This window comes from Meles meles, chromosome 5, assembly GCF_922984935.1.
Source record: "Meles meles chromosome 5, mMelMel3.1 paternal haplotype, whole genome shotgun sequence".
NCBI lineage: Eukaryota > Metazoa > Chordata > Mammalia > Carnivora > Mustelidae > Meles > Meles meles.
This window is the reverse complement of record NC_060070.1, coordinates 102,766,953-102,885,645: the sequence shown is the minus strand read 5'-3', so window position 1 is coordinate 102,885,645 and position 118,693 is coordinate 102,766,953. Positions and strand designations below refer to the sequence as shown.

At 37.6% G+C, this 118,693-nt stretch overlaps 1 protein-coding gene and 1 pseudogene across 3 annotated transcripts; both read right to left on the bottom strand.

The window, feature by feature from the left end:
• Positions 1-6,437: 6,437 nt before the first annotated feature.
• Positions 6,438-90,608, bottom strand: FAM83B (family with sequence similarity 83 member B). 3 transcript variants are annotated; one of them, XM_046006568.1, is made up of 5 exons: positions 90,492-90,608; positions 72,261-72,764; positions 20,946-21,110; positions 20,060-20,184; positions 6,438-12,762 (listed from the first exon to the last, which is right to left on the bottom strand). In XM_046006568.1, exons 2-5 carry the CDS (start codon positions 72,702-72,704, stop codon positions 10,461-10,463), a joined length of 3,036 nt encoding a protein of 1,011 aa, XP_045862524.1. In that variant the 5' UTR covers positions 72,705-72,764; positions 90,492-90,608; the 3' UTR covers positions 6,438-10,460. The 3 variants fall into 3 exon arrangements, with proteins under 3 accessions (XP_045862524.1, XP_045862523.1, XP_045862525.1); XM_046006567.1 differs by lacking the exon at positions 90,492-90,608 and adding an exon at positions 90,397-90,464; XM_046006569.1 differs by lacking the exon at positions 90,492-90,608 and adding an exon at positions 76,193-76,320.
• LOC123942904 lies at positions 59,632-59,713 on the bottom strand (annotated as a pseudogene).
• Positions 90,609-118,693: the final 28,085 nt, after the last annotated feature.

Sequence of the window (118,693 nt, the reverse complement as noted above, 5' to 3'; positions counted from 1 at the left end):
ACTTGCACTAAGCTAACGATGGTCAAATGTCTGGATACTATAAATTATATATACAGTTCTGTATAAAGTTTGACAGTTTGACAGTTTATACCCAGACACAACAAAATACCTCAGGCTATAAAATTCCTGAACTATAGCACATTTACAAGTTTACAGATAGTTATTCTTTTTAGGACATGTTTGCCTCATCTATCAGAACAACTAGGAATGAACCTTCCTAGTGCCCTGGGACAAGGAGATACTTGGTCACCATTGTCTCCCACAGGTTGCAATTTGCCAAAAAGGGGGACTGTGCATGAAAACTGCAGCAGGAGACTGATGTCAGCCTTCTGGGAATGTCTCAAGTGACCTCAAGGAGATCTCAAAAACAGGAAGAACCAGAAAACCAGCAAAGCAGAGGCATGCAGGCAGTACTTTTGAATGATCAGCTATGATTAAAACATGAGGTATTAGGATGACCTAAGGGTCTTTCTCCTGCCTGTGTGGAAATCAGAAAACCCTAATTTTTACAACTATTATAAATTATACCTTGTGACACACATGTATTTGGAGAATATGCAACCCCTTCCCCCTTTTTGTATATATAACCTCTAGCTAATAAGCTTTGCAACAGTTCTTCAGAGCAGTTTGAAAGACTGTTTGCTAGGTGTTTGTCCTCAGGAAGACAACTAATAAAGCATTTACTAACTTACCATTTTGAGGTTGGCTTTCTTTCAGTCAATACCCCAATTATAAAAACACATCTAAATCTGAGCTTTCTGGTAGACTCTTATTAGTTAGCATGCTTATTTTTTAAATTTTTTCAAGATTTTATTGGACAGAGAGAGGGAACATAAGCAGAGTGAGTGGGAGAGGGAGAAGCAGACTCCTTGCCAAGCAGGGAACCCAACACGGGACTTGATCCCAGGACCCTGGGATCATGACCTAAGCCAAAGACAGACAGTTAACAACTGAGCCACCCAGGCACCCAGAATGCTTATTTTGATTTAATGAATATCCAACTTATTTAGTCTTAGTAGTGAACTCAAATAAAACTTAGGTAGTTTGTAAAACACCCAAACAGACCAAAAATATAACCCCCTCCTAAGCCGCAAAAGAACCTTCTTTAAAAAATGTAGTCTATGAAATCTAATTAAATGTGCCTGATAACTGAGACACAGAGAGAGACTGTGAATAAGCTTTATTCCTATAGCTAGAAAAACGAAGTTTAGAGACAGAATGTGTTAATGTTAGGATATACCCTGAAAGTTGTTCTCTCAAATAACTCCCTGATTAAAGGTTCTTGTTTTTGTTTTGTTTTGGGGGTTGTTGGTTTCGCATCCCAATTCTCTCTTTCTAATTCAAGCAAAATAGTGGGGACCATTCTGTCAAACTGATTTTATGAATTTTGTCACATTTTGTGTTTCCTTGTGGCTCTGTTACAGATGTGACTTGTACTTCCCAAGCCAATGAAGTTCAGCAAGAATAAGGAAACCGTAAGTTCCTATCTAAACCTGTTCTGGTGGGGTGTCCACCTCTCCTCATTTCCTACCACATATGTTCTAGGAGTCCCCAGAGGCATTTGCTAGTTTGGCTTCCTCATGGCGCCCAGTCTTCACTGCTCTGGCCCTCTGTGGTAATGCTGCCAAGGACCGCTCACCTCCAAAGTGGTAAATGTACCTGCTTGTGCTCAGCAGAGTCTGCAATTTTTGCTGTAACATTTTAATATAAGCAGAGGCTGCTGTTGAACTCAGAAGGCCATGCTGAGGATCATGGGGCAGACACCCATGGTGGTGACCCTTGGTACCAACTCTCTATGTGCCATCCATGGAGAGTTTAGAAAAGCCATTCTTCTGCTACAGTCCCACATCGTCAACATAGATTGACGATCTGAATGACCTTACGCACAGTCACCGCTTCCTTCCCTTATGTGCCATCTGTCTTTTAACTGACTTTGAACAGCTCTACTCCATTAAGTGAATTTAGAATTCATTTTGAATTCTAAGGGGAAACAGTTTCAGAGGATTACTTTTTGTGCAGCAACAGATATATATAGGAAAAGCATGCTCAGAGAAGACACGGGCCAAAGAGTGGTCACTTACACAGAGTGGAAGAAAGATGATTGCGCAGCTGCCTTCTGTATCCAAATGATGTCAAGAATGACCTCACTCTTTAGATGAATTTAGAATGAATTCTTTAGAATGAATTCTTCATCAGAAATTTTCTTTCCTTCAAAAAACATATGGTCTCAAAGACTAGCCCTTTTGGAGCTATAGATGCCAAGATTCTTGGTAAATGTGGACGAAATTTATACTGGGACCCCTGCTGCATTAACTCATCTATTTTTTTTTCTTTTTTAATACTAATGGCTATTTAGATATCCATACATTTTAATGTATTGATATTAGTGAAATATATATTTATCTAACTATAGTTAATAAAATGACTGGATTCACACACAGAAAATTTATCAGGCATTTCTTCTGTGCACTTTGGTCCAAAGCACAAATTTGGACAAACAGTCTGTGGGTAGCATACAATTGTTTGGGCTGTTAGTTTGGGCTATTCTTAAAACACTCATGAAAACTTGCTGCAGCTTCTGATTATCCAGACATTCCCTTTTTCTTCTTACACCAAAAGTCTACTATAACTTACATACTTGGAAAAAGTAGGTTCCCAGTCCCAGTATGCGTGTTAGTTGGATTCCAGTGGCAGAGCTGTGGATGACCCAGTGAAACTGGCTGTCTTCCCCAATCAGACTGTGGTGCTGTTAATCACTGGCAAGTTCTTCACTGCCTAGTTCTTTGTTCATGAGGTTACCTCCACCAGGTGCACTCAGGGTATCTACGAAGAGCTCCTCATCTCCCTGGTGGTCTCGCTCTTCATGGGCTTTGGAATCCTCTTCTTGTTGCTCTGGGTTGGTATCTATGTATGAGTTCCCAAGGGTTCCAACCAGGTGGTTTCACTGAATCATTAATTCACTGTGAATTAATTGTTTTGCCATTGTTGAAAGTGTCCTACCTGCTGCTCACAATAAAGGCAGATGTGTGACCATGTCCGGTTTGACATATTTTTCATCTATATGCTCTTGCTTCATTTTCTTATTGCTTCCAGCTCAGGTAATTTCATCTCATGTAATTCTTTTTTTTTTTTTTTTTTAAATTTTCAGTGTTCCAGGGTTCATTGTTTATGCACCACATCCAGTATTTCATGCAATCTGTGCCCTCCTTAATATGCACCACCAGGATCACTCAACCCCCCACATCCCTCCCTCCAAATCCCTCAGTTTTTTCCTCAGAGTCCACAGTCTCTCATGGTTCATCTCCCCGTCCAATTTCCCCCAACTCACTTCTCCTCTCCATTTCCCCATGTCCTCGTGTTATTCCTTATGCTCCAAAAATAAGCAAAACCATATGATAATGGTTGACTTATTTCACTCAGCATAATCTCTTCCAGTCCTGTCCATGTTCATATAAAAGTTGGGTATTCATCCTTTCTGATGGAGGCATAATACTCAATTGTATATATGGACCACATCTTCTTTTTCCATTCATCTGTTGAAGGGCATCTTGGTTCTTTCCACTATTTGGCAACTGTGGCCATTGCTGCTATAAACATTGGGGTACAGATGGCCCTTCTTTTCACATCTGTATCTTTGGGGTAAATACCCAATAGTGCAACTGCAGGGTCATAGGGAAGCTCTACTTTAATCTTAAGGAATCTCCACACTGTTTTCCAAAGTGGCTGCACTAATTTGCATTCCTACCAACAGTGTAAGAGGGTTCTCCTTTCTCTATGTCCTCTCCAACATATATTGTTTACTATCTTGTTAATTTTGGCCATTATAACTGGTGTAAGGTGGTATCTCAGTGTGGTTTTGATTTGAATCTCCCTGATGGCTAATGATGATGAAAATTTTTTCATGTGTCTGTTACCCATTTTTATGTCTTCTTTGGAGAAATGTCTGTTCATGTCTTCTGCCCATTTTTTTATGTGATTCTCTGTTTGGTGTGTGTTGAGTTTGAGGAGTTCTTTATAGATCTTGGATATCGGCCCTTTGTCTGTACTGTCATTTGTGAATATCTTTTCCCATCCTGTGGATTGCCTCTTTGTTTTGTTGACTGTTTCCTTTGCTGTGCAGAAGCTTTTGATTTTGATGAAGTCCCAAAAGTTCATTTTCACTCCTTTCCTTTGTCTTTGGAGACATATCTTGAAAGAATTTGTTGTGGCTGATGTTGAAGAGGTTACTTCCTATCTTCTCCTCTAGGACTTTGATAGAGTCCTGCCTCACATTGAGGTCTTTTTTCCATTCCAAGTTTACCTTTGTGTATGGTGTTAAGAGAATGGTCAAGTTTCATTCTTCTACATATAGCTGTCCAATTTTACCAGCACCATTTATTGAAGAGACTATCTTTTTCCCACTGTATATCTTCTCCTGCTTTGTTGAAGATTATTTGACCATAAAGTTGAGGGTCCATATTGGGCCCTCTACTCTGTTCCACTGGTCTATGTGTTTGTTTTTGTGCCAGTACCATGCTGTCTTGGTGATCACAGCTTTGAGTAAAGCTTAAAATCAGGTAATGTGATGCCTCCAGTTTTGTTGTTTTCTTTTTCAACATTTCCTCAGCAATTCAGTGTCTCTTCTGGTTCCATACAAATTTTAGGATTGTTTATTCCAGCTCTTTGAAAAATGCCAGTTGAATTTTGATCGGAATGGCATTGAAAGTCTAGATTGCTCTAGGCAGTATAGGCATTTTAACAATGTTTATTTTTCTGATCCATGAACATGGAATGATCTTCCATCTTTTTGTGCCTTCTTCAATTTCTTTCATGAGTGTTCTGTAGTTCCTTGAGTACAGATCCTTTACCTCTTTGGTTAGGTTTATTCCCAGGTATCTTATGGTTCTTGGTGCTATAGTAAATGGAATCAATTCTCTAATTTCCCTTTCTGTATTTTCATTTTTAGTGTATAAGAAAGCAACTGGTTTCTGTACATTGATTTTGTATCCTGCCACATTACTGAATTGCTATATGAGTTCTAGTAGTTTGGGGGTGGAGTCTTTTGGGTTTTCCATATAAAGTATCATATCATCTGCAAAGAGTTTGACTTATTCTTTGCCAATTTGAATACCTTTTATTTCTCTGTTGTCTGATTGCTGTTGCTAGGACTTTAAATACTATGTTGAACAAGAGTGCCGAGAGTGGGCATCCTTGTCGTGTTCCTGATCTCAAAGGGAAGGCTGTCAGCTTTTCCCCATTGAGAATGATATTCATTGTGGGATTTTTGTAGGTAGATTTTATGAAGTTGAGGAATGTTTCCTCTATCCCTATACTTTAAATCGTTTTAATCAAATGCTTTTTCTGCATCAATTGAGAGGACAATGTGGTTCTTCTCTCTTCTTTTATTGATTTGTTCTATCACATTTATTGATTTGCAAATATTGAACCATGCTTGCATCCCATGGATAAATCCCACCTGGTCATGTTGATAATCTTTTTAATGTACTGTTGGATCCTATTAGGATCTTTTTAATGTACTGTTGGATCCTATTAGGATACTGTTAGATCCTATTAGAATCTAGCATCCATATTCATCAGGGACCTCATGTAATTCTTTCATACATGCTTACTCCTTTCAATCCCCTCTCACCTTAAACCCAGGTATCCCAGGTTGGTCTTTGATTCCTTAAAAGAGCAGAGCCTAGTTATGGGTTTCCTTTAGGATGGTCACAAAAAGCAAAACCTTACTTATTTTCCTTAACAGCTCATTGAACCAGGGTTTTCTTAAGCATCTGTATTTACAGTAAGTGGGGAGGAAAAAAAAAAAAAACTAAGGTTCTTACCAAAATTATACTTACCTACTTAAAAATCACATTTGCCTTTAAAATGACACTATTTAATTCTCAATACCCAGTATTTCAACTGTATCTTAATCTGTGATATAAGGGACAGTTTTTGTTTTTGTTTTTTCCGCCCTAATAAAAATGCATTTTGAACTTGAATTAACTTTCAGACTCTAGTTATTTAATGTCACTAATTGACATACTACAATTGCACCTTAAGAATACTTTATTCAAACTAAATGCTACGAAGTTATACAAAAGTCAGCTATCAATTTTTAAGCAAAATTGCCTCATTTTTCAAAGTCTCAAGTTATTTAAAATAACTATATATTGCAGTAGCAATAGAATTAAGAGTTAGTGATAAATAACTAAAGAGTTAGAAATAAAGAGGGTTGTTTAAAGGAAGAGTATTGTCACTGGGTATCAAATATGGATAAATTTTTGAATGAAATATAACTGCTAACCCAAAATAAGATGAAGTGTTTAAGAAATTTCAAATTCATAAATATTTAAAAATGTGCACAAATATAAATGATATAACACTAAGTAAAAGCATGTGTTTAAGTGGAGAAATGTTGGATATGAAGATAAAAAACAACTTACAATATATTGATGTTTGTACAAAATTATTTAATATCCATTTATTAGATCTAAAAACAAGCTACTTAGGAAGAATAATTCTTTGGTAACATTTATGTATATAAAAATTGACTCTTTGGTTTATGATTTCATCCTTTTCATTTTAAATATTCTAGAACCAAACTAAGTATTAAAATAAGCTTTTATAAAGCAGTATCACACATAGTTAATGTGAAACAATGATTCTACTTTATATTCCTCAGCCGTAGTCACATTGAGTCATATTCGTCTTTCATGACAAATATCTTTGGAATAATAGGTGAATAACTGGATAATCTTGAGTAAAGTGAAAGTTGAATGTAGCCAGAATTCTTCTTCCTTGCTTACTGGATCCCACTAGATGTCATCTTAATTAAACAAGATATTTGCTTCCCTAAAAGTAGACTGCCAACATATACCCATTACTCAATACGCTACGTTAGAATTATGGCTCATCCCAGTCATGATAGAGAGACACTAGCGTGTTCAGGATACAGGCACTTAAACTATTCTGAAGGTATCTGCCAAGAAATGCTTTGAATCCACACCTGTTTTCTTGAGTTTCTGCTTACGAACTAATGTACTATGTAGAGAGTAAAACCACCTTACCAACATTTACTATGAAAGTACATCTACATACCATTATCTTCCCACCAATGTTAATATGGGGAGAGAAAGAAAGTATTTTGCTTGACAGGGTTATATACATGAAGTTTGGAAGTGTCTGTTGAGAACTTAAACTCTGAGCAAATTATTTGAAGTATTATGTGTTTGCTCAGCCTTCACCCTGAGGAATTTGTCAGCCACAGAAACTTTGGAAAGTTACTACACATAGATTCTGACATACAGATGTTTTGGAGGGAAAAATAAATAAATAAAAGGAAAATAAAGACAAACGGCAGAGGAGAATAAATCTGTACAAAAGCGGAAGCTACGGGTCACAGGGAGATGAAACAAAGCCTCCTGCACTTCGCAATGCCACGAGGGAGAGGAGGAATTCAGGAAGTATTTACAAGTTATCTGTTTCCAGAAACAGTGGTGGTTGCTGCACAGAAAGGCAACAGGCTTTTGCTTGTAATTAAAAAGGATTAAAACTAGTCTATGTAATTTCAGTTTCAAAGTTATCTTGCTCTACATTTTTGGACTTCCAATTTCAGAGCTGCCTAACGACAATTAGCCCATTTTCCCCACAGGCCTGAAAAATGTCCCATCTAACGACGAATGGGTAATATTAAAGTCAGTATGGTTTGGGTAATTTTGTGTTCTGTCTTTGGTAAGTGGGTAAAGGACGATGGTCCAGAATTACAAAAGTGAATTTTTCCAAGAGCAAAATGAAAAATCTTTTTCATTCACTCGACTCCAATTCTAATGCTTTTTAATAATTTGATACTAACATATAAAGATTATACAATTTCCAGAACTCTAAAAATGAACCCACTAACAATTAGATTGTTTCACTGCAACTGAAATCTGTATCAGATTATAAGCAAATGCACATTCCAACAGTTATTTTTAATTGCAAAAATTTGTAGATCAAGTGGCTACTATGCCTATGAAAAGTAAACTTTTCTCTCTCAGTTTTATTTGTATGCTATTACCTTATTAGAAAGTCTGCAAATTTTCCAATCGATTACATGCAGCTTTCCAAAACAATAAAACCCCATGTTTCAGTAGTTGGGAATTCCCTAGGTTATAACGGGAATCATGAAACCTGCTTTTGAATAATGTTAAACTGAGTTTATATTCTGGAATTGTGTTTACAAAATGCTGTAAATGGGTTATGTTACCGCAGTATTTCCGATATATTCCTGTAATGTATAGACACAGAGCAAAAGAGAGAGAGAGACACCATTCCGAAAAGTTGCCTCAATCATAATGGAGTAGAAGCCAGCAATGTATGGTGTGGTATAGTATGAAAAATACAGGCTTTTGCATTCAAACCCAGTTCTACCCATACAGAGCGTGTGACTCTTGGCAAGTTAAGTAACTTCACGAAGGATTAGTTTTCTCGTTTGCAAAAAGGAACTATTTACCTCACAGTGCTATTGTGAATACTTCACAAGATAATACATTTAACATTGAGTTCCATTCCCTGCCTAGCTTCCTAAAGAACTACTTTCCCTAGCACAGACACAAGTTCCACTTGTAGTTCCCTTTCCCTTTTCATTGGCACAGGTCAACCAGCCCAAGCTCAAAATGGTGGCCTGCCAATTAAAACTGGCTTGCTAAGTTACAATCAGAAATTAACGTCAATTTCATTATTTTGAGCCCTATGTGTCCCATTGTCTGGTGGAATTCAACTAAAGCTTTCTTGGCTGCTTACCATTGAGTCAGAAAATATAAACATTCATTTAATTCTCAACATTTTGGGCGAGGCAGATATTGAACACATTTGGAAGATAACAGGATATGAGAGAATGTCACAGGCACTTTTAGTACCATGACTTATTAGTTATCTGACATGGAGCATTACTTCTCTGAGTCTCAAAGTCTCATTTATCACCTCAGTCATCACCCACAAATAATGAGAACAAGAGTGGCCCCAAAATAATTGTTGTGGGAACTACAGGTTCTAGTCAAGACCTGGTCCATACAAGTGCTCACTAAATGTTAGGTTTTCTTTTTCACTACTGTCATGTTTTCTCTTGTCATGTTCTCATTGTGGTTTTTAAATACTGTGGAAAGCTATCTTAATGAGTGACACTTCGATGCCCCTTGTTTTAACGACAGATATTATTTGACTGAATCTTTAATTTTTAAAACAATATGCTGCCCCACATTACAACTTAGAAGGTGTTGATATATTTAAAGTGTTACAGAAATATCTCACATGTCTCAAATGATACATTGTTTCTTGAATTCTATCCTTTGTGGATGAAGTAAAGTCAAGTTAAAGTCTCTTTAATGGATGTGGGGCTTTAATTTCAATATTCTAAGAAAGGCAAAGGGTTCCATATGATCCAAATGATTGATGATGATCCAGTTAAGATAGGGAAAGATTTAAAACTTTCAACCAGGTTCTCTGGTCATGAAAGAATTAGGCCAGATGCCACTTCTTATGTCTATCACGGTACTTTCGTGAAAACACTATGCGCTCCCACTATTATTTGGCACAGAGTAAAAAAGAGCAAGGACTTTTGCAAGCAAAACACCTAAGTGCTGTCATACTGATCTAAGATAAAATTTATGCAAAAGTTTACATTTCTCAATGGTTTTTTCTCTTAGAGGAGAGGTATAATTCAGGTCTCCCAAATATCTACTACTTGCTCTAAGTTTGAAGAAAGGAACAACTATAAAAGTTCAGCATCTGACTGGTGAGTGCAGTGTGGGCTCCTCTGGTCCAGAGTGGAAAGCAGCACAACCTGGATGGTTTTCACAAAATGAGGAAAAGAAATTCCTACCATGTACCACATGAGGTTGATATTTTGCAAAGACCTCAGTCAAAATGAAAGATATGCTGAGCTACAGAGTTTAAATTGTACGGTTGTATATGCTCCACAGGGAAATTAAGAAGATACAGTAAGTTGTCCTGTAGAGTTTAAAGGTAATTAAAACCCAAAAAGGCTTTGTCCTATTCTTCTCAGAATTTGGAGATAAGAAAACCCATAAAGATATATTATAAAGGGCTACTGATAATATTAGGATCCTTTCTTAAAAGGGAAGACTTTGGACCAAATGCTTCAAATCCATACACCATCTCTCCACTAAAGTTTCTATTTGAGACTTAAGAAGATCTTTAGTCTGCAGAAAACAATTTAATTACTTTCTATTTACCATTACCATTTAAAAGTCGTGTGTATAGAGACATTCCATCTACACTGTAATTAAGCACAACTAACTCTATCACACAGAAGCACTTCACCGTATATTAGTATACTGGTAAACATACACATCATACCCCAAACTCTCTCCCTACAGAAATCTATTGGCACATTACAAAAACTGCCCACAAAGTTCTTTGGACAAATGTTTATAGCTGCAGTCATTTGTGTTTTAAAAACTATTCGAAATTACAGTATTTCATTTATTTTTGTGTATAAAATTTCCAAACTTCTGCATAAATCCTCGGAACTTATTTTCATTTGGCTGGTATGAGTGATACACACCAGCGTTATAATTAAGCATTGGGCTGGACCTGCCGTAACTCTTGCCCACAGCTGTGGATTTTATTTCTGGGCGGTGCACACCAGTATTTGGTACGTTGCTTGCTGGCTGAATAGAGCTTTCAATCTTATAAAATGGCTCAAAACGACTGTAAATGCGCCTGTCGGTTGAATGAGATCTTAGAAGCTCATTGGGCTTTGGCCTTGGAGAAGCAGCTGGTTTTCTTTCAGGAGCAAGAGCTGTATTAATCTCCTTCAAATCTCGATACTGGATCTGTTCAGTGTTAAATCTCGGGGCAGAGGCATCTCCTGCTCTTTCCAAGAACTTGTTTTCAGCTGGACCCGGAGCAGGTATGAGTTTGCTACCTTCATCTGATGGAGAACTTATCCCCTGAGATGAGCTAACGGTTACATCTTCCTTACTCTTGTGAACACTGCCTTGAGAGTTTGATGAGGAAGAACGCTTTCTTCTGGGAGATGAATCAAATTTTGGTTCTGATCTTTTTGGTTTCTGATTCTCTTCAGCCTCAGAAACTAAAGTGTCAGAACTACTACACATTCTATAGAAGGCAGGTGCTTTATTTTTGGAGAGATTTTCTTTCTTCTCTGGGGTAAGACTAAGTAATGACCTTAACTTCTGAGATCCCTTTTTCAAAAAACTTGGAGAGCCCTTAACTTCCTTCTTTGAAGTGAGTTCCTTGCTAGGTTCATCTTTATTCATATCAAGCAAAGCAGCGACGGAAATTGATTTGGTCGTGGGGCCGCTAGGAGGCTGTCTCTTAATGACCTCCCTGTCCTCTTCTGTGCTCTGGGTCACGTTGTGCATGCTTTTAGAACTTTTCAGCAAATCTTCTTTGGGTTTTTCTGGTTGTCTAACTCGATTCCTGGTAAGCGTGCTATATACGTAATGTTTACTATGTCCATGATCTAAGTTGGCTTTTGAGTGGTCGAAGAATGGGAAACTGCGCCGTTTGAGCACATTTTCATTTTGTTGATTCTTCAGATTTTCTGTCTGCTTATTTACACACAAGGATGTATATAAATAGTTGTTGGCCTCCGTGTGACCATTTGTAGCTTGATTTAGGACTGGGGAGTGGTTTTCGGGAACCTGCAAAGTGTGCATTTGTGGTACCTCTGACTGCAATGGGAGCTTGGGGCTTGATTCTGGCACGGGTTTGTCTGTCCCATGCTGTCCGCTTGTGGGGGTATCTGGGACCTCCTTAGGTGTGTCACTTCCCTGGGAACCGATGACAGTTGAATTTGAGGAGCCAGTCGTGCAACTGTTCACCTCCTGCTGTTCAGGTAATGTTGGTTTAAACACAAAAGAGGAACGAAGCCGAGAATGAGTATAATGGGCACTGGCTTTCAAATTTTCAGAACTATCATAGCCCTCAAACCGGTCACCTAGAGCTGACCCGTTTGAATCAGGTGCAGCTTCTGAGTGATCATTTAAGTAGGATTCAATTCTCCAGTTACGCAAGAAGGACTTTGTGGTATGTTCAAGGGTTGGCATTCGTTGTTGCAAAAAGCGGATATGATTATCTGTCCCGTTAAAAGACCTCCGTACGTTTGAGTTCCTCTCTGCAAGATTTGTTGTTTTTCTCTGGGCGAGCCGATCAGCAAAACTCTGGGCAGGTGTGTTTTGGCGGCTCACATAGCCTCCTCGCGCTGAGGAAGCCACACTGAGACTATCTGAAGGCTTTTTCCAGTTACCTGGCGGATTAATGTTTCGATTCAGAGCCCTGTTAAGAAGCAGGTATGGTGCTGTTTCCGGCTGTTCTCCAGCATAACTATGCCTCTTCCAATTTTCATTTATCTGACTGGATTGATACTGACGGACTGTATTTGGACCATTAAAGTTCGGAATAAAATGAGGCTTGTATCCCTGATTTCTTATGCTATATTTGTCATGTTCATTTAGAGTATATATCCCTCTGTTTTTGAAGTAACCGGATTCTAGTTTATGAATCTTGTCTTGTCTGCCAAAAAGGTTTCTTTGGCTGGAAACAGAAGCTAATGAAGAAAGTGAACGCTGGTAGGTGCCATTCTCCCAGAGTGCTTTGCCATGCTTCACCCTGGATGACTCTTCCTGAGCAAATGAACTGGGGACACAGGATCTGGCATAGAGAGTTCTAAATTCTTCATCAAAGGACTCAACAAGTTGTCCTGTGATTATCTGAACCATGCTGAGGTGAGCTTTTTCAAATGACCACATGTAGCTGAAAAAGAATCAAAATTGGGAAATTTTAAATTTTTCTGTTAGATTAATGACAATATATATCTCTACTAAGATAAAAAAATGTGTCGTTTAATATTGACAAGAGAATTTATGTTCATTTCCCCTGCCTACTGTAATTTAGAACATCTTCAGTCATTAAATGATTACCATATTCATATCTTACCTATTACCATATTACCTATTACCTATTACCATATTCATATCTTAATTACCTTACCTTATCTTACCTTAAATAACAAAGCAACTCAAGTTCTGGCTTTGAATCCACCCCTAACTTCTTACATTACTTTCTAGAAGTCCAAAGAAAAGCCTATGCATTTTGCATCTCTGCCTACGAAGATTTTATGGTGTAGAAATGTTATATATCATATAAAGCATCTTGGCAGAGGGCAAACAAGCCAGTATCAGCGGAAAAGTTGAGAGATCTGGCTTTTACTGAGCTATCTATGCACATGAGCTTGGGCCTCAGTTTCCAAAATGCTAGCATAAGCCTACATTCCTTAGAGTTCTAGCATGTTATAATACAAGATAGGTTTTTGCTAATACATACATTTTATCTCTGTGGCTTACTCAGAAAGTGTACTTTGGAATGCCAGGGCTTGTGCACAGAGAGAGGATTTGTGGGTTGCAGTCTTAGTCCATAAAAGACAGTTAACTACTTACTTTATGCACTCAGTGGACAGAGAACTGGTAAATTTAGCCTCAGAAACCATGCCAGTCAAAATGACAATTAAGATCTTTTAATATAAAATACAATTTCTAGGAAACTAAGGTTTGTAACTACTTTATAGTACTACTATGTGGGGCTTCTGCAGTTTAGAGGTGACAGTTGAAATGTCATATAAATTTTAAATCTGTAAAAATTTAGATAATGTAACATACAGAGTCACTGAGCAGAAAAAGGAATTGCTAATGTGCTATATATTAAATACTGTACATAACATAATAGGGGTTAATAAAGGAAAAAGGAGACAGAGGAGCTTGTTTTTATAGAGGGGATACAGTAACAAAGGAATATGAATACTAAAAGAATATACAGAGTATGAATTTAAAATACACAAACAACACTGCCCATCTGATATACTGAATTTTATCTAGTATGCTTACTGGATGCATGTATGAGAAGAATAACTTAGTAGATGCTCTTTTTGTACAGATGTGTGGGCCACCAGGCTGACTTAAAATAAATGATACAAAGTGAATCATTACAGGAATTTTCAACCCCACTGAAGATAACAAATAAAAAATCTGTGAGAAGGAGCAAGTAGAGGAATGAATAGTCAGCTATGACATATGAGGAAATCTCCAGAGACAAGTGGAAATTTAGCTATATTTTGACAGAGATTAGACAACCCAGAAGTTCAAACACAGAAGGTGTGGAACAGTTTGTGTGGGAGGAGAGACAGAGGGGAATAAGAAGGAAAGAATGGCCATGTTTTGGTTGAACACAGAAAACAAATTACATTTAGTTGAAGTAAAGAAAGTTATATAAGAGACTGATGGACGCGTGGGGAAAATCTTAAAAGCAAAGCAGAAAGGTTGACTGTATAGGGCTCCCCTCCCCCCCAATTCGGATAACTTTTCATAAAAAGATGTTTTAGGAATGATTTTTTTCCAGTAGGTATTTATAATACAGATTTGAAAGATGAGGGACTGAATTTACTGTGATGACTGAAGTAACTGAAGTAAGGTGATAAGAGCCCAAACCAGAGAGGAAATTGGAATAAAGACTAAAAATATTGAGCCAATAACAAGAAGAGAGAACCAGAATACCAGCACGTCATAAAGGACATGTATAGGTTATGAAATAAAAATATCTCCAGGTGTTGAGCTCAGGAAACTGAGAAGATAATGGTGAATATATTGCAACTGGAGAAGTTTCCCTACTTTGTTAAATCAAAAAATCATATCGTGGCATCACTTCGGCTAAAAGGAAGACATTCCACTGTATGTATTCAGTGTAGAGATTATTCTCTGGAAACACTGAACAGCCTCAAATGAAAGAGCTAGTTTACTGACATCCAGGCAACTTTCAATAAAACCGTCAAGATTCCAGCCAATCGCTCTCGTGTAAACTTAGCTGTTGATAAACATTACCCACACAATTTCCAATAAGCCTAGAGTCCCTCATTCTTTAACATCAATACACAGCAAAAGATCAGCAGACATTTGAAGAATGTTTAGAAGATGGTTTATAAAGCTCAAAAGTTTAGATGCAAAACAGAGACCAAAACAAACAGGAAACAGGCACCTGGAGGAAACAGAAATTGCATGGATAAGTGTATGTATAAAAACAGAGCTACAAAAAATGACAATTAATATCCTCAAAGAAATAGAGAAAATGATGCATCCATAAAACACAAACAGGATTCTTTGAAAATGGTCCAAGCAGGAGATATTAAAAATATTTGATGGCAAAATTTAAAAGAAAGTTGTAATAGATACGTTAGAATAAACAACCGAGAAAATTTCTTAGGCAGTACCCACCCCAAGACAGAAAATCAGAGGGGGAAAAATACTATGGGAGCAGAAATCTAGTTAACAAGAATTCCAGAGAGAGAAAGAGAGAGAGAATAGAGACAAATGAGGAGAAGAAATGATCAAAGAATAAGTAAGAAAATGTCCCAGAATTGGAGGATAGGACTATTTTGGATTGCCTAGAACAATAAATTAAAAAAAGCCTAGACCTAGAAACATAATAAATTTGAGAACAGCAGGGGATAGAAGAGAAACCTTAGATGTTTCCAGGAAAAAAAAAAAAAAAAAGCTACATAAGAAGAATGGGAATAACAATTGTTTGAGATTTCTCAACAGTAACTTTGATTGCCAGGCAGCATCTTTCAAATTTGGGAGAAAAATGATTTGGCTTAGAGTTCCATCCCCAGTTAATCCAGCAATCACTTAAAATTATGAATTTCTGGACTTTATTTATTTTTTTAAAGATTTTATTTATTTATTTGACAGACAGAGATCACAAGTAGTCAGAGAAGCAGGCAGAGAGAGAGGAGGAAGCAGGCTCCCTGCTGAGCAGAGAGCCCAATGCAGGGCTTGATCCCAGGATCTGGGATCAGGACCTGAGCCGAAGGCAGAGGTTTTAACCCACTGAGCCACCCAGGTGCCCCGAATTTCTGGACTTTAAAAAAGTTCCATCCTGATGGAAATTGTTCTTGAGCAAACATGAGAGAAAAACAATTGTTTGGAAACAAAAAAAGATGTAAAAATGGGATTAACACGGGGTTTAAGAAATTGTGGCTCAAACTATCCGGGAATACGGGATATCACAGGACCCCAGCAGCACTCCAGGTTAAAGACCTGTTAAGCCAGATGGGACATGACAGATTGTTGGTAGTAATTTAGCATTTGGAAAAGTTGTTCATATGCTAAAAAATCTGTAGAATCAACTGGAAAAAAATAGTAATAAACAGAAAAAAAAGACAGCAAATAAAACCCAAAACCAAATGGTCATTATTAACTTTGTTATAAGAAAGGAAGCATATCACAAATGACTCCAAGGCTCATCAATTACCAGTTCTGACACAAGTTAAGAAATGTAAAGGGAGACTTCTCACTTAAGAAACAATTGTGATAAAACTGTAGCGGGTGAATGGCAACCAGGAGGGCAAGTGGATTTGGGTGAATAGCAAATGTAACCCTTCAATTACTATACTATAGAATGAAGAGATAATATCTAAAAGTGATAAACTGAGCATTCACAGTATAATCATGTTACGTAAGAGAATGTAATAACCATCAGAAGAACCAGCTGAAAGAAGTAAATACTGCGTCTGGAGATCAGGATCCAGGAGTGGATACAGATGGAGAACAAAAACTGGCCTGTATTGTATGCATCTCCTCCCTCCCTCCCTTCCTCCCTCTTTTTCTAGTAGGCTCCCTGCAAGGCAGGGCTTGAACTCATGCAGCTCCACTGCAGTGCTTGAATTTACAACCCCAAGATTAAGGCCTGAGCTGAGATCAAGAGTCAGAAGCTTAACCTAGTGAGACACCCAGGTGCCCCTGTATTCTTATCTCTTGGTAATATTTGCTATTTTTAAAAATATGTAGGGGCACCTGGGTGGTTCAGTGGGTTAAAGCCTCTGCCTTCTGCTCAGGTCATGATCCCAGGATCCTGGGATCAAGCCCCGCATTGGGGTCTCTGCTCAGTGGGCAGCCTGTTTCCCCTCTCTCTCTGCCTGCCTCTCTGCCTACTTGTGATCTGTCTATCAAATAAATAAATAAATAATTTTTAAAAAATGTACATATTTTCCTGGATAAAAAAATTAACTTACTACTCCCACTCTCTCCAGACACACTGTCATATTCAAGACATTGGAAAAATCTGGGAAAGCAAGCACAAAAGGAAAACTCTGACTTTCTGGTTGGAGGTATTGAGAGTGAAATCCACAGAGAAAGTAGTGACAGTACACCAGTTGTATCATGGGTCTCTCAATGCGACAGTCTTCAAGTCTGATCAAAGATGGCACCTGGAAGCCAACAACTTCAGTGAAATGTGTCTTTTGAAAGTGGCTTTTATAGAGACCATAAGATTAAAAAAAAAAAAAAGTTTATAAAATTCTCTCCCAGTCAAATTTGTAGACAATATTTTACTAATAATATGTTCTAGATTTTATACAATTTCAAAGAGAGCATCCAATTAACAATCTGATTTGTACACATTGATAAAAAGTATATTTGTTTTATCTCATCACTGTTAGTATCATGATAGGACAAAGCATCTGTTGCATTCTGATAAAGCTGTCATCACAATGAGTGAATTGTCACACAATGTATGACTAGACATCACGCCTCTCTGGAAATGCTTGGAGTTTAGAATATGAAGACATTTTGGGACACCTGTGTGGCTCAGTCAGTTAAGCATCTGCCTTCGGCTCAGGCTACGACCCCAGGGTCCTGGGATCAAGTCCCACATCAGGCTCTCTGCTCCTCGGGGAACCTGCTTCTCCCTCTGCCTGCTGCTCTCCCTGCTTGTGCGCTTTCTCTCTCTCTCTGACATATAAATAAATAATACCTTTAAAGAAAAAGAATATGGAGACATTTTACGACAAAGAATTTTGAGTTAAAGAAGGCGGCATTTTGATTTGGGCTATGATGAAGACGATGGCAATACTGGAATTAGAGACAAAGGCTGTTTTTAACCAAAAATAAGTCAATTTTTAGCCAGTTTCCATGAAGACTAGTTCATAACTGTTCCACCAGTCCTGTTACAATACTGTTATAGGAAAGGTCCATGATAATGCAGGGGTAGGGGGAAACAAGGGTTGGGACAGTCATTTTTTAAAAGAAGTACATTTAAAATTAACATGGAATAATAAGGAAAATAGAGTTGTTACGTAAGAGTTTTGGTTAAGTTTGATCATCTGTGGTCCTAGGTATTCTATATATTCACTTCCATAAATAGTAACTTAAATTCTGCCTTGGCTTATGATATACATAGAAAGATAACGAGTTTCTGTTGCTGTTGTTTGTTTTTCCCAACATCACTTTAAAGTAGTTTAGCCACAGTCATCTCAACATACAGCTCCTATTAACGCCTAGCACTAGCAAAACAAAGTTAAGGTGAAATTATTGTTCAAGGTAATCTTAAAAGTTAATTTAAATAATAAAAACAGAAAGCATTCATTAGGATGAAATTAACTAATAAATACCATTCTGGAAGTCAAATGAATGCCTAATTTTAATTAAAATTTCAATTAAAAACCCTGTAAAACCAAGTGGGTCTGACCAAATACATACATGCATAATGAGTCTTTAAAGGACTCATTAATTTCAAACACTGGTTGTAATTTCTGCTCTTAACAAGTTTTCCTTTAGAACTCCAAAAGGCACTTTCAAAGAAAGGTCCCTGAGCCGGAAAGGGAAAGTTAGCAGATAGTAACAGCTAAAACACGCCTAAAATAATAATAGCTGACTTTAGGGGCCATGCTGCACTGACTCTTTTAATTCTTACAACAAGGACACAAGTTTGGCTCTAGGATTATCGTTGACTTTATAGAGGAATAAACTTGAGTGCAATCAAGTTGAGTTACTTGCTCATGGCCAATGACTTCAACACGTTGTCTCCTTCTTGCGGACATTCTAAGTTCCAAGAGAAGAGGCAAAAGTTTTCCTTCACTGTCCTGTTTACATCCACAGCTCTCCTGGCTCGTTTCCACGGTCTTTAGGAATGAGTCTGTGCTGCCTGACGACCCAGCAGTTCGCATGTGCTGGCTGGTATTTTTATCTGCCTGTTGATCTGACCTTATTGTGTAGCCCATTCAGGACCAATGCCCGGAATATATCAGAGAGTATTAGGGTAGCACTTGTACTCTGGAGCCAGCAGAATTTGGACTGGGCTGTCCGTCTGGGACTGCTTCTGACCTTTGGCTGGGGAGTTTTCAGACAAGTCCCTTAGCCTCCTGGAACTTCAGTTTCATCACTTAGAAATGTAGATGAGAACAAATGCCCTGGATCCACGAAGTGGTAAGGGCTGGGGATGACGTATGTGGCAGAGCCAAGGTGGAACAGAGTAGGCATTCCACCAGTGGTCTCCTGAAAGAGGTCAGATAACAGTAACCCAAGTAAACCCAGTCCAGTGTCCACCATGGCATTTTTAATAGCCTGACTCTGAAATGCTTTTTTGGGTAGTAGTATATATAGTGACTACAAGATGATAACTATCAGATTCTTAATAATACTAAAACAAGAACAATCCAGAGATCAGGCTACTCAAAGTGATAAAGTGCCTCTATTTTTTTTTTTTAAGATTTTATTTATTTATTTGACAGAGAGAGAGTGAGAGAGCACAAGCAAGAGGAGCAGCATCGAGGGAGAAGCAGGCTCCCCACTGGGGGAGCCCAATTTGGGGCTCGATCCCAGGACCCTGGGATCATGACCTGAGCCAAAGGCACACATTTAACTGACTCAGCCACCCAGGTGTTCCAGGGTTTCTATTTTTATGAACAACTGTTATTATTAAGCCCATACTATGACTGTTTTCATAAGGATCAAAATCACTCCTAGAATTATAGAACTGAGGGAACCTGAAATATAACTCAACACCCCACCCCTCATTTTGGGGTAGAGAACTTGGAGCCGAAGGAAGTTATGCGACTTGCCCAATGTCTTAATGTTCTTTAGCGGCTCAACCAGAACTGAAACCAAAGCCTCCAAACTTCCATGCAAAGTTTCTTTTTATTTTATCTCTAAGAAATAGCTAAACAGATTATATTATAAATTCTGTAAATGACTGATAATGCTGGAGGCAAACACAATGATCTTACCTGTAGGAGCCATACATAACTTTCTGGCAGTCAATTAACAAAAATTTCTGTTCCAATTTTCCATAAAATTTTGCTCCTGTTTTGGAAAGATAATCTTGGCCTTTTACTGTCCGCACTCGAATATTCTAGAATTACATGTAAACAGAAAGTAAAATTATAACCAGAAAAGAGATATTTTGAAAGTGAAATATATATGTCAATATAAAATCTTAGTACCAAAAAAGTATACTTGAAATAATCTTCTAAATCAGCAACAACAAAAAAATGGTAAAAGCAAATTTTAAGACATCACCAAAAAAAAAAAAAAAAAAAGGCTCAAGAAAAACAGTCACTTAAAATATGTATTTTAACATAACATAAATAGGAGGCATTATTCTACATTTATACAGAAGGACTTCATAAATCACCTAGGGTACTATTGCAAGAGAGCCGTTCAGGTTATAGTAGCATGATTCCACAATAACTACAATTAAATTCCACACTCCTTTTTAAGAAGTCAAATGTAACTGAAAACACTATGCCTAATGATTGTGATAAGCAACATCTGCTGAATGAAAGAATTACTCGAGTCAGTGGTTTCAAGGTTATTCATGGAGAAACTAAAGCATTTATTATGACTGAGCAAAGTTAACTCAGAAGCTTAAGTGCCCCATCAAGAAAAGCATCTTCTAAAACTTACATCATGAAGATGTGTGTTCTCAGTCACACTCCAAAAAAGTACAAAGGTACCTTTCTGTGATAAATCATTATACCACCTTAAATATATTTATGCATATATGTATATATATTTATTTTGGGAGTGATATAACTTAACTTGCCTTAAATTCAACTAAGATAAAAATGATACACAAAATACGTGATGGAAAAACAAACATGGAATTCTTACCCTGAGTCGTTGAACTTGACAGCCCTGTTTTTCGGTCATATTTAGGAAATGATTAAAGTTGGACTCATCAAGCAGAATGTATATAGATATCCCTCGAGTTGATGCCTCCACTATTTCTTTGAAAATGTCCACATCTGTAAATATATCCATCACTAAAGCAATGACCTATTAAAGACAAAAATGTAAAACAATTTTAGATACACAATAGGTAAAGGTTTAGAAATTGTTTGCTTTCAATAATAATTGAATACAATAGAAAATTTTCAAATACATAATACTTATAAATGTATACATAATGTGTGTGCATTTCCTAAAGTAGAAGATGCAAAAGTATACTGAAAATAAACAAGTGACTACATTCAGATATGTAGAACTAAGTAATTTTATATTGGTTTTAAGTCAAAGGGAATCTGCATTTCAGTAGGTTTGCTGAGCAAAGGACAAACCCAAATCAGAGTCACAAGGATGAAAGTAGGGTAATGGGAGGGGACAGGTAGATGGAAGGTGGAAACCAGTGTCAAAATTTTTTGTGGGAAATATTTCTGGAGAAAAGCAACCTCTCTGAAACTAGCTGTTAGTAATAAATATTTTGGGATACTGGGGAGCAATAATTTTTTTTTAAGATTTTTATTTATTTATTTGACAGACAGAGATCACAAGTAGGCAGAGAGGCAAGCAGAGAGAGAAGGAGGGGAAGCAGACTCCCCACTGAGCAGAGATCCCGATGCGGGGCTTGATCCCAGGACCCTGGGATCATGACCCGAGCCAAAGGCAGAGGCTTTAACCCACTGAGCCACCCAGGCACCCCAAGAGAAATAAATCTTCAAGAAACAGAAATATAGGTAGGAAGCAGCCAAAGCTGAGAAAATGCATAGGACTTAAAAGACCAGAAAATTAAATATATATGCCTAAAATGAGCTTAGTAGAAAAAATAAGCAGAATAAGCAAAAAGGCAGTACAATTAAGAAGATAAACACAGAAATTTTCTAAAGAACAGACCCCTAAAATGGAGACAGTGCAAGTTAACTATTGGCAACAGAACCATTATTGACTCTGAGAAGCAGTGGAGGGAAATAATGCTGAAAGAAGGGCAAAATGCAGCAAAAAGGCAGTACAATTAAGAAGATAAACACAGAAATTTTCTAAAGAACAGACCCTTAAAATGGAGACAGTGCAAGTTAACTATTGGCAACAGAACCATTATTGACTCTGAGAAGCAGTGGAGGGAAATAATGCTGAAAGAAGGGCAAAATGACTCGACTGTCCACCTACTATTTGTTGGAGAAGAACACAAATTCCCTGCCCTTGGTGAAGATTACATATTAGGTCAGGGAGGAAACCATAAGCAATAAATATAATAAATAGATAAGTTCAGTAATAAGTTATAAGGTTGGTTTTTTTTTTTAAGATTTATTTATTTATTTTAGAGAGAAAGAGAGGGACAGAGAAAGAGTGCCTGTGTGCATGCATGAGTCGGGGAAGGGCATGGGGGGAGGGATAAACGGACTCCTTACTAAGCCCTGATGCAGGGCTAGCTGGATGCTTAACCGACTGAGCCACCAAGCGCCTCTGTAAAATGAGAAGCTTACTGGGGAAAAAATATAAAAGAATAAGGGGATTATAAGCCCCCCCAAATTGAGAAGGTAGGGTTTGGGACTTTCTAGATAGGTCTCTTTGAGAAAGCACCCTTTGAGCAAAGACATACAAAGGAATGGAGTTAGTCATCAACATGATTATCCTGACAAATTGTGTTCCAGGCAGGGGATACCAGCAGTGCAAAGGCCCAACATCAGGAGTTTGCCTGGCATATTCAAGAAACAGCAAGGAGACAGCAGAAATGACATGAAATCACAAGGCCTTGAAGGTATTATAAAGCCTTCAGCCTTCTGTCCTGAATACGATTATAAACTATGAGAAGCTTTTCAGTTGAGGCAACAGTACGATATGATTTATGTTTGAAAAGGATTTGTTCTGGTTACTGTGTTGATTCTAAGGGTGGGAGGGTGGGAGCTGGGTGGAAACAGGCAGGCCAGTTAGAACTCCTGGAGCAATTTAAGTGAAGGGAGATGGCTGCTGGTCCTAGTCACCATTAATGATGAAGACAAATGGCCAAATGTCAGGTACTTTTGAGCCAAAGGATTTCTGAATGGATTGAACATAGGATGTGAGAGGAAAAGGGGGGAAAGAGACTGACTCTAAAATTCTTAGCTTCATCAGTGTGAAGGACCAAGTTGTCATCAACTAAGATTGGGAAGAATGCCGCTACGTTAAATTTTAGGTAGAAGATTAAAAAGGCTAGTTAAGTTTGAGGGGCCAGGTGGAATGCTAAGTAGAGAAGTCTAGGCCAGACATGCCAACTGGGTGTCAGCTGTGCAGAGATGACAGTTAAATCCAAGTCACCAAGGGAGACTGGATAAAGAAAAGGAGACCAAGGACTGTGCCCTGGGACAAGAGAAGGTACCAGCAAAGGACACTACAGTTTTACTGGAGTGATAAGCACAAAAGCCTTACTGTAAGACAATTAAGAGGCAATGGGGAAGACAAATACTGGAAATAGCAGGTATAGGAAACTCTTCTTGAGTAAACTGGCTATAAGAAGAAGCAGTGACATGAAGAGGTAGTCGTGGGGAAAGCTGGGTCAAGCGGGGTTTTACTTTTTTGCTGTTTTAGGGTGAGGGAAATAATGGCATGTCTGCACGCTAATGGAATGAGTGGATGTTGGAGATGGTGGAAGCTGGGTGGGGAAGGAAAGAAATTCTGGAGCGATGTCTTTGAGTAGGCAATAAAGGAGCAAATCTAGTATAAAAATAAAGTTATGAGAGCACAGAGAATAAAGACCAGTAAAAGATCACCTATAATATCAAGACAGAAGGCCCAGTGTGTAGTAGTGGTGCTGGGCAAGCTCTCTTGTGAATGCTTCAATGTTTTCCATGAACCGGGAAGCAAGGGCTTCAACTGAGAAGACCCTAGATTATGGAAGATGTGTTAGATAGAGAATGATGACAGGGGTATTAACTAATCATCTAGGATGGTAGGAAACAGAATCAAGTACAGAAATACAGTATAGGGGCGCCTGGGTGGCTCAGTGGGTTAAGCCGCTGCCTTCGGCTCAGGTCATGATCTCAGGGTCCTGGGATCGGGTCCCGCATGGGGCTCTCTGCTCAGCAGGGGCCTGCTTCCCTCTCTCTCTGCCTGCCTCTCTGTCTACTTGTGATCTCTCTCTGTCAAATAAATAAATAAATAATCTTTAATTTAAAAAAAAAAAAAGAAATACAGTATAATTACAGGACATATTAAGGACTCTCTAGATGATAAATTTAAAATGAGAACAGTCAATGTGGTTGTGAGTTATACTCCACCTTTTTCAGCTGCAGGGATGCCAGCATGGAGGAGGTAGAAAGTTTGATTAAACCATGGGTGTAGTTATGGCCATGAGAGTATAATGGAGTGAGATAAGGAAGAAGAACTGAGGGTATAGGTAATGTGGGAGGCTAAAGTGACTTGTCATGGGATTTAAACTAGACAAAGAGAGGAAAGAGGGTGTCATGGATGTGAGAAGCAGAGAAATAAGACCGAAATCAATGAATTTGTAGTCTTCCTGAGGTTAAGAAACAATTTAATATTAAGAAATTACTGTTAATTTTTTTCATGTTGACAGTAATAATAAAAGTCTTATCTTTTAAATATACATATTAATGTATAATATATACATATTATATATTATAATATATATTATATTATATTATAATATATTGTATATATTATATTATAATATAATATATTGTATATATTATATTATATATAATAATGTAATGACTACAGATGAAATGATATGTTACCTTGTATTTAGTTCATATTATAGTCAATGAAACAAAACTGGCAAAACATGAGGGTTCTATATACTTACTTTCTACTTTTGGATACTTCCACAGCACAAAGTTTAAAAAATAAACAAATAAAGGAATGTTGGATACTATCAAGTACCAGAGGGAAGTGATAGTCAGATGAGGATAGGCTGAATTAGGTTCTAGAGGATCTGCAGTTATAGGCTATGCTGTTACCAAGGATATGACCAGGAGTCAGTGGCTGAGGTCTATGTAGGATGAGGTCGTGGGAGGCAAGGAACTAATCTTTAGAAGTATCTCTTAATGGATAGCTGAGATAGGAGGAGCCCTGAAGAGTGATGGAGACCAAGGAACAAAACTGTCAAGAAATGAGAGGGGATGGAATAGACATGGCAACGATAACCAGGAAAATGTAATGGGCATATTATGAATATGTTAGAAGATGAAAGAAAAGTCATGGATGATATTTAAACTTCTCTGTATTTACTCTATTGGGATGTTACAGGAAAATGCTGGACCATAGTAATACCCAAATTATACAAGTTGATGACATTCTTCACACTACCTATGAAACATACTTGCATCAGATTTGTTCCAGGAAGAACAACTTTAATCACTCTAGTAGTGATTGAATGACCCTTTTCTTATTTATGAATGGTATGAGGTGCCAGAAGAAGGAAAAAGACAGTGGTAACAACCTCATCCATGTCTTGTGCATATTCTTTATAAAACTAAATATGGGGAAAAATCAAGTCACAGCAAAACTATTAATTAATGCATTTACACTGAAGTAACAAGTGGTATGATGAGGTAGAACATTGAGATAAGGAAAAGAAAATGTCCATATTATAAACCTATTTTACAGAGTAACTAGAGAGGAAATTGTTTTTTAAAATAAGGAAACACTGGGTGCTTGGGTGGCTCAGTGGGTTAAGCCTCTGCCTTTGGCCCAGGGCATGATCTCAGGGTCTTGGGATCGAGTCCCAATCGGGCTCTCTGCTTGGCGGGGAGCCTGCTTTCTCCTCTCTCTCTCTCTGCCTGCCTATCTGCCTACTTGTGATCTCTCTCTGTCAAATAAATAAATAAAATCTTTAAAAAGAATAAAATAAAATAAGGAAACATTGTACTGTTTAGGAAATTTGTATTGTTTAGGAAATTAGCACATCTAGAAAAATTTCTTTTATTTGCTAGAATCTCATGTAATAAATTAATCAAGACTTTGGAAATAAACAAAATACATTACCAGGATAAATAAAGGTTTCTGTTTGCAAAAACGTAATTGAAGTTAGCCAGCCAATGGATGAGTCTAGCATACTAAATGTAGAACAAATTACAGTCTCTCTTGCATGACAGATAATACACCGGATCAGGACCCAAAAGACTAGATTACACATCTTTGACAAGCTTATCTGATGTCAACCGAGTCAGGTAGCTTATCAGGACTTCTGGTTTCCTGCATTCTCATGAGATGGAAAATTAAATAAGGTCTACTGAAAATTTCAGCTGTGCCAAGAACGGCAAAATAAAATGCAGCTTTTTTTTTTTTTTTTTTTTTTTTTTTTTTTTTTTTTTATGATGGGTTATATTCCTGGAAAGGAATAATAATTACTAAGGAGGTATGCCAACCTGATCTGAAAGTATTATAATCTCAAGTAGTTAACTAAATCACACTGTGCTGTAGAAATCACCACAATGACTATCTGTAATGAAAGAAAAATTATATACCTAATTAGCACAAGGCTTTTCAAAAGGCACATCAATTGGTTTTTATAAGTCAATAAAGAAACCAGTCACATGAAATGGTATTCATTAAACTACTATGATGTTATATATGGTTTAGATTCTTATTTTGCTTCTTATTAATTCCTGTTTTATTCTTGCTTTTGTAAATTGAAAAAGTAAACAAATAAATGCATTCATCAGCAACATGAGACTTAGAAAACTTTTAGAAGATATTCTGGGTCATTTTTAAGATTTGAGGGAAATTTCACATCTTTTAGTAGTTTCAGAGAACCTGACTCAAGGTTATTGGTTTTCTCTTACCCGACTTACAGCAGGCAAATTCTCCCAAAGTGACCCAGACACTGCAGGTCACACTACATTAAAATAATACGAATACCGACAATAAATTTCTCATAAATTCATGATCATGACACAGTCTAAGGCCCTTCCGGAGATTGTATAATCAGTTGTTAAGTAATATAATATAATCGTCATTCAGAGAAAGAAAAAAAAATGCTCTGTATGCACATGGTTATTAGGGGTGGGTCTACAGCCGAAGGGAACAGACTAACAGAGCTTCATGGATAAGCCTTAAATAATGAGTAAAGATTACTTTCAGCTATCCAAGCTGGAGGACCAGCATTGCAAAGATAAGGAAGCAAAGACTAGAATGGAGATAGTAATATTTTTATAAAAAATGTTTACTGAATTAACCTCAAGTTAAACACAAAGGTCATTCCTTCTGAATATGGAATAGACAGGATTTACACAGGTTATTAAAGATCTTGAAAATCTGACATGTTTAGTTTTGATTTGGAAGTGCAATATAAAGCCTGAAAAATTAAGTATCTGGCCAAAACAGTGTCCTGAGAAAATGAGTCTGATAGCAGTATTCATACTGAAAATATCTAAATTCCACTAAGTGATGCTGACGGAAGATTACGAAGCCTCATTATTCTTACTGTAATGGTCATATTTATAAATGCACTAAAATTTTTTTTAAAAAGGTGAGGTAAAAACCAGTGATAAGATGAAAAGAACTGAAAATTGAAGATAGATTTGATATTAAATGTTTATTAAATGTTAATATTCAATATCTGCATTGCCTTAGAAACATGCTTCACAATCTTCAGATTTTTTAATTTTGAGCCCTATCTTATTTTTCTCATTGTCATCCATTAGGAAAGAAAGCCATTAGCAATATGCTTTTATATGACCTAGATACTTCATGAAATGTAAGTATACCTTGGGTTAATGTTCTGTAGTCACAGAACTGTCATTATCATCCTCAAAATTGAAAAACTGAATATTGTACCTTTTATGCTTCAAAATACTAAGCACCATTTGAAAGGGTTCAGACTTCCCTCGTAATTGCCTGCATAGATACAGGAGGATTTATTTTTTCCAACAGAAGAAAAGCTAATAAGGAGTTCAAATTTTAAGAAAAGCAAACGAATGGAGTTCTATAATAACTATATTTTTAATAAAATTCAACATAGCTAGAAAACTTCAAACTGAATAATAGAAATCAAGGGAAATGATTCCTTAGGGAATACATATTTTTGAGTCTGTAAAATCTGTCAAAAGCAATGAGCTAAGTGGATTTCAAAAAAAAGGCGATGTTAAGAATAAGTGCTTTTTGGTCCTTATCCTTTTGCAGCCTAAGGAAAAGTGTTCATGTTGTGTAAAATGTAAAATACACTATATTGTGTGCACTATACTATTTAGTATGACAGTTTTACATTATGAATACCTTAATATTTGCAGACATTTAACAACCTGTACTAATAGTTGTTACCAATATATCATTTGCTTGGTCTATCACAAGTGACCTTAGGGAAGCCGCTGAAACAATTCTGAGTCTCACTGATCTCTGTTGTACATTAAATAAACCAGAGACGATCTTGCATTTTACCTAGTTCTAAAATTCTGTGTTTCAAGAACTGCTGATTTACTCCTAATTGCCCAACATCTGGGGAAATGTTTGGGCTCTATTATGGCTGCGAAATAAATTTGTCGAACTCGTATGTATGTCCGACAACTCAGGAGAGAAACTGCATAAATTATTTCCTGCATCTTTTACATTGTACTATACGATAGAAGGTACTTATACATCACTGTTAAAGTATCGAGCTACCCAGTCTGTGATATTTTTGTTACAGTTGCCCGAATGGACTAAGACAACTATGAAAATGCATTATGTTTTTATCTTTATAATTTAATCAAAGCCTTTTATCGGCTCTGTGCAAGTCAGATAGGGGAGGAGAAGGGAAGAATGAATTGGGAGCAGGCCTAAAAGCCTGAAAGCAACTGCAAAGAAGAGCCATACTCCTTTCACTGATTTCATAGTTCAGTATTTTCCCTAAAGTGACTTTTCCTGAAATGTGGCCTGGAAAGGGTCTTCTAGCATGAGCCCCCAAAGCTGAGGTGTCAGAGCATTCTAGACAGAGCAGTCAGTGGTGGGAAAAATGAGCTCAGGACTTCCCAGCCTTTGTGATCACAGCAACCGTCCATCTGACAGCCGAAGCAGGAGCTAGCCCAGGAATGACAGGGAGAGCCTGAATGACAGCAGGCAGCACCGAAGCCAATTCTGTTCAATCAACTGGCAACAGCTACCACCCCACTGACTTTGCGCAAAGCCCAAGTCAGTAGGTCAAAAGGATGCTCTTTAAAATAAAGACCTGTGCTCTGTCACAGGACTAGAAATGCTAGTTTATTCTGCTGCTATAGAAAAATCAGTCACATTTTAGTTAAATTCTGGCAACATTTGTAAAAAAAATAGTAGGCGCAAGTTAAATTTATATAGTTATTTAATAGTAAAAATTCCTAATTACTAGGAAACTATGACACCATAGTGCCCTAATACTTTAAGGTATATATGGCAGTATAGAAATATAGTAGTATTACCTCCCTAGGAATGAATTAAAATGCAATATTTATATGTGACTTTTTAAAAAAACTTTAGTCTTTTATCAAAATTGTCAAACATATAGAAAAGTTGAAAGACTGACACTAATATTTAAGAAGTGTTAAAATGCTGCCATGTTTAATTCTGTGTAAATATATTAGAGACTTGGGATCAAAATTCAGAATAAAAATAGAGATAAATTTGATTATGGCTGTAATTTTTACCCAGGGTGTGGGAGATGGCTTGGGATGAAACATAAGGCACTTGACTAGAACAGAAGATTCACTTGAGACCAACAGCCATTCATTAATAGTCATAAACATTTCTCTACTTAGTTTCTTAAAAGCTTACTATTAACCTTTCAATTTTGCACTAAAATTGTATGTGTAATTGGTTATTTTCACTGATGATGTTTAAAAGAAAGCATTATGGGGAAAATGACTTTCTTAGAGTAATTATTATTTTAAATCATTAATTTAAACAAAACAAAACTACTCAAAATTCTGACCAAAGAGGTAAAACTATGGCAAAGGGTATGTCATTATATATTTTTTTCCCTTTTAATTTTTACCAACCATGAGTATTAGCATGGCATTAAAATGAGAAACAATGTTTTAAAAATATTTTAAATTTAAGAAGAAGCCACTGGGAAAGAAATAATTAGGAGTGGAAAATTCTTTAAAAATCATTTTATGGGGCGCCTGGGTGGCTCAGTGGTTTAAGCCGCTGCCTTCGGCTCAGGTCATGATCTCAGGGTCCTGGGATCGAGTCCCACATCAGGCTCTCTCTCTCTTTTTTTTTTTTTAATGAAACCAAACATTTATTTTAAACTATTATGAAATTACTATTCAAATACATTTTTAATCTTATTTTTAAATATCAAATTCAAATCTTTGACCTTGTTTCATTGTATATACGGAGACTTTGCTGTAATGAGTGTCATTCACCAAAAAGGGGAGGCAACAGTGAAAGGAAGTTGTCTCATTTTCAGACAGGCCTTGTTTTTGTTGGATGGTTTTGCTTAAAATCCAGTAGCCAAATGAGGAAACTCCCAGAAAGCCTGGTCATCAAAATGTTTAGCTGCAGGAGGTGACTTAAATATTTTGAGGCTTAAAACCAAACATGGACTTCGTGGTCCAGTTTTTTTTTTTTTTTTATCAAGGTTAATAAAGGCTTTAATTTCACACACACAAAAAACTCTATGCATAATTTAAAAAGGAAAACAAAAACAAGGAAACACCATAAAGGATACAGAGGAACAGTTCTGCTAAAACACAGATAAAGTGCCGCTCCATACGAACAACATAAAGAATCAGAATCAAGTCACTCTGAACACAAAGAAAGAAAATCACCTCACAAATAATGTGGCCAAAGCTGCCAGCAAATCTGGTAGTGGCTCAATTAGGCAAAGTGTAGGACCCTTCCTTCGGTTTTCCTCTCTATAGCATAAGTAAACAACACTGACGACAGGCCAGAGGAACTGGGATGGAAGGACAAGGTCCAAGAGGGAGGGAAACCTGGGGACAGGAGGTGTGTGGTCTCACTGCCCGTATCGCCTCTATTCTTGAAACCGGCCAGGTCAGTGGATTGCTCTTGTTTTGGCATCTGACCTTCTGAACCTGGGTCTTGATCCAGACATGCATCCCCTCTACTGTTTTCACCAGTGAACATGCCTATACTTTGAACCTCTTAATGTACTTTAAGAAAAGTTCAATGTTACTAAAATCAACTGCTTTATACTTATACTGGCACACTTTTTATTAAAAACTTCAAAACCTCAGACATACAGCACACATGGAAAGAAAAACTTACTGTGTATAAATATGCTACAACGGAAGAGACGGCCAGAAGTCCAGTAATCAAGCATGCCATAAAGGAGTCAGTGAGTGCGGTGACAACAGCAAAAGAACGGTCACAAAACTCTCAAGGCCTACCGAACTGTAGTTTTCCAATAAAATATGTATGTTTTCCAGATGTTAATAAGCTATACCAACAGAGACAAAATTAAGATTTTGAAGTACTGCATTCAAAAGACATCAGATGGCAGAAACCCATTAGCTTCTGTACTACTTAGAGAGCATTACTCAGTGGCAAAGCAAGATGGGGAGAAGGAAGAGGACACGCCTGTTTCGTGGGGGATACTCAACGAAAGTTGAGTATCTCACTCTCTCTGCCTGCCTCTCTGCCTACTGTGATCTCTCTCTGTCAAATAAATAAATAAAATCTTAAAAAAAATAAATAAAAATCATTTTATGGTCTTATAAAAACCATAATCTTAAGTAAAACCTGTTTAGACTAAAACATATTGAGTTGTTCTGAGTAAGTGTGCTATAATTATTGGGTTACTTAAACCTTTCTGTAATTAACTCCACAAAACTTGAATATATTTACATTGTTACCTGGCCTCCATGGACAAGTATACCTGAAATAGATCAGGTGTTTAATTTTTGTTGGGGGCCAGTAGCTACATGGTGCCTGGTCTCAAAGAGCACATAGTTTTCTGAGAGAGTCACTTGTAGAACTATAAATCAATGTGATACTTGTCATAATAAAATTATAACCAAACTACTATAAGGGAAACATTTCTTCTAACTAAAAACTACGCCATCAGTACCTGGAGCCTAGCTGAGTGAACTGTCTCCTTAGATCTTGTGAAATAAGGGAAGGAGACTACCTTTTAAGAATTAAATGCCATTGAAGAGTGGATCAAAGCACTGGTACAGAGAGTCCCTTAGCAGAGAAAGAGAGGTCTGCACAATATGAGGATAGCCAACTGAGTCTACATGAGTGACAGCAGCATAAATAAAGGTAGAGGCTTCAGCAGAAGAATAGGGCAGTAGGTTAACTGTGGAAATAGAGTCACACAGATAAATACTGCCCAGAGTAAGTAGTGTCCAGAGGGACAGATGGATGACCAAAGGCATGAATTTGACCCTTCTGTAATATTGGCCAAGTAGACTCGGTTTAGTAACAGCATCTGAGCCAGACACATTTTAAACGTCATGTAACAAGTTCATCTTATTCTAATTTTGTGGCCTTTAAGTATAGGGGCTTACTATGCGTATTGCCAACAGGGAGAGAAGGAGACAGCTAGGTAACTGAGGTCTGTCAGGACTGTGAGCCCTTACAATGGGCATTGTTAAAATGGCATTCTGATGTCAGACATCAGTGTTCAAAATTTAGTAAAAATAAGTTTATTTTTTTTTTAAGATTTTATTTATTTGACAGAGATTGCAAGTAGGCAGAGAGGCAGGCAGAGAGAGGAAGGGAAACAGGTTCCCCACTCAGCAAAGAGCCCGACGTGGGGCTCGATCCCAGGATCCTGAGATCATGACCTGAGCTGAAGGCAGAGGCTTTAACCCACTGAGCCACTCAGGCGCCCCAAAATAAGTTTATTTTAAAGAAATGGATGAGGCTTTAAAGTCTAAGGTCCAAGATTTAGATCTTGATAAGCTGACTAAACTTTTTTTTTTTGTTTTTCCTGAGACTCCTGGGAGACCTTTTTATTCTGAAACATAATCATCCATGGGCTTGAAATACCTTGTTATGTGACTTTCTGCAATATTAAGGGGGTCTGCCATGAAAAGAGGAGTGAAAGGTACTGGAGTCAGAAAGAGAAGCGTGGAAACCCCGGTGTGTTAGGAACATCGCAGAATACTGCCTGAGGAGGGGTTTGGGTAACAGGAGCTGAATCATAAGGGAGCGCAGAGGCATGAAAGCACTCCAGTAGGAACAGCTAGTGATCCAGTTTTGTTGCAACATGGAAATCTGCCGAGGAGAAGTTAGCCATAAGGCTAGAAAGCCTAGGATGGTCAATTTGGCCCTGATTGGAGGGAGAAGTCCTTGAATGCCAGTATAATCAGATTCCATAAGGCACAATGGGGAAACATTTAAAGCTTTTTGGCCAAAGAATGATGTGATCAAAAATAATACTTGAGAAGACTAATATGTTGGTAATAAGGGATGAGTTAGAAATTGGAAGATCTATCCATAGTAGAGGAGTTAGCCGGTTTCAATCCGAATGCAGAGTAAATGTACAGGATTCCAATGCGGATAGTGGTAGCAGAAAGAAAAGGGGTGGAGGTAAATTTGCAAAGGATGTTTTGACAACACTCAATGGCTGAGTGCTGGAGGAACACAACACAGAGCAGCTGGTCTGGCATCATTAGGGATCAGAGACCCAAATTAAATGGATAATTACAGTACCATTATAAGAAAACGTAAAATTCAAAAGTAGCATTTCACTTTTTTATGTAGGAAAGCCAAAACAATGTGATGAACAATGTCCTAAAAAAGTTGCATTCTTTGATTTTTCTGTCTACCTATCCATCCATCTATCCACCCACCCACCCACCCACCCATCCATGCATCCTTCCTTTTTCAACCAAAAGCTAGGTGAACACCAAAAGAATAAAATGGGAAAGAGTGTAATTAGGTTGATGGCATAAGATCTCAGTGGTGTTAAAAGAGGATGGAGTGAGCACAGGAGGAAGAGTTTGTCTTCAAATTAGGTTCCACAAAAGTGCTCAGACCACAGAGAAGAAGAGAACCGGTGGTAAGTGACAGAAATACCATACAGTTCATGGTTGGAGTTAAAGTGGTCCTCTGGGTGTGTGGTCAGTAAGAGTTCAGATTGTGGGCTTGCATGGGAATGAAAAAGAGCTGCTTTCAGGAATACAGTAAAAAGTCAGGGGGAAATTAAAAGAGTTTGTGGTGTAAAGTGAGACCAATTGGGATAAAAAAATGTGAACTTGTCGTTGACTTTTAAGCACGTTTTTGAGAAATTTCCGGCAATGTTCCCAAGAGCTATCAAAGACATTTATGTAGCAAATAGGAAAATCTTAATACTGACTGGATATTTAATAATATTAATGATTTTTTTAGGTTTGTTTTAAAGCCCTTATTTTTTTTTAAAGATTTTATTTATTCATTTGACACACAGAGAGAGATCACAAGTAGGCAGAGAGGCAGGCAGAGAGAGAGAGGAAGAAGCAGGCTTCCTGCTGAGCAGAGAGCCCATTGCGGGCCTCGATCCCAGGACCCTGAGATCATGACCTGAGCCAAAGGCAGCGGCTTAACCCACTGAGCCACCCAGGCGCCCCTAAAGCCCTTATTTTTTAGAGAATGAAACTGAAACAATTACAGATGAAATGAAATGATCTGATATATATAATTTTCTTTGATTTAATTCAGCAGCAATGGGGAGTATGGAGGAAACAAAACTGACTACAAGTTGGTCATTACTGAAATGAGTGGTGGGTGCATTAGGTTTCATTATATTATTTTCTCTTTTACATATGTTTGAAAACTTCCCTAATAAGAGAAGTACTCAAGAAACTAGACTTTGACTCAACCCATCATATTCTCTTTTCTTTTCCTATTTTTATCTTTTTAACTCATGTCATCCATGCTAAATTTTCCATTTATTTTTGTATTCATTCTTCCTAAGTCACTTTTCGAGGTTTCCTTTTCTTCTACAAATATCTGTCCTTATGCATCTATTTGAATCTGGGATCAGCCACTTTCTAACTGGGTGAAATCAAGAAAGGAAAATTAATCTCTTTAAGCCTCAAATTTCTCATCTATAAAATCAAGTAAATAACTCCTATCCTGCAGGATTGTTAGAGAAATTAAGATGACATGTATCACGTTGTTGGTAAGTGGCCCATGATAAAGAATAGTTAAGAATTATAAGTACATGGCAAAGGATCATTAAATAGTTGCTATTATTTAAAAAATGTTGGTGATAATATACATTAAGAATAGCCATTTTTGTTATATTGAGCAGAACTTTATAGTCCCTAATTTAACGAGAAGATGAATGAAGTATTTCATATTTCTCACTTCATTATCCTCTTCTTTTATAATGCTGGTCTAAAAGAAATATTCTTGAATCATTAAAAGAACAACTACTACAAAACAGAATAAAACTTTGTATTCCTGCTTTAAGAGGCTGCATTCTTTACTTGGGCAATAATTGTTTTACTTTAATGCCAACCATAAATAATTAACATGACATTTAAAAAAAAAAACAAACATACTGCATGACAAAAATACCACAAATCCTATTTATTCTAGTAATTTCTATTTGAATAAGGAACTTAAATATCAAGGAGTTAAAGTCATGAAATAATTGCAGTGGCTTTTGTATTTAATTCAAAACATTGCCATGTCCTCCTTATAGTCAAATCATATGTACTTAATCCCTTGCTCGTTTACCTCGGATACTTCTGTTTTCTCTCTTGGGTAATTTTTACACTACTAACTTCCGTGAGCTGTGTATTATTTTTCACTTTGGTGCTTGAAAGTTGCAAGACAGCATGCCTTTGGTATAGGGAGCAATGTTTCTAACAGCTAGGAGATACGGGCAATAATTTTTAGGAGACCATCAAGCTAAATTGAAAAACTTTGGCCACATTACTTAGACTATTTCCTGAATAATCCCTCTCCCACGCACTTCGGGTTTCTAAAGCATTTTGAACACCTAATAGCAGTCATTCTAGACAAATAAACGATATACAGACACAAAACAGTAAATGTTTTTCAGTGGGGCTCTAATAAGAAAACACAGATTTTTTGTTTTATTAGCAGCTATTTTATTTTCAAGTTTTCAGTAATATTATTATAATCCCATTGTGAAAATATTCATTTTCTCTACTGAGAAAATGATGAAGTATAATTTATTTGTTTTCCCAAAGCAGGTTCATAGCAAGGGATGGGTCAGATGTCTACTAAAAGTCTGTTTCTGTTTATTACATATTTTGTATCTGAAAGCTGAGGTTTTATCAAAATGAGACAGCCATCAAGAGCTGAAATAATCACATTTATTTCAACCATTTCCATTTCATTAAACCCAACTATTTCATCTATAAAATTAAGAAAGTCCTATGTCCTCGTATATCACCATGATTAATTCTACATAAATATGTCATTTGAAAAATAAAATGTGTTCCATATAATATATCCTCAAGCATCCACTCAAGCTGTAAATATAGGTAAAATGGAAGTTAATGATTAAAGAGGAACAGAATGAGATGAGGACAAAAAGAAGGAAAACTATACAAAGATTCTCCTGGAATAATACATTAAATTTGTACTTCCATTCTAACAAAATTCAGACTGGAGTTTCAATTTGGGCAAGTTAAGATTTTTTTTTAAAAAACTAAATATGCCTATAATTTAGGTTTCTTGAGACTTAATTTTTGGAAACAGATCAAATGGCAAAAGAAACTTATACCAGATAGGCATTAAAACATTCAGATAATCACAGCAGAAGAATAAAATTATCCTAATGATTAAAATGTGGAGCAACTCAATAAGAAATCCAACCATAGCTTTTATTATTGAGCTAATCATATGCAGTAAGCCTGCCAACTGATAAGGGGTCCAAAGTAATTTGTCCTCTGAGAGGATGTAGAAAGGGTTATGCAAAATACTCTTGAGAATTTAACTGATAGAATGTAGCATTTTAAATAACATATTTAGCTTTAAGTTAAATTATAATTCATGAGCATCTAGAAAAGACTCCAAACCCTACCTCATATAACCAGTTAAAAGATTATTTCACTTTTTTTTAGACTTAATGTTAGATTTGCCCTTTTCTATATTGAACTCAAATTTTCTAAGTAAAATTTAGAGGCATTTCTTTCAATGCTAGCATCTGGGTCAGAAAGTAAACAAACCAGCAATTAGCAACATTCTTGTAACAAGAAGTTATAAAACATTTGTCTATTATACAAATACAGCGTTTGTCTACTTCTCTCCACCCCAGAGTAAAAATTACAAAAACAAACAAACTCATGCTAAGTAAAAAAAAACAGCAATATTTTCATACTTATGCCAGGAAAAATGGTATCTCTCTTTCATACTGGAGTATGCGTTTTGTTCTCGTTTTTGTTTTTGTTTTTTTAACAAAACTGAGATTATATTATTTAAGTAATGCTATACATTGGTCATTACAGAATATTCACCTATTATTCAAACTGTCATAACATCACATGTTCAAAAAACATAGTTCTCCAAAGCAGTGTGAAGAATGCAGTCTGGAAAGAGAAAGACCAGTTAGAATTCTGCTACAAAAGCCCAGAATCCTAACTGGAAAAGGGGATTCTATCTTGCAGAGTTCTGGTAGGAAAAGAAATTTCCTGCAGGGTTTTAATGTTGACAAATTTGTGAATAGACTATTTATAGAAATATGGGCATAGTCATGGGTACCAAGAAGGGAGAGGGAAGCCTGGCACTCAAGCAGGGAGTGTGCCAGGAAAAGAACCAAAAAGAAAATGAACTATTCTCTGTCCTGTCTTCACTCTCCTGCTGATGCCTCCCACTGGAACCCCTTACTCCCCAAGAGGAAAGCAGGCAGGGGGGACCCAGGTGATGCAGGCTACTGTAACAGTCTCTGAAATCCAAAGGGCAGAGAAAGGTGGAACACAGATCTGACAAACATGGGGCAGGAGGATAAAACACTCACAGATGTAAAACACAAGCCAGATTTCAGCAATATTTAGGATGCAGATAACAAAAACATGCGACAATCAACTGGATGGTGGAGTACATGAGGGAGTGTACTTCTGGAAAATGTCCAGATTTCTAGACTGTGTGACCAATAAGTTGATATCATCAATGACAGGTACAGGCAGATGGGAGGTTGGAAAGAAGGAACTTGGTCTGTTGAGTTTCAGCCATCTATGACAGTATGTGGAAATGCATATAGACTGCTGGCCTCTGGGGCTGGGGCTCGGAAGAAAGCTTCTGGCTTCCAGTTTCACATATTCCATTCTATATTTTAGACTATTCAAAAAAATTTATGGAATCAAATGGGATTTTTTTTTTCAAATGAGGATTTTTTTATAATGGGATTCACCAATCCAACTTTTCTTCTTAGTTTCACACATCACTGCATATTCCATGCATCCCATTCTGATGGCCGTGTTCTTTCACCATCTTTCATATTGTACTTTTGCAGTTCCTTTTGTTTAAAATCCCCATCTTCCCCTTCCTCTATGAAAATCCAACTTATCTTTCAGGCCCTAGCTTACCTGCGGGTCCCTTTCACGAAGCCTTTGCCAATTCCCTGAGCCTAGAACCATCTTTCATATTGTACTTTTGCAGTTCCTTTTGTTTAAAATCCCCATCTTCCCCTTCCTCTGTGAAAATCCAACTTATCTTTCAGGCCCTAGCTTACCTGCGGGTCCCTTTCACGAAGCCTTTGCCAATTCCCTGAGCCTAGATTAACTGCATTTAACTGCATTCATATTTTATTCATATTCAGTTTATATTAATTTATATTGGATTGTATTTATAGTCCATCTGTAGGTTATTTATACTTTTAGCATAGCCATTTATTTCACTCAGCTCCACTGCTTACTTATTCAAGGAAGAAATAAGCTACCAGAGGGTGGGAGGTATACCAGTCATTTTTGTGTTCCTATCAATTTACCAATAAAACAATAATATGACTGATATTTCTCCAAAGCATCAAGTGTAGTTATTTTCAAATAGTAAACAAGCAAATATTTTAAATGAATATTTACATTTCTTCTTTTGAACTCCTCAAGATTCTATTATTTTCTAAATAAAGCACTGTCTCAGAAACCTCTCATGGTGGTTGTCATTTAAAACTGACAGAATTTAGGGGCGCCTGGGTGGCTCAGTGGTTAACGCTTCTGCCTTCGGCTCAGGTCATGATCCTAGGGTCCTGGGATCGAGCCCCGCATGGGGCTCTCTGCTCAGCAGGGGTCCTGCCTCCTCCTCTCTCTCTCTCTCTGCCTGCCTCTCCACCTACTTGAGATCTGTCTGTCAAATAAAAATCTAAAAAAAAAAAAAAAACAAAAAAACTGACAGAATTTAAATCAATCAATCAATCTGACAGAGTTCCAGGAAGGAAGTAGAAGGAAGCACACGGACTGTTATTACTATGTTTACCATCTTGTGTTTGTAGGCAATATTTTATGTATGTGCACCTGTATGAAAAAGCCAGAAGATTCCAAAAGGTTATCTGCCTGCTATTCAAATAAAGTAGTGCTGAAACGCACTGTGATTGCCACAGATAATATATGTTAAAATGTGGGTGTCAGTAAATTGGGAATACAAACATTTGCACTGTGGAAGGTATTAAAAAGAATCATATTTCTCAAAACAGCCCTATGAGTTGGGCTGGACAAGGAGTATTACACACCAATGACATCCATGACAAAAAGCTATCGATCACAGAAACTAAGATATTTATTTAATATCACACAGTAAGCGATGAAGTTATGTCTAGAACTAATTTGCTTCTAGTTCAGCAGTCTAAGATGATGTCATATGAGCCCATCTGTATCAGTGGAAAATGTGTTTACTGGAGGAGGTTCCAGAACATGTTGGCCATGTCTTGTGATAGAGTTCAACTTGATCCCAGATGTACGGTTAATGCTTCACTGATAGTAAGAGGCAAAGAATAGTCTGATGCAGAGTTCCATTCTTGAAATAAAGCTGTATGCTGTGTTCTGAATGTTATCTAAAAAATTCTGACAATCTCCATATTATTGTCTTTGGATTAAACTAGTGTTGAATTCTACTTTCTTTCTATTTAGTCTATGTAGAGCCATTACCTAAAGCCATTATTGACAGAGCCTTAGTCTGAAAAGTCTGTTCCAAATGTATATAAACACAACATGGGTGATTTCCAATATATGCATAAGTTATATGAAATATGAAAATTGCTAGATTTTTTCTTTTTTTTTAATATTTTATTTATTTGACAGAGAGAAATCACAACTAGGCAGAGAGGCAGGCAGAGAGAGAGGAGGAAGCAGGCTCCCTGAGGAGTAGAGAGCCGGACGTGGGGCTCGATTCCAGGATTCTGGGATCATGACCTGAGCCGAAGGCAGAGGCTTTAACCCACTGAGCCACCCAGGCACCCCTACTAGATTTTTTCTTAAAAAGTATAGCTGAAAAGTGGTTGGTTGAAAAATCTGTCTCATTAATTTAAAAATTAAAAATCAAGTAATCAAAGTGAATCATATGTTCATCTATGCTAAAATTCATAGAATATTTATATAAGACAGGTTTCAGAATGTTTAAAGGAGCTCCTCTCTTTAGTGGTAGAACTATATCTTAGAAATATTTTTCAGAATGGAAGAACCTTAAAGGAATCAAAACTGTAAAAGTATAAATAGAATGGCTCATGAAATAAACTGCTTAGTTTCTAATAAAGAAACAAAGGGGAAAAAAGTGGAATGAGAGAATAAGGAATTTGAGAGTGAATGAAATTACTGACTACAACTTCTATTAGTGGAATATCTTCCCAGCATCTTTGCCAGCATTTGCTAGGCATTTTTTTCCCCTCCAGGGAATCCCAAGAAAGCAACGCTTTCCATTTGGTCAACAAATGAGGTAGCAACAGCTGCCTTTTATTGCACAAATATCAAGTTCACTTATTTTTTTTTTCCCTCTAAATTCTGGTAAAGGAAAGCCTTAAATAAATAGTGGTAATTTTTTTAATCCCTCAAGTGGATTTTCTTTCATAATGAGTTCTATATCACATCTGTTTAATGCCATTCCTTTGATAAAAATCATATGATGACTCAAGTTAAATGTGTTACCGTAACATTTACAATATTTGGTCCCTTTCCAAGCCATAATAAAAAAAATGTTAGCTTTAGAAACTGAGATTCCTTCCATTTTTTATATTCTCTGAAATTTGGTCAACACTACAATGTTTAACTGGAACCCTGCACAGAGCAGAAGAAAGTCATTCATTTATCAAAGGCATAAATTAGGTCAATTCTGACCTCTGAAATTCTTTCAAACTCTGAGATTCTATGCTCCTTTTAAAAAAAACAAAAACTAAAACAAACACAAACAATAACTTCATAAAACACATCCCCTATGAAAATGCTACCAGGATTTCTATTTTCTTGGTCTCATGCCATCAAGAGGCTCCTTATGTTACAAGATAAAGAAATGTTAGGTATAGAAGTTGAAAGTAAAGATCACAAGAGAGCAAAGAAAATAGGGAACTGAAGAGACACAGCACTCCTTTTATGAGAATGGCTAACAGTACTCAAAAGTGTTAGCCACAGAATGAAACATTTTACTTTTATATTTTAGGAACATTGTAACAATGCTTCGGAGTTTGATGATTTTCCACTGTAACTTTTATAAACAACTGAGATCAGTAAATACAATTACACTGTCTAAGAAAAATAATGCATTCTTAAATACTATTTGATTGAATAAAATAATGACAGGAACAATCTTCTTTAGTTTAATTAAAAATACACTAAGACTTATCTCAATAATAGCTGTACACTACAGAAACAACATCAACAACAAAAGAGGCTGGAATATGTTTCTAACTTTTTTTTTAAACAGTTAAGGAGCATTCAAGAAAGGGCACAGGGTAAAAATGGATGCAAAGCACATATTAAAAAGCGGGCTTTCTCCATATAACTGTAATGAGATTTATATTTGATGATACTGTTTACGCTAAATACACCGCAATAGTAACATAAAATGGAAATGGGCACTTCATAGAACAATGAATTTTAATACAATCACACAAGAATGTCTAACCAAAAGTGTTCATGAGTATATACTGAATGAAAAGGCTGCAACATACCTGCTGGACCTGTGGATGGATATTTCACCATGCTGTTATTTAGTCACAGCATTTTACCAGGACTTAAAGATAATTCTTAGCAACACTGTATCAAATCTCTGCATCTTTAAAATCACCAATAGCAACAGTAGGAATAGTCAATAACAACTTCTGCTTTGACAGTATACTCTATAGTAGCGACTTAGATTGAGTTCTCAGTCTAGTAAAATAAGGATTTTTTAAAAATTTCAATTTAGATGATCAGATAAAATAGACAAAGTAGGAGCTCCATTCAGTCCACGTGTCACCTATATGGGTTCATTGTCACAGGTTCGGTTGCTTTTATCTGTTCTTGATAGTATAAATGACCTAGTTTATTTCTAAACTGAGCAAGACATTCTGTAAGTTGTGGCCCTTTGAAAGTGCGGCTTAAATGGAGTTCAGGTTCTCCGCAGTGATGGAATAGGGTGGGCGGCTGAAGCAAGATCGGATTCTACATTTAGTCCCATCAGCGCACTCACACACATGGTCGCCTTTACATCAGAGCAATGTGGAGACCCGTTTCCGAAGGAGTGGACACCTGGCCACATGGTCGGTATGAGAGCAGCTCCCACAGGCATGGCTGAAGCTCACAGTGACCTCCAACTGCTCCAAAGCCTGACATTTTCTCTGCAGCAGTTCTGCTTCCCCTCTGCTTTCCTCACCCTCTTCCTCTTACCTTGAGTGGAAACAGAGAAGACTTTACACTGAGCAAGCGGCATGACATTAGCAAGTGGCCTGCAGCTCCTCCTCATCTCTGCCTACCGTATTCCTATTTCCACCTGACTAGTGCCTCTGGAATTCCTCTCCATTCCCTGCCAGAACATCCCTTTTCCTTACAGGTAATCAGTCCTCTCTCCCATCCCCTACTTTCTCCTCTCAGCACTTTCTCCTCTCATTTTATTTCTCTGTCTCACTTTTCCGCCATTTTTCTATCCCTCTAGATGTATTTTTCTTTGCTTTGCTTCTCTTGACCCCTCAGCTTCTCCAAAGAGTTAGTTTTTGCCTCCACGGCCACTTGGCCAACTTTGACATGTGTGGGGTTCACGTAGCCTGAGCTAAGCTCTGGGTCTATTGCTGGCCTCACAGCTCTAGTGCTAATGTCATCTACAGTCTCAGGTTTTGAATCTCTCAGTCTAATATCTTAATGCTCAGAACCTCTTAAGCCTGTCCATGAAACAAACAATAACAAGTGAAATGGGGAGAGGAGAGTCATGTCCATCTGTGTATTTTTTATTTGAAACAAACAAACGAAGAGTATACTGAGCTCTCATTCTCTGCCAGACACTGTGAGAGGCACTAAATTGTGGTCGGACGGAGAGGGGTCAGGGTACCCTAGATGACTGTTTATCTTAAATTACCTTAGAAAAGTGTGGGAGGCAATATCTAGGTTACAACAATATTCAATCTTTGGGCAATAGGACTTCTAGACAGACATGGTAATGTGTGTACATTCATTGACAGGGTGCCTTAGGACTTTCGGAAGATAATGCTACTCACTACTTTTGAATGTATTTTGTTTAGGTGAACTTGTTGTTAACTGCCTCTATATCAACATAATTACTTATCTTTACTCCCTAACACTGTTAAATAGCTGAGAACTACTTTGCATTTTAGAATAAAGAGAAATAGTTTTTCATTTATAATGTTTTAAAACATTGACTCAATACTTAATCAAACATTGAACAATATGTAAACAAAGACTTTAAACTATTTGTGATTAGTCATGGGAACCTTAAAATAAAAAGCAAATATCTTGGCCAAATGGGGTGGGGCAGTAACAATCGAGGGTGCATGACATAATTTTCACTCTAACGAAGAACTCTTCCTTTAGTCCTGCTGGATAAGGGTTGACACTAATTCTTAATGAGGAAGAGCTGGACAGTGCTAGCAGAACCTACTCTATATGTGCATGATTGTGAATATATGGAGTCGCGATTCTAATATTTTCCTGGAAAATAACACATGAGTATATAGAAAAATTCATAAAAATCTGAGTAAGTAAAAAAATGTAATATTTTGCTAGCATTAAATAGTATGGTACTAACACATAAAAAATAGACCAGTTGAAAAGAATAGAAAAAAAGAGTAAAGGAAAGAAGAATGCATAAAAAATGTATTCAAGATGCTTTTTGATACAGATGATTTTAGAACAGTTGAGAAAAAACAATGTATTACATAAATGGAGTTAGGAAATAAGAAAATAAAGACGAATACTTCTATAGAAAAATGATTAAAACCAATATACATATCCAATAAATGTATGAGAAGATGTACACGACCTCAATAACAGACAGGATTGCAAATTAAACTAGTTATCAGGTTTTACCTATCACCATATCAAAAAACCGAAATGATTAGCAACAGTCAGTGTTGTCAGGTAATGAGAGAAAACAAGTACTCATATGAAATCTCGGAGTACAAATTGAAATAATTTCTTAGATGACAATCTGGCAATGTTCTTTACAGTTAAAAGGTGACTATACCTTTTACCACACCAGACCAATTCTCTGGACTTATCCTAAGGGGAAACATTATGCAAATGTAGAGATGTAAGTACATGCATGTTCAACACCTCATTCTCTAAAATTTTTTTTTTAAAGATTTTATTTATTTATTTGACACAAGTAGAGAGAGAGGCAGGCGGGGGGGGGGGGGAAGCAGGCTCCCTGCTGAGCAGAGAGCCCGATACGGGACTCGATCCCAGGACCCTGGGATCATGACCTGAGCCGAAGGCAGAGGCTTAACCCACTGAGCCACCCAGGCGCCCTCATTCTCTAAAATTTTAAGAGCAACCCTACTCAGCAGGGAGCCTGCATCTCCCTCTCTCTCTGCCTGCCTCTCTACTTGTGATCTCTCTCTCTCTCTCTCTCTCTCTGTCAAATAAATAAATAAAACCTTTAAAAAAAAATTTAAGAGCAACCTAAATGGGAAATAAAAGGGCATTAGTTATGGTACATCCATATAGCATTAAAAAAATGATGAAGATATGCCAGATTCAAAGAGTATGTAGGATAGAAACCAATTTATTGAAATACAGAGAAATATACATAGAAAAAAATCTACCACTATACTCACCAAATTATTTCAGGTTATTTTTATTTTCTTCTATGTACCTCTTGTGCTCTATTACCATTATGATAAGTAGGGATAGTTCCATTTTTTGGATTATCAACATGTACTTAAATATTTATGAAAGTAAATTATATAGATTTTACCTTACATAATTGGGAGTCAGTCATTCTGAACAAATCATTTTGTTTTATCCTAAAAGCTGAAGTTAAAGAGCCCCTCAAGATTCTTGTGCATAGAGAGAAAATACAGTAACCAGCACTCTAAAAAATTCTGTCTTCATGAGACTTATTTCTGCCCGAGTGAATGATGGGTTATGCGTAAAAAGATTTTAGACATCACTAGTAGAGTAATAGAAGTAAAATGAAGAGAACACTCTTAAATCTTACTCTTAAACAATATAAGGGAGGTCTGCCTAGAATTTTACAGTCCTTTTATCTTAAGACAAAAGTATTGGACATTGTCAAAAACAAGATGATTGTAATTAAGAAGGCCATGTGTAGCCTCTCTGATAACCAAGACAAACTGATTATAATTCTCAGAAAGACGATTATCACAAGAGAGTTGAAGACTCTCATGAGAGGCCTGGACAATCCCTACTAATGTGTCCCTAGGTAAGATGAAATTCTATCTAGGGATCAGACTTCCAAAATTTCTACTTCTGGTAGTTGGTAGAGTCAAAAAAATGGAAATAGGATCCAAAATTACTAAAAGTGAATTCACGATTTATAGACTCACATAGGCCTCTGAAATAGAAACGTAGAGGCATTTGGGGACCCGGTCTTCCAATTTCAGAGTCAACATCACGAAACACAATTACTCTGCTATCTCACAACATGCTGTTTGATTTCAGGGTCAGAAGCAAAACACAGAGATATCGGAAACAATGTTCAATCCCAAAAGGCAATTCTTTTACCATGAGTTAGATGAAATAAACAACTGTCCTGAAAGTGATTCAGGCAAACGGTGGCACAATCACATATGATGAATGCAAATAAAGACAGTCTTCTTCTTCTTTTTTTTTTTTTTTTAAGATTTTATTTATTTATTTGACAGAGAGAGAGAGAAGCGAGAGAGGGAATACAAGCAGGGGGAGTGGGAGAAGGAGAAGCAGGCTTCCCACAGAGCAAGGAGCCCCACTGGGGACTTGATCCCAGGACCCTGGGATCATGACCTGAGCCGAAGGCAGATGCTTAATGACTGAGCCACGCAGGCACCCCAATAAAGTCAGTCTTAGCCTCCCTAAATAAGACAGACCCAAGGATGGGAAAACAGCTAACATCTAAAGACTGGAAAAGGAGGCAGGAGAGGGGCTCCTGAAAGAAGATACAATCTGTCAAATTAGCTACTTGCCATACAAATGACACACCTGTCACTAAACAACATCGACCTGTCAGAGTTAAAGTGCTTAATTATCTTAAATTACTTATTTATCAAGCTGGTTAATAAAAATGATCTGCATGTAAAATACTGACTTCTCTTCAAAGTCATTCCAAGGTAGAACTTAGTACTACCTCAACAGCACAACTTCAGCCAGCAACTGTTCTTTTGTTTCAATATTAAAGGAACGGATAAAAGGAGCACGGCTATTTTTATAAGAACCTACATGTCATTTTATTAACTACCTCTATCATGGCAACACTGTGTCACCACAGAACTTTTAAAAGCTTCTTTCAGTGAGTATGTGATGTTACATATTCTTTCATAGGACAGAAAAGTCTTTAACGTAATGGTTTCAGGGGATAGGACCATCACCTGTTGGCCTTATTATAACAGGCTTTTACCATGTTTGTTTCAAGTGGATAATAATATAAAATTTTTTTTCAAAGTGAGTCACATTGTAAACCTGATGCAATTTTGCTTACTGGGATACTATGTTGAGCTCGGTGTTTACCAAATTCCCTAGTCCCTGTGGTGTTTCCAGTCTAGGAAAACACAGCTAATGTATTAAGAGGAGGGCAACAGATATCAAGGATAATAACCTTAAAAAAAAAAAAAAAGTAGGATCAATAAATTATGTTCTGAGACATTTATCATTTTTAACCTTCAGGCTTGTTCTTTATAGACTACTCAAGAATACTGATTTGGCTCGATAGACAGATCCCCAGTTCTTCTACATATGTGTCAATAACAGCTTTTGTTGCCAGCCACTCAGCAAAGTTGACTTGTGTCAAAGAACAGTCATGTTCTATTGAAGAAATTTAAATTCTGACCTATGACTGCCCTTTAATGTCTGAATACACAATTAACATTGCTTTGAGTGGTGAGTATACCAGTGCCTGCTGTTACTCAGCAGTTACACACCTAAAAAGATTTCTTGTGGTCTCACATCCATATTTCCCAGCCATTCTTATGAAGTAGAATGGGCGGTCTATCATGCTCTTCAGTTTTGGCATCTCTCACTTTCTTGTTAAAGGGACATATTTGAGGCTTACCACCATTTAATAGAAGCAGAGTTGGTTCAGCCTTCCTATGTCATGCATTTTATTTACAATGTATATGTGTTATAGGTATGTATGCATATATTGTCACTGATATATCCTTTTTTCTCCCTTCAGTCATCAATATTTACTTGATTAAGAGAAAAGACAGAAACTGTAAAACCAAAATTATTATTTTGTAAATGCTTCTTTTCGAGTATGTGAAAATATAAATGGCATTTTAATTTTAGTATCTTTGAAATATGAAACAAAAGTGTCCTCAACCACTGACTCCTTTTTCAGTAGTACTCTCTTTTTTTCTGCCTTAATATTCTTCAACAATACCACACTCTCATCAAGGAAAAGCTAGCTTTCCATGGTGATTCCCACTGTGTCCAAGAACAGTGAGCAGTTTGAAAAGGCTCCCAGAGATTCTGATATGCTGTCATGGTGGGATGAGGCTGGGAGTGCCTCACTCTCTTCCAATCACCCCACCCCACTGAAAGGCAATGATCTAAAGATAAATAAGTTCTATGTTCTTGTTTTCAAGTTGTGTCTTGTAATTTACACAAGGACCCTAAAAGCTGCAAAACCCCACCACTAAGCTGAAGTATGCCATAATAATTATTACATTAATAACTTCATGTACATAATTACATTTTTCACATAAATGCACATTTTCACAAAATTCTAGTCAATTTCAAATGTGATACCACATTTTGTAACCATTCATAAACTATATATCATGGAATAAACTATTTTAACCTCTTTTATGTATAGGTTTTATTTTTGTCTGTTTTTACCTGAATCATTTCATTATGAATCATTTCATTTTAAAAACTGTGCTCTGGGTCATCTGGCCCCTGGAGCTCAACTTATCCTCAGTCACCAATGAACCCCTTGAAAAGCATTCAATTTGGTAATTTCCACTAGCTTTTGAATCGAATACTGACAGAACCAGGTAGAGTGCTGGAATATTGTGCATTTTGATTCAGGCACAGACTTGCTACATTTACTACTGCATCCTAAATTCACAGTGTAAAATCATATCTGCTTGTGATTCTTAAAAAGCTTAAGAGAGAAATGTTTGGGAACACCTGGAACCTATTCTCCTATTCACATAAATGCTGCACATAATGTGTGTTTAAAATATAATAATAAGACCTTCCTGATTTCTACTTTATCCATTTATACCACTAATTTTGGATTTCATAAGCCATCAGAACATTTTCTATTCATCATTTTGATTTAAGAAAGGTGCTGGGCATTTACTCTGCTCAGAATTTCAAAGTATACCAGACAAAGGTCCTTTCTCGAGGGCTTCCAAATCTAGCTGGAGAAACAGGGGCATAAACAAAGAAGTGGATCACAGCATGTGTACGTGCTACAACAATGTGCATGGGAGCGCGGAAGGCCACACTGAACTAACGTGGGAAGTTCAGGAAACACTTAGCAAAGACAATGTGTTAATTAAAACTTGAAGGTTAAGAAGAAATTAACAGGAAGGAACACTGCAGGAGAACAGACAAATAAGAGTTTCCCACAACAGTATGGGCAAGAGATCATGCAAGCCTGAAGTAGAGCAGAAGGCACTGGAGACAGAACAGATACAGCCAGTTTGGCATATGTTGGTGAGACGATCAACAGGTCTTCATTAAAAAAAAAAAAAAAGAAAAGAAAGAAATTAAATGGGGGGTAAAAGAAGGTATATGGGAGAAGGAGAGTTAAAAAAATCTTATTTCAAGGTTACTATTTTCAATGCATGGGAAGATGGTGATATCATCATCCTAGTGAGAAAATATAAATGTCATATCCAATTTGTAAGAAGGGTAGAGATAAAGAGTTCAGTTGGGCAAGTACTAAGTTTGGGGTATAGGAGGCACTCGGACGGAGATGTCCAGAAGACAGTGATTGTGAACTAATGATAGGCAGCAATTCAGTCTTTCTGCTTTTGTCCCAATTCTCAATAAGAAACAAATGACCTACAAGCCCAGCCATCTCCAGGTGTGAGTCTCTGCACAAAGTATAGTGAATACCCGGGCCCGCTTCCCACCTGAAAACAGCTAGTGATGAGTCTCCCAAGGAATCGTATTATTCCTGCAGAGTCCTGGGGTGGCTGAAAATTCGTTTCTGAGCTATAAGCAGCTGACAGCAAAAGGCCAGTCTGAGTATGCCAGAACCTTGTTGTTCATCTCTAGCATTAATTCCCAGGGGATGTATGAAGAAAGCTATCTTGGTTCCTTGGAAACGCTACTTAAGCAAAGAAAAAGAAAAAAAAAAAGAAAGAAAGAAAGAAAGAAAAGAAAAGAAAAGAAAAGAAAAGAAAAGAGAAGAGAAGAGAAGAGAAGAGAAAAGAAAAAAGGTAAAGTAGCTAACCATCCAAAGAGGTAGGGAGAAGATAACATTAGCCACTCGAAGACTCTAAGAAAGGCCAACCTGAATAGAAAAAGCAAGTATGTAAGTGATATCATGATTTTGAGCATGCCTGAAAATGCTGGTAAAAATGTATACTAATTCAGATATTTTCCTTATTCAGGTCTTCTCTTTGGCACAGATAATTGATTGTTTGACTTGATTGCGCTAGAACACTGAAATTCCTTAAACTGTAAGGTGGCTGATTAAGAAAACAGGACAGGCATTATTTTTCTTTGGTACATGCCTAACCCCTCCCTGCTTGCCAAAGCATTACTGACTGTGAACCCAGCTGCTCAGCTCTTCCTCAGTGAGATATCTCAGTGTTGCTTCCATGTCTTTATTACTGTCATTTATCCTACTCGTCCAGAATTTAAAAAGTTACTAAGAAGTTCCAGAATATAAATCTACCAAACAAATGCTTAAAACTCTTTGACCTGAATTTGACAGTTAACTTAACAGTTAGCTTTTTATGTTCTTTTGTTTCAGATGGAAATTATTACGATTTCTGTCAAAAGTTCTAAGACAATTTCCTTAACCCTCTGCCCTCTATTCTATTCATAGAGAACACAATATTATGTTAAGCAAATGCCAGAAATTTTGACTTTATTTAGGAGCCTTCTATTCATAAGACTTTTTTTTTAAATATTTTATTTATTATTTGACAGACAGAGATCACAAGTAGGCAGAGAGGCAGGCAGAGAGAGAGGGGGAAGCAGGCTCCCCGCTGAGCAGGGATCATGACCTGAGCTGAAAGCAGAGGCTTTAACCCACTGAGCCATCCAGGCACCCCTATTTATAAGATTTAAACTACCCAGAATACACAGTAATGCAATCAAGCCTTCCCTTATCAGCAAGATTATAAACATTATTTTAGATTAATGATGGTACCCATAGCTGTGTCCCATCTGTGGTTTCCCTACTATCCAGATGTCACTGTTGTGGTTTTTCACTAGGTCACGTAGTTAGTTACTGCCACACCAGTGTAGCAGCAGAGTTAGCAGGTAAAGCTGTCCCGGCCCGGTTAGAAGGTAGTAAGTTGCCCAAAGGGTCTCAGGGAGAGGACATGGGAAGGAATGATACAGTGTTGAAAAAAAAAATTAAATGAGATATTAATAACAATAGAGAAGACCTCAAATGAAGAAAATACAGATACAACTTTTAACTAAATACTAACTTCAGTCAAGATGGTGTCAAATCTGTTTTTATATTATTTTTTATTCCTATTCTTTTCCAACTGACCTCTAAGAATCTAGGCTTAACTGCAACATTCAATTATATTTAATTTTTAACAAATATGCTTGATTTTCATTAAAGAAGGTCCTTGTTCTTGTTCTGGTTAACATATACAGTGAGTTTTCCTGATAGTTGTAGAAATGTGGCTTTTTTTTTTTTAAAGATTTTATTTATTAATTTTGACAGAGAGAGATCACAAGTAGGCAGAGAGGCAGGCAGAGAGAGTGAGAGGGAAGCAGGCTCCCTTCAGTGCAGAGAGCCTGACGTGGGACTCGATCCCAGGACCCTGAGATCATGACCTGAGCCGAAGGCAGCGGCTTAAACCACTGAGCCACCCAGGTGCCCTAGAAATGTGGCTTTAAGTACCAAAATATTTTTGTTGTTTTTGTCCAATCAATTTTAAATGGAAAACATTCTTTTGTAAAGAACACTCTTCCTTGACTTTTCAAGCATAATATACCAAATATAATTTAAATCTGGAATTATTTAAAGGTTTCTAAGACAAGGGCAAATTATTTAATTTTTTCAATGTATAAAATGCTTTTGATTTAATAAACAGTTAAATGTAACATAATCATAAGAATATTGCAGAAAAAACAATTTAGTTTGGATCACTAGTCTCTCTTTTCACAGGGAGATAATAAATGTTCTTGAGCCAAAAACAACTGGGTAGAAGTCTCAGGACTGCCTGCCTGTCTGCCTCCTTGCCTCCATCTCTCCCTCCCTTCCTTCCTATTTTCCTTCCCTCTTTTTTTATTTTTTAATCTTCTGTCTTTTGGATGCATTACAGGGAACTTGCAGAATCCATGTGAAGGGATTCATTGTTTACCTATCATAACATAGCATAAATATTTTTAATGTCAATAAATATACATGATGATATATATGTATAATCTAAAAGCAATCAAAAATACTACTTGTGCTAATAAATGAATTCAGCAATGGTACAGGATTAAAAAAATAGTGAAAATGCATATTTACTGACAATGACAATTTAGAAGGTTGCGACAGTGCCAGTCACTGCATTCTAAGTTCTAAGTCGTACCTACTAAAGCTCAGAGTAGTCTTTTGTCGGCTTCCCAGCTTTTCTCTTGTTATTAAGATATCAAGCTGATCTTTCCTCTTGTCAGTATGGCTCCCTGTATTCTAATGTGATAGTTGTAATCTGATCTGGGTTGGGAAAGATTAGGGAGTTTATTTTAATTGTGTGTAAAATAAAGGTAAATAGGCTCTGGAGGAGGACCAGGCAGCATGCCTCACCAAAAAGCTGTAGTTTCTGGTCCTGTCTATATTGGCTGTTTTAGGGCTGATTCATCAATTTCTTGGTTCTTTCCATCATTCTAGATAGATGCTATAAACAGGCAACCGAATCTTGAAAGGTAACACGTTAGGTATATACTTTTGCTTTAAGCCGTTGATAAAGTATTTTAACCAATGATTAAAAAAGAAAAAAATCTATGCCATGTTATTGGTTACTGGCTTTGGAATCCATTTTCCTTGATTTAGTTTAAGTGTCTCCCAACAGGAACAATCATTATACATAATACATACAACCCACACCAAGTTAAAACCATGAATGTGAACTTCACATGCTCAATGATAGAACAGGCATCACCTCGGGGCGCCTGGGTGGCTCAGCCATTAAGCATCTGCCTTTGGCTCAAGTCATGATCACAGGGTCCTGGGATCGAGCCCCACATAGGGCTCCCCACTCAGTGGGGAACCTGCTTCTCCCTCCCACTTCCCTTGCTTGAGTTCTCCTTCTTTCGCTGTCTCTCTTTATCAAATAAATAAATAAAATCTTAAAAAAAAAAAAAAAAGAACAGGCATCACCTTGGTTATGTGAGTGTGTATTAACACTCTCTGATGAGACAACCATGTTAGAACACATCCTGCTTGTCAGCTTGTCAAAGTAAAAGAACCACAAACTCGCACATCTACCTGAGAACAGAAAAGGTACCCAGATATCATGAAGGAAATCTCAAGGAAATAAAAAGACATATAATAGAACTTAATGCAAGGCTAAAATGATAATGACTGAAGAGGGGGCTTTTTACCCTCCCTTTCACCTTCCCAAGAATATGCTTACTCCAGTCAAACCAAAGCTTATTCTCTCCCAGCTCAGGAAAGATCCTTGTTTCAATAGCTCTTTGTCATGCTCATTTTCACCCCTCCCTTCAGTATTGGGAAATTATTGTTGTTACTGTTTTCCCACATCCCTTCTGAGTTACAAAGTCTACAACAATAAAATATTTGTAAACCCTTGGCAGTAAGTCAGACAAGGGTTCCAGTCTTCCATCTACCATGTATATCAGCTGTTAATCTTGGTCAAATTACTTTCTTGAGATCTCAATTTATCTGAAAAAAATGGAAAAATAAAACATACCTATAGTGTTTTCGAGGATCAAATGAAATATTCTTTTAGGCACAGGACACCATACCTAGCACATAATAGAAAATTAAGTTGGTAGAGCTGGAATTCAAAGCCAATGTGGATCCAGAGTCCACGCTCAAAACCACTGCCCCAAGCTGCCACGTACACTTGTATATTCTGAAATTTCTCTCTGAAAGGTATAATGTCAGATTTGTCCTTGCTCATTTTTTTTTTTAATATTTTATTTGACAGAAAGAAATGACAACTAGGCAGAGAGGCAGGCAGAGAGAGAGGAGGAAGCAGGCTCCCTGCGGAGCAGAGAGCCTGAGGCAGGGGCTGGATCCCAGGGCCCTGAGATCATGACCTGAGCTGAAGGCAGAGGCTTTAACCCACTGAGCCACCCAGGCGTCCCTGTCCTTGCTCATTTCTAATACTTTTCTCACCAAACAAAGCCATTCTCCACTAGAAGCCTAAATTCCAAGGGCCTGAACGTTTCTAGCATGTCATCTACTGAAACCTTAAGGAAGAGCTTTGCATTCTATTCCAGTCAAAAATAAAAATGTTAATTCAAACACCAGATGGTTGAGGACAAACCCCTGTAGAGTTCTGTTTCTTAGGTTCCCTAAGATGACATATATTCTTAATTAAAATCTCTTCAAGTATGTTCTCTCAAATATTAGACACCTGCAAAAAACAGATTATATCTGTCCATTTTTTGTGTTTTTTATAGGCAGACTTCAAACACATATGTTAGGTTATAGAAAGTAGGTTATAGTCCCCCAATTTACCTATGAGACTGTCATCTTAAAATCAAGACATTCATCAGAATCCAATACACTAGTTAGACCATCTGACCACTGTTTATAAGGAAATTAAAGAAAAAAAAAATCTTCTAGGCCTTGAGAGTTATAAATTCTTGGTAGATCCATTGTTTCCTGAATTTAGATATGGAACACCTGGGAAAGCCACTGAAAGCAGTGGAAACCACCGTCATCAAAGGCCACCGGCTGCACATATACTACAGAATTAACGTGATTAAAGAGCAAATCACACACTGTTAAATATGAGCCTAGAAAGAACTCTTCTCTCTCACCCTTAAACTAACCCTCTACAAATATAAATGTCCAAATGGAAAAGAAGAGTTTCCTTGGTGGCATAATTAAAGAGGACTGTTCTCTGACCACCATAAAACATACTGATTCAGGTTAAAATAAGATGACAAAAAAAAACAATTATCTTTTAGCACTTGTAACACTTAAAGTGATTAGATTGTCAAATCACTCCCCAAATGGAGAAATAGGATGGCTACAGTCATAAATATTGAGGCCTCACACATATAAATGGCTATTATAGGATACTCTTTAAGATTGCTTTTTATATTTCTTTGCATATAAATGTTACCAAAGGAGAATCCCTGGTGCTAAACTTTAGGTGTTTGTTTTTTTTTTTTAAAGATTTTATTTATTATTTATTTGACAGACAGAGATCACAAGTAGGCAGAGAGATGAAGAAGGGAAGCAGGCTCCCTACCGAGCAGAAAGACTGACTCAGGGCTCGATCCCAGGAACCTGGAATCATGACCTGAGCCAAAGGCAGAGGCTTTAACCCACTGAGCCACCCAGACACCCCTAAACTTTAGGTTTTTATAAAAAAGAATCACTTCCCATCTATATCATTTTGTTTAAGTATTCGACTGTAGATTTAATTTAGAAATCGGCTGCAACTTGTAACCTAATTTAGTAGAATTACAATATTTTAATTAGTTCATGGATGTTGACATATAGCATAATTGGAAATATGAAATGTAAGATGCTGAGAATGTCTTTTAAGAACCACGAGGTGATGGTAAATGATCACATCTAGAATCTCCTAAGACATAAAGTGTGGTTACTGAATTGATATATTGTTACTGAATTGATATTGAATTGGTTCATATTTTAAGCTCTGATATATTTACATGTTACTAAACAGTTCAGACTTGTATAAATTTGCCTGAATTCACCAAAGTGTAAAATTTATTGATGAGTAACTACAATACAAATAGACAGTGTCCAGGAACAGGTCAGTGGTATAGATGATTTCTAAGGAGGAATCTCATCTCACTCGCAGAGATCAGGCCTCCTGTGTTGGTGATCTATCATTGCATAGTAAATCACTCCCCAAATTTTGCAGCTTAAAGTAACATGTTTATTATCTCACAGTTTATGTGGGTGAAAAATTCTGAGTGGTTCTGACTCAGAGTCAAGGCTGCAGTCATCTGGAATTGGCTGGAAGGGCCGATCTGCTTCCAAGATGCTTCACTTTCATGTCTGTTGGTAAGAGGTCTTATTTCCTCAGCCCACGGGCTTCCCTGTAAACTTCTGAGTGACCCAAGTCACAGAAGCTCGCTTCCCCACAGAAAGTAGTTGAAAGGGAGCAAGGAATAGCCATCGTATCTTTTTTAACTTGGTCACACCATCACTTCAGCCATGTTGTTTTCATTAGAAGAGAGTCACTAAGTTCAGTCCACACAGAACTGGAGGTGTAAAATAAGAGAGAGATGAATCATATGTGATTCCAAAGTATGATGGCCTCAGTAGCTAAGAAAGTGGTGATGCCTTTCAGAGAGAGATGACAGGAGGGGAAGTACTGTGACGTTCAGAAACCTGTAGCTGTTACTTGGGACACACTGCATTAAGTGTCTTGTGGGCCAAGCAAGTAAAGATGCTGCCAGACGGTCAGCTAGACTCCAAGGCCAATGTTCAGAAGACAGGCCACGCCACAGTCATGAATAGCACTGGTAGCTGAAGGTGTGGAATAGAAAGCAGCATTAAGGAATAAAATGCAGAGAGAGAACAGAACCAAGGAGAAAAATCTTTTAAACATTCACTTTCACGAAACATTAAGAAACAACAGTTAATACCCATCACACATATAAATGTCCATTATAAAGTCCTCTTTAAGATTCCTTTTATATGTCTTTGCATATAAATACTATCCAAGGAGATGCTCAACATCACTCATCATCATAGGAATGCAAATCAAAACCACAATGAGATCACTTCAGGTCTGTCAGAATGGCTAGAATCAAAAAGACAAGAAATGGCAAGTGTTGGCAAGGATGTGGAGAAAAAGATACCTTTCTATGCTCTTGGTAGGGATGAAAATTAGTATAACCACTGTGGAAAACAGTAAGGAGGTTCTTTAAAAAATTAAAAATAGAACTACCATATGACCCAATCATTCCACTACTGGGTATTTACCCAAAGAAAATGGAAATGCTAATTTGAAAAGATACATACATCCCCATATTTGTTGTTCCATTATTTACAATTGCCAAGACATAGAGTCAGCTCAAATGTCAAATGGATAAAGAAGTTGTATCTTCTTTATGGCTGAAGGATAAAACAAAATATCATTCAGCCATAAAGAAGGATGAGATGTTGCCATTTGTGACAACGTGGATGGATCTACAGGATATTATGCAAAGTAAAATAAATCAGAGAAGGATAAATACCATATGATGTTACCTATATGTGGAATCTAAAAAATAAGATGAATGAATAAACAAGCACAAAGCAGAATCAGACCTATAAATATAGAGAACAAACTGGTAGTTCGTGTGGGGGATGCAAAATGGGTGAAAGGGAGTGGGAGATACAGGTTTCCAGTTATGGAATGAATAAGGGTCATGGCAATAAAAGACAGTCATGTCTTTTATTGTATTGTGACAGGTGGTAGCCACACTTGTGGTGAACATGGCATGACATATACAGTCCTTGAATCACTATGCTATACATCTGAAACTAATCTAACATGTGTCAACTGCAGTAAAAAACAAAAACAAAAATCAAAGTAATAGAATCACAGGGGTGTGGGTCAAGCTCACAGATGTTTTCTCCTCTGAAGAAAACTGATTAGAAGAGAGGATAGCATTCGAGGTGGAAAAGCTGAAAACTTCAAGGTATTCGCTTGGACAGTCCCCAGTTGGGAAGGAAGCTTTGGGGATTTTATGAAAGCAGCCCTTGGCATTTGAGAACAAAGATGTTCAGTCCAGTTTTAAATGTTCAGCCCCATGTTAAGTGTGTAATTTTAAAAAAAATTGTTCTTATCACTGTTTCTTCTCAGTTAATATGATCACATGAGTTGAATATATTGTTACATAGGTTATAGCAATCTGCACACGTTTCTTCAGTAGTAACCAGGAAAAACAGAAAATGGACTTTTTAAATTTCTGATGTTGAGGGGAGAATTAACAAATAAGTGTATTCTTTGGGTCACATTTCCTTAAGAATTATTTTAAAATAACTGTTTGGTCTCTCAATTTCTTTGATATCACCCTTAAAAATAAAACAGTGTGGACACACATATTTATGTGAAACTAAGTCTGGGAAATCTGTGGCTTTGAGCTCTAGGGATTTTGCTACTGTGAAACTATGTAAATAAATCCTAAAAGCTATGTTGATTGAATCAGAATTGGTTTAAACATAACAAAACATAAAATGGCAGCTGACAGAGCAATCTTTTATTTTAGGAATGAGCCGCCTGGTTTTTTCACACTGGACTGTTAACTGAAATACATTATTTGGAATTAACTTACAAAGAGAAAAAGGTTAGTGTATTTGGCTCAATGGATATATTTACTGTTTGAATGTAGCAAATGTTTTCGAAAAAGATAAGGTAAACAGACACTTGAAAAAAATTAATATTACACTTTCCCAAACTTGCGTTTTATAGAACACAACTGTGAAGAACATAATGCTACAAAATTCTTGCTCTTGGTTCATTCAGGGTTATTTTCATCTTCATGTTTTGAATAGAGTATAGCATAAATACTTTTGTTTTAAAAAATAAGTTTACCTGAAAGTGTTAAAATACAAAAGTTATGGGGCTCCTGGGTGGCTCAGTGGGTTAAAGCCTCTGCCTTCAGCTTAGGTCATGATCCCGGGTCCTGGGATGGAGCCCCGCATCAGGCTCTCTGCTCAGCAGGGAGCCTGCTCCCCCGACCCCACTCTCTCTGCCTGTGTCTTGGCCTACTTGTGAGCTCTGTCAAATAAATAAATAAAATCTTTAAAAAATAAAAAAATATAAAAGTACAAAAATACAAAAAATACAAAAGTTATATAAAGTTTATAAATAAACTATTATTAAATAAAATATGACTGTATATAATATTTTTGACACAAAGAGTTAATTTTTTAAGACCCTAAACTTGAGAGCACTTAAGCTCTATTAAATTTGCCAGTTAAATATTTGCATTTTTCAAGGACTTGCAGGTCTCTCTCTAGTATTTTAAACATGTAGAACTAAAAGTCTGTACCCATACCCTCATATATATACAAGAATGTCCACCCTTACATAGGCAGCATATCTATATCTAAACATATTCTCACAGGTATACTATTTGACTAATATTCTAAACACAAGAATTTATCATTTGTAACTTATGCAGAAAAAATTTCATTGGAATAATGGTCAAAATAATGTGTTTCACAACATGCATTATACAGAGAAATGTTGACAAAGGCATGAGAAGTTAAAATAATATGCAGGATGGTTTCCATTCATAAACATGTTGGAAATACTCAAATAAGAATAAAATAAAACTTGCCATTAACTGATTCACCGAATGGGAAGAAATACATTTATTTTTACACTAGACATAAAATTTCAAATAATTTTTTCCTGAACATTTAAATAGTGATAGTTATCATTTTTCTGAATTTTTATTTAAATTTTAATTAGTTAACATACAGTGCAATATTGGTTTCAGGAGTAGAAATCAGTGATTCATCACTTACATACAATACCCAGTGCTCATCACAACAAATGTCCTCCTTAAGGCCCATCCCTCATGCAGCAAAATTATGGACTGCTTCATGAATTTACATATCATTCTTTTTTTTTTTTAAAGATTTTATTTATTTATTTGACAGAGAGAGATCACAAGTGGACAGAGAGGCAGGCAGAGAGAGAGAGAGGGAAGCAGGCTTCCTGCTGAGCAGAGAGCCCGATGCGGGACTCGATCCCAGGACCCTGAGATCATGACCTGAGCCGAAAGCAGCGGCTTAACCCACTGAGCCACCCAGGTGCCCCTACATATCATTCTTGCATAAGGGCCATGCTAATCTTCTCTGTATCTTTCCTATTTTCATATATGTGCTGCTGAAATGAACACTATCATTGGTTTTTATTTTAAACTCCTTAATATATATCTGATATGTGTGTTTTTTTTCTTAAATTCACCTACAGATTTTGTGATACTTAATCATACTAATGAATTCAAAGTAAAATCAAAGGGACTTCTCTAATACAAGACAATGATAATTTCATTAGACCAACTCTTCTAGGGAAATAACAAGGTTCAGAAAAAAAAAATAATAAATGCAGCCAGTGTTTATGGAGCCAAACTCAGAGATAGAAGAGAAATAACAAGGTAAGACAAATTTTTCTTGCCACTTTTTCACCTAACACTTTTACATGCTTGCCAATTCAGAGCAAGGCACTGATATTAAACAGTAAGTTATGGTGAAAACCTTTTAGCAATCTCAGGAGGATAGAGAAAACAAACAAAACTGGAGGCCAGTACCACAAAGGGAAAAGAACTTGATAACCCGTAATCACAGAGCAAAGGGAATCATAATAAAGTGATCTCAAGATTCCTTGTGGTAATGCCCTTGAGACACTTGCCAAATCCAAAATTTCTGCCTGAGTAAAAGGATAAGAAACCAAACAGAAGGAAGTTGGTAAGAGGGGAAAACACTTAAGAATGATTTTGAGAATCACACTGGATTTCAGTTTCTTCTAAAAGAAGAAGCCCCTATAACCAATTTCAGTGTTTAAAGGAGATTCCAGAAGTGTTACCCTAAGGGTAAGGGAAAACTGGAGATAAATCACTATTCTGAAAGACTAAATTTCAGCCTCATTATATCCCAATCCCTATCTGGAGTAAGGGTATCTAATCTTACTTTAGCTGTCAAATCAAAGAAAACTAAGTCCTATCTAATGGAGATCACTTCTACAGTTTTTTTATCCTAAATATCCAGTATTCAATCAAAAAATCCCAAGTAAATGCAAAGACAGAACCAAATGAGCAAACACCAAGAGAAAAAACAAAAAACAGAAACAGACCTATAGGTAATCCAAATATTGGTATTTTCATTAACAGACTTTAAAATAACTGTTATTTAGGCAGTCAAGAATTACATGATTGAGGGGTGCCTGGGTGGCTCAGTGGATAAAGCCTCTGCCTTCGGCTCAGGTCATGATCCCGGGTCCTGGGATCGAGCCCCACATTGGGCTCTCTGCTCCGCAGGGAGCCTGCTTCCTCCTCTACCTCTTTGCCTGCATCTCTACCTACTTGTGATCTCTGCCTGTCAAATAAATAAGTAAAATCTTTAAAAAAAAAAAAAAAGAATTACATGATTGAAAAATATCAATACCAAAATTAAGAACTCAATGGATGAGTTTAATAGTAAATAGTACTCAAATGAAGGATTAGTGACTTAAAGATAACTATATAGAAAATATCCAAAAATTAAGTAGAGAGAAACCTATGAAAATTACAAAAATGAACATGAAAGTTATATGGGATGTTTTAAATAAAGAAACAATGTGTATACCATGCCTCTAATTAGAATTAGAATTAAAATCAAAGGACAAGTACAAAGGTGGCAATATCCTAGGAGATGACTCATCATTAACATGGATTTTTATAAACTGAACAGGAGACAATACAGGAAAAGAAGCTGCAAGTGGGGGAATAACCATTACAAAATTAAGAAGGAATAAGCTGCCATGGCACGCCCAGAAAATGGCAATTCAATAAAACTGGAGTTTAAGGTGATTGATGGGAGGAGGAAAGAAGATAAAGCACAAAGGTAAAGACGCATCAAGAGCCTCATAGGGGCACCTGGGTGGGTCAGTGGGTTAAGCCGCTGCCTTCGGCTCAAGTCAAGATCTCAGTGTCCTGGGATAGAGCCCCTCGTCCGGCTCTCTGCTCAGCAGGGAGCCTGCTTCCTCCTCTCTCTCTGCCTACTTGTGATCTCTCTCTCTCTGTCAAATAAATAAATACAATCTTAAAAAAAAAAAAAAAGTTAAAAAAAAAAAAGGAGCCTCATATACACCATGCTTACTGAGTGGGACTTTATCTGGTAGATTCCTTAAGCAGGAATCAAATGTGACAGGACCTGCCCAAAAGCCTGGTGAGAACTCAGCTAGTCTACATGGTATCAGCATGGAATGGTCTATCAGAGGTAATACTGATGGTTATGTGTTCTGTTTGGACTCCCTGCTGGGGCTCAGATACCAGCACTGCCATTTCCTCCTTCTAAATCCTAGTATAAATTCTTTGATCTCTTTGTTCTCACCTCTGAGAGGAGGCAATAGAGCTATCTATCTTCTAGAGTGGTTATGAATATGTTAATACAAATAAAGAGCCTAAAACACTGCCTGGCACATGACAATGAACATTTGATATTATTAATGTTGTTGAGAAATTTAGTTCTCCTTCCCAGTAGAGTAGCCTGATTAATGGAGGGCTGCCTGGGTGGCTCCGTAGGTTGGGTGTCTGACTCTTGATTTTGGCTCAGGTCATGATCTCAGGGTCCTGGGATAGAGCCCCACATTAGGCTCCTTATTCAGTGCTCAGTCCATCTGATCCTCTCCCTCTGCTCCCCGCCTCGTGTGTACATGCTCTCTAATAAATAAATAAAATCTTAAAAAAAAAAAAAAGTCTGGTAATGGAAACTGAGAAGCCTGAATACTATCTGCCCTAATAGCTACTGATCAGTTGGGTGACTTGAGACTTTTGGATTTTCTCAATTTCCAACTGCCCATTTGTAAAAAGACTACATGGTTCATGACTATTTTTTTTAATTTTTTTTTCCAGTCACTGTTTGGATTTCAGCAGGCTTCAATATGACTACTATGAAACAGATACTGATTTTTGTTCATGATTATGGATTTTCCAGTAGCACATATTGGATTGATATTTAGCCAAATGGCAATGTTTTTGCTTTTCACATTTATTTACTTGTTTATAATATCTGTTTGAATTCTTAAGGGGGAAATGGAAAGGTGATTATTAATAAGAAAATATAGCCCAAAGGAAACTGTTAGTTTGTAGGGGGAAAAAAAAAGGTGTACTGACTAATGTTTTTCTCACTTTAAAGCTTTGCAAGTCAACTAATTGTGGAGTGTCTGATGATTACACAAAAACAGTTATGAAGCTCTGTACCTATCTAAAGGAATATTACCATGAGACTCTCATCATATCAGCACTGCTGAACCAAGGAATGACAGGAGGGGTATGGATGGGTGGGGGGAGCAGGGAGCTGCCCTGGTGAGGAACAGCATATCATCACTGACATTATTTACAATTGCCAGCATATGGTGTACTAAAAAGCAGACTGCCTTTTAGTGAATCTTCTTGCTATTTTTAAATTCCCTAGAGATAATGAACTTCCTTATTACCTGCATCCAGGCCAGGCAGCTCTCACTGTTCCTGCTTTGTGATGCCACTGCTTATCAGTACAGGAAATCAATTATTTTATTATGGGAAAAATCCTAAGTGAAAAAAGTGGGAGGCAAATTTTTATACATAATTTCAAGTATGATCTCAAGTATATTACATATCAACATTCAATTTCAGAGATCTACAGAAGGTGTTACAATGTATACACACACTTATGTGCATATACTTCCCCATCCATCCACTTCTCTTACAAGGAAGAAAACATCCAGATTTTATTTCCTTATCTCTCCCGTGTTTTTCCCTGTCTCATGACTTCCTACTGGCCACAACCACTGAACTTGCTTTGAACCTCTATAATTTGATCCCAATCTACCCCTCCCACCAACCCATTCCTTTTTTTCAAAACCACACCACATTCCCTACTATCTGAAAATGCCAAATTTATCCACCCAAGTGACCTATGAAAAAAGTGACTTCCCAGGTGACAACTTTCCAGTATCTTATTCTGTCTTTCACTCACCTGACCCAGCATATCAGAGTTGCAAAATAATTGCCTTTGGGAGCCTCCACGTCTCAGCAGGTTATGAAAGCTCCTGCTTTATCAGGTTCTATGTCAGCATCCAGCCAGCCAGTCTTCTTATCTCTCACTCTGTATCCGCCCACTACTTTGTATCTGAATCTTATGTAAGTTACTTTTCATCCCTCACCTACACTGTCTTCAGGATCAGGACTGATCTCCAAATCCAGTCTCTCTGTGTTTAAGTTCAGATGTGATTCCCAAATAGCTTTTCAGACATGTTTGCAGGTGTTGGTGGCTAGGTTACTGGTCAACCATCCTGGGGAAGTGGTGAAAATAGGAACTTCCAGGCCTCTGTAACCCGGTCTCTGTGCTTCCTGATTCCAAATCTCTGATGACTGACGCCACCTTCAAATGACAACGCCATCATTCCAACTGCTCAGGCCAAAAATTCTGGAGTAATTTGATATTCTGTAACTTATTTCACACCTGCATTTACTGTCTTCAAAATATATCCAAAAACTAACCATCACTGCTGCCATCCTGACCATCTAACACATCATCATCTCACACTTGAATTATTTTCAGAGCTTCTGATGTGCTTATTCTTGAGCCCAACAGTCATTTTCAATATTGAATCCAGATGAATCCTTTAATATAGCATATTTGAAATTGATTGTGTCTTTCTTTTGCCGCTCAAAATTCTCCAGTGGCTCCCAATTTTACAGAGCATAACAGTTTGTGCGGGCCTCCGGGTTACGTCTCTGAACCCACCTGCTCATGTCCCCGTTTTCCTGAGTCCACCAATTGGCATCCTTAATGGCATCCTTTAAGAAACAGGAAGCCCTGTCCCTGCCCTATAGCCTACCCTATGTCTAGCCAGCTCTGCTGCAGAGATATGCATGGCTCATTTCCTCTTTCTTCAACTGTTGCTTTCTTGATGAGGTACCCTCTGAGCATGCTATTTAAAATGCAGACTAACACCATTACCACTCTTAGTCCTCCTGACCCAACCATATTTGTGCTCAGTATTTCTTTTTCTCCATAAGCATTTATTATGCTTATTATCTACCTCATTTGTACGTAAGCTCCATTCATAGGCAAGGTTTCTTATATACTTTATCCTCTTCTGTATCCATAGAATTTAGAACAGTACTTGACATACAGTAGGCATTAAATATTTGCTTGAATGAATGAACACACTGTCATATTTTTTTTTACCTACAAGGTTGGGCAAAGACTGACTGATCCCCCTCATAGCTAAAGCCTGAAGAGGCCAAAGGACATCATTATGTGACTGTCCCTTCTCTTACTTCTTCAAATTTTCCCTGCACTTAAATTCAAGAGATCCCATTTCTTTTTAGTGCCTCCTGATGTAGTCTGCATCTAAATCCTACATCTCATCAACTTAATCATAACCTTCTGTCAGTGGCTGGCACATTACTGTGACTTCTTTTTTTTTTTTTAAGATTTTTTATTTATTTGTCAGAGAAAGAGCAGAAGCATGGAGAGCTGCAGGCAGAATAGGCAGAGGGAGAAGTAGGCTCCCTGTGCAAGGAGCCCAATGCAGGACTCGATCCCAGGACCCTGGGATCATGACTTGAGCTGAAGGCAGATGCTTAACCAGCTGAGCCACCCAAAAGTCCCACATTACTGTGACTTCTAATAGCAAGCCCATAATGGCTTTGCATGTGGTTCACTTAGAAACCAGTGCTTCTACATCTCCACCATCTAGTGTTCATCCTAAAGCCTCTCCACAATATCTTCTAATACCTCTATTTAGGAATAGGATGTCATCACTGCTTTCCAATTATGATCATTTTGGAGTCATACCTATCACAAAAAAGCAGATTATCCATCAGTAAAATATGGATGATAAAAGTATGTAATTGACAAGGTAGTTGTGAAGGTCACTTTAAGGTAATGCAGGTAAAGTGCTTAGCACAGTGCCTGACACATAGATGCTCGGTATATATTACCAGATACTGTTACTAGATTACATAACAGAAATCCATTGCTCAAAACCAGATCCCACTTTTAATCCTGATGATAAAAACCAACAATTTTTTCAAGATAATTTCAAGAGTGACTAGTTTAAGAAAGAATAATTAATATAAAAGTATACACCACAGGATGAATCTGTGGCAACGATAGAAGGGCAGACAGCTGCCTCTCTGCCTACTTGTGATCTCTGTCTGTCAAATAAATAAATAAAATCTTTAAAAAAAAAAAAAAAAGAAGGGCAGGCAGAATCCTTTAAATACGAAATGTCAGTCTGGTGTTACAGCCCTCATCATCTCAAAAAGGCTCCCACAGCAAACCGCCATTACATTTTACATCTCATTAGAGGGACAGATAAGTAAAAGACGGTTATATTCTCTTATTCTCATGAAAGTGAACTTTTGATAAGAGGCCTCAATGTGCACTTGAGGTCTTATAACCTTATCTCATTTAGCCTCGAGGTATGTTTCATTTATTACATTTTAAACAAGAATGCCTACAAAGTCAAGTTATCTTCCCTCTGCCCATGTTCTTTTCACCCCCTGCTGGAATGGAATACCACATGCCCTCTTCTCCTCTGCAGTTATTTTTCTAGTTTGGCCCTAAACGAATCTGAGTTTGGGTGCGTGGGTGGCTCAGTCTGTTAAATGTCTGCCTTCCGTTCTGGTCACAATCCCAGGGTCCTGGGACACAGTCCCACATCCGGCCTCTGGCTCAGCAGGGGAGCCTGCTTCTCCCTCTGCCTGCTTCTCCCCCTCCTTGTGCTCTGACAAATAAGTAAATAAAATCTTTAAAATGAATGAATGAATGAACGAATGGATGAATGTGTGTTATGTGTCATGTTTGACATGTCAACTACCTCAACTCCATCCTCACAGGGAGTCTATGGAGTATTAGCAACTCCATTTTATAGGTGGGAAAAATAAAGCTCAGAGAGGTTGTAGTATAATAGCTAATACAAACAGCTGTTTGAGCTGGGATTAACCCAGCTCTAACTGACCCCAAGATTCAGAGCCTTCATACCCTGAAGCCTCTTAAAAAAAAAAAAAAAAAAAAAAAGAGCATTATTCGAAATTTGGGTAATCTAAAAAGAAAGAGAGCAAAGAAGCTACAGTATTTTGTCCATATAAGTTTTCAAGTCAACTAAGGAAGCCCAAAACTTGATCTTGCAATAAGGTCAGAGTCCCTACATGGTGTCTTCTCTCCTCTTCCCTTCCTTAAACAATTGTGTTAAAAACTGTATACTGTATCACCAGACTTACTGCTAATAGGAAGGGAATAGGTAAATGAACTGGGGAGAATGTGGAAAGTGTTCTCTCCCTATACAGCACAGGAGCTCAGTGCAGAGAGCAGACTCCCAAACAGACACAGCAACAGTTCGCACAGCAAAGCCAGTGCACTTTTAGCAAGATCTCGCCCTCTCCCAATCATACACACAAATGTCACAGGATAAAAAATGTCATTAAGGGTGCCTGGGTGGCTCAGTGGGTTGGGCCGCTGCATTCGGCTCAGGTCATGGTCTCGGGGTCCCGGGATGGAGTCCCACATCGGGCTCTCTGCTCGGCAGGGAGTCTGCTTCCCTCTCTCTCTCTCTCTGCCTGCCTCTCTGCCTACTTGTGATCTCTCTCTCTCACTGTCAAATAAATAAATAAAATCTTGAAAAAAAATGTCATTAAATCTGACTACACAAACACTTCCTGGAAAAAAAAAATGAACAAATTTTGACTCAAGTTCAAAGAATGAAAGGATTCACAGTGAGAGTTGCAATAGGGAGGGCAGAGTGGAAATTCTTAATAAAAATTGGGAGCATCAGGGCAGTGATGATCCTAGCCTAATAAAAGCCCCGATAAATATATTAATATCACTTAGTGGGCAGGATATGACCACAACGTCATGCAGATGGAAATGACACACTAGGACACAAAAAAAATTCATATAATGGACTAATTCAGCAAGGAGTATAACATATTGAAATAATCTTGAATTGGTAAGCACTGTTAGAAATCTGGACAGAAACACTGGATTTTGAAAAACACCGAAAGGCTTTGCTTCATATCTTTCACTACATAAATGAAGATAACCTGGGAAGGTACCATGACCTGTTCAGTCTCTGACTAGTTAGTGGTAGACCCCTGATAACAGAGCTTCTAGTCTAGCACTACCTTTACGATGCCAGGCAAATCCCAGGAAAAGTCCCAGGGACTGTTCACCTTCCCATTTGTGGCCATGGGCCAATTGTTGGTTAATGTTTCTCCATATTACTAATAGCTCCCCAGGCCATGACAGCCACACCCAACAGCAGTGACTCAGGAGAGACAGTACTGAACACCTCAGGAACTACTCTGCCCTAATTCTCACTAGGTTCATGCTTATGTGTCTTTCTTGAGTCCCTGTTTCACAAGAGTAAGATTCATACCTCACAGAAGATAGCTAGCCTAGAATAAGGAACCAGATAAAAAGAGCATTCTGATTAAGCATTCCCATATTGAAGACTATCAGAAATTGTAACTTTTGGGATATCCGCAGAGAGACTCGAAGAAAAATCACTTTAATGAAAGATTACTTTTTAAAGTAATTAGAGAGGATACTTTCATAAGAGGTGTTCACAGTAATTAGGAATACATGCATGTATCATCTTGGGAACACCTCTTGAGAGACAAGTAATTACCTGGGAAAAGTCTTGCTAGATGCTATCAGATGATATAAAGTTGACCCGAATATAATTATGGCAACCACATAGAGAAAAATAGGAAGGAGTTAGAAAAAAGAGCCAGTCAATAAAAATATGCCGCATTTAGGGCACAAGTAAGAAGTTATTCCTAACTGGACTTTCCCAAAGGAAAATTCTCTAATAACGAAGTAAGCAGACATACAAAGAAGAAACATACAAAAGGAAAAGGCAAGAAAATAAAACATAAAACCTCTATACAACTTTTTTTTGAGATTTTTTTTTTTTTAATTTGATAGAGAAAGAGCAGCAGAGGGAGAGAGAGAAGCAGACTCCCCTCTGAGTAAGGAGCCCAATGTGGGACTCAATCCCAGGACTCAGGGACCATGGGGGGCTGAAGGCAGACCCTTAACTGACTGAACAACCCAGGTGCCCACCTTTATAAAATTTCTGAGTGACAACTGGCAAAAATAAAATGAGTAAATTAAAAGAAAATCTATGGATCTTTGAAACACAATAAAGATTATATTTTGCCTGTAAAAGTAGAGTGAGTCAGAGACTATCTCACTTGAGATAGAAACAAGAGCATATAAATCAGTGAAATTTAAAAACAAAGTATTTTCAATAAAGATAGATATGATCATTTTTATTTCCTTTTCCAAGGGATGGAAAGTTAATTTGGTAGTCATACTTCCAATGCTTGGACCTCTAAGAGAAGTGCTTTTTGGATTCTTTTCATTATTTTAAGATTTTTCCATGATTTATTTATAATTTTTTTTTTTTTTGTAAGTACTTTCTGTCAATTGCAAACAGGACAGTGAAAATGCACTTAAATTATTCTCTGAGATCACTTTCCTTGGGTTCTACTTTGCCGGTTCCTTGCCCTACTTGTTTGGCTTCATATCTCAATAGTTTCATAATGTTGATTAAAGAATTTCCCTAAGAAATCTAAAGGCAAGAAAATGTGTTCTATTCATTAAAATATATATTACTCAAACACTTTATGGAAAAATACCATCTTCTTCATAATGCCATGACAATTCACTGAGAGTTATCCAATAAAGAGAATTTGCCTTCTGAAAATAATTTGAAAACAGAAACTTGACCCTGATAATAAGCTTCCTTTGATTCCAAAGATTATAAGAACCTGACTTATCTGCTAAGTAAATAACAGTCATGACAACCACACTTAATCTACAAAGCAATGTGTTCTGATGAAATTTTACTTCAAAATAATATTTGCTCTTCTTACTTTAAATTTTTTTCACAAGACTTTGTCCAGTTATGGGCTAAATAGTGTAACATTTTGTAAAAATTAGTTCAATAACTTTTTCTTTTCTGGAGTATTGGATCCTTCAAAAATTATTAAATAGACATAGTGACACACAAAGATATCTCCAAAAGACTGGAGAAATACATGTTACATACATATATAAAACACTTGACCTCAATATTTAATGCATCTGGGCAGAAATCAAAATGTTCTCCAACACTTTTGGAAAACAAAACAAAACAGTATGTTATATAGTATGATTTATATTCAAATGCACAAGGTTCAAATGATTCTTTCTTAGAATTCAGCTTGGGTATATACACATAAAATCCAATAAAGGTAAAATTCTCCTAATTTCATGCTGCTTCGATTTTGTGGAAGAGAAGAAGAACGTTAGATCACTGTTTTACAGTATGGACTTCACGTTTCTCATCTTGCCAATGGAAGCGGGAGCTCCCAGCAGACAATGACCAGGCAGAGGATATTACCTTTAGAGGATCACTAAGTAAATAGCTGCCACATTAGAAAGAAAGAAAAACACATCAAACGGTCATGACTGATGTTCCGTTTCCAGTGAGTGCTAGCCCACGAACTTAGGATATCTCCTGAATTTCATATTCTACCACAGAAATACAATGCTCCAAAGAAAACTAGCTGTGGTGTAGGCTCATGAATTCATAACTAAGTTTACCATAATAATAATCTTAGTCTTCAGTGATATTTCAAATTTTCAGTTTTTATTATAGTCCAAAAACATACTGTCTCTTGAAACAGAAATTAGCAAATGTTACAGTACTTGATATCTGTTATTCTACTTTTACAAGAATTCATATATATTCTTGACTTTTGTTCCATTGTTTCACAAAATACAATTATATAATGTGTCCACAGAGCACTGGATGGTAGTGTTAAAAATACTCAGGGTGCCTGGGTGACTCAAATGGCTGCCTTTGGCTCAAGTCATGATCCCAGAGTCCTGGGATCGAGTCCCACATTGGGCTCCGTGCTGTTTCTCTCCCTCTGCTACTCCCCCTGCTTGTGCACTCTCTCTCTCTGTTAAGTAAATAAATAAAATAAAATAAATAAATAAAATTTTAAAAAAATAAAATAAAATAAAAATACTCATGGTTCAATTCAGAAAACTGAACAGTTTAATTCATTCAGTAAGTTTGGACACCTACCATGTGCCTGATTTTATAGGTAATTTTTAACAAATGGACTAGATTAGTACTTTCTTTCATGTAATGCTGCTAAGTTTATGGCTAAAAGCCAGGTTATTTGAGTTCAAAAGGCATGCGGGGGCAAAAAAGTCACCTTACTTTTGCAAAGCCCACATTTGACATTATCCTTAGAACACTGCGTTTCCCTAACATAATTGGGAGGCTTTTAGTTGCCTATCTTGCAAACGATAATGTCACTGAGAATTTCAAGAGTCTTATACTTCTGTACTTCATAAAAGCGAGCTTTTGGAGCATTTCCGGTTCTTAGTGACATGAAACAAAGCAATGTCATGTATGTGTGGATCCTCAGGTCCCTTTTAGACCTACATTTCTATATTGCATGGCATCTGTAAGAAACAGACACCTTAGGGATGCCTGGGTGGCTCAGTTGTTAAGTGTTTGCTCAGGTCATGATCCCAGGGTCCTGGGACAAAGCCCTGCTTTGGGCTCTGCTCCCTGCTCAGCGCTCAGCGGGAAGCCTGCTTCCCGCCCCAACTCCCCCTGCTTGTGTTCCCTCTCTTGCTGTCTCTCTGTCAAATAAATATATAAAATCTTAAAAAAAGAAAAAAAAGAAAGAGACACTTTATAGTGAAAAATCCTAACTCCTTAACCATTCATTTTAAAACTCTAGGTCGGGTTCAATAAACAGCTTAGGTAATTTTGTTGTCATCTCAAAATTGTCTATCATGGTACTGATTACCTAGCAAACACTCAATAACTTTTACTTGATTGATTTAAAAAAAATTTGACAGTCTTACTCAAGCCTAAAAAAGAACTTCTGAGATTTATAAGGCAATATAAATATTTAATAAAGAGCACAGAGGCCTAAAATGCTAAGTACTTCAGGACCTTACCTCAGAATTTTACATTGTCATGCCTGATTTTATACCGTTTCCACACAACTGAGGAAATAAATAAATCTATGGTTTATTTAATAGTGTAAACTATGTCCAGAGCAAGAATCAGCATTCAGTCCTTTTGAGTACAAAAAAAATTTCACTAGATTTCCCAATAACATATTTCCTTTCAGAGATTAAGGAAAACATGAGTGCTTTTAACTCAATGAATGTATCACATCAGCTTGTTGCCAGTTCACATACCCTCGCCTTTATAGGCAGACGAAGATACATGAATAGACAGAAATCTCCTGTAGCAGGGACCTAACCACTCTGTTAAATATATACAAGGTATGGGAAGTACAATCCTCCTATGTACTCCTATGTGTATTTTCTGAGAATAATAGGCATGGTCCACACATACAGAGATTCTTTTAACATACCTGCTATATTACTCTGGTGCATTTTCCACATATTTCCTATTTTTCGTTTAGAGTGGAATGAATAAGTTACAGGGATGAAAAGTACAACATAGGGAATATAGTCAATGGTATCATAATAGTGTTGTATGGTGGCAGACAGTGAGTACACTTGTGGGGAGCACCAGATAAGGCAGACTTGTTGAATCAGTACGTTATACACACTGAAACTAGTTTCACCTTGTGTGCCAACTCTACTTAGATGAAAAAAAGTTCACTTAAAAGAAAAATTTCATTTAGAAATGAAAAATATTACCTTTCTTGCTTCTTTGATCATCTTCCGAATCGTTTCCTTAATTGTAAGTAATTGTGCTCTTGGTGGATGAAAGAGGAGGTCTATATGGGTGCCCCCTAAAAGTCCCGGCATCACATACGGCCAGCCTAAGTCAAGATTTGGAGCTTCCACATCAGACTCAATGGGCCAGTAAGTCCCTGAAGATGAGGTATCATCGTAGGAGTTATCAGTACCGTGTGCCGTAGTTTGTGCAACTTTCTGGACATTTTTCAGAATATAATTAATTTCTTCCTCAGCTAGAAAGTCTGATACTCGTTCCTTGGCAAGAAATTCTTGGTATCCTTCTAACCCATGTTCAATGAGTGCATCAATGGCTACTCGATACCATTCCTTATAGTGAGGCTCAATGTAATTGTCTGATTTACACTCATCATTCAATGAGGACAGCATCGATGAGGTTTCCATGATTCCAAGCGTCTGACGACAGCACTTTCAAATGTCCATTTGTGCAGTGATGAGAGGTATCTGGGTATTTGAAAGGAAGGAAATGAAGATCAGTTAGAATTCTGTAATGATATTTTTTTTGTGATCTACATCAACCAACAGTTTTGCATTTATTCATTTCCACAACCGACAGTAACTCAATATGACATACACTTCACATCCAAAGTGTCATTAATTGCACCATAACTCACATAGATATTACAAATAAGCTAAACAGATTTCCTTTTACAAGCCACTAGTTGGTTTTCCTTTTCCAAGGTACCTCTACTTACAGTTTCTCACCTAAGAAAAAACACCTTCCTTTCTCTGACATCCAGAAAGGTCACCTTTCTTCATTTTAATCTGGGACTACACATGGTCTAATCAGTTTCTACACATTTTCATAATTTGGGTTTTACAATATTTTAAAATAGAATATAATCAGTACCTGGCCAACCACGAATGTTAAGTTTTTACTAGGTACCTGCTATGCATATACTCACATACTAATGGAATATAGAAAGCATGAAATACTTGCCTTCCAGAAATGTTCAGTTAGTTGAAGAGCCGAAACATACACGCAAAACTGTTACCACTTTGAACAAAGCCATATATTGCTAAGGGCCAAAATGAGTACTGCCTATAGTCAATGCTTTCAGATTAAAGCAAGTAGAAATCAATACAGAATAAACTATTTACGTATATCCCTGTGCAGGACATAGGCTTCAGCTGAACCTAGGGTTATAAGTAAGAATACGATCAGGCAGCAAGAAGGAATGTTTTAACCCCACACAAGAGTGAAAAACATAGCAAAAGCACAGAACAGGTATGAGCTTGATATATTCATGAATTTTGAAGGGGTGGGGGGGTGGGAGGTTGGGGGAGCCATGTGGTGGGTATTATGGAGGGCACGTATTGCATGGAGCATTGGGTGTGGTGCATAAACAATGAATTCTGTTACGCTGAAAAGAAATTAAAAAAAAAACATATTCCAGATTTTACAGGACAACCAAAAAACAAAAACAAAAACAAAACTGCTGTAAAGCAGGCTCCTTTCACTAGGAACAAACAGGGGACAAATTTGAACAGACACAATGGAGCCAGGTGTGGAGGGACACAGGAGACTTTTGTGATTCAACAAAACCAGTCTTTAAAACAATTAGTCTGGCAGTATCAGGGGAATGGAGGGGAGACAAGTGGCTAAATCTTTCAGTGTTCAAACACCCAGTCAAGTAGTGACAAGAATATTCAAGAGATTTGATGGTTTGACAGCATTTAGGTGATAAAGAAATTTATCATAGCCAAGATAATTCAGGGATTTCTCTTGGGAATTCAAATCTGCCTAACCAAGCTCATACCCCAACCCTCACAATGCCCACAAACTGTCATTCATTCAGTCCTTCACAGTGTAAGATACCACACCAGACTCTATCTCGATCAAATAAGGGACTTTCCAATCTTTTGAAGTCATGCTCTCCGTTGTATAGATTCAAACAAAATTCAGCTCCATGATGTGCTACAAGCACTAAAAGACTAATTTGACCAAAAACATCTTTGTCAAGGGTCCTGCCCTAATTTGAAATTTTCCACTTAACCCAGCTTTTTCAGACTCAGGACTATCAAAACTCAAACCTGATTTGAGAGGGCAACCCACAAAGCCATTATGCAGTATTAACTCCTCAGCTCAAAAGATGTAACCAGTCACTAATCATACAGAGACGTACGTTGTCAAGAAGTGGGAAACAGGGCCACAAGTTTTGTTGAAAGGGTGGGGAGAGCAGAAAAGGTTCAGCACACATACTAAGGCAGAGCTAACAAACAAGGAAGATAAAAGATCCACTTGGCTCTTTTAGTGGAGACAATCCTGTCCCCATCCCTAGGCTCAAAATTTTTACCAACAAAGTCCAAAAGTATAGAGAGCCTAACGATTAAATTGATACAAGAAAACAAAACAACATCTTTATGCTACTGGTATGTACTGGGTAGAAGCCAGGGACGTTGTTAAACCTACTTCCATACACAGGACAGCCACCTTCGTTAAGACATTATCTGACCCAAAATGTCTATGGTGCCATAATTGAGAAATCTTCATCAAGTTGTTCACTTAATATATGCATGGTATCATACTACTAATTAATGACCTTTTCGATGTAAAGATCTTTTTTGCACCTACACTGGACTCATTTTTAACAAAGAAATAAGGCTTTTATTTACTTGACAGAATCAATCCATTGGATTATAGTAGAGTTCCCTAAGGTTTCCTGAGGTGGGGTGTTCATTTGATAATTCCGGTTCATGTAGGGACAGCATCCAGTGATCCCATGAAAATCACATCTATTATTTGTAATTGCTTAAGACAGCAGTTAATTACTGGTTGTTTACAAAACTCTTTAATTTTCTTAGCAGTTATTTCCTAAACTTTAAAATGTAACTTTTGAACTCCTGTACCATGTGAAGCTAAATACCTATTATCTACATAGAAGCTAAAATACATGAAGTGCTTTAAAAAACTGTATTGATTCCCAAGCTTTCTCTAGGTAAATATGTACACAGCAACTATAAAAAAATTCACTCGAGCTATGCGTAAACTGCGAAACCACAGACATCAAAAAGGACCATGAATGTAAAATAAAGCCACGAAGACAAAGACACATAGTTAATTATGAAGGGAAAAAAAAACAACTGAAGATGAAAAAAAGTAAAACACCACAGGACTCATCAAATGGCAATGCCAGATACCATGCAGAAAATCATGTCACGGAAAAAAATGCAACAGCTGTGAGCATGGAAGTTGAGGTATTATGTAAAAGAGCTAAGACAAAAAATAAACAAGCTTGACGCTGTCCTGCTAGAGAAGCTACGCCCTCTAACCACTGTCTAGAGATACGCATTCATCACAAGAGCTATTTACAAGTGATAAATGTGAAAGAACCATTTACAAACAAATTTTAAGGGAGACCCATAAGGTAATAGCACTTGCATAAACGGGTGTTGCAATAAAACAGCACCTGTATTTAGTTACAGGCTGAATGTAGCACTCTCAGGAGTTCAATCCCTGAACATTTGAAGGGCTTAATTTGAGGACAAAATTAATTGGGTATGCCTTTAAACATGTAAAGGTGCATTATTTTATTAATTACCATTAAAAACTCCTAGAAAGTATATAAGCATACATAACAGAGTTAATGAGTAGAGAAAAATAAAAATTTCACTATGATGATATAAAAGCTAAACTGACCACTGGTCTCATCTGCCTGTAAAGTGACTCATTCCAAGAAAAATGGCTCATAAAATATGGGATTCAAATCCATGCCTCAAAAGCATTACAAATTTATTTGATATTGAATCTTTGGTGTCATTTGTGGGAAGTATAAATTCCAAAGGTATTAAACATTAGATTTCAACTCATGGGCTACTCTGGAAAACATTTTGGCAGTTTCATTATAAAACAAAATATGCAAATGACATACTTGTTTATGGTTTCTGATCTGAGAAGCTTCATTGAAAAGACTCTTGAAAGAACAGGTCAACAGAAAAAAATGCTCCAAAGAGAAATTACAACTTCCTTAAATGTACAAGTAGATGACCTGAGATCAAGATTCTGAAAGAAATACAAAAAGGATCACAGCTGCTGGTATCTCTGAGGTACCTTTTCTAGCCTCTGTCTTATGCTGTTTCTATTCTACTCCTAAATGCTCTTATGGGTTAAATAATGTCTTCTAACAAGGTATGTTCAAGTACACGCCCTCAGTACCTGTGAATGTGATCTTATTTGGAAACAGGGTCTTCTTTGCAGATGTAATCCGGTTAGGATGAGGTTTTATTTAATCCGTGGTCCACAACAGTCGAAAATTATGTATCTCTTTTTTCCTTGAATTTTTAGCTACCAAGATTGTGTTTGACTTTGAATTCGATTGCCAAAAATTTAAGATGGCAATTAAAACATTAAAGATATTATTACATTAAAAATTTTACTATAGGGGCGCCTGGGTGGCTCAGTGGATTACACCGCTGCCTTCGGCTCAGGTCATGATCTCAGGGTCCTGGGATCGAGCCCCGCATCGGGCTCTCTGCTCTGCAGGGAGCCTGCTTCCTTCTCTCTCTCTGCCTGCCTCTCTGCCTACTTGTGATGTCTCTGTCAAATAAATAAATAAAATCTTTAAAAAAAAAAAAATTTTACTATAATTGTCAAGTGGCCAAGTGCAATTTGATATCAAATTTTGTCATCCAAACTTTTAAAAAAAATTCTCAGCTGGCTTTATAATAATACTTACAAGACAGCCCAACAGTACCAATTATAGTCTTCCACGGGGTCTGATTTTCTACAGGCCCAGGAATACATGAAAATACAGCACACACAGTCACAGGGTTCTGAAAGCAAATATCTCCATTTGTAGATCACGGATAGAATCACCCATCTCATCCAAGTCATGAAAAGGAAACTAAATGCCTCCAAGTCACTTTATAAATCCCAAACAAAAGTTCCACTTGCTCGATATCTAAACATTTTTTAATCCTTTAATTTCTTTTAATTGGACAATGGTATGACATTACTGATTTCATATTATCAAAGTACTTAATTCCAGGGTTTGTTTGTATTACCTGTTACTCAATATATTTTCCATCCTCAGTTTAAATTATAGTCTAGACATAAGAATATAAAAGCCCCCAATATATATTAACAATATTAAAAAATACTCATTCACTGTCATTTGGAATCATGGAGTAATTCCTGCAGAGAAATTCATAGGGGGGGAAAAAAACACTAAACCCTTTTCTTGGAGAGCATATACTCGATAGTCAAACTTTAGAGGACTACTCTATGCATGGCTTAAAATGCAAGTGGAATTAAAACAAATTACTGTTTTACCAACACCTAAACTACTCCTGAATTGCATTCTATCATGACACAAGCATTCCAGAAACTCCAATGGATGAGATAAGGTCATCCTAATGGGGTTGAATCTTGTGCTATAAACTGTTTCGTCTTGTCCTGATCCTGATCAATATTCGTTAACAATCATCCAGATGAATCAACAGAAACACACTGATACAGTCTGGCAGAAATAAACAGCATATGCATTAGGTGCCAGAATTAATTAATACGCAACATGATCTTAAACTGGTGAAACAATATATCAACATGAATGAGATTAAGTCCAATACAATAAATGTAAAAGTTTTAATTTACATTAAAAATTAAACATACAGGATCCCCGGGTGGCTCAATTGGTTAAGAGTTTGCCTTTAACTCAGGTCATGATCCCAGGGTCCTGGGATCCTGAGATGGAGCCCAGCATTTGGCTCTCTGCTCAGCGGGGAGCCTGCTTCTCCCTCTCCCTCTACTCTTCGACCTGCCTGTGCTAGCTCTCATTCTCTCTCTCAAATAAATAAATAAATATTTAAAAATTAACCATACAAGTACAGGATTGAGCACAGTTTAAGGTAGATTATGTCACAAAGAAGAGCTGAAAAATTAGAGGGTTTAATCCAAAGGGAACACTAACAGAGACACAGAAGAACAGTCTTTTTTTTTTTTTTTTAAGATTTTATTTATTTATTTGACAGGGAAAGATCACAAGAAGGCAGAGAGGCAGGCAGAGAGAGTGGGGAAATAGGCTCCCTGCTGAGCAGAGAGCCTGCTGCAGGGCTGGATCCCAGGTGGGGCTCGATCCCAGGACCCTGAGATCATGAGCCAAAGGCAGAGGCTTAACCCACTAAGCCACCCAGGAGCCCCAGAAAATCAGTCTTTTAACTGCATGAAGGGGAAAAGCAGGGTTGAGTGACAAATCACTGGTTAGCTCAGGGACACAGAGGGGGTGAGATGGTTCAAGTTATGCCTTTCGCTCTGCCACATACTGGTGTTCAGATTTTGGTCACAAAATTACAGGGCTCTAAGCTCCATGTCCCTCACTAGGAAAATGGGTAAAATAACAGTACTGACTGCAAAAGGACTAAATGAAATAAAAGCCCTCAACTCTGTATCAGCCATAAAGACTGCTCAAATAGGTAGTAAAGAAAGATGACTTCAAATACTTCCATTTTGACCTCAGTGTGTACTTTCTAATTGATTAAATTCTTCTTCCCAGCTTATCTTTTAACTCAAGCAAAAGACCCTTCAGGCAAAGCATCCCATGATGGTAATTGAAATTACCCCTCAAGCAATGAGCACTGCCCTGAGCCAGTGACACCCCTCATGATTGACCCCAAGACAATTATGGGACTGACCTTTCCAACCCACCTGCAGTAACCCACTGACCTTTGTCCCACATTTTCCTTATATAAACCTGGAGATATTTTCAGCACTTTGTGGAGACAGTCTTTGAGGAGCTAGTCCACTGTCTCCCTGGTGGTGGCCTCACTGAAATAAACTCCTTTCTCGTTTCCCTACCACTACTGTCTCTGCCTTTGGCTTTTGTCAGCAGTGAGTGGCAGAACCTGGTCTGTTTGGGACCCCGGAACCAGGCACTCTTGCACCCCCACACCCTGGTTATAGTAATATAGAAGAGAATTTTACTTAATAATATGGTTGGAGCACCTGGGGACTCAATCCTTAAGTGTCTGCCTTCAAGCTCAGGTCATGATCCCAGGGTTCTGGAATTGAGCCCTGAATTGGGCTCCCTGCTCAGCAGGAAGCCTGTTTCTCTGTCTCCCACTCCCCCTGCTTTTGTTACCTCCCTCTCTGTGTCTCTGTCAAATAAATAAGTAAAATCTTTAAAAATAATGATAGTGATAATAATATGGTTCTATTTTTCTCTTATATTCTTAATGAGTATCCTCTTTCTGTATGTAATCAAGCAGAGGGCATATTTCTGAAAGAATCTTATAATGTGTAATAAGCTGGGCTCCAGGGCACCCTTGCCAAAATTCTAATATGATATTCATTTTGCCTGCTGAAAAGATCTATGATGCCCAGACACTTGCTAACATTGTCTGGAGGGAGGGAGGTGGTTACAAAAAGTGTTTATCATATGACAAGGAACTGCCTCATATCCTTCTCAGTTTCTAAGTCAGCCTTCACAATTCAGCTTCATTTTTTTTTTTTATGTTCAGTTAGCCACTGTATAGTACATCATTAGTTTCTGATGTAGTGTTCATTGTTTACGTGTAACACCCGGTGCTCCACACAATACTGGCCCTACCCACCACCAGGTTAGCCCATCCCACGCCCCTCCCCACACAAACCCTCAGTTTGTCTCCCAGAGTCCATAGTCTCATGGTTCCTCGGTGTCTCTGATTCCCGCCCCCATCAGTTTTCCTTCCCTTCCCCTATGGTCAGTTTTTCTTTTTTTTTTTTTTTTTAAGAGAGAGAGAGAGAGAAAGAGCACACACACAAGCAGGCACAGCTAACGGTGGGGGTGCAGAGGGAAAGGGAGAGAGAATCTTAAGCAGGCTGCATGGATCTCACCACTCTGAGATCATGACCTGAGCTGAAATTAAGAGTCAGACACTCAACCAGTCAACTGAACCACTCAGACCCAGCCCCTCAGCTTCATTGTTTTGAGGTGGCATAAAGAATATTCTACACACTCATTCTCAAATGCAAAACAAATAAAAAGCCAAGAAGCCAAAAGCTGGCTCCAGTAGTTTTGATAGCATGCAAAAATGCTTATTTTTTTAAAAGATTTTATTTATTCATTTGACAGAGAGAGATCACAAGTATCTCTGCCTCTGCAGAGAGGCAGGCAGAGAGAGAGGGGGAAGGAGGATCCCCGCTGAGCAGAGAGTCCCATGTGGGGTTTGATCCCTGGACCCTGGGATCATGACCTGAGTGGAAGGCAGAAGCTTTATCCCACTGAGCCACCCAGGTGCCCCCAAAATGCTTATATTATGATGCTCTATGGATAGCAAGCAGTCTACCAAACTATATAACAGCAGAAATATAATGAAAGAAAATTCATCCAAAAACAAAAGTAAAAACATATACATAAAAATGAAAGCGACTGCCTTGGAGAGGTGGTTTTATGGGTGATTTCTTAAACTACTTTACACTTTTCTGTGTTTATCAAATGTTTACCAATACACATGTACTATTTTGCTTTGGGAAAAAAGGAATTTTTAAGAGAATTTTTCCAATAGTTATTTTTTACTTTCGAACATCCTCTTCTTCTTCCATTCATATACTAAGTTGATGGTCATAGGTAATTCAAAACTCTGCATATAAAAGAGTTTAATAATTCTAACAGAGCAACATATGAACAAGTGCAGAATATGAGAAACTAAAGCTTTATGGATTCAGGGACCAAGAAGGAAAAAAGTGAAATAAAAGTAACTGCATGCACTTAATGAGGTCTGAGTAAGTAGTTCACTGATGGTGCAGTGCCTTCCCTAACTCCCCGGGGCTAGGAACAGAGGCATTGCAAGGAGTGCCCATAGCAATTTCTGCACGTATTATCACTTTCCATGCACTATTTAAATGCATTATTCCCCACCTTCTTCACTATAAACTCTGTGATGGTGGAGATTATCTTTGTTTAGCACAAGTATTAATGCTTAGTACATAATTGTTACATAACAAGCTAATAATATACTGCTTTAATAACAGCGTAATAGAATGAGAGCTGATTAAATATGATAGGCCCAACAAATCCTAAAATATAAATTTTTTTAAATGGTAATATCCATGCAGAACTTTTTAAGACTGAAGCACATAGCTGTTTCTATTAAATGGAGGTTAGTTTTTTGATAATACAAACTATTACCCATTGAAAAGGGCTTTTGAAAGACTAATTACAAAACCACTGAGCACTGCAAAAGTAATTAGATAAATCCATAGATCTCTATCAAAAATAAACATAAATACCAATTTCAAATGTGCACTTTGTGAAAAGGATAGACTTGTTATCAAGTGTCCTTTGGGAATTCTCCCTAAGAACTGTATTTTGAAATGTTTAATTATGTTCAAATCAGTCTGAAAATCGTTTCTGTGTATTTAAATTAATCTTCATGAAACAAAGTTCTAAGTCTTATTTTTTCACACAGTGATACAAATTAGCTGTAAAGTAGGACTTAGTTTTCCTGTTTTTGATATTTGTTCTGTCATTATATGAATTCATTTCACCAGGAAGAAAGGTTTCACTGGGTGTTTAAATGGATTATAATTATAGATATTTAGTATGCCATTAAGGTGAAATTAGAGTAAACTATATATTCCCGAGGAGTACTGAGAAATTTTAAAGTCTATATTTTCCAATGGATAAAACTGAGCAGTGTGAAGCTTAAGTTTATCTATCACGTCATCCAGACAGATTCTAGTTTCAAGAAGTATGGATCTCTCTACCCTAAAGGTAGGAAAACTTGCAACAAGATCAGAATCTTTTTTTTTTTTTTTCCCTCCCCTTGAGAGTGCTACAGTCCTAGGAGAAATGATTTTGAAGACAGACTACTGTTACTGCCAATGGTATCTGAAAATCATTGCTTGGGATACTGGGTTGGAGGTCAAAAGGCTAAGAATTTCCTTCAAATGCCTTCAAAGCTACTTATTTTTCTGCCACCTGGGCTTGGACTTGGGAACTTGACTTAACTGTACCTTCACTCTTCTCTGTCAGTATTCCTCCCAGGATAACGTCATCCAGTCTTACAACAGAAAATACTCTATATCCGCGGATGATTCAAACATCTTCAGATGTGACTGCTCCCCGCTGCTCCAGACTGATCTATTGGCCTGGTTTCTGATCACCTTCCCTGGTTTACTTTCTTTTTTTTTTTTTTTTTTTTTTTTTTTTTTTTTAAGATTTATTTATTTGACAGAGAGAAATCACAAGAGAGGCAGGCAGAGAGAGAGGAAGGGAAGCAGGCTCTCCGCTGAGCAGAGAGCCCGATGCGGGACTCGATCCCAGGACCCCGAGATCATGACCTGAGCCGAAGGCAGCGGCTCAACCCACTGAGCCACCCAGGCGCCCCTGGTTTACTTTCTTTACATGGAACATGCCGAGTTAATTCCCGTTTTAGGATCTTCACACTAGTCATTCCAACAGCCTGGAATTATCTTTCTTTTCATTCCTATCTTACTCCTGTGGCACCTTCTTAGGGAGGTCAAGAACCTACCCTCTCTGCTACGCTTAATTCTATTACCTGGTTTTATTTAACTTCTAGCACTTATAATCATGTAAAAATAATCAAGATATTTATTTACTCGCCATTGGCTGTGTCCTCCTCACTAAAATGGAAGTTGAGGCCACCAAGCTGTTTATTCTAATTTATCTGTGCCACTGTCATATGGGGCATTCCTTGAGTATCACTACCAACTTAGATAAGGCCTATTGTCTTACATCTTAAGTATGCTGGGATCTATGTTCCACTCTGCCTCACTTGTCATCACAAAGGGGAACTAACTAGGGGTCTCCCTATTTCCTTATTTGTTTGCCTGACCAACCCTCTCCAAGTCATAACACCTATCCATGATTCCCTGATTACCACAGGAAGTGGGTTCAGGATCTTTCAACCTCAGCTTCTAAACCTCTGTAGAATATAAAACAAGGACTTGATATATTTAGATGAGAGCACAAGGGCCCCATGAGCAAAATGTTGAATGTGTCTCATATGCCCTCTTGTCCCAGCTTCTGAGTCTACTTAAGACAACAGAAAGCCAATCTGGGCACACACTGACATTTATAGAACAGGTGCTGCTGTAGGAAAACATCATGAATATGTGCTCCAAATGAACAATGAAAGTGGCTTTCCAAATACTGGTAACAAAAACAGTGTGCTTCATCTTTGAAAAAGTGAAAGGTTACAAACAAAAGGTCTGAAGAAAATGTGTTTTCCTTATGCACCTTGGGAACGTCAATCAAAAGTCAGTGTTGTGGGGTGCCTGGGTGGCTCAGTGGTTTAAGCCTCTGCCTTCGGCTCAGGTCATGATCTCAGGGTCCTGGGATCGAGCCCCGTATCGGGCTCTCTGCTCAGCGGGGAGCCTGCTTCCTCCTCTCTCTCTGCCTGCTTGTGATCTCTGTCTGTCAAATAAATAAATAAAATCTTTAAAAAAAAAAAAAAAAGTCAGTGTTGTAAGTATTCAGAGGCAATAAAAAAATCTTGGGACTATTAAAAAGTAGAGGAGTGGGGCATCTGGGTGGCTCAGTTAAGCATCCGACTCTTTAAGAGTTTTTTATTTCAGCTCAGATCATGATCTCAGGGTCCTGAGATCGAGCCCTGCGCAGTGCTCTAATTCTGCCTGACCCTTTCCCTCTGCTCCTCCCCTCACTCCCGCTTGTGTGTGAGCTCTCTCTCTAAAATAAAAATCTTTAAAAAAAATTAAAATAGAGGTTTAAAACAAATAATATTGTAGAAACTGTGCAAGGAGACACAAGTTTATTAGTTAACATGCCAAAAAATATTAAGTATTAATAATATACCTAGCCCAGAAAGATTTTAATTTGTATAATTTGATTTGTATAAAGAGCCATATAAGTAAACAGAACATGCAAAGCAATTCCAATGTCTATTTCTCTCAGGATTCACTTTTAATTAAGCCTGCTTAGATAGCTCTATCACAGATGAAATGAAGTGCTTCTTTTTTATTTTCCCTCAGAAATTCCCCCAAAAAATCTGATTGGAAAACTAGCCCGTCCTAGTTTAAACCTTGTATGGTTTTCTTCATTGGCTCCTCTCACTTGGTTATAGAACACTTGCACACACAGAAGTTAACCAAAAAGATACAAATACATTTTTTTTTTAATGTGTAAAATGCTGTTGGTTTGTAAAGATGGATTTCTAGGTCTTGTGGGTCATGCGTAAACAGTCTTCCCTCACTCCTGTGCTACATTCCTGTGACAGTGGTTCTACCCTGGGAAACTGTAACGGCTTGAGTGAAGGCTCAGGCTTCTAAAGTTTTAGTCATGGTTCCCTAAACCAGATCTGGGCCAGAAACTGCACCTGGCAGCTCTTCCGTTTCACTCCCATTTGTCTGTAAGGCCCATGTCAGTATAACTGTGACAGAGAAAGGAGACGATACCCCAAATAAGGATACCACTATGCTAAGATATGAAAATTAAACATAATAGTTTCTTTAACTCAAGTAATTCATGAATTTATCAAGTCATTTATTCTATGTATAATACGTGAACACACACTTATTTACGATGTTCATAGGCTCCTGTCCCAACTTTTGCATAACTGTATTTTGGGTCCAATGGTCTTAGAGAGATTTTAATTTTCTTTAGTGTCATTTTCTTACTGAAATTTTTTTTTTTTTAAAGATTTTATTTATTTATTTGACAGAGAGAGACACAAGTAGGCAGAGAGGCAGGCAGAGAGAGAGGAGGAAGCAGGCTCCCTGCTGAGCAGAGAGCCTGACGCTGGGCTCGATCCCAGGACACTGAGATCATGACCTGAGCCGAAGGCAGCGGCCCAAACCACTGAGCCACCCACCCTACTTAGTTTTTTTTGACCTTTGAACTTTTCTACATTAGACACTGACACTAAAAAGTACCTTTCCTGCGATGAATCCAGTTTTCAACCCATCAATTAACAAATATTTCAACTTACTGCACAGAGGCTGTGAGCATGTCAATATCCAGTTTGAATAACACCATTATCTTTCTTTTTTACTATCTTATTTGCACCCTTATTTGAATATCTTTTTGAAACTTTAATCTATTTTATAAATTTTAGGAAAACGGAAAAATGAAAGTCTTGATGTTAGTAAAATGTTTATCTAATAAGTTCAATATAATAGAGGTAAAGATAGAAATTATTGAACATGCCAAAGAAGGCAAATCTTGAGTTTTAATCAGATGATCACTGTACACATGTTCTATTAAGGTAAAGAACATGTTTTATAAAAAATTTTTATTTATTTAATTGACAGAGAGATGGAGAGTGAGAGAAAGAGCAAGAGGACAAGCAGGGGGGCAGCAGAGGGAGAGAGAGAGAGAGAAGCAGGCTCCCGACTGAGCAGGGAGACCAACATAGTCCTGGAATACCCAGGACTCCAGGACCATGACATGAGCTGAAAGCAGACACTTAACCCTGTGCCACTCAGACGCCCTAAAGAACATTTTTTAAAACGTATAAAATGTCAGAAGTGTATTGTTGAATAGTGTATCTAATATTTAACGTGTAACTGGCAATTTTATTTATATTTTAACTCTTACAGAACAAAATTACCTCTGTAATATGTTAATTGATTTTCCTATTATTTGAATTGTATAGACTTTTAGAAACCTAAAATGTACCAAAATAGGAAACTGTACGGATATTGAGAGATGACAGACTGAAATAAAGGCAAATAGGTGAACAGATGGAGAAATAGCCAAATAAACAGAAGTAGGGAATGGGCGAGAAGGAAAAAAAAAAAAAAAAGATGAGAGGTGGGCCAGAAAATGAAGATGAGCCTAAGGAGGAAAAGGGACAAAGAAAGGAGGGAAGGGAAGACAGAGGAAAAGAAAGAAAAGGAAGAGAAGCACAGGGAATGAACAAAGAAGCCAGAAACCATAAGATACTGCAAAAATCAGAGATGACAGAAGGAAGAGATGGAGGAAAGGCAGGCATGAACCTGCAGCAAGGAGGGAATCATGGGGGGACGTGGTCACCAGTTCCTTACTCAAGAACAACTCGGCTTGATTTTGCCCTTCTCTAACAAATAATCAGAAATCACATTTATTCGAGAAAAAGACAATTCTTCTAAAACATCAGGAAACAGCTGCTGAATGAGTCAGAGGAGACTAAGTAGTTGGAGCAATGTACTGTTAAGAATGAAGCCATCACTGCCTGCGTGTGGGAAAAAGGACCGTCTAGACAATCGCTCCGCTGGGTGACTCTAACCGCAGCCACTGTGGTGGAAGATGCCACTTTTTAGTACTCTAGAAACTGCCTTTTCTTCCCCAAGTGAGTCATGTTTATATAATCAGAGAGACAACTTGACAATCAATAGAGAACTAAAACCCTTTGAAATGAAACTTTGACAAAACAAGTGAAAATAATGAACTGCCCAGTAATACTACGGGGAGACATCAGTTAACGTTATTTTACCATACTTTCCATACAAAGTGATCACAGAGGATCTCAGAGAAGGATGAGACATGCCACTGAAAAGTCAGAGGCCAACAGAGTTTAGGTACTTTGTCCAAAATCCCGACTGAGTCAGGTCTGCTAATGTTCAATTTCACAAATGATTAATGGACATATACAATATCTGCTGGGACTTCCAGAGAATATGAAGGAAATATTAAGTAAGTGGACCAGATTCATTAATTTCTGTTTGCACTTAGAAATGTTATTAGGTCCCTAACTGGAAGCTTCCTGAGATCCAGGAACAGTATCTTGCTTGCTGTCTTCCTACTCAGAGTGGAACACATTGCTCAGCACAAAACAGTCAACACATGCATGTTTAATGAATGGATAGAGAGTAAGAGCAAAAAGTCATAATTTTTAGATCTCAGTACTGTGTAACTTTTGTGTAAACGCTTCAAAATCGGCCACTGCCAGCATCATGGAGATTACACCTGGCCCATGCCAGTTCTCAAGAGGCTGACCATCACCACCTTACCTTCCCCAGAGATGGGTGCAGTCTGCAACTACATGCTACAAGGCCCAAAAGATAAAAGCCATGTGCCTTTAGGGGACATCTGGCCTAACTCCTAAGGACAATATGAAAATAAAACAAAATTACAAACTGAGGAGTAATTAGATGTCCCCAGAGGAAAAGGTTCCTCCTATCAGCTTTGATCACATGATTCAAACACTTCCCAACACAGATGTGCCCAATGGGTGAAGAATCCTTGTGCTTGGATCATCTCTCCAAGCCAGTCTCATCTTCCTCACTGCACCATGGCTGCTGAAAACATCATCTGTCTCCCTGAGGCCCCACTGTGACCTCCTGTATATGTTAGCCTCCCAACTCCTGAATAAACCCTCCTTCCCAGTTCTGGAGCCAACTTGCTCCCACTCCACTCCACCGCCACACGAGCCCTTTTGTCTGGAGCCCACCACTTCCCTAATTCCTGTGTCAGCAGCCCACAGTACTCAGTTTCCAAGGATTAGTAGTACTAACCCCCCAACCCCTGAACCCTACTTCACCCTTGGGGGCTTGGATAGACACCACAAACCAATGCTAACGCCCAATGGCCTGCCTCAGTAAGAAGGAAGCTCCAGCTGAAGGCTCCAGCACATTTTCTCAGAGAAGTGTTGATGGATTTAATTTTTGGTGGAGCTTAGGCACTATGTGCATAAACTTTAGTCCACAGTATCTTAAAATCTATAGTCATCAGTCCGAACACCATTTTTGGGATGGTGGGGAGACTGTATTCTGACTTTTAAATGATAAACTCACCAACAAAACTCTAAAATACATTCCACTTCCAGATTAGAAATAATTCAACAAAAATATATTTCAAAATTACCAGTAACATTGTGTTTAACAGACTCTGAATTGTGAAACATCCTTAGAACACTCATATTTTACAAGTTACAGGAGGACAGATATGTAAACTTACCCAACTAGCTAAACAAGGACAGCTTGTAATTTTACAAATAATTAGTTAAATTAAGCTAAGTGGGACCTTTTCAAAAGCTCTCCGCCAACCAGATAATGTTACAGAAGAGGCCTGCTTTACTGGGATCACACTTTCACACACAAGATTCTCAAGACTTAAACTATAATGTTACATCTTGGAAACTCATTATTATATAATGTAATCGAAAAGGAAACAGGTAGATGAGTGGCTGCAGGATAAGTCATAGTCAAGAAAATACTCAATGTATGAACCTCCACCATAAACTATAAGGGGATATGGTAGCAGGAGAATAACAAGAATTATAAAATTAACCATCCCCAAAGAGGTTAGTTATAGTTAAAGCAATAATCTCCATAGAGTAATCACAAAGACATCACTGAGTCAGCACCAGAGGTGCGGTTTGTCTCCATCTACGCAATCCCTTTCAGCAACTGTTCAATAGGTAAAGCTTCCCACAATAAGTTCTGAGCATCTGTGGTCTAGAATGTGCAAGCTTTAAAAGCAGGATCCACCCAGCCCCTCAGGCAGGCTCTGCAAGGTGAAGCCAGCACTCTTTAATAGGTGTGTACAACTACATGTGCCCTAAACCCAAAAGCCAGGGGGCAGAATTTGAAACTGGAAGGTGTGGGGACTGCCATCATCTTGGGAACTGCCATCATCCTGAGAAACAAACAAAACAAAGACCCCCAACCCCCCTTCATGCTGTTTCACACCCTTCTCATTCTTTAGTTATTTTGAAAAACCAACCCGACAAACAAAAAAACAGCTTTCTCTTCTAAGGCTCTTTCATCACTGCTCCCTTGTCCTATTTCTTGTCAGGACTGATTCAGCCTCAGTCATGGATTTCCCTGGGGCTCTTGCGCTGGTTGGGGATGAGAAAGGGAAAGAGGGGAGATACCTGCCAGGAAGTAAACCAGAAAAATATGTAGCAAGTGGGAATCTGGAAATGAGTTGCTGGGCCATCTTGGTCTACACCCTTGACTGTTAGCAGCTGGCATGGCTTTTTCTTTGTGTTCTGGCCTTCTCGGAGTTCTCCACTTCTGGGTCAGAAACCCTAGAACCTAGAATCTCATCACTGCATGCACAGTCAGGATGGTATCTTTTTTTTTTTTTTTTTTTTAAGATTATTTATTTATTTATTTGACAGAGAGAGATCACAGGTAGGCAGAGAGGCCTGCAGAGAGGGAGGGGAAGTAGGCTCCCCGCTGAGCAGAGAGCCTGCTGCGGGGCTTGATCCCAAGCCCCCGAGATCATGACCTGAGCTGAAGGCAGTGGCTTAACTCACTGAGCCACGCAGGTGCCCTGTCATGACAGCATCTTATGTTCCCACAGCCTCCTCCCTATAAAGCACCATTGTCTCTCTACATAGTCATGAATGCAACTAACACATGGACATTCTTTGCCTCCTCACACACCTTCTAGAGGTAATACGTCTCCCAGCGTGCTACAAAGAATGGGCCTAAAGTCTCCAAGTACCTTTCCAGAAGCTATCTGCTCTAGGCGCACTGTGCCTTTAGAGCAGTGGTTCTCAAAATCTGGAATGTACCAGAACCACCAAGCAACCGAACCAAGGACACAGACCCAGGCCAACTGGAGTTTTGAAAGCACAGGTTTCAACTCATCTGTGGACAGAAGCCCATCGGATACAAACAGGAGAAGAGATTTTGTTAAGAATAACTTTGCCTTCCTTTCGCAGTTCCTCTCCCCACTCAAAATCTAAAGAACACATATGCCCTTCTGCAGGCTCGCTGCCCCCCCCCCCCAGCCACTTCGCTACTTGGGCCCCCACCCCCCGCCAGACCACACTACCCGCTGCCTTTACTTCCTCCTACAAGGTTCTTCCCAGACCCTTCCCACCGCTCTCTCCACAGGGGTGTGCGACGGACTCCTTGGGGGCAGAGAAAACAAATCCCACGTCCAGGCTGGGCGGCGCCCGTTCCTGGGGGAACCCGAACCCACCCCTCCGGAGACCTAACTTTTCAAACTTCCCTTTGCGCTCTCAGCCACGCGACAATGAAAGAAAGTTGACCGGTCAGAGGTACCCGACCTCTGCACCTCGGCGAACTGCCAACCCCGCGCCGGCTCGTGATTCCCCTCCCTGCCCCGCTCCACCGGGTCGACCCAAGGTGGGTGCAGCCTCGGGACCCCACCGCACCCCGCTCGCGCGCCTGCCAGTCTCCCGCCCACCGCGACCGCGGAGGGCAGCCCAGAGCCCCACTTACGGCCAGGAGCGCCCCCGAGCCGCGCGCAGCCGCGCCCGCCACCGAACGTTTGCCGCCCAGGAAGCCGCGAGGCGGAGGGAGGGGAGGGGAGTTACCTGCAGAGCGTCAGGTCGGCGGAGGGAAGCTGACTCCCGCCCCGACCGCGCCTCCCTGGGCCTGGGTGCAGAGCCCAGTGAGGGCGGGTGTGGGGACGAGTTGCAACAAGTCCCAAGTGGTGCCACACCAAACCCCGCGCAACCAGAAAGCGCTCGCTACCTGTCTGAACTCAGAAACCCAACCCTCTCGCAACCCAGCCCTCTACCAGCGAAGTATAAAGCCTTCCTGCCCCGTCCGCCCTCGAGGCTCCGGGGCGATTACAAGTCCCGACACCTGGGCCTGGGCGAGCAGAAATCCAGGAGGACCACAGCGCACACCTGGGAAGGGGGTGGACCTCGGAGAAGCCGGGCTGTGCTCTCACCCGCGTCCTTCCAGCGCTCTGGAATGCGTGGGGAGGGGGGGCGAAGGGGCCTCGGGGTTAGAGGGGGGCGTGGGGGAGGGGGTGGTACCACCCTCGGGAGAGTGGGGCGGATTCAGCCTGCAGGAGATAATTCCACTCAGCAGCCAGCAATGCAGACCCCCTACCCAACCGCCTGAGTGTTTCCAGGCTTGGGAAAGAGTAGGAGGTGGAAAGGTGATAGAAACAGTGCTGTGCACCTACCTTTTTATGTGAAAGAGAAATGCTAAACATCATCAAAGATTTGGTATCGACTTTGGATGACCCTGGTTGCTGACTTGAGATGAAAGATACTACTGTTTACAGTAGGAATACCTGCGTGAAAAGCAGGTCATTCTAGGTGCTATACTGTGTAACAAACTAAAAGGGGAATAGCGTCATTATCATTTGGTTTTAACATAAAATAATTACAGCAATTAATAAAATTTATTTTAAAAATGTGTCTACATCTCAATAAATCTCTTAGGAATGTTTCTAATAATTGTATAATCATATAGTCTTCAAAATATAGCCACTTGCAGCAAACGTTAAAAATGCAGCCTACTACGGGAAATAAGGAAACTTAGGGTAATAATAAGCATATTTTAAGCTTTTGGCATGATATGTAAATTATCATAAATGGAATTGACCTTAAAAATGACTTTTATGGATATTTCGCTCTGAATAAAACGCTTGGGGAAAATGTTAAGCCATAGGGATTTCAGTTAGGTCTTGACTGATGAGTAGATTTAGACAGGAGAATGAGATTTACATATTCTAGATACTGAAACGGAGCAAAGGACTATGTCAGTAAAAACAAGTTCCAAGAGAGAACAAAGGTAGGCTTCCCAGATTGTGGTGTCTGTGATTTACAGTTTCTTTTCTTCACCAGTATATGGAGAATCATCTTCTTTTATATATATAACTTTTTTTTCTTCTGTTCCTGTAATTTCCATGTCTAACCTTTTAATATTTTTGCAATCCAGGTCTTCATTTTGACATCTGACTCACTCAATTTGTATTATCTGTGTGATACCTCATTTACTCATTTGCTTTTACAATGTTCAAAAATAATTCTGGATGTTTCTTATGAACATTTCAGACTGCACTCATAAATATACACTTACTTAAAAATAGCAAGAATGTTTAAACTGAACAAGTTAAAATGGGCCCATAGAAAGTCTGATTTTGTTAAGATATTCATTTATACATAACTCAAGTGAAATTTCAAAGAAGGATATTTACTAGAGTGTTAATTATTAAAAGCAAATGAAAGAGAGGAAAATGTAGGTAGAGAGAGAGAATTCATTAAAGGTTCTATGCTAGGGGTGCCCAGGTGGCTCAGTGGGCTAAAGCCTCTGCCTTCGGCTCAGGTCATGATGCCAGGGTCCTGCGGTCGAGTCCCACATCAGGTTCTGTGCTAAATAGGGAGCCTGCTTCCCTCCCTCTCCCTCTGCCTGCCTCTCTGCCTACTTGTGATCTCTGTCTGTCAAATAAATAAATAAAATCTTTTTAAAAAAAAAAGGTGCTATGCTAAAGGCCTTCTGTCCTTAGTGGGATGGGAAAATATGTAAAAGTGATGTGACCCCTTAAGAAGCTTATAACTCAGGTGAAGACACTGCTCACTTCGGAGCACATATAATAACTCAGGTGAAGACAGAGGACACATGAACAAGGAAAGGAAGCTAATAGTACAAGCCAGTATGAGGAACTAGAAATGGAAAGCACACAGGTCTTTAAAAGGTAAGAATAAGAAATGATTAACTGCTTAAATCATTAAGGGATGCTGATGGAACTTCACAGAACTGTAGGAATTTGAATTGAATAAAGACAGAAGTCATTATTACTAGACTAAGTTTGTGCCCCTTTAAGAGCTCTAAAATATACATATTTTAATGCAGTTTAAGACAATGGCTTCCAGGCAGATAAACGCATTGATACAGAAAGAATGTCACGTGTAACAATAAAAAAACTAGACATGTTTATCTAAAACATTTTTCCCAAGTATGCTGAGGGAAGTTAAGAAGCAAAATTACTCAGTGTTGGCAAAACCTACTACTGGCTGAATCAGAACATTAGTTTAATAGTCTTAAGACATTTCATGTTAAGACTACTGTGAAAATTATTTTGAAATAAGCTTCATAATCATTTCATATATCTGCCACATTTAAATTGTTACATAAAATACTATGTAAGTGTCACTGGTTCAACACATAGAGTTTTCTATAGGAAAGGAATTGTGCCAGGAACTTGGCAGAGGATGGAAAGATGAATAAAGCATAGTAGATACACAGCTAGGAATCATCCATGTTTATCCGAATTCTTGACTTGTCTGTGTGTGCTTGTGTGTATGTTTATATGTGTGTCAAGATGGAACAACTTAAACACAATTTAAAGTCCGCAAAGATGTTAGAGTATTTGTGAGGAAGAAGTATAGAAACAAATATAATTAAATAAAATTAGATAGATACATTTTTATTTTATTTTAATATTTTCTTTTCCATCACAAAATTCCTTTGGAAGGAATGAAAAATAATTATACTTTGTGATTCCTTCATTTTCAAAATTATTGTGTAGTACTCTGAAGTTTCTTTTAAATCTGTAAGTATCAAAAAGTTTAGATAATTTTAATATTATTTCAGGGAATGAGCTAGAGAAATAAAATGACAAAACAGGAGAAAACCATGGTCCTTTCTTTTTAAATAGCTATCTCATTAGATCGTACCCTCTCATGAATACATTCCCTCTTCTGTTTCTTTTCAGCAGATCAAATACATGAAAATATAAGGTCGTTTACATTTTTCATAACACACATAAATAATTTTTAAACCCTTGCCAGTACTTACTGGTAAGATGAATAATCATGCAATTAAGTGGATGGACAGAACATGAAGCGATGTTATTTGATATAAAGTAGAAGTAGACGATATTTGATATAAAGTACTGATTATTGTAATGATTCAATGTCTTAAATATTCATTATTAGTCTTTTGTTGCCAATATTTGCTAAGAGATATGAAAATTGTCCAAGTTAAATATCTTTTAAATTACTTCTCCTGAAAGTCGTGAGCTCTTTGCCATCGTTATGGATGAATATGAATGCCATCTTCCGAGGTATTTTATCATGGCAATATGTAACAGTCGTCATCACCAACATTATTAACACAATCACAGACATCCATTGCTATCCTATGTTGTATAAATTATGTAGAAATACATCAGTCGTGATCTTTCTAGGTGCCCTCAGAGGCAATCATTATCTGGACCAGATTTCACAGAGGTCAACTGAGGTCTGCAATATAAATTATAGTTCTGTAGTTAAAAGAAAAAAAGAAAGAGGCAGCAAGAGAGAGAGAGAGGAGAGGAAAATTTGATAAACTGCCAATTCCATGGGCCTTTTCTGGAAGATCTGGTTTTCAGATGTCAGCCATTCTGTATCACTGTCTCCCAGATATAGAATGTTTATTTATACTTCATGCCTTTGCCCATCTCTGCTCAGTAGATGTCCAGCCTGTGATGCCTTTCTTGCTTCTTTCTGCCTCTCTGTAGGATCGCCATCCTTCAAGACGCAACTCTATTCCTTCATTGTCTAATTTTAGCTTTGGCTTGCATGGGCTTCTTAAAAATGCATAAGCCTTAATCCCCTTTCTACTTCTCTACCAAAGATATGTGATTTTATAACACCCCCATTATTGTTTGTATCTCTGTGGTGTTTGTTTTCTGTTTGTTTGTTTGCTTGTTTGTTTTGCCTGTTTGTTTTTTCTCCTGGGCTGAGGTTGAAGTCTTCAGGTATAATTTAATCTCCTCGGTGTCTTGACTTATCTTCCATTCAGATCAGTAATTCTCAGTACAAGGGCTACCAACCCATAGGGGACTTGTAGAAGATGCTATAATGACTGAGGGCTCTACAGGAACTTAGTGGGCGAGGATCCAGAATGATATATGTCCTATAATATGTCCTTCACAATGGAAAATGACCCCCTCTCTTGTACAAGTAATAGCAGTTCTGCCAGATATAGTGAAGGTGAAAAGGCCTTTAATAATTACCTAAGTCTAGAATTTCTCTGTTTTACACACAACAGAGGAATGTTTTAGCACAGTTTGAATATATACCAAATTCCAGGAATCCAATTACAACATTTTTTTTTAATTTAGACATTTGTTAAGAATTATTCATTTATTTTATTTTATTTTTTAAGGTTTATTTTTTTCTTTTAGAGAGAGAGACCAGGGAATGGGCAGAGGGAGATGGAGAGAGCGAATCTCAAGCAGACTCCCCACTGAGTCCCTGCAGAGCCCAATCTGGGGCTGGATCTCACAACCTTGAGATCATGACCCGAGCAGAAACTAAGAGTTGGACATTCAACTGACTGGACACCCCAATTCCTTATTTTTAAGTCACAACACTGACAGAACTACATCAGAGTTACCAAGAAAATTCATGAGCCTCCTTAAATATATATAGGTCAAGCATCTGACAACTTCGTGTTTTCTGGTCTACAGAGTTGATTATTTATACACAAATAGCATTCTTTGTAAATTGCATATACTTATAGTTAGACATGACATTACTTTTTAAAAATATGTGAATAGGTCATTTTTTCAAGAAATTTCATTTTATTTTACTATAATACAGGGATTTTAACCTTATTAACCTCATTTGTTCAAAAACATAGAGAACCATTGTGTCTGAGTGGTGAGAATAACAGAGTCACTATACATTTCATGGGAGAAGCAGGACTGAAAAGAAGGGCAAGCAAAGTTGAAAACTAGGATTTTTTGAGTAGTCCTTTTGTATCAGGCATAGTGCCTTAGATTCTAATATATAGTCAGTACTCTGCAGGACCAGAACAGTGATGGCAGGCCACTGCTAAGTGATGAAAGAATAAATAGTTCAAAAGTATAAAACATGGGGCGCCTGGGTGGCTCAGTGGGTTAAGCCGCTGCCTTCGGCTCAGGTCATGATCTCAGGGTCCTGGGATAGAGTCCCGCATCGGGCTCTCTGCTCAGCAGGGAGCCTGCTTCCCTCTCTCTCTCTCTCTCTGCCTGCCTCTCTACCAACTTGTGATCTCTCTCTGCCAAATAAATGGGTAGAATCTTTTTAAAAAAAGTATAAAACATTCACTGAATGATAACAGCAAAGTCCTTCATATGGGTTATTCCTGTGTGGTCTGGCTTCTCTGTTTCATCTGGCATCTCCTCTTTCCCTCACATCTCCCTGCCTACAGCCCCCATCATTTCCGAGCTCTCGCCCTATCATCCCCCTTTCAGTTAATCTGTTTCTTTTTCTGCAGATTCTCTTCTTCATCAGGGCATTTGCAAATGCTCTTCCTTTTGTTTGGAAAGCTGCCTTCACCCTGCTTCCCCTATTTTTCCCTTGAGGAAACTACTCTGTAGAATTATTCCTGCTTGTTTTGTTTGTTTTAGTAAATGTTCCTTTTCTCTTCTTTTAAATTTTATTTATTTATTTAACAGAGAGAGAGAGCACAACCAGGGAAGTGGCAGGCAGAGAGAGAAGCAAGCTCCCCACTTGAGTAAGGAGCCCAATGTGAGACTCATCCCAAGACCCTGGGATCATGACCTGAGTAGAAGGGAGACGCCTAACCTACCGAGCCACACAGGTGCCCCTATACATGTTCCCTTTCTTATGTAGTATCACTTCATGGAAATCCCTCTGTTTCAAAAAGTAAAGCTCTATTTTTTAATAAAAATTTTAATAGGTACATAATATCTTTCTGTGAGGGTATCTGTTGTATGTGTGGCGTTCACCTATTCATTAGAATTTTGTGTTGATATTTTCCTACTATTTACAATGTTGCATTATCCTTGTGTTTCTAAAAAAAAAAAATCTATGAACTGGGGCACCTGGATGGCTCAGTGGATTAAAGCCTCTGCCTTCGGCTCAGGTCATGATCCCAGAGTCCTGGGATCGAGCCCCGCATCGGGCTCTCTGCTCAGCGACTAGCCTGCTTCCCTTCCTCTATCTCTCTGCCTGCCTCTCTGCCTACTTGTGATCTCTGTCTGTCAAATAAATAAATAAAATCTTAAAAAAAAAAATCTATGAACTGCTTCAGAGTTAAATGCAATGTTTCCATTCTCAGGAAAGCCTTCCTAGCTTCTCAGACCAGATGAATTCTAGGTTTATAAAATGTCATGTGCTTTTTCTTCAAAACCATTTATTTGTGCCAAACCCAATTCTTCTCATTCCCAGAGAATTCCCGCTAGTTTTCAGAGAACAAGTGTCCATTTGTTTCTGTCCATCATTGTACCTCTAGTGCTTGGTAGGGGCTCAACAAATATATGAAGAATGAACGGGTATTGAATGAAGTAAATGAATTCATAAAGTATTATAACAGTACAGCTTGGCTTTAACTCTTCCAAATAATTCTGGCATACTCTCCCTTTTATCTCTTAACAAATCTTGTAGCTCATATTTCCTCTTTCCTTCTGAGAACTGAAAACTGGTATGGGGTGAAAAGGATAAATGGAAGAGATGGTGAGCTTTAAGGATTTGACTTCCAAATTCTTCAATATCAAAGTTCCAATATAAAAATTAATCTCTTCATCATTGCTATAAGCATTAGAGTGAGGTTATTCATGTAAACACAAGCAGACACACTTTTGAACAGTGCCCTTTTCTGCTTTCACCACTCCCCATTTGACAACCAAAAGTATATTTCCCTAGTGGAGATTAAACTAGAATTTAATTTAAATACACTAAACTTCATTTAACCAGATGTTCCCTAAGGCTCCAATTCTGCTTACACATATTGGCAAAATAAAATCCACCATTATTGTGATTGCTAGTTGGAAAAAAGGAATTGACAGAGAATGTTTAACCAAAGGAAAGAAAAAGTTGCCAAAACATAAAATACTATAGTTGTGGTGCCTGGATGGCTCAGTCAGTTAAGAGTCAGCCTTTGGCTCAGGTCATAATCTCCCAGTCCTGTGATAGAGCCTGGCATTGGGCTTTCTGCTCAGCATGGAGTCTGCTTCTCTCTCTCAAATAAATAAATAAAATCTTTAAAAAAATAAAATAAAACAAAATACTATTGTCATAGATTACAGTGCTATTTGTTATTATATGAAGAACATAGTTCTTTATTTTTAAAAAAATCTATTGTGAAAAGCATATGGGATTTTAGAGCAACTGGAATGAAAAAAAAAAAAAATGGTTAAGAAGAAAACAGAAATTCAGATGGACCAGAGCTTGAAATCCAATACCATTACCTAAATTTACTGAGCCCAAGTTTTAGAACAACTTGATTTTCATTCAAATCTTGGCTGAGTCATGACTCTTTAACATGGCATCTTAAATTCCCGTGTCATCTTAAATTCCTGTGTCTCCATATCCCCAGATCTGGTGTAATTTTAATAATACTGACATACCTCAAATTGATGTTGCATTGCTTGGAAAACTTGCAATTATCATACAAAAGTCCAATATTACTATGGTTATCATTACAGACATTCCCTACAAACTACGAACATCAAAGCCAAAGTTAGCTCTTGGATGAATTAGAACAGAAACACAGTCTTAGTGTCTATGTGATAGAATTCCATTCTGATGCTTTATCTACAATGATACTGTTCTAAAGAGATTACCTGATGTTTCAAAACAACTCCCCAAAACGAAATTTTCATCTTGCCCAACCTATGGAATAGGGGAAGGTATTTGTCTTAAATTAAGCCAATCAGATTTCCTCCTGGAATTTAGAAATAGCTTGAGCATGTGTCTGGAACTATCAAATCAGTCTGTGGAGTAACCATATTTAGCCACGTAGACAAAAAATAAGTAAAACTGGTTTGCAAAGAGGATGGGGACACGCAAAGGTATAGTGCAAAGTAGAGACAAAAGATAACACTGAGTCCTAATTGTTTTCCACTTCCTAAATCCAGAGTCTGTTGTGAGTTGGAATGCAATCCTGCCCTGGGTCTCGGGGGAGTAGGCATCCAACCTCATAACAAACTTTCCATTCCTGAATTAGTAAATACAAGCTGGTTTCTGTTGCTTGTGATCTAAAAATTCTAACTAATGACTCATTTCAGTATGAGGTGAAAGGTTGAGTATAATAGACCTTCAGAGAATGTGAAACTGGCTAAGTCAGTAAAAGGTCAGGTCCAGGGAAGGTTTTCTCACCCCAGAGGAAGAAACTGATAGTCCATACCATACCACAATGAAAAATTTGATTGTGCTATTATCTGTCGGCTCTTGAGATTTAGTCTGAGTACTCACCAATGATGAACATTAGGGGAAATAGTAGCAAATAACCCAATATGTAGGAGTGTAAGTGTGTTGCTTGTACCTTGAAATTTTTAGTTTTAGTCCAAGATATGCTACAGTTCTGCCTTCAGCAGCAAACATATAACAAAACCTGGGTTACTTATTTAAAACACTAGAGGTTTAGAAAAAAAAAAATTGCTAATCACATGAATTGCAGTAGGTAGATTTTCAAGGTACTAGTATGGATTAAGAAACTCCAGAATCGAAGTATTAGGTGTACATATATCAAACCTGACCACCCTCTCCCTTTCTTAAGTCTTTAAAGCAGTCATCCAACATTTGTTTCTGATAGCAAAGATGTCTGCATTTCATCATAAAGCTCAGTCTATCACTACGTGGTTAGGAAAAAGCACCAGGATGGGGCCCTGGTAAGAAAGGCTTCTTGCTTATGTCATTGTTACCCACCTGTGGTCTGTGGCTGAGGTCCATGAGCAGAGGATAATGGGGATGGTTGAGCATTGACGACAGCTCATGATCACAGGCATAGAGCTTTTATGGTGAAATAGGGTTTGGAGAGCGTCCTGACAAAGAGTATCTTGAGGAAATGTTTTTTAAACAGATACAGTTCCCCAAATTGAAGGCAAAAGACAGTTTCAGGGCAGTATGAAACTCTGAGGAACAGAGTTTGACCCACAAATAGTGTGGGGAGCATTATCCACTTGGGTCACCCTCAGATCCCAATCCAGCACCGCCAGGAAGTACAGGGTGTTTGCATACCTATGCGTGTGTGCTTACACACACACCCACACACAGGGGAGCCTTCCTCATGTTCTTCATGGGGGTGGTTCTGAAGGGCACTGCACAAAGAAAAGATTAAGATTTACTACATTGAAGACTCATCTTGGGTTTTTTTTTTTTTTTCTCCCTCCCATCATTGTTTATCAGGTATGTTGACCATAGTTAATGTTATACTTTTGGGTCATAGTATATAAGGTGCTAAGAATCCATACCTGGACAGATTTCAAATGTACTAGAGAAGGAATGAGTTTCACTTAGGGAAAACTAACCCATTAAGAAGTTCCTGAATTGCTTTTCTCTATCCAATAATCCCCTCTTTTGGAAAACCATATTTTCCCTATTCTATTTGTATCCAATGGGTTGAGAGCCTCAGTTCCTCTTCATTCTATCCATAGCCACCATGTCAGCATACGACTTGGCTTCCACATTTTATGGGGGAAAAAAGAAAAAAAATGAGGGGACAGGCTGCTCAAATTATCCAGATAGGGCCAATCTGAGATTGTCTTTGAAATCAAACTCCCAACATTAATAATATTTTCTTATTATAAAATATCTTGGACATACTAAAATGTATAAGGCATAATGTAACAAGGACTCACGTAAACCAATACAGACAGCTAAAGTCCCTAAAATACCTCACCACAACTCATTCCCCTGTGATCTCACAGAAGTAATCATACTCCCCAGTTCGGTGTTTATCATTCTGATTTCTATCCTAACACTTCTTTTCTTCACATATGTTTGCATCCTTAAGTGACATATAGGATTATGCTGTAAAGTTTAAAACAATATCAACACATCACAATGCAATTAGAAAATTAGAAGCTTTCTGCTGAGATTGTTAAGCCAAAGTAACTGCATGAAGGAATGTTGGAGAAGGAAAGTAAGCCAATTTGTGAAGGAAAAATAAACCATAAACAGGAGGGAGTTGGGGGAGGAGGTTTACATGATGATTGAGTCCTAGATACAGTCAAGTATAAAACCATCAACACAGTTCTGTCTCAGATTTAATCTGAGTTGTGTTTTGAAACTTGAACCTCAAAGAATTCTCATATATAAAGTGGTATCTTGAAAAGGAATACTGCAGGTAACAAAACCCTGAAATGGGAAATTGTCTGAGACCACATGTCATTGTGAGCAGAAATGGTCTCTGTCTCTGCACAGAAAGTTGGAAGTATTTTATATGTCTCTGATGTATCCTAGAATTCAGGCTCCATGCCTTCCTTGGGTGGAACCTTTGGGAACCTAGCAAATATATGAAAATGTTAGCAAATGTTGGTCTTTTTTAGCAGCCTCCAGTGAGATCTGGCAAGAATGGGACACACTTAAGATTCCCAAGTCAGAAATCTGCAAGCACAAAGAGAAGAGCAACATTTAGATATGTTTATATAGCACAACACAGGAATCTGAGACAGCTAAGAGTCAGAAAGCCAGTGCCTTGTTAATCATAAAACAAAACACATTATCCGCCCCCCCCCAAATTAGAACAAATGAAAGCAGTGAAGTGAGAAAACTCGATTGGTCCTCAGAGTGGTTTAAGTCATAAATCATCTTCCAAACATCTCCTAATGTTTGTATCTAAACTAACAGTTAATACTTTTTCTCTAGGAGATAAATAATATAAAGCACTATCTTCTGGAATGAAGCAGAACAGGGCAGAGGTGGGCTCCCACATCCTACTATTAGCTTGGGCCAGGTGAAAGTCTTTTATCGGTGATTTTAAGAGATCAGCACTTATCACAGGAACAATTATTGGGAGAAAACCTGTGGGTTGACGATTCAATGCTCTTGATCCAGGATTTTTTTTTTTTAAGATTTTATTTATTTACTTAAGAGAGAGAGCAAGCTATAGAAAGAGCATGAGCATAGGGGAGGGGGCAGCGGGAGAGGGAGAAGCAGACTCCCCTCTGAGCAGGGAGCCCATTGCCGGGGCTCCATCCCAGGACCCTAGGATCATGACCTGAGCTAAAGGCAGGTGCTTGACTGACTGAACCACCCAGGTGCGCCTTATCCAGGATTTATACTGCTAATTACCATCCTGTGGAAATTTCAGAAATAAATGAACAAGTGGAAGAGTGGGCATTTCAGAAAATGTAATTTTTCAGAGAATCCTCGAGCCTGGAAAACAGGGATCTACTCTATTGCTCAACCATTAATTCAACACTCAGGTCATTATAACCATGTCTACAGACAGTGGGTGGATTAAGCAATTACAGTCCTGCTGAAGGAATCCTTTCATATGCTCCTTTCAGACATGGCCACTGAGGAAAACTGTCCCTCACTATACTCGCAACAGTGAGAACAAAGGGAGGCAGAGCAAAATTTACTCCAGACATACAATTCACTCCATGGGCAATACTAGAATTATTTTTTCCCCCATCCACCCCCATTCTGGATTGTAAGTGTTAGTGTGGTTAAGTACTTCACAGAGACCCACATCTAGGCCTGATCCAGGAGGAGTACACATCAGTGGCTGTGCCATCTGAAGGTGATATTGATTTGTTTCTCTTTGGACAGGGACTGCGTATATATTTGGTGACATTTATAATTAGTATATCATGTTAGGTGAAGACATTTTATAATGCCAGTGATGGACAACTATGGTTGGAATATTGAATGGTCTGGGAAGTATTTTATCAGTACTTCTACCTTCCTGGATCCATCTTTCCCCAATCACGAGGTCCTGTGGGACTTTCATACAGCATGTCCCTACACCCCATATATATATTCAGCTTCAGAAGTACACACAAGAGGCAATCCTGGCCATAGAAAGAACTCCATTTTTCTTAAACAGAACAATGATCCAGGATGGGCCTCTGACCAAAATTAGATCAATCATAAGAGTCCTCCTCTGTATTGTATATTTGATAGTGGAGAGAAAACTGCAGCAACAAATCACGATTCTAATAGTGACCTGTCACCCCTGGACACATGGGTGAAGTCCTTCCGAAGCAGGGATAAGATACAGAACAAAGCAGTGGAGGTCGAGATATACATATTGGAAAGTTGATTGAACTTCGCAATCCAGTTGAGCCTGAATCTAAAAATATCTTTGCATTTTCCAATTAAATGACTTAATAAATTTCTATTTTAGTTTTGAGTTAAGCTGAGTTGTTTCTCTCCTAAAAAGTCCTGATATATGCCCTGGACATGTCTATGGATTCAGTAACGGATTTTACTTCAGGTTTCCTCCAATTACAGAGATGAGGGTGTTTGTTGTTATGCTTCAAGCAGTTGAAGCGTGGATAGAATATCTTTTGGATAGATGGAAAGAAAGATATATATGTGCTAAGAAATCAAGAGCAGGACATAGTAGGTCTTTTTGGTAGTGCTAAAAATAATCCTTAAATTATACCATCTCTTTGATCCTAACAGAGTCAGGAGGAGATTAGTGAATCCAGTTGGACTGATCTCATTTCCTATTTTTGGAAAGAAATGGCTTTGAGAGCTAGGTAGTTGGTCCAAGCATGCGATTTGAACTACAACATGTGAACTCAGAGGCTATGGCAATGCCTCTGAGTTCACATGTTGTAGTAACAGGTAAACTCCTTTTTCAGAGAAAAGCAGGAAAGCCATTATGCAGAGATGAAATGCTGCAGAGATGGAGGGAGAATTTTGATGGCTCTCCTAGGCCTAATCCTATTGTCTTCTGAGGCTCCATGCCAGTCCCATCCTTATGTCACTCTTTGATCTCTGCAAATTCCATTCAGCTTCATTTTGTTCTTGCCCTACTCCTGGATGGGTTCTCTTTACTTGCAACTGGATGTTTCAAAATAAAAGGTTGTGGAGTTTTAATAATAATTTTGATGGTAATGATAAATATAATGCTAACTAAAATTTATTGAGCGTTTTCATAACTTCACATGTAACATTTATTCTTCACTATAACCTCATGAGATAGATGTTATTCTCCCCAATTTAACTATGAAATGAATGTTAACTTATATTGTTATATGTTTAGTTGAAAAACTCTTCAAGAAAGTTATTATTACAAATTAAAGAATCAATACTACTGAATTCCTTTAAATAAGCTATGATATGGACTTCCAACAGAAAATGTAAGGAATTATCACAGGAAGAGAACAGGTTCTTTCTTTGTATTTGTTAGTCATTGGCATGGTATGATAATCACTAAGAGGTAAATATCAGCCGTCAGGTAGCATTATGACTCACTTTGACAGATACTATTATTTGAGCTAAAAAAATCCCCCAAAACAAAACAAACAAAACAAAGTGATATCCTACTCTTTTAAGTTCTCAGTAAAAATCTTGAGAATCTGTTCAGAAAGATAGCATTTAGTGCATTCTCTCTTCAGTATCCAATTTTGTTTTCCCCTGAAATTTTTCTTAGCTGAAGTTCTGGTTTTAAATTTTAAACAAATGCTTACATGACTCAGACAATTTGATATAACAGGAAAAGACAATTTTGCCCTTGCTGAACAGAAGTCACGTGACTGCCTAAATAAAATTATCTGGGAAAAAGTTAACAATGGGACGCCTTAACTATGACATGACTCATCATAAAATAATTCAATATAAAGACAGGATTTGAATCTAATATGTCATTGTATCTTCTACCACACTTTGCGTGCTTTTATGTAGTACTTACTAGACCTTTTTGAGAAAATCAATGTAAGGTAGATCCAAATTTGAACTGCATCCAGGCATGACTTGTATATGATCCAGAAGGCTTTCATTTCAGCAATTCACCATGATCACAATATCCTGTTAATGTTCCACAGACTGCTGGGTTGTGTTTCACTGTCTTACCGTGTATTTTCATATTAATCTCCCCAATTCGAATGATTTCCTTCATACCTTCATATCACAAACTGTGCCACCCTTAGTTGCCTTTCTTTCTGTGGTGCCTAGTGCACTGTGAACACTTGATAAAAACAGATAAAATGAATCATTACTATATCAAACACAAGATTATCTCACAGTTCCAGCGTATTCATATACCTCGGACCCCTTAACTTGAGGAGTACAGGAGTTGTTTGGCTACCTGTCCTCTCTTGTTGTTGCTTCCATCTCTGCCATCTACAGATTTCTTCATCACCCTCTCTACTTCCTTGAAGACTCTAAACCAGGTTTTCTGTCTTATTCTTGGTGAATAAGGATCCACAGAGATTATCTTTCTAATACATGCAGGTGATGGAGTTTTTAATCTCTTCTCCCACAATTTTAGCCTTCAATTTACCTCAAGTAACATGTTCACGGACATAACTTGGAGTTGACCATTACCCCCAGTAGTGCCCCTTCCATAATACTGGCACTCTGACCTTTATCTACATTCTTCTGTTTGTTCCCACTACCCCTATGATATCTAAGCCTCTAACTCTCGTAGACCTTCAGTTCCTCAACTCCAAACACCTTTCCTTTTTTATTTTTATTTTTTGCCTCCTCATCCCTCACATTTCTCACAGTCCATCATTACAGTCATTCCTTATACATACTCTTAACTCCTTTTCCCTCTTTCCCTTTGTTGTATTATCCTGGCCAAGAGCCTGATCCTGAGTGCCTATAACCCTCCATCTACACTTACACCCAAGAAGAGACAACAGTTGGAGAAAATATCATCACCATGCTGACTGGTTCCAGTCTACAATTATGATTACTAACTTCCAGCAATACTTAGAATAACTCCCCCTCCCATACCCCCTGTTACTCTTGTTTAATTCACTCCACACTGTACTTCCTGTTTTCTAACTTCTCTTCTGTCCCTGAATCTCAAATATCTTCACTTTTCCACTCTTGGCTAATGACCTTGTCTCTTATTTTACTGAGAAAACTGAAGAAATCAGAAGAAAATATCCCAACATTCCAGCAACCAAATATTAAAAACTTGAAATAAAATCCTTCTCTGACCTTTGGATGAACAATTTTTTACTCCTGAGAAAGGCCGATTCTACCACATGTACACTAGATTTCCAAATCCTGGCATCCTCTCTAAGGCAGAACATGCTTCCTCTCTTTTCTGCTTCATTCTTTCTACTGATTCTTTCTACCAAATCTTTTCTGTGAACATACAAACACATATAGTATTTCCCATCTAAAAGACAATGAAAAAAACTTAAAAGTTACTTTCTCATCCTTCTGTTTCTCTTTACAACAAAGGTTCTAAAAAGAGTTGTCTATACAAGAGTCTCTAATGTCTGTCTTCTTTCTGGAATCCATCCCAATGAACCAGCCCCTGACCCCCCATCTACCTAGTCAACTTAATAAAAAGAGCTCTTGACAAAATCATCCGCATCCATGTCAATCACATCGCCAGTTCCAGTGGTCAATTCTTGGTTTACATTTAACTCCAACTATCAACAACATTTGTCACAGTTGGTCACTCTGTTCTTGGAACACAATCCCTTACCCCATGCCTTTTGGCCTCTAAGACACCTCACTGGCTCTTCCGTCTGATTTTTCTTTGCTAATTCATCTTCATCTTTTGAATTTATATACATGGATATTTCTCAGTCCATCCTTTGATCATTTCTTTATACTTATTCCCTAGTGATTTCTGATGAGTCCATAATTTTATCTCTAGCCCAGTGTTCTCCCTTGAACTGTGGAATTATTTATCAGATGCCCCTATCATATTTCAATTTGGAAATATAATAGCATCCTAAAACTAACATATCCAAAATAAAGTCTTGATTATTTTAATACTTCAAAAATAAAACAAAACAAAATTCTGCTCTACTTGTAATCTTCCCCGAAACAGTAAATAGTAACTCCATTTCTTTTCATTTCAGCTAAAAATATGGATGCATGATAATTGCTCCTTTTACAATATAATCTGCATTCAATCCACCAACAAAAATTGGATTGTTCTTTGAAATGTGTCTTGAATCTCATCACTTATTATTATTCCACTGCCTCTTAACCTCTGGTCATCTCTTACTTGGGCTGTTGTAGAAGATTTCACATTTGTCAACCTGCATTTACTTTTGCTCCTATGATCGTTAAGCTTAGATTCTGCTATATTTAATGGGAGTACACAGGTAGTGGTATGAACAAGATAGAAACTTCCAGGAGTTCCACAGTCATCAGGGACCTCTATTACATGTTCTGCTGTATTAAGAAAATTGCCCCCAAATCTAAGACATCTGCTCCAGCCTGGGCACCTGTCTGTATTCTGAGGAACCAGGAGGGAGGAAAGCACAAAAAAGAGGCTACTCCCACTGCTAAGGAGCCTTCACATAAAATTTCACTTATTATTTGCCAGAACTTTTTTACTTGGCCATGCCTACCATTAGAGATGTGGGGGAGTATGTGAATCCTCCCGTCAGTGAGTTGAGCTAATGAACTATTACCAAATAATAAGGGGAAAGTAAATTATTGAGAGGCATCTAGCACTTTCTGCCACACTTTCCTATAGTGTATTCTTCAGAGCTTGTAGCTATTTTAGGCAACAACAAATATCTAGATACCTCATCACTATATGACTGGAAAGACACTATCACCTTAATTACTGAAAAAACTTCTTAGCCCATCTCCCTACTCCTGCCCCATTAGGGCTATTCTCACAGAGCAGTCAGAGTGAAATTTTAAAAATATATCTGGCTATTTCATTGTTCATTTTAAGACTCTCTAATGGCATCTCTTCACACTCAGAGTAACAGCCCATGTTCTCACAATAGCCTAAAAGGTCATACACAAATTTTCCTCTGGGTACCTCTCTGCTTTCATTGTCATTAACTACCCCCCTCCCCACCTCCGTACTCACTCTTCTATGTATTGTCCTCCTTGGTTTTACTCATATATCCCACAACAGAGTCTCACCGCAGTGCCTTTGCACTCACCATTCCTTCTGGCTAGAATATGCTGCCCCCAAATATTCACATGACTTTCTAAGGATGACTTCATTTGTTAGGTCTTTCGAAGCCACTCTACATAAGAGAACTGTCCCTAGTCATTTACTAGTCCTTTTACCCTTCTTTATTTTTCTCTATAAATTTATACTTATATGACTTTTTTCTTGTTGTTTTATGATTTTTATGATCTCTCCCTATTATGTAGTCTTTTCAAGGGCAGGGATTTCACCACATGTGTGATGAATAGCACTTGGCACACAGAAGGCATTCAGGATATAATGAAGTAGTAAATTAAGTTTATTAATGGGAGGTGGAAAAAATTAGTATCTATTGTAGAAAATAATTTTTTGAGTTCATTAACTTTGCTTTTCTGTATACATCTAGAAGAATATTAATTACTCATTTAACAATGGCTTCATGGGTGAGATTAGAAGTGCTGCTATGTGAATGTTTTTGATCATTCTGATCTCCTGGTGTGGAACATGACAATTAAACACATACCTCCTCCCATTTCAAATGTTTATGAAATTTAAATAGATTTTCCTCACCAAGAAGTTTTGCTCAAGGTGAAATTATTCTCAACATTAATGAGGCTTCTTAGAATTACACTTAAATAGTCAAAGACTCCCTAAAGTCACATTTTAATGTGATCAAAGACTTCTAGAGATCTTCATATATATGAATGATGGGATTAGGTATTTCAACCTCTGATGAAGAGAGTTTTGAATGAAATTTGAGTAGGTCTTCCTCCAATAATTTAATATTGTTAATATGAAAAAGGTTCAAGGTTTTTTCTAGAAATAGATGTTTGGTTGAAAAGTTTCCCTATAGTCTTTCTGTTCTGTAATTAATGACTATATGAAACTAATTTGACCTCATTGAATTCAATAATTTGGCTGTTATTTTTATAGCTTATGTTTGTTACTTGTCCCTTACCTTGCATCTGAAGAAATTAATTTTTTTCAGCTGAGTTTCAAGTTAAGAGCTTTTTTTTTTTTTCTTGTGTTCTAGTTCTAAGTAGATTGTGTTGTTCTGTTTCCTGGAGACTCCAGACCATTAATTAAAATGTTTGAAATTTATTAATTGAGTGTTACCATTGAATCCATATATTAGCCTAATGTATATAATATCATTAGCCCACCTTGAACTAGGTCACCTTACACACTTACTATCTTTTCATATATTTAAGATCTATTTGAATTTTCTCTTCTGTTAACTTTTTATTGCTAACTTTTCAATTAGCTGATGATTATTTACTTAATTGTTTGGAGGAGTTGATTATTCTTTTTTTTTTTTGGTAACTTAGGAAAATTAACTCTTTGTCTAAAAGTTACAATTTTTTTAGTTTGCCTTTATAATGATTTTTCTTGTGAAGATTTTAGCCATGAGGTCATTACTTAAATTTTATTTTCAATTAACAAAATTCATCAATATGTTATTTCATGGCTTTTTTGTATTATATTTGGAAAAATCTTCTACATTCTGAGATTAAAAAAGAATTATCCTGAAACCACAATGAGATATCACCCCACACCTGTTAGATTGGCCATAAACAAAAAGACAGGAGATAATAAATGCTGGCATGGGCGCCTAGGTGGCATGGGCGCCTGGGTGGCTTAAGTGGTTAAGCCTCTGCCTTCGGCTCAGGTCATGATCTCAGGGTTCTGGGATTGAGTCCTGCATTGGGCTCTCTGCTCAGTGGGGAGCCTGCTTCCTCTGTCTCTCTGCCTATCTCTCTGCCTACTTGTGATCTCTCTCTCTCTGTCAAATGAAAAAATAAAATCTTAAAAAAAATAAATAAATAAAAAGATTTAAAAAAAAAAGAAAAGAAACAAATGCTGGCATGGATGTGGAAAAAGAGAACCCTGTGCACTGCTGGTGGGATTACAAACTGCTACAGTCACTATGGAAAACAGTATGAAGTGTCCCCAAGAAATTAAAAATAGAACTACCATATGATCCAGCAATTCAACTTCTGGGAATATATCCAAAGGAAATGAAAACACTAACTCAAAAAGATATTTGTGCCCCATGTCCATAGTAGCATTATCTACAATAGCTAAGACAAGGAAACAACCTAAGTGTCCCTCAATGCATAAACAGATAAAGAAGTTGTGTATATATATATATACATATATGTGTGTATATATATATATCATGTGTGTATATATATATATATATATATATATATACACACACACATGATTGGATATTATTTAAGCACTAAACAATGAGGAAATCCTACCATTTGTGACAACATGGTTGGACCTTAAGGACATTGAATGAAGTAAGTGTTAAGTGAAATGAGTGAGACAGAGAAAGACAAATTCTTTATGCTCTCATTTAGATGTGGAATCTAAAAAAAGAAAAAGAAGGATGAACAAATTGATAGAAAGAGATGAGACTTGTGGTTACTAGAGATATAGAGATGGAGGACAGGGGGAGTTGGAAGAAGATGTCCAAAAGGTATTAACTTCGAGTTATAAGATAAGAAGTAGAGATGTACTGTACAACATAATGTCTACAAGTGACACTGCTGTATGATTCATAGAATTAAGAGAGTTAATTTTGAGCTTTCAAAGCAAGAATACCTTTTCTGTTTTGTTTGTTTTTTTACTGTATCTTTATGAAAAGATGGATGTTAACTGAACCTACTGTGGTAATCATTTCACAATATATGTAAATCAAACCATAATTTTGTACACCTTAAACTTATATAGTGGTATATGTCAATTATTTCTCAATAAAACTGGATAAGAAAGAATTATCCATACACCACTTAAGATGACTATTAAAAAAATAGAAGACAGTAAGTGTTGGAGATGATATGGAATAACTGGAACACTGTGCATTTGCACATGGGAATGTAAAATGGTACAACTACTATAGAAAACAGTATGTTAGTTCCTCAAAAAATTAAGCAGAGAATTACCATGTAATTCAGCAAGTTCACTTCCGTTGAGCGTCCAACTCTTGATTTCAGCTTAGGTCATGATCTCAGAGTTTTGAGATCAAGCTCCATATCAGGCTCATGTGCTGGGGGTGAAGACTGCTTGGGATTCTCTTTCTTTCTCTTAAAAAAAAAAATTAAAAAGTTCTGAAAATGGATAGTGGCATTGGTTGCACAACTATGTGAATGCTCTTAATTCAACTGACTTATACACTTAAAATGATTAAAATGGTAAAATTTATATTATGTATATTTTATCACAATTAAAAAAGAAGAATTACTCCATTACATCATTTAATACTTTTTGCAGTTTCATTTTGTAGATTTCAATATTGGATCCATTATTCAGTTGCATAAAGCAGGCCAATTTAAGTAAGAAAAGTTTATAGAATGACATTTATTTGTTCAGTTTTATACTAGCTTATTTAACATTAAAATGGAATTTATTTTTTGAGTGTTCAAAAAGAACCCACTATGGGGACTTTTCTGAAATGTGTATTTTAATAGAAGATAAAGCAAAATCAGCCTTTATTAGTTTTAATAGTGGTTTTGAGAAAGGGAAAAGAAGAGGCTATCCCTAAGGCTCACTTTATATTATTTTGTAATACTTAGGTATTACCAAAAGTCAAAGTGGATAATCATGTTAAAAGATAATTCAAGGTTGGAGTGCTGGGTAGCTCAGTCAGTTAAGTATCTGCCTTTGCCTCAGGTCATGATCTTGGTGTCCTGGGATCAAGCCCCTCATCAGGTTCCCTGCTTGGTGGGAAGTCTGCTTCTGCCCCTCCCCAATCCCTTCCCCCACTCATGCTCTCTCTCTCTCTCTCAAATAAATAAATAAAATCTTTAAAAAAATATGTTAAGGTAAGGTTTTTCTGTTTATAAGTTTCTCTCCCTTCAGAAAATGCCAACTTATTAGTATTTCTTGTGTTATATTCTTTCTTTTTTTTTGTTTTTTTTTGTTATTGTTATTTTTTTTTTTTTTGTTATATTCTTTCTTAATACATTATATCTAGGGGCGCCTGGGTGGCTCAGTGGGTTAAAGCCTCTGCCTTTGGCTCAGGTCATGATCCCAGGGCCCTGGGATCGAGCCCCACATCAGGTTCTCTGCTTGGTGGGGAGCCTGCTTCCCCCTCTCTCTCTGCCTGCCTTTCTGCTTACTTGTGATCTCTGTCTGTCAAATAAATTAAAAAAAATACATTATATCTAGCTAAAATATTCTTTTTCAAAATTTGATGAGAATTTAAGGATGACCTTAGTCCATTTTTTTCAAATACAGAAGTGTATAAAAGACCACATTTCCTCAAAAACTACATCTTCAACTATAATGATGATTGTTTTAACCCCCAGAAATTTCAACCAGTACTTTTATATAAAAACCCAAGTTTTCCATCTTACTTTATCTTAACACTAGTATAAAGGAGTTATACTACTATATTTTCAGAAATTGCTCCTAAATACAAATCTACTAACAATACTACTTACTAATGTGACTAGTACAAAATGATCAAGCCCAAGAGTGGAAAGAGGCCAAGTCAGAAAGATTGCTGGGGCCAGATTATGCAAGGCCTTGCAGTCTCTGATAAGGCCTTTAGATTTTTATACTGTTGACATAGGGAGATACCAGAGGGAATCTAACAGAGGAGTAATTTAAAGCAATCTTTCCACTGCAGTCTTTGGAAGATTCTGTAGAAATATAAGGGCAGAAATAGCTGGACCAGTTAGGCAGCTATGTCAATGGTCCAAATAAGATATGATAGTTTCATGGTCTAGGGTGGTGGTGGTGAGGGTGTTGAAAAATGATTGGATTTGGGATATGTTTTTAAGTTAGAGTCAGTGGGCTTTGCTGATAGATGCTATAAGGTATAAGAGAAAAAGAGGAGTCAAGGATGATTCAGGTTTTGGAATTACAAAATCTGTGTTTAGAAGAAATGGAAGATTAGATAAATACAATGAAGATGAATAATAAGAATCTTTAGTGCCAGATGAGTAGTTCAGACTTGCTCCTGTAAGCATTACAAAGTCAGTTTGGATTACTGGGTAGGAGAGTAACATGATGTAAGAGGTGCTATGAGAACACCTGGCTGCATTATCCAGCTAGGCTGGAAGAAGGATGATGAGACGGGACAAAGAAAACAGGACTCTGCTGGTTTGTGTCTAATGGTGTAAGACTTGTTCCTCCTCATTCCTCCTTTGATAATGGAGGCCCTCTCAACCAATGGGTCCTTGTCTCTATTAAATAAGCCCTCCAGTTCCCTGTGGAATCTGTTGGAGTGAGAATATATTAGAATTAGTATGAACACAAACCCCCTAGGCCCCAAGACACAAACAGAGTTCACTTGCCTCTCACAGAACTTTCCAGATAGCATAGTGAGCAAGTTGGTGGAAACAGCCCAGACTGATTTTGAACTTTGGTTTTACTACTTGTATTTGCCCAAATTTGGGCAAATTATTTAACTTCCCTATGTCTTGGTTTTCTCATCTGTGAAACGAGGTTAAAACAATACTTAACTCATAGGCCCAAGGTGAGAACTAAATGAGTTTTACATTTTAATGGATTTGGAATGCTGCCTAGGACATGGTAAAATGTTCCGTCAATTTAAGTTGATTTTTCCCCTTAACCTTCAAATAAAAAAGTCAACGTAGACTAATCCATTAGATGTGTTCTTACAATAATCTTGTTATAGATTGATTAGGGTTTGTAGAGGGTACCGGTGACATCATCATTTCAAAAAAACAATAACAATTTGATATCTGGATAAAGGAAACAGAAGTGTGCATAATGACGTTGAGTGACTAGAAGAGTGGTGTCCTCAACAAACAATGAGGAAGTTTGGAAAGAACCCACTTTTTTTTTTTTTTAATGTCAATGTCAAATGTTTTACAGCTTAACATGTGTTATTTTATTTTATTTATTTATTTTTAAAAATAAGCTCTATACCCAGTATGGGGCTTGAACTCACAACCCTCAGATCAAGAGTCACATGCTCAATGGACTGAGCCAGGCCAGGATGCCTGAACCCACATTTTTAAAAGGGGAATTTGGTAAACTTCTTTGGAAATGTATTTATTTCAATCAATACTTTTTTTTTTAGCAGATTTTTTTTTTAAAGATTTTATTTATTTATCAGACAGAGATCACAGGTAGGCAGAGAGGCAGCCAGAGAGAGAGGAAGGGAAGCAGGCTCCCTGCCAAGCAGAGAGCCCGACATGGGGCTCGATCCCAGGACCCTGGGATCATGACCCGAGCCAAAGGCAGAGGCTTTAACCCACTGAGCCACCCAGGTGCCCCCTCAATCAAAACTTTTTGATGACCATATGATATGTAATATTTACAATTTAAAATAATTCTATAATTGCCTATAACAAAATTTCTCCCTAGCTTCCGTGAAGATTTTTATTGATCAGAAAAAAAAGAACAAAGTCCTCAAGGTTTATAAAGTGTGTGTGATCACTTTCAAACACAATCTTATAAGAAAGGAACTATTCACCATTATTACAAGACTGTGTTTTCTGTTTTAAAATTCCCAAACACTTTCTCCTGGATTAAAATTTTATTCTTATTACCATGGAGATTCTATGAATATATGCTAACTATGTGATATTGTTACCAGTCACATATAATTACATGATTTAATTTGTTGCATGTTTTTAGATTATTTGCAGCCAGAAATATTTTCATCTTCTTTAATGATAAAAAATATTTAAGATACAAAAGCTTTGATATTCAAGAAATATTTTCTAAGTGATTAAAATGATACTTAGGCATACTAAAAGGAAGTTAAAACTTTTGAGATTAATAAGGTTAGTTATGGCAACAATTTCCTATACATACTACTCATTTGAGGGTCTTTCTTTGTATCTGTGGTGGGCAGAATAATGGCCCTCCAAAGATGTCTATGTTCTAGTCCCCAAATTTGGGAATATGTTCCCTTACACGGCAAAGAAGTATGAAGGTATTAGATAGAATTCAAGTTGCTAATCACTTGGCCTTGAGATGGGGAAATAGTGCAAGTTATTTGGGTGGGGGTTGCTATGTAATCACAAAGATTACTATAGGTAATAAGAGGAAAACAAAAGGGAGATAACCAGAAAGATAGCAATATGGAAAAGGTTAAACCAACCATTATTGGACTTGAAGATGGAAGTAGACAATAAGCCAAGAAATGTGGGCAGACTCTAGAAGCTGGAAAAGGTAAGAAAACAGATTCCCCCCTAGAGACTCCAGAGGGAGCACAGCCCTGTCAACACTTTGCTTTTAGTCCAGTGAAACCCATTTTGGACTCTTGAACTCCAGATCTGTAAGATGATAAATCTGTGTTGTTTAAAGCAAGTAAATTTGTGGTAATTTGTTACAGCAGCAATAGGAAACTAATAGATCATATAAGAGACATACCAAAACATATACAGAATAGTTTAATAGTTCAACAGATAAAAAGAATGAAGAACAAATGTTTAAATTCAAGATTTATAAAATCCATGATGTCTTTCACCAAACGAATCAAAGTTAGATGTTAAACTCACTATTCAAATTAGCACCTAGAACATTTTCATTTTTTTAAAAAGATTTTATTTATTTATTTGACAGAGAGAGATCACAAGTAGGCAGAGAGGCAGGCAGAGAGAGAGAGGAGGAAGCAGGCTCCCTGCTGAGCAGAGAGCCTGATGCGGGGCTTGACCCAGGACCCTGAGATCATGACCTGAGCCGAAGGCAGAGGTTTGACCCACTGAGCAACCCAGGCGCCCCTAGAACATTTTCATTTTATTTATTTATTCATTTATGTAATCTCTACACCCACCATGGGGTTTGAACTCATGACCCCTAGATCTAAGAGTTGCGTAGTCTTCCAACTGAGACGTCTAGGTGCCCCACAAGCATTTTCATTTTAATTCTATTCCAGGATTACTATCTCATTCTGTCTGTAGAATTTTTACAGATTTGGCACAACTACAAAAGCAGTAAATATCAAATATAAGAACTTTAAAAGAAAAAATGTCTTAAAATATTCTTGTTTAATGCATTAGAGTGGCATTCTTTTCAACCCAAACCAGTCAGAAAAATCTAACTAAAACAGTCAAGGAATTTTTATAAATTATAAAATTCAGATTTATACCAGTAAGTGTTACAACCATCAGGCTGTATTTCTAACACTGTGCCTAATTTACCATATTACTTTCAGCACATCACTTAACCTCATCATTTCTAGATTACAAATTTACAAAAAAATAATTAGAGGGTCACCTGGGTGGCTCAGTGGGTTAAGCCGCTGCCTTCAGCTCAGGTCATGATCTCAGGGTCCTGGGATCGAGTCCTGCATCTGGCTTTCTGCTCAGCAGGGAGCCTGCTTCCCTCTCTCTCTCTCTCTGCCTGCCTCTCTGCCTACTTGTGGTCTCTCTCTGTCAAATAAATAAATAAAATCTTTAAAAAAAAATAATTAGAGACACTTAACCCAAGGAGTGAAGTGATGGTTAATTAGACTATATCTGTAAAATATTCTATACACCTAATAACATCTTTTATCTGGATATCCCAAAGCACAGTCTATAAGCGTTAGTGAGTCTTTTATCTCAATTATCTGAGGGGGAAAAAGGCAGAAGGATTAACTGGATCAGAAAATGTCATAAATTACCCACTGGTGGTAGTAGATTGTTAGGGCTATAGATGCTGTGCTTCTATCTGCTTACCAGTATTTTAATCTCTATTTTATACCACTAGGCATTATCAATACAATCTATTATATCATAAGCCGTAAAACTAATGGAAAATGTTTTAGAGATCTGAGCCTTTGTTTAACATCATATGGAAAGACTTAATTTTTGACAAAGGTACCAATAATACATGATGGAGAAAGAACAATCTCTTCACAAAATGGTGTTAGGAAAACTGAATATTCACATGTAAAAGAATTAATTGAATCTTTATCTTAACTGGCACACAAAAATCAACTCAAAGTTGATTAAAGACTTAAATGTAATACTTGAAATTGTAAAATTTCTAGAGAAACAGATGGGACATCTGTTGGTCTTGACAATGATTTATTAGATCTAACATCAAAAACAGGAAATAAAAACAAAGATAGGTAATTGGGATTACATTGAACTAAAAACTTCTCTACAGCAAAGGAAACAACAAAGTAAAAAGAAACCTTAAGGAATGGGAGAAAACATTTGCAAACCATAAATAGGGTATATATAGTATATTACTTAGTATATTAACCATACGAAGGGTTAATATCCAAAGAAATTTCTTCAACACAATAGCGCAAGCACGCGTGCACACACACAGACACACACACACACAGACACACACACACGGGAACAGGACTTAAATAGACATTTCTGCCAAAAATACACACACACACACACACACACACACACACACACGGCCAGCACATATATGAAAACATACCAAACATCACTAATCATCAGGGAAATGCAAGTTAAAATTATAATGAGACATCACCTCACATTTGTTAGGATAGTTATTGTCAAAGAAGCAAAAGGTAACAGTGTTGATGAGGATGTGGAGAAATTGGAACTTTTGTATACTTTTTTTCTTGTATACTATTTTTGCAAATGAAAATGGTACAGTCACTATGGAAAACAATATAGAGGTTCTTCAAAAAAATTAAAAATATGATCCAGCAATCCCACTTCTGGGCATTAATCCAGAAGAGTTATAATAAGGATTTTGAAAAGATATTTATACTCCCATATTCATTGCAGCATTATTTATGATAGCAATAATGTGGAAGCAATCCAAATTTCCACCAACAGATGAATGGATAAAGAAAATGTGGTATAAACATACAATAGAACATCATCTAGCCTTAAAAAGGAAGATAATCCTGCCATATGTGACAAAATGGCTGACCCCTGAGGACATTATGCTAAGTGTAATAAACCAGTCACAGAAGGAGAAATACTGCATGATATCACTTTTATGAGACATACAAAATAATAAAAAACATAGAAACAGAGAGTAGAGTAGTGGTTACCAAGGTGGAAGAGAAGGAAAAATGGGGAATTGATATTCAATAAGTATGTTTCCATTCCATAGTTTCATTACCCTTTAGAAATCTTTTATATTTGTCAAAAATAAACAAAAATATTTTAAAAAAGAAAGAGTAAGTCATCTCATCAGAAAATGTTGACATTAACTAGGCAAACTTCAAAGATTGAAAATGAATATGTAAATAAAGCCCAACTAAAGTATTTTCTTGCAAATGTAAATTCTTCTTTACCAATATTTACTTTAAATATAAATGGATTAAACACCTCAATAAAAAGGTACAGATTGGAAGAATAGTTTACAAAAAAACACAAATAAAACAAAACAAAAAAAACTCTCATGATTCATTTTTGTGCTGCCTGCAAGAGATTAACCTTAGACAAAAAGGTATCAATAGGCTGAAAGTGAAAGGATAGGAAAAAACTATTCCATGCAAATAGTAACTAATGAAGAGAGGTTTGAATATTATAATATTTATATAGCACTTTGCACTGTGCCTGGTATGTTTTTAGATAAAATTAAATTTTATGAACCATACAAGAATATGCCAATTTTTCATATTTATTTCACGCAATATTACCATCAGATTGTTAATATCTCCTCTAATATTAATAAACCATACTGTAATTGGAGGTATTGGTAATTGTGGAAATTCGAAGAATGTGGAAAGTGAAATTGACTCTTAGACGGCCTTAATTGGGTTGGGTCAGCAGGGATATGAGTAATGTGGACTCTCGTGCTTTAGCTCTTGCTTAATATATAAAGACAAATTAATAGAAAAAATAACTTATTGAATTCAGAGAAGGTAAAATCAGTGTCAATCCGGGTTCATTTCTATGAATATAATTTTAGGTAAATGGAAAAATGTAAAGAAAATTTTAAAAATGACATTATAAGAGCATCACATTAAATAAGATAGAGCTGATATCCCCACCAGCTCTTACCACATTTCTTACAGACACATGAGGAGTATGAGTCTGGAGGAAAAAGAGCCAGTGATGTACATTTTTTGAAACCATGCTCTCTAAAACAC

Excerpts from the sequence above, each read along its gene's own strand:
- FAM83B (XM_046006568.1), bottom strand. The coding sequence starts at position 72,704 with ATGGAAACCTCATCGATGCTGTCCTCATTGAATGATGAGTGTAAATCA. Across the intron at positions 21,111-72,260 it reads TGATCAAAGAAGCAAGAAAG|GTCATTGCTTTAGTGATGGA; the intron begins GTAATATTTTTC and ends TGTCTTTAATAG. Across the intron at positions 12,763-20,059 it reads GTTATGTATGGCTCCTACAG|CTACATGTGGTCATTTGAAA; the intron begins GTAAGATCATTG and ends ATTCTTTTTCAG.